The following is a 144,179-nucleotide window of genomic DNA, read 5'->3' as shown; positions in this document are numbered from 1 at the left end:
TATCATAGGATTAGCCCAAGCCAGTGCTCGTGAGGTTAATAACATAATTATACATAACACTTTGGACCGGTCAGAACGGTAATAATCAGCATGTACATCAAAAAACAGTATACATTGGTTCACAAATCCACGAAACTGACCACGGTCACCATTGAAACGGAATGGGGGTAACCTAGGCATACCGGCAGCTGATACGGACGTAGTGGGGCCGGCTTCCTGAGCCTCCACTCTGACTTGCAAATCCTGTATAGCCGGACCCAGTACCTGGTGATCATGACCCAGCTGTGCCTCCACATCTCTAAGTTTAGTCTGCACCACCTCCATCTCCTGCTGCAAGGAGTTAATCATAGAAAAGAGCTGATCTACTCCTCGTGTCTCAGTCATTGCCCCAGCGAAATCCTCTTTTTTGGGCCTGAGTATAATGTAATACTTATTATATGTTCTGAGGATTTCAATAGCGTAGGGCAATGATCAGCAGAGACGAGTTTTTGATACAAGATGTTTTATAATCTGTAACCACGGTAGATAACAACGGAACAAACACAGCAATACAAATACACACAATACCTTCCCGAAACGGAGCGGAGGGAATTCCCGGGGCCACGCACCGGACTCCCCCAGGGAGACCACCAGAGCGAACCCCTATACAGGGACTGTCCGGCAATCACCCCGGAAGGCCTAAATGCGCAGCAGCCGGGACACAAGGGGCAAGCGGTAAAAGTCCAGGAGTGTCCGTACGGGATGATTGTCCAGAGTGGTTACGAACCAGAGAGAACCGGGCAGAGTGCTGACCTAAGATGGCAGACGGAATCCGGGCACAGCTTGAGAAACCGGGTAAGGTCCAGAGTCGGTCGGTAGTCTTTAGGAGGATCCAAAAGCAATCAGGATTAACAGCAGCAAAGCAGGAGCACACAGCAAGCAGTATACTCAGGCACTGGACTGGGCTGAGAGGCGGCCTTTTAAGCAGCTGGACAGGAAGTAGGGCAACAGAACCTTAAAACTCCATGTTAACTGAGGGCAAGCTCATTCAAAAGAGAACTGGAAAACCTGGAAACCTGACACCGGGACACCCGGTGCCGGGCCGGACTAGTCCGGGGGTCGTCAGTGGTGGCGGGGCCCAACTCCGTGGCCCTGGCGGGTGTCAATTAAATATGGCTTCAGTGACTTGGGGTGAATAAAGTTTGTGTTCGTGACGGCACCTGTGGTATGCGGCTATTAAGCCGCCGCTGCTGCTGTATGAGGCCTCCGGGGTGATGGAATGGCAGCAATGGTGGTACTGCTCCCCACAGGTGGAGCGGTGCCCCGGGGACACTGTTGGTGCTTGGAAGTGTCTATGCAGAGAAATAACTGAGGCAACACCAGGGGTGCAGTTTCAAGGTCTTTACTCACAGTTCTTGTCAAGGCCTGCAGGAGCCTTTGGACTGCTGGGACCACCGTCAGGGACCTCCGCCGATCCCGGGTAGATCTGGGGGTAAATGCCAGTGCACCCCTCTAATTGTGTCCTTTCTCAGCTGACTTCACTGGCCACCAGCTCTGAAGCTATCTGTGGCCCTGGAATCCCTTCGTTCCCTGCTTGGTGTCACCTGGACCCTCTGAGTCCCAGGGTCTTCACCAGGAAGCGTCACTTTCTTCTTTCTTGAGCTCCTGCCTGACTAGAGCTCTTCTTCTACTCTTTGTTTCTCTCCTCTGTTGCTTTCTTTCTCTGTTGCGGACACTCTGAACTCACAGAGCTCCTTTCTCTTTCACAGCTACATGCTGTCTCCTCACTCTCTGAGGTAAACTGAAACTCTGACCTTCCTCTCTGCTCTACACTCGGCTGGCTCTTCCCACCCCCCGGTTGCTAAGCTACCGCCCTATGGGAGCAGGGATGGGTCTTACGACCCCTCCCAGCATGCAGCATGGGAGGGTTACTGCCACTGTCCCTGGTCCCAGTGTGTGCCTAGCAATGGGTGTAGTGCAGTTTTACCTGTGAACTGGCATGTACCCCCTTCCTTACCCAGGATGGGACATCACACCTCTGACTGGGGTGCAATGTCTCTGTGGCGACGGAAGCCTCAGGGGCGCCACATAAGCGCCCCATGGGGAAAAAATTCCTTCCCAACTCCACATATGGCAATCAAACTAGTTCCCTGGTTCAACACCCCATCACAGAATCTAGTGCACATAACCAGTAATATTATATTTTTCAAGAAAAGTATCGAAGCCTCTCTTAAATTTTAGTAGTGAATTAACCATTACAACACTATGTGGCAGAGAGTTCCACAGTCTCACTGCTTTTTAGTAAAGAATCTGTGATTATGATTAAACCTCCTTTCTTCTAACCGTAGTGGATGTCCCCTTGTCACTGTTGCAGGCCTAGGTGTAACAAGATCATTAGAGAGAGCTCTGTACTGTCCCCTTATATATTTGTATATTGTAATAAGATCGCCCATAAGCTTTTGTTTTTTCACACTGAATAACCCCAAGTATAATAACCTATCTTGGTATTGCATGACACCCAAATTCTTTAATAACCGTGGTTGCTCTTCTCTTCACCCGCTCTAGTTCAGCTATGTTGTTTTTATATACCGGAGACCAAAGTTGTTCACAGTATTCTGTGTGGTCGCACTAATCACCAATACACAAAGAGCTTAGGAAACCCAAACTTGTCATGTTAATTAAGCAACAACCAGGCTGTGGATTTGTACACTAAAGGTGCCTATATAATTGTACCACCCAGTGCCCCATTACCTTCAGGTCGTCTCAGGGTTTTCAGGGACGGTGCGTCCTGGGTCCTTCTGGTCAGAGGTAGGTTGACTTCTATAGGATTCGTGACACCCCTCTCGGTATTGCCATCAGGGCGACCGCCACTGCAGTTTAAGGGACACCTGGGGCTGATGGGGGGTGCAGTTAGATGTGGTGGCCTCCCGAGAGTGAGGCTAGCCCCAGGGCCCAGTGTAGGTGGGTAGTACCACAGGTCGCAGAAGAACTCACACACACAGCAGGAATGTCTTTCAGGGTTTTTACTCACTTCAGGTGGCAGGGGTGAGAAAGCCCAGGCGATGCTGTGATGTTCCAAGAAGGGAACCAGGCTCCTTCAGGCTGACTTAGGGGGTGGCTACTGACTCGCCTTCCTAGCCCTTGTGTTTTTGTGGTGACCAAGACTTGTAATCCTACGGGACCACCCAGGGAAGTTGCTTCCGCCTGTTCTCCCCTTTTTTGGCCCGTTTGCTTGTAGCCTGGACCAGGTCACTCCGGCTGCTTGCCTCTTGTGATCTATGGGCCCTCTCGTTGCTACGTGGCTGCGGACTCTGTGGTATTGTGGTGGAGGGTATGAAGTACCTCCACCTGCAGGTTGAGCAGCCCAACTGAATGAGACTTGTAACCCCGTGCTGGCCTGGTCCTCGCCTGGCAGTCTCCGTACTCAGCCACCTCTCTGCACTCCGGCCTTAGGTGGATTTTGGGTGGCACTACCAGGTGACCGTTCTCCCCCGCCAGCAACCACTGCACCTGCGGTGTCTGACTAGTGACAGCCTCCAGGTTTCCTCCTTGCGACTGCTCTCCCTGAGCTTCACTGACTGACTGGCTCACTACTCCCTCGCTTCTGTGCCTGCCTTCGCAACTTAGCAACCAGACTCTCTACCACACCCCTTGAGTGGAGATGGAGGCCACGCCCCCTCCTGGATTCCCCAGGGTTCCCTTCAAAGGTCCATGTGGGAGACCTGGTTACTATGCTCCTGTGTAACCACACCCCGGTCAGCCTTCTGGATTACCTTTGTTGTACTGCCCCCAGCATGGGTACAGTACTCAGTGGTGCCTGACCAGGTCAGGGGCACCACATAATCAGTATAACAGTGCCCTATTGCCCAAATCTTTATTTTAACATGCATGATCTTCATGACAGGTTCTCTTTTAACTCTCTGATTAGTATATGCTAAAGCAATAAAGCAATGCTCAAATACATAAATAAGAGTATTTGAAGCATTTTTTTAAATTAATTTTTAGATATTTTGTTTTGGATCGAACCTGCACTAAACAGCTCTTTATATCTCCTCTTTCATGTTCCTTTTACAGGTCTGTTTTTCCCGTATGTGTTTTGTGTATTTCACAGCTAAAACATACCCATTACAGTCTATGGTAGAAGGGCATAACATTTTTAGGTCCAAGAGCCACATCGTCATACTGAACCAAACACAAGGGCTTTAATAATGTTAAAGGGGTACTTACATGAATATATTACCACATCCATCATCAGTATGTTAATACATCACCAGTGGCAATTTTTTAGTATTTGAGGAGGATTTGGAGAGTTTCTGCTACATCAAAAAATCAGAGTAAACACGCTAACATGAACTAAGTGTTTGGAGAAGAAACTCACCAAATCTTCCTCATAATCTCAAATCTCTAACATTTGGGTATTTCAAATTTTAACCTGGCTATGAAGCACATTATGGATTGTGCTAAATATGTACAAGATCAGAACCCCTGTCAACATACAGTATGTATGTGGCCCCAGAATCACCGACAGTATATAAAAATATCTCATGCTGCACCTCACTATGCCTCCCGCACAAAATATCCCCCCCTCCTCTCTCCGTAATAGCCACCCACATTGCCCCTTTCTGTAATGATTCTCATACACTGCTCCTTTCCATAATATTCCCCTCATAATGCCCTTCTCCACAATGCTTCTCTTCATAATATAATATCCTTCCTCACTACTCCTCCATAATTTCCCTCCACATTTCCTCTCCATAATATCCCCAAACACATTGCCCCTCTCCATAATATCTCCTCCACACACTGCCTCTTTCTATAATATCTCCAGCACACATTGCTCCTCTACATAAAATCATACCCACACACTGCCCCCTCCATAATATCTCCCATAAAATCTCTCTCTATAATGTTACCTTGCACTTCCTCTCTCAATAATGTCCCATACATACACTATCCATCTTTATAATGCCCCCACCCACACTGAGCCTCTCCAAAATATTCCGTCACACTGAACTTGTACAAAGTATCACCCACACTACCCTTTTCCATAATATTCCCCTGCCTCTCTGCTTAAAGTTCCCTCAATTTTATGCTATAGTGTGCCCCCTTTCACAATCTCCCCTAATTGCCCCATAATGATCCTTATTGCCCCATAATGTCCTCCATAGCTCCTTAATATCCCCCCCATTGCTCATAATGTTCCACACAGCTCTATAAAATTTGGCAAAAGTCCATAATATCCCTCAAAACGCCATAATATCCCCCATAGCACCATGAAGTCCCCCACTGCTCCCTACTGTCCCCCCAGAGCTCCATAAAATCCCGCACAGCTCCACAATATCCCCCATAGCTCCATAATGTCCACAACAGCTCCACAATATCCTCCACTGTTCCATTAGGTCCCCTACAGCTCCACAATATCCCCCATAGGTCCACAATATCCCCCACAGATCCATAACATTCCTCATTGTTTCATAATGTCCCCCTCAGCTCCACACCCTGACCTGCTGGACATCAATCAGCTTTTGGGCAAAATCCTGGCTGATGCCAATGCATTCTTCCTAATATGTGCTTGGAGTTTATCACAATTTCTGTGTTTTTATTTGTTCGCTCACTTTTTGAGGTTCTCCATAGCATTGCAATCTGAGGAGTTTCCTTGCCATGGACCCAAATTTCAATGTTTTGTTCACCAAGCCATCTAACACAGTGCTATGTCATGCTGGAAAAAGCATTGCTTGTCACCAAATTGCTCCTGAAATGTTGGGTTTAAGTTGCTTTTTGAAGGATGTTTAGATACCATACTTTACTCATGGCAGTGTTCAAAGGAGTGTTCAAAGGGAAAGTTGTGAGTGATGAAAAGCAACTCCACGCATGAATAGTCTCAGGATTAGAGATGAGCGAACCTTTGGAATTTCGGCTCAGATGGTACAGTCGAACCTTAGATAATGTTCGGTTTGTGAACCTGACTTGATTCAAACTTCAATAGAAGTCTGTAATTGGGCAGTTTGTAGCTCCACCCACTTGCTTCCAGCCATAAGCAGACCACATCCAGGGGATGGTAGACAGGGGTTTTCAAAATATTTTTTTTTGTGCATGTGGGTGTGCACACCACATCTGATCACACTGATTTTACCCCAAGTGCAAGCCATTCAAGCACTGCACGCAGCTTGCACAGGGCTGAACATCAATTATACCAAAGCAAAGCACTGCTCGCTTGAGTGGTTTGTACTCGTACCTCACTCGAACTTCAAACGCGAACTTTGTTTTTTTGGTAGTCGGTTTTCAAACCTGAACCTCAAACCTCAGGTTCGCTCATCTCTACTCAGGATGCTTTACTATTGGCGTGACACAGGACTAATGGTAGCGCTCACCTTTTCTTCTCTGGACTATCATTCTACTAGATGTTTCAATCACTATGAATGGGGGTTAATTAGCCAAAATAATATTACCCCAGACCTCTGTAGACTAAACTTTGTACTTACTGCAGAATATCAATCCTTAATGGCTTTTTTAAAAAATTATTTACTTTGTTGAACTTCTTGACACAAGGCTACCCTTCCCTTTAAAAGTTTTCTTATTGTGCATACAGTACTGCTACCATTCCTGAGCACGTTCTGAACTGGTATTTAACCAATTCTGTAGGTCTTTAGGAGATAGTCCTGGTGTGCCGCCCCTGTAGCAGTCGAACTGCTCGGATGCGGGGTTACTGTGGCTCGAGGGTCTCTGGACCTGGGAGCTTGTGGCCACTCGAATGTAAAGGGGGTATTTACAGGGGATAAATGTTCGTGACGCCACCTGCAGGTTGCGGTAAGGGGAGTACTGCCGCTGCCGATAGGAGTACTGGGGCTGATGGTGTGGGGGCAGCAAGGTGTCAGTCCCTTCGCAGGTAGGGACGGCCCCGGATAGTAGGGGGAAGAAGGTATGATGATCGGGTGGCTTGGCCTTGGTAAAGCAGGGTTCAGGGGTCAGGTTACTCACTGCGGTAGTCTTGGTGCTGGATTAGTTGGAATAAGCAGACACTCACACAGAAGGTATGTACCGCAGTCTCTACGGGGGGAGCCCGTCCAGGTCCCGCTCCCACCGATGTCACTTGGTAAGTCCAGAGCCCTGCCTCCGTGCACATATTGATTGACCTTTGTGGCCCCTCGACTTGAAGCTTTCGGGGCCCCGCTACCCGTGTGTATGGCAGCTGTGCTCTTGATGGCTGGCACTTGGAATTTTAGTGGGTTGTGTGCTTTGGAAAATCCTATCCCCTGTGTTCATAGTATCATAGTTTTTAAGGTTGAAGGGAGACTCTAAGTCCATCTAGTTCAACCCGTAGCCTAACATGTTGATCCAGAGGAAGGCAAAAAAACCCCAATGTGGCAAACAAGTTCCAATGGGGAAAAAATTTCCTTCCTGACTCCACATCCGGCAATCAGACTAGTTCCCTGGATCAATACCCTGTCATAAAATCTAATATACATAACTGGTAATATTAAATTTTTCAAGAAAGGCGTCCAGGCTCTGCTTAAATGTTAGTAGTGAATCACTCATTACAACATCATGCGGCAGAGAGTTCCATAGTCTCACTGCTCGTACAGTAAAGAATCCTCGTCTGTGATTATGATTAAACCTTCTTTCCTCAAGACGTAGCGGATGCCCCGTGTTCCAGTTGCAGGCCTAGGTGTAAAAAGATCTTTGGAAAGGTCTCTGTACAGTCCCCTCATATATTTATACATTGTGATTAGATCCCCCTAAGCCTTCGTTTTTCCAAACTAAATAACCCCAAGTTTAATAACCTGTCTTGGTATTGCAGCCCCCCCATTCCTCTAATAATCTTGGTGGCTCTTCTCTGCACCCTCTCCAGTTCAGCTATGTCCTTATATATCGGTGACCAGAATTGTAAACAGTGTTCTAAGTGCGGTCGCACCAGTGACTTGTACAGAGGTAGAACTATATTTTTTTCATGAACACTTATACCTCTTTTAATACATCCCATTATTTTATTAGCCCTGGCAGCAGTTGCCTGACACTGGCCACTAAAGTGAAGTTTACCATCCACCCATACACCCAAGTCTTTTTCTTTGTCTGTTTTACCCAGTGTTCTACAATTAAGTACATAATCATAAATGTTATTTCCTCTACCCAAGTGCATGACTTTACATTTATCTACATTAAACTTCAATTGCCACTTCTCAGCCCAATCCTCCAATTTACATAAATATCCCTGTAATATAAAATTATCCTCCTCTGTATTGATTACCCTGCAGTGTTTAGTATCATCTGCAAATATTGAAATTCTACTCCGCATGCCCCCAACAAGGTCATTTATAAATATGTTGAAAAGAAGCGGGCCCAATACTGACCCCTGTGGTACCCCACTATGAACTGAGACCCAGTCCGAGTACGTACCATTAATAACCACCCTTTGTTTCCTATCACTGAGCCAGTTTTTAACCCAGTTGCACATATTTTCCCCTATCCCCATTATTCTCATTTTATGTACTAACCTTTTGTGTGGCACCGTATCAAAAGCTTTTGAAAAGTCCATATACACAACATCCACTGCATTTCCCTGGTCCAGGCTTGAACTTAGCTCTTCATAGAAGCTGATCAAATTAGTTTGACAGGATCGATCCCTCATAAACCCATGTTGATACTCTGTCATAAGGTTATTTTTCTTGAGATAATCCAGTATAGCATCTCTCAAGAAACCCTCAAGGATTTTACCAACCGTAGAGGTTAAACTTACCGGCCTATAATTTCCCGGCTCAGTTTTTGTCCCCTTTTTGAATATTGGCACCACATTTGCTATGCGCCAGTCCTGCGGTACCGACCCTGTTATTAAGGAATCTGAGAAGATTAAAAATAATGGTCTATCTATCACAGAACTCAATTCCTGTAGTACTCTGGGGTGTATGCCATCCGGGCCCGGAGATTTGTCAACCTTAGTGATTTCGAGGCGGCGGCGTACTTCCTGCTGGGTTAAGCAGGTAATATTCAAGGGTGAATTCATGGTATCACTGGTCATGTCATCTGCCATGGCATTTTCTTGTATAAAAACCGTAGAAAAAAAGTCATTCAGCAGGTTGGTTTTACCCTCATCACCGGTTCTCCTTGAGCTCGCGGTGACTCTTCACTTATCCCAGAAGGCACTGGGAATATGCAAATTATCCTCGCAAGACTCCTTCCCTGGCTTTCAGAAGTCTTCCTTCCGGCTGTAACGGCCAAAACCCGGTTCTCCTTGAGCTCGCGGTGACTCTTCACTTATCCCAGAAGGCACTGGGAATATACAAATTATCCTCGCAAGACTCCTTCCCTGGCTTTCAGAAGTCTTCCTTCCGGCTGTAACGGCCAAAATCCGGTTCTCCTTGAGCTCGCGGTGACTCTTCACTTATCCCAGAAGGCACTGGGAATATGCAAATTATCCTCGCAAGACTCCTTCCCTGGTGTTGTGCTGATGCCTTCAATTTCTGAGCTCTTGGGGAAAGTTCATAAAGAGATTATCCTCCACAGGTTAATTATCAAGGCGCCTGTAGCTCTTCCCTGATCTAGGGTCCTGTACCCTGCCGTGCTCGGTACCGGTAAGTTGATTGGGCTTTCTGGTGCTGACAGTCCTCCTAGACTGCGTCTGTTACACTCCTGTCCAGTGTTTCTGATACTGGTCCCCGAATCCTGTGGTCCCGGACTACCGTCTGAGACTCAACCTGTTGCCTCCCTGGAAGCTGCAACTCCCCAGCTCCTCACTCTTTGAGGGACAACTCTCAACTCTCTGTCTCCCCTCCCACCAGTCTGCCTGACCCCTAGGTGGGCGGCCATGCTCCAACTTGACCAACCCACTGGTATGTCTGTACAGGTCATGGTGTGAGGTGTGGTTGGGATTTGTAGTGCGGATGTTAGTGACACCGTTGTTGGGAACCTGGAACCATGGGGGGTAGACCCTGCACCCTGGTTGAGGGTTGCAGTACCCTGTGGCACCCTGATATATTCAGGGGTGCCACATTGGCACTTTCTGCACTTTTTTAGACACCCTGAAGCATTCTTCAGAGCAAATTGAACCTCTCTCTTTGAAGCTCTTGATGATCAGATAAATGGTTGATGTAAGAGCAACTTTACAAGCGGAAATGTCCTTACCTGAAAAGCCCTTTAGATGCACTACATTTTTGTTTCAATCTGCATGATTTTTTGACAAACAAAATGCAGATCTTTCGGTCTCTCTCTGTCGAGGTCGGTCTCTCTGTCTGTAGGTCTCGCTCTGTTGATGTCGGTCCCCCTCAGTCGATGTCGGTCTCTCTCTGTCTGTCGGTCTCTCTCTCTGTTGGCTGGTCGGTTGCTCTCTCTCTCTCTGTCGGTCGGTCTCTCCACCCCCCTCTCTCACACTCACCGATCACTGACCAATCACCGGCGTGGCTCTGGCGGCTCTGGCGGCTCTGGCGGCTTCTCCTGCTTTTGAAAATGCCGGCCGCTTATCCATCTCGTATTCACTACTTCCCCCGCAAAACGGCGCCTATGATTAGTTGCATTCAGACGAGCCCCCATGCTGAGTGACAGCTGTCTCACTGCAACCAATCACAGCCGCCGGTGGGCGGGTCTATATCATGCAGTAAAATAAATAAATAAATAATTTAAAAAAACAGCGTGCGGTCCCCACCAATTTTGATACCAGCCAAGGTAAAGCCACACGGCTGAGGGCTGGTATTCTCAGGATGGGGATCCCCACGTTATGGGGAGCCCCCCAGCCTAAAAATATCAGCCAGCAACCATTAGATGCGATAGCCCCGGTACTCTACCCGGCTCATCCCGAATTGCCCTGGTGCGGTGACAATCGGGGTAATAAGGAGTTAATGGCAGCCCATAGCTGCCACTAAGTCCTAGGTTAATTATGGCAGGCGTCCATGAGACACCCCCTATGATTAATCTGTAAGTTAAAGAAAATAAACACATACACCCAAAAAAGCCTTTATTATAAATAAAAGCTAAAAGAAAACATCCTCGTTCACTGCTTTATTAATCCCCAAACAACCCTCCAGGTCTGACGTAATCCACACGAGGTCCCACAACGCTTTCAGCTCTGCTACACCGAAAGCTGACGGTGAGCGGCCACAGACCATGACCGCTCTCTGTGAGCTCCACGCGGCAACTGAAGTTAGTTGCGCTATCAGCGATAACATCACTCAGGTTACCCACGGCCACAGCTGGATCCTCCAACTGTGACAGCAAGTCGCCCGAGTGACTGAAGTGAGCCGTGCAATCAGTGGTGCCCTCACTCAGGTGATTTATGGCCTCGGGTGGAGGACTCCAGCTGGCTGCGGGTAACCTGAGTGATGGCATTGCTGATCGCACGGCTCACTTCAGTCACTCAGGGGATTTGAAGTCCCCAGTGAGTCCTTCACCGGTGACCACAAATCAGGTCGTAGCACACAGACAGAGCCGCACGATGACAATGAAGTCGGGTGAAGTTCATTCTGATCGCGCGGCTCTGTCTCGCAGCCAGCCATGCTCTATGGGGATGTAGCAGAACCGAGTGGGACTGCACTGTCAAAAATGCATCCAAAATGCATTCAGAACGCATTCAAAATGCATCCAAAAGGCATGCATTTTGGATGCATTTTTTTGTCAAACGCAGTTTACAGTTGTCCAGTCTGCCAGAGGGCGTATTTTTTTCTGCACTTGACAGAACGCAGCATGCGCACATACCCTTAATGTTATTAATTTAAGAGGTAAACTCTCTGATTGAAAAGGAGTTGTCCAGGTAGTGGACAACATCTTTAATACTTTCTCCTGAGCTAAAGATAAGATCAATGGAATTATTTAAGCAGGTCAATTTTTGGCAGGGCTGAAAATCCATGAAAATATTTTTTTTTGTGATGACGTTAATTTCATGGCAAGGAATAATTATGCAAGTTTTTGGCCACTACTGTATTTAGAATACAATTGGAGTATTTTGGCAACACTAATTGTATTTTGGTCCTGCCAATAAAGCATATTTGAATTTGAATTTGAATTTGATATCCCAATGAATGCATTCGTTCACAAGAGTTGATAGCATATACTGTCACAAGACCACCATCTAGTGTCTGTCTAGATTACCTGCATTAGGTTCCGTAAGTAGAATATGTTATTATAACACTTGTATTGACAATGTGAAGCAAATGCTAACTGATCAGATTGATTTACATAGGGTTCCAAGTATTTTTGACATCTAGAGTAATGCTGCAAACTCTGCTGCTGCTTTTTTTGCTGTCTTTTTTAGCCACATTTTAATATCCACCATATATCATATATAGAGGTCACTCTTAATATACAGTATATTATTCGAATATATAGTATGACCTAAGAAATGAGCCAGAGCATACTGTACTTTGGTATACATGTGGCGTATAAGAGCATGTTCACACTGTGGCCATCTAACAGACAAAACCGAAGATAGAAACAAAATGAGCATATTCCCTGCTGTAAGTAAATAGTAATAGTACATATAAATAACATATGATACTTGGTAACACTGGTTTGATAAAAAGAAAAGTGTAAAAGCCATCCCACCACGACAAGGTGTACCTCAATTGGGGCGGTACTAAACTCTAGTAGTAAAACCTCACCTTGTGTCAACCAATCTTAATGTAGATGGGGCAGAAAAGGTCCCGGGTCCGACTAGATCAGACACCTGCCCATAGGAACCTAAATAAATAAATTACCTGCCTCAAAGGGAGGAACAACAACCTTGTTAGTACAAAGTACAAGGTATCACAGCAAAATCAAACAAATGAGCAGGAGTATAAGTTGGTATAAATGCTCACATTCACACTGTGGTCATTTAAAGGGAACCAACCAGCAGGCTTTACAGATATAAAGTAAAGCCAGTGCTATACTGGCAATAGGATGCTGAATGTAAGCATACCTTTTGTTCAGAGATTGGATGTTTTATTTCAGAAATATGTGCAATAAAGTTCCAGCAATGCTTTGCTATTTGATTGACAGGTGCAACAGGAAGGGAATATGTGGGTCAGGTCTTGCTATCTATTCCTGCCCCTGTCTGTCTCTGCCAGAATTAACATCTATACGGCGACAGAGGGAGGAAGGCCAGGCAGGCAGGAATAGATATCAAGATACGACCCACATATTCCCTTCCTGTTGCACTTGTCAATCAAATTGCAGTACATTGCTGGAACTTTACTTGCACATATTTCTGAAATAAAACATCAAATCTCCGAACAAAAGGTATGGTTAGATTCAGCATCCTATTTCCAGTATAGCACTGGCTTTACTTTATATATGAAAATCCTGCTGGTTTTTTCCCTTTAACAGAAAAAAAAACGTAAGATAGAAGCTAAATGACCATATAGCCTACAGTAAGTAAATGGTATCATATCACTAGTTTTGATCAAAAAAGCATAAAAGCCATCCCACCACGACAAGGTGTACCCCAATTGGGACGGTCCTAAATGCTAGCATTAAAACCTTACCTGGTGTCAACCAACCTAAATGTAGATGGGAGCAGAGAACTACTGGGGTCTTACTAGTTCAGACACCTGCTCATGTGAAGTTATATAAATAAAATGCCTGCCTCAAAAAGAGGTTGACACAAAGTGAGTTTTTTTTGATCCAAAACAGTGTTACTATGTACCCTACTGTAACGCCCACACTAGCGTCCCCGCGCTGTCCTGCCCCTCTCCCCTCGTGGGGATGTCAGCTGGCTCACCCTTCTGTGTCTCCTGCTGTAGCCACTCCATTCCCATCCTGTGCTGCTCTCTCCCAGAGGCTACATTCGCATGGCAGACGTCCACGGCCTTTTTCTTAAAGGACCAGCGTACCCCTCAGGTCATCTGAAAGCCTGCAGGTACTTAAGACACCTCTGGCTTATGTGAGGTGCCTGGGCAATGAGTCTAATACATTGCTAGTTCTCAGATTCCCTAGCACTGTGCTGCTGTTGTATCATGCTAGTTCCGCTGTTGACATATGTTCATATTTCAGTGTGCTGCTGCTATCTCTAACCTGCAGCTGCTGCTGCAAGCCGCCTTACCAGCTGCAAACCATGATACCCACTGCTTCAAAGTATCCGCATCAGCTGATGCTGCCGTATACATCCATCCATGCATCCATCCCGGTTGGAACTTCGACACGTGCTGTTGCTGTTGTCTATCCCAGAGAATGTTGCTCCCGTACCTCTGGGCCAGCCGTCGCAGTACCAGTCCTCCCAAGTGTCACCCGGTCTCACACCTGCAACGTAGCACCCTCACCAACAGGGGCACTCGAGAAAACCAGGTGTGGTTCCATAATTAAGCCCCTCTGGGTTTTCTGTGTGCTGTGGCCCAGTGGGTTCGCTTAATTTCGACCGGTGAGCATAACACCTATTTATATACATGGCCCTCCTTTCTGAGCCACACATTTCATTTTTATATCTTCCCATAGGTAGGTGTTTGAACTAGTCGGACCCTGGTCCTTCTCTGCCCCATCTACACTTGGGTCGGTTAACAAGGTGAGGTTTAAGCACTAGAGTTTATGACCATCCCGATTAGGGTATACCTTGTCGCTGTGGGATGTCTTTTATGCTTTTTTGATCAAAACTGTGTTACTAAGTACCCTAAATTATGTATATGCACTATTACTATTTACTTACTGCAGAGTATATGCTCATTTTTTTCTATGTTAGGTTTTCTCTGTTAAATGGCTATAGTGTGAACATGCAGTTACAGTTAGGTCCAGAAATATTTGGACAGTGACACAATTTTCGCGAGTTGGGCTCTGCATGCCACCACATTGGATTTGAAATGAAATCTCTACAACAGAATTCAAGTGCAGATTGTAACGTTTAATTTGAAGGTTTGAACAAAAATATCTGATAGAAATTGTAGGAATTGTACACATTTCTTTACAAACACTCCACATTTTAGGAGGTCAAAAGTAATTGGACAAATAAACCAAACCCAAACAAAATATTTTTATTTTCAATATTTTGTTGCGAATCCTTTGGAGGCAATCACTGCCTTAAGTCTGGAACCCATGGACATCACCAAACGCTGGGTTTCCTCCTTCTTAATGCTTTCCAGGCCTTTACAGCCGCAGCCTTCAGGTCTTGCTTGTTTGTGGGTCTTTCCGTCTTAAGTCTGGATTTGAGCAAGTGAAATGCATGCTCAATTGGGTTAAGATCTGGTGATTGACTTGCCCATTGCAGAATGTTCCACTTTTTTGCACTCATGAACTCCTGGGTAGCTTTGGCTGTATGCTTGGGGTCATTGTCCATCTGTACTATGAAGCGCCGTCCGATCAACTTTGCGGCATTTGGCTGAATCTGGGCTGAAAGTATATCCCGGTACACTTCAGAATTCATCCGGCTACTCTTGTCTGCTGTTATGTCATCAATAAACACAAGTGACCCAGTGCCATTGAAAGCCATGCATGCCCATGCCATCACGTTGCCTCCACCATGTTTTACAGAGGATGTGGTGTGCCTTGGATCATGTGCCGTTCCCTTTCTTCTCCAAACTTTTTTCTTCCCATCATTCTGGTACAGGTTGATCTTTGTCTCATCTGTCCATAGAATACTTTTCCAGAACTGAGCTGGCTTCATGAGGTGTTTTTCAGCAAATTTAACTCTGGCCTGTCTATTTTTGGAATTGATGAATGGTTTGCATCTAGATGTGAACCCTTTGTATTTACTTTCATGGAGTCTTCTCTTTACTGTTGACTTAGAGACAGATACACCTACTTCACTGAGAGTGTTCTGGACTTCAGTTGATGTTGTGAACGGGTTCTTCTTCACCAAAGAAAGTATGCGGCGATCATCCACCACTGTTGTCATCCGTGGACGCCCAGGCCTTTTTGAGTTCCTAAGCTCACCAGTAAATTCCTTTTTTCTCAGAATGTACCCGACTGTTGATTTTGCTACTCCAACCATGTCTGCTATCTCTCTGATGGATTTTTCCTCAGGATGTTCTGCTTCACCTCAATTGAGAGTTCCTTAGACCGCATGTTGTCTGGTCACAGCAACAGCTTCCAAATGCAAAACCACACACCTGTAATCAACCCCAGACCTTTTAACTACTTCATTGATTACAGGTTAACGAGGGAGACGCCTTCAGAGTTAATTGCAGCCCTTAGAGTCCCTTGTCCAATTACTTTTGGTCCCTTGAAAAAGAGGAGGCTATGCATTACAGAGCTATGATTCCTAAACCCTTTCTCCGATTTGGATATGAAAACTCTCATATTGCAGCTGGGAGTGTGCACTTTCAGCCCATATTATATATATAATTGTATTTCTGAACATGTTTTTGTAAACAGCTAAAATAAAACTTGTGTCACTGTCCAAATATTTCTGGACCTAACTGTATATGCTGCATGTATACCAATTTTTGCTCATGCTTATTTCTTTGGATTTACTGTGATTCCTTTTGTACATAAACAGGGGCATATCTCCCTGTTCTGAGCCAGTGGTGAGGAGTCTTATAGCTTAAATGTTCCACTGGGATATATTCAAATTGTCTCTTCTGGGAGAAAGAAGCCGAACTCTGTTGCCAGAGCCTGTTTTCACCTTAACCCCTTCACGACCGCGGGCAGTAAAATTACGTCCTATTTTAACGTGACTTAACGACCAGGGACGTAATTTTACTGCCTAAACTTCATTTGATTGCCGTGGCCATAGCAACGGCTTTCAAATGATGTCCCCTGCTGTTTCTTACAGCAGGGGACCTTTGCTTGACCCTAGGGGGGGCGGCATCGCCACCCCCTATCGACGATCGATGTGATTGGCTGTTCAAATCTGAACCGCCAACCACATCGATCGCACTAATTTCGGCAAAAATAATGCCCGAATTAGTGCGATCCTGTGAGATCCAGCTATGAGATGCCGCAGCTGCTGCAGCATATCATAGGTGGACCTCAAACATGTCTCCCCCAGCCCCTGCAGCACTGATTGGAGCGATCGTGCTATGACGCGCAATCGCTCCAATCAGTGTGCAGTGGGGCGGTGTGATTTGCCGGTGGCCGCCCTCCCCAGGCCTGTGCTGGCCTGCGAGCCCTCCCCCAACATGTCTGCAGCGTGCAGTGGCTGGTACTTTTGGTACCACGCCACCGCCGCTGCTGCCGCCGCCGCCGCCCTAGCTGTCACCGCTGCTGCACGTGAGTACTGTGCTCACTTTGCAGCCAGCCCGTGCGCGCTCCCGTGGTGCCCCTGCGCGCTCCCGTGGTGCCCCTGCGCGCTGCCATGGTAGCCCCTGCCGTGCCCCCCCCCCCGCGATCTGCTCCCCCCAACCCCCCCCCCCCCCCCCCCGACATCCCGATCTGCTCCCCCCGCGATCTGACTGCCTCCCCCATTATCTCTGTTCTGCAGCTCCCTCTCCGGTCTCCCCCTCTGCTCTACCCCCTCCCCCTCTGCTTCCCCCCCCCCTCTCTGCTCTCACTCCCCCCCCCTCTCCCCCTCTGCTCTCCCCCGACGTCCTCTTACCTGTCTTCACCGGCCTGATCACATCTGCGTCCATCGCTGGGTCCTTCCTGGGCATTCTGCTGATCTGCCTGCTGCTCCTGTAAAGCTGTCCATCTCTCTGCCATCTATTCCTCTGCAGCTCTTCTGGTCAGTGTTCCTCCTGCTAGTCCTCTGGGTACTGTGAGTATAACTTTTTTTTTTTTTCCGTATCCCCTGTCCATTTTTACACCTCATCTGTCCGTGCGTCCCGCCAAGCGCTGATCAGGGATGCAGATAACGGATCGGCATCCCTGCTCAATTTTTGGCGTGACTTTTTTTTTTTTTTCCGTATCCCCGACGCTTTTTGTATCGCATCCGTCCGTGCGTCCCGCCAAGCGCTGAACAGGGATGCAGATAACGGATCGGCATCCCTGCTCAATTTTTGGCGTGACTTTTTTTTCCGTATCCCCGACGCTTTTTGTATCGCATCCGTCTGTGCGTCCCGCCAAGCGCTGATCAGGGATGCAGATAACGGATCGGCATCCCTGCTCAATTTTTGGCGTGACTTTTTTTTTTCCGTATCCCCGACGCTTTTTGTATCACATCCATCCGTGCGTCCCGCCAAGCGCTGATCAGGGATGCACATAACGGATCGGCATCCATGGTCAATTTTTGGCGTGACTTTTTTCCATATTTGCGACGCTTTTTGTATCGCATCCGTCCGTGCGTCCCACCAAGCGCTGATCAGGGATGCACATAACGGATCTGCATCCATGGTCAATTTTTGGCGTGACTTTTTTTTTTTTACGTATCCCCGACGCTTTTTTTTATCGCATCCGACCGTGCGTCCTGCAGCGGCCGATCAGTGCACTGCGTCTGTGCGTTTGAAAAGTCAAATGGCGCTCCTTCTCTTCTGAGCCCCGCCATGCGCTCAAACAATTTATTTCCACCACATATGAGGTATCTGCGTACTCAGGAGAAAATGCACAATACATTTTATGGTGCATTTTTTCCTGATAGCCTTGTGAAAAAAAAAGCTACCTAGTTGAAGCAACCGTTTTGTGGTAAAAAAAATTTTTTTTCTTTTCACGGCTCAACGCTATAAACTTCTGTGAAGCCCCCAAGTGTTCAAAGTGCTCACCAAACATCTAGAAAAATTATTTGAGGGCTCTAGTTTCCAAAATGGGGTGACTTGTGGGGGAGCTCCATTGTTTAGGCACCTCAGGGGGTCTTCATACCCCACATGGCGTCCGCTAATGAGTGCAGCTAATTTTGCATTCAAAAATTCAAATGGCGCTCCTTGCCTTCCGAGCACTGCCGTGTGTCCAAAGATTTGATTTCCACCACATATGAGGTATCTGCGTATTCAGGAGAAAATGCACAATACATTTTATGGTGCATTTTTTCCTGTTACCCTTGTGAAAAAAAAAGCTACCTAGTTGAAGCAACCGTTTTGTTGTAAAAAAAATTTTTTTTCTTTTCACGGCTCAACGCTATAAACTTCTGTGAAGCCCCCAGGTGTTCAAAGTGCTCATCAAACATCTAGAACAATTATTTGAGGGCTCTAGTTTCCAAAATGGGGTCACTTGTGGGGGAGCTCCATTGTTTAGGCACCTCAGGGGGTCTTCAAACCCGACATGGCGTCCGCTAACAGGTGCAGCTAATTTTGCACTCAAAAATTCAAATGGCGCTCCTTGCCTTCCGAGCACTGCTGTGTGTCCAAACATTTGATTTCCACCACATATGGGGTATCTGCGTACTCAGGAGAAAATGCACAATACATTTTATGGTGCATTTTTTCCTGTTACCCTTGTGAAAAAAAAAGCTACCTAGTTGAAGCAACCGTTTTGTGGTAAAAAAAATTTTTTTTCTTTTCACGGCTCAACGCTATAAACTTATGTGAAGCCCCCAGGGGTTCAAAGTGCTCACCAAACATCTAGAAAAATTATTTGAGGGCTCTAGTTTCCAAAATGGGGTCACTTGTGGGGGAGCTCCATTGGTTAGGCACCTCAGGGGGTCTTCAAACCCGACATGGCGTCTGCTAATGAGTGCAGCTAATTTTGCGTTCAAAAATTCAAATGGCGCTCCTTCCCTTCCGAGCTCTGCCGTGCGCCCAAACAATTGATTTTTACCACATATGGGGTATCAGCGTACTCAGGAGAACATGCACAATAAATTGTATTGTGTACTTTCTCTTTTCTCCCTTGTAAAAATGAAAATTTTATGGCTAAAGTAACATTTTTGTGTTAAAAAGTAAAATTTTCATTTTTTCCTTCCACATTGCTTTGGTTCCTGTGAAGCACCTAAAGGGTTAATAAACTTATTGGATGTGGTTTTGAGCAGTGTGAGGGGTGTAGTTTTTAGAATGGGGTCACTTTTGGGTATTTTCTGTCACCTAGGCCTCTCAAAGTCACCTCAAATGTAATGTGGTCCCTAAAAAAATTATTTTGTAAATTTTGTTGGAAAAATGAGAATTTGCTGATGACCTTTGACCCCTTCTAACTTCCTAACGGAAAAAAAATTTGTTTCGAAAATTGCGCTGATGTAAAGTACACAAGTGGGAAATGTTATTTAGTAACTATTTTGTGTGACATATCTCACAGATTTATGGGCATAAATTTTCAAAGTTTGAAAATTGCGAAATTTTCAAAATTTTCGCCAAATTTCCTAAATTTTCACAAATAAACGCAAAAAATATCGGCCTAAATTTACCACTGACATGAAGCACAATATGTCACGAAAAAACAATCTCAGAATCGCCAGGATCCGTTGAAGCGTTCCAGAGTTATAACCTGTCAAAGTGACACTGGTCAGAATTGCAAAAAATGGCCCGGTCATTAGGGTGTTTTAGTGGCCGGGGGTGAAGGGGTTAAAGACCAGGCCAGACCTATTGGAAGTAGCAATGCTAAAAGTCAAAAGTGGCTCTTTAACAAGCCTTTTCATATGACTTAGGATTGATGCCAGATCAGAACCTAAAAGTATGAGGTCTTCGTAAGGAGAAAAGGTCTCCCCTTAAACCCCACTTTAGCTTTTAAAAGCTCGAAAAGACCTCATACTGCATCATACCTCATACCATCATTTGCACTGATGAAGGACAATCATCCTGAAAGACCGTGTCTGCAAATTGAGGTTCTGAACTGGCATAAATCCTAGGTCACATGAAAAGGCTTGTTAACTCCTTCACGACCTTTGATGGATGTATCCGTCATGGTGCCCTGGTACTTAAAGACCCATGACGGATACATTCATCATGGTGAAATCGCGGCTCCGGAGCCCCGGTGACCGCGATCGGTTTTCACAAACTGTAGATTTGTGAAGGAGAGGACCTGTACCTGACCTCAGGAGGGGTAGTGTCTCCTCCCCGGACCTACGGAGGCTATGATTGGATGACGAACGCCGCTCAGCCAATCACAGCCAATGTAATGTTTCAACCATTGAAAATGGCTGAAACATTGAAATCCAGCTATGATCAGTGCAGCTGTAGCACTGGTCATTGGCTGGAGCTGGGTGACCTTTGCTGCACCCGCCCCCAGCTCTGATTGGAGAGATCGGCCTTGCTCCTTCCCTTCCGAGCCTTGCCGTGCGCCCAAACAATTGATTTCCCCCACATATGAGATATAGGTGTACTCTGGAGAAATTGCACAATTAATTTTATGGTGCATTTTTCCTGATACCCTTGTGAAAATGCTAAATTTTATGGCTAAAGTAACATTGTTGTGTAAAAAAGTAAAATTTTCATTTTTTCCTTCCACATTGCTTTGGTTGCTGTGAAGCTGCTAAAGGGTTAACAAACTTCTTGGATGTAGTTTTGAGCAGTATGAGGGGTGCATATTTTAGAATGGGGTCACTTTTGGGTGTTTTCTGCCACCTAGGTCTTTCAAAGTCACTCCAAATGGGATGTGGTACCTAAAAAAAATTTTTTGGAACTTTTGTTGGAAAAATGAAAAATTGCTGATGAACTTTTAACCCTTCTAACTTCCTAACAAATTTTTTCTTGTTTCGAAAATTGCACTGGTGTAAAGTAGACATGTGGGAAGTTATTTAGTAACTGTTTTTTGTGACATATGTCTCAGATTTATGGGCATAAAATTTCAAATTTTGAAAATAGCGAAATTTCAAAATGTTCGCCAAATTTCCCAAATTTTCACAAATAAATGCAAAACATATTGTCCTAAATTTACCACTGACATGCAGTACAATATGTCACGAAAAAACAATGTTAGAATCGCCAGGATCCGTTGAAGCGTTCCAGAGTTATAACCTGTCAAAGTGACACTGGTCAGAATTGCAAAAAATGGCCTGGTCTTTAAGGTGAAAACAGGCTGGGGGGTGAAGGGGTTAAAGACTCACTTTTGACTTTTAGGATTGCTACTTCCAATAGATGGCACTAGAGTTCGTCTCCTTCCTCCCTGAAGAGACAATTTGTTTTGAGCCAGGCATTTTATTTATATAGCTGCCCATGACCAGGTGTCTGAACTAGTCAGACCCCAGTCCTTCTCTGCCGTAATCTACATTGAGGTCGGTTGACACAAGGTGAGGTTTAATACTAGAGTATACGACTGTCCCGATTGTGGTAAACCTTGTCGTGGTGGAGAGCTTTTAAGATTTTTTTATTTTTCAAACAGTGTTTTAAGTACCCTATGTTATTTATATGTACTATTACTATTTACTTATTGCAGGGGATATGTTCATTTTGTTTCTATCTAAGGTTTTGTCTAATGTATAGTATGGTACATTTTGGAGGAGCTGACCAGGTTCCTGAGGACATCTATAGACAGAGTTTACTGGATGCTGGGCTACGCATGGTTGAAGCATCATTCTGCTTGATCTCTGGGTGAGGCCAACAGATATCTTTTGAATTCAGAAGAACATTGAGGGAGTGAAGTAGACTTAGGCTGCTGATGTAAGGCGAGTTTTTCATACTTCTTTTATGAGTATAGAAAAAACTCCAAAGATGTCCCATTTTTTGGTAAATATCACAAATCTTTATTAATATAAAAGACTAAAAATCTCACACCAAAAATCAGAGGACAATAATAATACAATAGTGACACAGGTTAAAGAGTGGAGTGTTCGAGATAAAGAAATCTGCTACATGTGGATCAGGAATGGGAGGTTACTGCACTGAAGTGCAGAACATTTTCAGGTACTTGCTGGAAAGATCACTACATGCGGCTATAGTAAAGTTCTTTTTAATACACATGTAAGACTCCAGATAAAGAGTCCCACCATATATAGTGCATAGTGCATTTACCGCATGCAGTGACAGTTTCCAGCAACACACATCAGCTGAATAGTATATGAACCTGTGTCACTATTGTATTATTATTGTCCTCTGATTTTTGGTGTGAGATTTTTAGTCTTTTGTATTAATAAAGATTTGTGATATTTACCAAAAAATGGGACATCTTTGGAGTTTTTTCTATACTCTAACAATTTATTTGGGACATTAATTTCCCTATTGTTGCTCTTATTTATAACTAATTCCAGTGTTGGGATAGACCTCTAATTCTTTTGATAATGAGGATGATCCATTATGTCCTATCTTGTTTTCTAATACTTCTTTTATGGTAGAATAAAATAAAGGTGTATCATCAAGTTGTCTCATGAGCAGCTCAGAGATATGCAGCCTCCTTGCTTCCATGTTGCTTGGTGGGTCAGCAACTGTGGGTCAGGTGTTCTGTCCTGCAACACATTAATGGTCTGTCAGTGCTTGTACTGAGTCTATATTGTTATCACTGTGAACAGGCAGAGGAAAAATTCAGCACTTCCAACCCATATGATTAAAACTTTGTTTTTTATTGTATCCATTTAAAGCAGTGAATTGAAAGAGGGGAGTGGTGTTAAACCAGAAGCATTTCTGGTGCATTAAGCACCCTTACGCATAGTGGTCGCATACTATCACTAAAGGTGGTGTCACACACAGCGACGACGACAACAACGTCGCTGCTACGTCTCCATTTTCTGTGAGGTCGTTGCTTGTTGCTGAATGTCCTGCTTCATTTTTTCGTCGTCGCTCTCCCGCTGTGAAGCACACATCGCTGTGTGTGACAGCGAGAGAGCGACGAAATGAAGCGAGCAGGGAGCAGGAGCCAGCGTCTGGCAGCTGCGGAAAGCTGTAACCACTGTAAACATCGGGTAACCAAGGGAAGACCTTTCCCTGGTTACCCGATATTTACCTTCGTTACCAGCGTCCGCCGCTCTTGCTGCCAGTGCCGGCTCCTGCTCTGTGCACATGTAGCTGCAGTACACATCGGGTAATTAACCCGATGTGTACTGTAGCTAGGAGAGCAAGGAGCCAGCGCTAAGCAGTGTGCGCGGCTCCCTGCTCTGTGACATGTAGCTGCAGTACACATCGGGTTAATTAACCCGATGTGTACTGTAGCTAGGAGAGCAAGGAGCCAGCGCTAAGCAGTGTGCGTGGCTCCCTGCTCTCTGCACTGTGACATGTAGCTGCAGTACACATCGGGTTAATTAACCCGATGTGTGCTGTAGCTAGGAGAGCAAGGAGCCAGCGCTAAGCAGTGTGCGCGGCTCTCTGCTCTCTGCACATGTAGCGACGTTATGATCGCTGCTGCGTTGCTCTGTTTGACAGCTAAGTAGCGATCATAACAGCGACTTACAAGGTCGCTGTTACGTCACAGAAAATGGTGACGTAACAGCGATTTCGTTGTCGCTGTCGCTATGTGTGAACCCAGCTTAAGGGTACATCATGCACCAGAAATGGTTCAGTTTTAAAAATCCCTTTGTTTCACTTATCTGTTTTAATAGATTAAATAAAAAAACAAAGTTTTAATTACACTGAATGGAAGTGCTGAATTTTTCCTGAAATTTTCTTCTGCTTGTTCATCATTGTTGGCTCCACCAGCTGATTCAAGCACCAGCCAAACTTTATTATCCCTGGCTTTTATTGATTTAAACCTGGTGAGCTCTATCTCTTTTCTATTGTTATCACTATATTAAGGTATAGCAATAACAGTGCATTTGAGAAAGTGCAAGCCTCAGGAAAGCCTCTCTGGAAACTACTGATGCCTGGTGCTGGGGTAGTGTGATTATGCAGGACTGATAAGAGCCATGTCAGGAGTTTAAATGGGGGGAGTGCAGCTGCTGTATAGAAGCTAAAGTGTTAGGGGTGCTTCACACACAGCGAGCTCACTGCCGAGATCGCTGCTGAGTCATGCTTTTTGTGACGCAGCAGTGACCTCATTAGCGATCTCGCTGTGTGTGACAATGAGCAGCGATCTGGCCCCTGCTGCGAGATCGCTGCTCGTTACACACAGCCCTGGTTCGTTTTCTTCAAAGGCGCTCTCCCACTGTGACACACAGATCGCTGTGTGTGACAGCGAGAGAGCGACAAATGAAGCGAGCAGGGAGCAGGAGCCGGCGTCTGACAGCTGAGGTAAGCTTGTAACCAAGATAAACATCGGGTAACCAAGGTGGTTACCCGAAATTTACCTTAGTTACCAGCCTCTGCAGCTCTCACGCTGCCTGTGCTGCCGGCTCCGGCTCTCTGCACATGTAGCTGCTGTACACATCGGGTTAATTAAGCTAAGCGGTGTGCGCTGGTAACTAATGTAAACATCGGGTAACCATACCCGATGTTTACCTTAGTTACCAGTCTCCGCAGCTTCCAGACGGCGGCTCCGTGCAAGCGCAGCGTCGCTTGCACGTCGCTGCTGGCTGGGGGCTGTTCACTGGTCGCTGGTGAGATCTGCCTGTTTGACAGCTCACCAGCGACCATGTAGCGATGCAGCAGCGATCCTGACCAGGTCAGATCGCTGGTCGGATCGCTGCTGCATCGCTAAGTGTGAAGGTACCCTTATTCCCATCTCTAAGATCCTATCCAAATATGGGGAGGTAAGGTGTAGTAGGTAGTAGAGATGAGCGATGTTCGAGTCGAACGGTTCGCCAATTTCATGTTCGAGTGATTTTGGGGGGTGTTCGAGTCGTTCAACAAACTCGAACGATTTGCTTAAAGTTCGGCAGTTCGAGTTACGTTCGAGAACGGTTTGATCACCAAAAGCGTGGCTTTTTACAGTAAGTATGTGCACACGTTGCGTATCTGCATGCGTCCTGCGTCCCCAGCACAATCCCTCTCTCTTTCCTACTCACTGATCAGCGGCTGTTCCTCTTTTGAAAATGGCTGCCGCTTCATTATTCAATCAGGTATTGCGTGCCTTCCCCGCCCACCTGCGCCCATGATTGGTTGCAGTCAGACACGCCCCCACGATGAGTGACAGCTGTCTCACTGCAACCAATCACAGCCACCGGCGGGCGGGTCTATATCGTGTAGTAAAATAAATAAATAAATAATAATAAAAAATAAATAAAATGCGGTTCCCCCCAATTTTGATACCAGCCAGGATAAAGCAAAACGGCTGGAGGCTGGTATTGTCAGGATGGAGAGCGCCACTTTATGGGGAGCCCACCACCCTAACAATATCACCCAGCAGCCGCCCGGAATTGCCGCATACATTAGATACAGCAATCCTGGGACTCTACCTAGCTCATCCCGAATTGCCCTGGTGCGGTGGCAATCGGGGTAATAACGGGGTTAATCATGACAAGCGTCTCCCCGAGACACCTTCCATGATTAACCTGTAAGTGAAAGTAAATAAACACACAGCAAAAAATCCTTTATTTGGAATAAAAGACAAAAAAAACCCCTCATTTACCTTTTTATTAATCCCCAAACAACAATCCAGGTCCGAAGTAATCCACACGACACTGTCAGCTCTGCTACATGAAGATGACAGGGAGCCCCGTAGAACACGAGTGCTTTGTGTCCTCTCCAGACAGCACCTGAAGTGAGCCGCGCTGTCACTGGAGACTTCACACTGCAATGCAGATTACCAAAATCTGCCTATGTTTACCATTAGAGGCTACTGCCTAGGAAGCATTGGTTCACTAGTTCAAAGTCCCGGCTGCCCCGATAAAGAATTTAATTTATTTTAAATTATAATTAGTATTTATTTATAATTATAATTTAATTTAATTATGCACTGAGGGGAGGAGCCGGACATCCGCTGTGAGCCACGGGCCACACCTCTAAAATCGGAGCAGTTCACGGAATGAGGCTGCATTGTTCTCTCCTCTCTCTCTCCTCTCTCTCTCCTCTCTCTTCTCTCTCTCTTCTCTCTCTTGTTCTCTCTTTCTTGTTCTCGCTCTCTCTCTTTCTCTCTCTCTTCTCTCCTCTCTTCTCTCTCTTCTCTCTTTCTCTCTCGTTCTCTCTCATTCTCTCTCTTGTCTCTCTCTCTTGTTCTTTCTCTCTCTTTTTCTCACTTTCTCTCTCTCTCCTCTCTCTTCTCTCTCTCTCTCCCTCTTTCTTCTCTCTATTCTCTCTTCTCTCTCTTCTCTCTCTCTCTTCTCTCCTCTCTCCCTTTCTCTTCTCTTTTCTCTCTCTTTTCTCTCTCCCTCTCTTCTCTCTCTCTTTTCTCTCTCTTTTCACTCTCTCAGACCTGGCAATGATCAGCTGATGCGGTCACCTGACAGAATCAGCTGACACTAAAAGTCGAGCGGTAAGGCCGTTTTTTTACTGCCCGGCCGGCTAAACTATCACCTACTGCTGTCGGAAAGGAGTCTTCACAGAAGTGTGTAGTTTGTTTTTTTTTGCACTGATGTATCAGCTGATTGTATAAAAGCCATTATACAATCAGCTGCTGTGTCATGTGATTCAGGCCCTTAAATCTAACGCATCATCTGATCTCCTTGCCTTCCAGCAAACCGATCAGATGATATTGGATCCAGATTGGACGGCGTGGGACCCTTGACCCAGGATTACTGTGGAGGGGGGTTCTTTATTTCAATAAAGATGGAGTCACTAATTGTGTTGTGTTTTATTTCTAATAAAAATATTGTTCTGTGTTGTTTCTTTTTTATCTGTACTAGAAATTCATGGTGGCCATGTCTAATATTGAATTTCAGGCTTAGGGCCAGTTGATAATATACAGCTAGCCCTAACCCCATTATTACCCAGCGAGCCACCCATCACCAGGGCAGCTGGAAGAGTTGGATACAGCACCAGATGGCGCTTCTATGAAAGCGCCATTTTCTGGGGCAGCTGCGGACTGCAATTCGCAGCAGGGGTGCCCAGAAAGCTTGGTCACCCTGCGCTGGGGATTCCAACCCCCAGCAGCCTATTTGTATCTGGCTGGACACAAAAATTGAGCGGAGCCCAAGTCATTTTTTTTTTTTAATTATTTCATGAAGTTCATGAAATAATTAGAAAAAAAGGGATTCCCTATATTTTTGGTTCCCAGCCGGGTACAAATAGGCAGCTGGGGGTTGGGGGCAGCCCGTAGCTGCTTGCTGTACCTGACTAGCATACAAAAACATGGCGAAGCCCACGCAATTTTTTTGGGGGGCAAAAAACTCCTGCATACAGTCCTGGATGGAGTATGCTGAGCCTTGTAGTTCTGCAGCTGCTGTCTGCTGTCTGTCTGTATGGAGAGCAGACAGCAGCTGCAGAACTACAAGGCTCAGCATGCTCAATTCACTAGTGTATGCAAGAGAGCAGACAGCAGCTGCAGAACTACAAGGCTCAGCATGCTCCATTCACTAGTGTATGCAGGAGAGCAGACAGCAGCTGCAGAACTACAAGGCTAAGCATACTCCATCCAGGACTGTATGCAGGAGTTTTTTGCCCCCCAAAAAAATGATGTGGGCTTCGCCATATTTTTGTATGCTAGCCAGGTACAGCAGGCAGGTACAGCTGCCCCCAACCCCCAGCTACCTATTTGTACCCAGCTGGGAACTAAAAAAAATAGGGAAGCAATTTTTTTAATTATTTCATGAATTTCATGAAATAATTAAAAAAAAAATCTACTTGGGTTTCGCCCCATTTTTGTGTACAGCCAGGTACAACTAGGCAGCTGGGGATTGGAATCCACAGCACAGGTTGGCCCGAGCTTTCTGGGCCCCTATGCTGCGAATTACAGTCCACAGCCGCCCCAGAAAATGGCGCTTTCATAGAAGCGCCATCATCTGGCGCTGTATCCAACTCTTTCAGCAGCCCTGAAGCCAGGTGGCTTGCTGAGTAATAATGGGTTAATACTAGCTTTGTTTTACTAGCTAGTATTAAGCCAGAGATTCTTAATGTCAGGCAAGTTTGACCCAGCCATTAAGAATCTCGAATAAAGGGTTAAAAAAAAGAAAAAATACTTTAATAGAAATAAATACACAGACACACTTAGAGACTCCATGTTTATTACTCCCTCTCATCCATCCACAATCCTGGTCTTCTGTCTTCTTTCTCCTTCAACCCATGCAGCTCTGCTACATCAGACAGCACTGCATGGGAGGAAGACGCTGCTGCTCCCGTGCAGTCTAATCACTCAGTGAGTGAGCAGAGGCTGCGGGTTGTAAGATGAGACGTCACGGCTGCCACCGTTACTATAGCAACGGCAATCTCCGATCACGTGATTCCCTGTGCCGCTATTTACCGGCTGTGGCAGCCAGTCCCTGCATGTGGGCTGACTCTGTAAAGAGCGCCGACATGCAGGAACGGGAAAGCTGACCATGTGCCAGAGCATCTCGCCGGTACACGGAGATGCACAAATGAGCACAGCGTACCGGAGAGATGCACTGACAGGACCTAGCATGATGTCTAGCCATGTGACCAGTCTGTAGCCAATGAGATAATACACACGTGACTGGTCACATGCTATTTTGACGTCACTGAAGGTCCTATCATCAGTGCTGGTTACCAGGAGAACGCAGCGTTTATCGAAAGGAAAAGCGGTGGGAGACAGAGTGCAGGACGCGTCGCAGGGACCTGTAAGTGTTATGGCAATGTTTATTAACTGTATGTGTACATGTATAATGTGTTTTTATGTGTTTGTGTTTGCCTACCATTGTTTTCAATGGGTTTCAAAGGGGTTTGTCGAACATTAGCCGAACGTTCGCCGAACGAAGCCTCCGTTCGACGAACCGAACTCGAACTCTAGGGGGGTGGCTAATCTCTAGTAGGTAGTGAAGCAGGTGTAATAATAATATTAGCAAATACCTCCAATTAGAAATGTAGTTTAGTTCTTTTGATTTTCTAGGTAACTTATCTCACTTGCAGAGCATTGCAGGACCTTAGGTATCCATGGTTATAACCACTAGCAACTAATTGACTGTCACTATATGTGTGGTTGTAACCAGGAATACCTAAGGTCCTGCAATGCCCTGAACATGAGATAATCGACATAGTGAATCAGGAGAACTATACTACATTTCTAATTGGAGGTATTTGGGAATATTATTATTATACCTACTACCTATTAGTATAGGATCTTGGAGATGGGAAAACGCTATACGATGTCTCCAGACTTATTTAGCTTATGCACAGTAGTTAATGTGAACTGTTATTTAAAACACGTCTTGTGGTTGTTTTATTTCAACTGTTTAATCAGTGAAGCTCTTCAAGTAAAATTAGTTTAATCTACTTTAATCTACAATATATTAGGATATAGAAATTTTGGTGAACTCTATAATTGTGAACGTGCCCAGGGCGGTAGTCATGCTTGAGGATCTCGCTCTCTTTGCCCTGACACTCTACAGATAAAGGTGGTATGTGGCACTATTCCCCCTTTTGACCAGTACCTCTGGGCCAGAGACATTCACCTTCTCTCCACTAGCACCTAGTGTGGTACTGCTGCGCTTAGGATTATTGAGAGACAGAGCGCACAAAAGCGTTTAAGAACTTTTCTTGCGAGTTACTTCAAATACAGTTTTTTTACAGGTCATTGTCCTTCCATTCTTCACTCTAAGATAGACCAGCTCTTTCGCATGGGTATTAAGCACTTCCTTATTATAAATCACAGAAGCCGCCACAAAATCAGGAGATATTTGTTTGTAATTCACACTAATTAGTCATACGAGTCCAGGTGGAACACTATGACTGCTCATCTTTAGCACTGCGTTGCTACTTCTCAGGATTGCTCATTGAGCTGTTGCCCTTGTGCCAGGGTCCCTCAGCTGGGTGGTGTTATCACTCTCAAGGTTCCCATTCTACACTAGAAAACACTGTCTCCACACTGTTCACACTGTTGTGCCAGTGTCCCTCAACTGGACTGCCTTATCACTCTCAAGGTCCTCCTTCTATGTTGGTCTCTTATATTAGCTAGCTAGTGTGTAGAGTCATTACATAATGTTAATAATGCTAATAAATACATTCATGTCTTCTCATGGAATATTACAAGTACACATAACAAACCAGCAGTAGACATTGTCATACAGGAATTAAATATGACTTTATTGGCATGTTAATTATACGAACAGTTTCTAACATTATCATTAAAAAAGCTATTGATAAAGCAGAATGATGTTACAACTTTTTCAAGTTACAGAATTAGCAGAAGATGTCAAAAAGGCCTAGCTTGTCACCAAGAGCTCCAAGACAACAGCCAGACTTCACCGTGCAATGGACTGAAAAAGTATGGTGGCGGGAAATAATGCAAATGCTGTGGTGCACCCCTGAATAGCCAGTGTTACCCACTAAACAAGATTCATGCACAGATATTTTTCTTTGACTATAGGTATAACTCATGTTCGGATAATAAAAAGAAAAAGAACAAATATCTTATTATTGAACTGCCCTGTAAATAGAATTTCAGTTATAGTTGAAAGCCAGGGCTCATGCATACGACTTGTACCGATAGAAGTCTATATATCGTTCCTTCATTTGCCCCTAATTTCACTTGGAGGCATGCACATCTTCATTTATCTTAAATACTATATTACAGGGGTTTCTCCCCTATGAATATTACCCAAAACCATAGGTATTCAAGGCACCAGACGCCTTCCTCAAAAAGTTTCTTTATTACTCACAACATGCAAAAATCAAAATGCAACAATTTGGTCCCAAATAGTCATATATGGTGAAAAGAACACTATATATGGCATGAAAAAGGACGTTTGTGTCCAAAACATTGCGTCTTAAGTTTTTTATGCTGTAATTACGACATTTTTTGAGGGAGACATCTGGTGCCTGGTAGCAATTGTTTTGAGTTATTTAGCAATGTGAGGGGTGTTGCACCTAGACACCAGGGACCAAAGAGAATGGTGCACTGTATTTGATCACTTGGCCAGTTCTGAACATTGCTGGTAGAGTAAAATGTATCTGTAATTTGGTTGGAGACACCATACAGACACACGTAGGGTGCCGATGGCTTTTTAGTATTTCACTGCCGTGACTCCTTACGCTCCATGAGACCTCGGGAAACATTTTCAGCAGATTGGCGAATTTTCTAAAATAGGCATAAGACAAGTATGTAGATAGCTGTAGATGCAAAAAGAAATAGAGTTCCAATGATAAGAAATTAATGCACATGGAAGGTAGTCTGGGATGTTGAGAGGGACAGTGACAGGTAGGAGCCTCTTTGTCATATTTGGCTTATTTTGCGTAATGCATAAACAAGTTACCAAAACGATTACAATGCCGCAAGCCCCAAAAAAGCATAGCTTATTTTAACATCGAAATTTGCTCAAAATGCTTACAAACCTCAATAGGCAAGTCCAGTTTTTCAGAAATGACTGGAGATCTCCAAAACACTGAATACTTTTCATAAATATATATATATATATGAAATCTCTCCAAAAGGTAGCATTCACAAACTCATTTTTTTAAAGCTTATGAAAAATTGTTTAATTAGCTTAGTCGCATATAAAAAGAAATAAAGGAAAGTGCTTGTGTTTTATAGCAGCACTGGGTATATTGTTTCATCCCTTTTAAAAGAGGAGCATTTTCATAGTGGAACCCCCCTGACTAGCACCAGTAATTTTATGACTCGTGTTAAAATATATATATGGCTGCAAATCGAAACATCTTATATAATAAGATGACGTTTTTTCCATTAATCCATCAATGTGGCAAATCTTGAAAGTTGTTTGGTAAAATGCACTAGAAGTACTGTAATAAGACATAATAATAAGTATGAGAAAAAAGAATCTTCACGTCTATGGTAAATGATGGTGCCATGATTACAGGTATTTGGAAAACCTATTTATTTTCAAACATATTATTTTGGAAATTCAGGTTAACTAAGGAAGAATTCCTCATTTAGGGCCATCGGCTGTTAGACAGGGTGCAGAGTTTTCTAAGTCTATTAGACCAGGTATATACACAATGAATAAACTAGAACTCTGTGGTGTCTTCTTTAGGCTGCGGCTACACGAAGATATGTAACAAAGCAATTTACATGGCAAGATAATCGTGAATGTAAACGCTGCTAAAAATGCTCGCTTAATGATTATCTTGCCTTGTAAACAGGCTGCCGATCACCCGATGAATGACTAAAATGCTCATTTATCTGGGGATGTAATTTTTTATGCATCACAAAAGATCATTGTTCTCGACAGCACATTGTCCTGTGCATATAGGACTCACACTACTGAGAACCACGGCAGCCTATGCACACTGAGTGCTCTAATGTGGATCGCACAGTGCACATCGTTTGCTTTTGTCTGTCTGTGTAAACAGGTAGTCAAACAATCGCCAATCAGTAAAAATTTGCAGATTGGCGGCTGTTTCATGTTGCCGGTCGGTCCATGTTAACAGACAGTCATGCAACCAAAAACATTAGTGCAACTTTTTGTCTCACAATTATTTTAGGTGTGCAATATTGCCATAAAAACTGCTAAGCCACAGAAAAGTTGCATACAAGTCACATGCAACTTGTGTTGAAGCATATAGCAAGTCACTCGCATGTACCTGTCGACAGAAAATCCAACACATTGGAAACATTTGTAACAGTATCGTGGCAGGTCAGAGGTTGCAATGCAACCCCTATATGAAATCATTAGATGGGATTTCTATGTTGTGTACGTCACCATGTTGTCCTAGCTCTACCCTGCAGTGGAGCTAAAGAACTGTAGCTTCTACAGGTGTCTTAGCGGGCCACAAGAAAAATTAGTAGTTCTTTTCAGCTTACCGTGATACTGTCTGATATCAGTCCTCATAATGGTACACGGACAAAAACCGTAACGGCAATCATAGGGAAAACTGACATGTAGAAAGGGAAATCTGAAATCCAGCATCAAAACACAGAAACAATTACATTAAAAATTCGTATATTGAAAAACAGTTAAAAAAGACATATTGTCATAAAATAGGGGTACATGTGACCCAAAAAGCTAACACGTTTTGGACTCTAAACTAGTCCTACTTTAGAGTCCTGTAATTTATTTATTTTTCTATTTTTTGGTGCTGGATTTCATATTTCCCTTTCTACATATGTTAGAGGGCCCTTTTAACAAAAAGTGATTGTCCAACATGGTTAACCTCTATAACCAACCACCTATTCGAAAAAAATTATAAAATACAGTAATTTACTGCACTGAATTTTATAATCTTATTATAATTTAGTTAGAACAGATGTCTCCACTCTAATTTCTAATTTTTCATTAACTACATTGTTGCCTGCTACTAGATCAGCTAATTCTCCGCTAATTAGGACTGGAGTATGAGCCCAAGGGTTAGATGCCTGAGGTTCACTGTAGACTGTAGACATTGCAGTTTTAATTTATACAGTATTCTGCACACTTCTTACTATATGTAGCATGCCATAACGCATGCAAAATAACTGGATCAGATATCTGGAGTATATATGTATTCTGCATATGCAAGCAACCATAATATTCGGGTTTGATATGAGAACTATATAGTATGGCCTGTGAATATAAAAGGTAAGTTAGTACTAAACTTGAGGGTTGTGTTTTCTTAGACCATATACAACAAAGTTAGATTACTATATCATCTATAGAAGAGATTATAAGTATGACAGCAATATCACAATGTTACTAGGGTAGGCATATATAACAAGTCGAATGAACAAGGACGCAACTGTTAATCCACTCTCTGATTTGTTATTTGTGAAATTAATTTGAACTTGCAGCATTCTGCAAGTAAAATAAGGAGATGATGAATAACTATTTTGGTTTAGTTATATTGTACTAATCACCAGAGTGAGCTTTCCTTTACATTAATGACTATACTATATTGACAGCTGTTGATCACCTATTGATGCATGATAAATCTGGCCCACAAAGGCTATGTTCACACGGAGCTTTTTTGGTAAGTTTTTTTTCTGACCAAAACCTGATCTTGTGGCAGGAAATCTCTTTTGAGTCATCTGCATTTTTGGTGCATTTTTTAGTGGCGTTTTTGGTGTTTTTTTCTACAAAACTTGTTGTATCAATGAAAAAACATTGCAAAAACACTGCAAAGAATTGACATGCTCATTCTTTGAAATCTGAAGCAAAAACGCTAGTATTTGATAAAACAGCGTCTACTCAAAAATATGTGTTCCAAAGTGTGCACAGTACCAACATTCCAAGCTGTACTATTGAAAAATGAGATTTTTGGCAAAAAAAAAACCAGTTAGGAAAAAATCTGCAGGTGTTTACGTGTGTGTGCGCATGAGATTTCACAAATCTCAGACTTTGCTGAGACTGTAAAAAGCAGCTTCCTATTAGCATGGATTTGCAGGGAATACTTATATTAAGGTGAGCTGATTGTTCAGTTTAAAGCGATGCTTAAAACTGTGGCTACTGGAAATTAACCAGATTGTCTGGGATAGTGCATTAAAGAGAACTGATGCAGCACTAGAAAAGTCTTGGAGTTGGCAGTAGCAGTGGATTATAAAGAATGTTATTCTTAGATCATTAGCATAATGAAGAGCACGGTTCTATGTTACAGGGTGATGAGGGAGGAGATTTAGGGTGGTGCAGAATTGGGGAGTGATTTTTGTATGAGTGATAAGTTTATATTTTATTGTATAGCAGGTGGGCAACCAGTGCAATGACTGGAACAGTGTGGAGTCATCAGTGTAGTGGATAGACAGAAATATGACCTTTGCAGCTCCATTCAGCATAGTTTGGAGAGGATAAAGTTTAATATAAGGAAGACAAATTAGTATTGAGTTACAGTTGTCCAGACAAGAATGAATAAGGGCAATAGTAAGTGTTTTTGCAGTGTCAAAAATAAGAAGCGTTTGAATTCTGGAGATGTTTTTGAGATGCAGGTGGACTGGGAAAGTTTTGAGTCAAATATAATTTCAAGACAGCGGGTATGCTACCTGGGAGTTATGGTTCAGCCATACACAGAAATGGCAATATCAGGTTGAGGTAGTCTAATAGATGGAGGAAACACAAGTTCAGTTTTTGAAAGATTTGGTTTCAGATTGATAGAGGATATGATGTTAGAAACAGCAAACAGTCACTGGCATGTTGTAGTAGTGGGGGAGGATTTCAGGAGAACATGTGTTTAAGTGGGTGTCATCAGCATAGAAAATTGGTACAGTAAACCAAATTTATTGAGAGTTTGTTTGCTAGGGGCTATGTAGAGAGAAAAGAGGAGAGGACCGAGGACTGACCCTGAGGAAACCTACCACTAAGGAGAAGAGGATAGGTACAAGAGAAAATCATATACTGAAGGTGCAGTAAGAGAGGTAGGGGGAAAATGAAGAGAGACTGATAGCTTAGTCAGGAGAAGCTGGTGTTCAAGGAGAATCAGAAGGGTGTAGTGATCATTGGATTTAGCTATAGTAGATTGTCAGAGACTTTAGTAAGAACTGTTTCTGTAGAATGTAAAAGCGGAAACCAGATTGTAAAGAGTCATGAAGAGGAGGAAAGGCATTTAAGGAGTTTAGATGGGAGATTAGAGACAAGTCTGTAGTTAGCAGAGCAGTTCTGCTTGCGGTATGGTTATTTTAGTAAAAGGGTTATTATGACTGCATGTTTAAAGGAGGAAGGAAAGGTACTGGAAGAAAGAGAGAGGTTGGATAGTTTAGTTAAGTACGTAGTGACAAGCAAACAGAGGCAGTGAAGGAGGTGTATAGGAATAGGATCGCTGGTGCAGGTTGTAGGGTGAAGAGAAGCAAAAAGTCTGGTAACTACTTCTTCCATGACTAGTTCAAGGAACTTGATGAAGATTTGCTGTTGGATATGGTTATTTTTTCTTTTTAAGATTGTTGAATAATGAAGTGATGAGGGTTGAGGATTGTGTGGAGAGGTGAAGGGCAGAGTTATATATTTTAAGCATAATTTTCTAATGGATAAAATCTTTGGGCGAAAGGGATTTTCTCCGCAGACATTCTGCACACTTAGAGCACTGCTGGCGAAAATGTCTTTGCAGCATGTGTCAGTGTTGCTGCCATCTATGTTTGGGTGTTATGTGTGTAGAGAGTGTGGCTTCATGGACGTGACTTTACAATGTCTTATAATGTTTACATACTAAGTCAAGACAAGAGAAGAAGGAGATTGGAGCCAACGATGACTGGAAGTATTCCATAAGCCACTGGGTATTGATGTCATGCAGATTTCTGTATTTGTGGTATGTAGTGGTGTCCTGAGTGTTGCGACAAATATTGACTGAGAAGCATAGAAGATTGAAGGTTCTCGTCAGAGTGACAGAAGGGAGTTAGTAAAGTCATCTACTGAGCAAAAATGGAAGACAATGTCCAGTATATTCCCGTCGTCATGTATAAGAAAGTTACTATGTGTGATAGGTCTACAGAGGACGTTAGTGATAGCAGACAAATGGCAGATGGGGAGAGTGGATTATCAATGGTGATATTAAAGTCCCCCATGATGAGAATGGGAATGTCACAGGATAGAAAGTACAGAAGCCAGATTACAAAGTGATCCAGAAAACAGAAGGATTGGTTGGTGGGTGGTACAAAACTGCAGATAAAACGGGTGGAAAAGTCTAATGATCTGAAAACAAATGAACATGAATGACTGTACTACATTTGAAAAGCACATTTTGATTGAATAAGTCACCTCCAACTTGTGTTGTTTTTAGGTTTGGGGGTGTGAGAAAAATGTAGCCCACCATATGACAGAGCAATACCGATGGTAGTTTCTGAATGTTGAATCCAGATTTGAGAGAAAGCCAGATGGTTAAGAGAATTTGAAAGGAAAACGTTATGAATGTACGGTAAGTTTGTTACACATTGACTGAGAGTTACAGAGGGCACAGTGAAAGGAGACAAGAGAAGGCATGAACTTAATAATGAAATTAACAGGATTTCTGTGTTCAGCAGCAGTGAGTAAATTGCTCAGTGATTTGTGAGCGAGTCTCCTGTGTTTATATAGTGGGAGTGGATGGTTTTGAGTGTCATAAGAATGTGGGAAGAGCATTGAAGCTGTACATAGGAGGGTGGAGGAGAGAGGAACTGATATGAATAAGATGAACTCAAAATGTGAATGGCTGGTAAAATAGGACAAAAGCAGTAGCTGTAAACATACTGTAGATGAAGCAAATAGATAGAGAAAAAGTATTTTGCGGCTCAAATGAACTAGAAATACATTTAGGAACGTTTCATAGCGTGCCTGTCTCCTGCCCTGTCTATGTGCCATGTTTAACTGCTGCTAAAAAGAGAAATAGCGCTTATGAGTAGTACCTGCGGGTCTAATATTAAGTTTAGAGGTATAAGGGTTTGCTCACCTGGTGAGGTTGTGCGCCCTCGCACAACCCCGGTGTTAGTTGTATAGATCCTCCGATCTTATCTGGATTGGGAGTTTGAAGCCTTGGTATCGATCCTATTAGATCGTGATCTTTGTTGGAGATGTCCGGATACAGGACCGCTGGTTTTCTCCTAGGATCCCCGGCACTCTGGGTTCTGGAGTGTTGCAGCGATCCACCGTTCTCCAGCTATGGGTTTCACTTCTAAATGGAGTGCCTATGTCTTGCTGCAGCTCTGACCGAATCCCTCAGAAGGGAGTGTGCATATAGTGGGTAATTAGATTATCGGTCTGGCGAGCGCTGACAATGCACAGGTTCCATAAAGGTTAGAGTTGCTTTATTATTAAAATATTTCAGAATGCTCCTGTTATTCAGATACAACGCGTTTCAGCATGCTGAAACGCGTTGTATCTGAATTACCCACTATATGTTTAACTGCTGGGCACCATTGTCCCTAAGTGCTCCACTTTACATCTGCACCAATAAGACCTGTCATGTTGTTTTCAGCACTTAAACCACCACCATGGCATAATAGATGACCTGAAAAAGTTTCCAAACTGGCTCGTGTATGTTTATTCAGATGCCACAAAAAAAAAAAAACACTAAACGTAATTTATGCAAATTACTGGGCAAGGGTTATCAAGACATTGCAGCTTGTGTTCTGGTGTTTAACCCCTTCCTATCTGTCTTGCCTAAAATCTGCTGCCAGAAGTACACTACCAGTTTTCACTCCTGGCATCCATAGTGCAGTAAGGGGTACTCTGTACAGCAGGAGTCCCCTACTGACAGTTCGAACACACACTCAGTAAAGTGATGAAGCTGCAGAATTTGCTGCAATGTGATCGTATTGGAAGTGTAATACTATGGTGCATGTGCAAGATTTTGAAGGAGACAAGTAATAATATAGGGGATGGGAATCAGGGTTGACTTTGGACAGAAGACCAGCTCATTCATTCTTACTGCCAGTGACAATGCTTACAACTTGTTTCTTCTCTTGATAAGGATAACACTGTTGTAGTGCTAATTTCTAAACTATACTTCAGCTTTGACAGTAAGCTGCATAATAAATGCTCCATGTGCTGCCATCTGTGTAATATACCATTACAATTGATATAATAATTATACTACTGCAGAACACAGGGTCGATGTTTGCCTTTGACTAAACTTTTCTTCACAGCTTCACATTGCTAAACCAAGTGACAGAAAAATTGTCTATAGAAATAAGAAGCAAGCAGTTTTGATATTTTTCCCAAAATTTGGACATTTTGAATTTAGAAAAAAATTATATATATATTTGTTTATAGCTGGTGTAAAGCTTTAAATTATATGGGCCAAATTCATGTTTGCATTTACGCCTGTTTTATTGTCTAGTTTTTGGTGTTGTTCAACTTTTTCTAATTGTACCAAATTCATCTTTCCATTTGTGACTTTTTGAATTCTATTGTAAAGATACTGTTGTCCCCTACTAGAGTGATTATATGTATTTCAAAGGGGTAACATCTCGCTTTTTGGAGAGTGACATGCCTGACAAACCAGCGTAAGGAGACTTATAGGCAATGCTCCTCTAGGAAAATAAATCTGCAATTGCCTCCTCAGAGAGGAAGAGGACTTAAAGTGTAGTGCCCTCTAGAGACCTCTAGAGACCTTACCCCTTAAACCCCAGTCAGAGGAAAACACCCTGAAACAGGTGCCTGAAAATAGAGATTCTGCTTTGGCTTTTTTCCTAAATCATATGGTAGGCTCATTAAAGTGTCACTATTGACTTTTTAGGATTGCTACTTCCAATAGGTAACAGTAGAGTTCAAGTCTTCTTCCTCACTGAAGAGTAAATTTACATAATTATGTATGCCAGGAATTTTTGCAACTTTTTGCTCTAAAATTTGAAAAACATGTTAAAGACAGAACAAAAAACAGTTTTGACTTTGTGGAAAATTCATAAACTATGTTCACCATTTTAATGAGTTTAGTAATACAAGGGAGTGTAAGGATCAATCTGTTGGGCTGCTGGTCAAAAAGGATATCTAATGATAGTGAAGAAAAAGAGCAGATGTATTAATCTATGCGTTTCAGAGTTAATCAAAACTCCTTCCTCAGGAAAAAACAACCTACAATTAATTATGGTTTTTATCCTGAGGAAGTAGTTTGTTCAACTCTGAAACATGTAGATTAATAAAACTGTTCTTTTTCATCACTATCATCTCCACTGGATATTCTTTTTGACCAGCGGGGCAGAAGATGTAATGGTTTACTCCCCTCTATTACTGCATTTACTGCTGGATTAATTCCAGAAGCTTCTATCTACAGTATACCCACATAGGAGTTGGGCCTGACACAATCCAACCAGGGTAGCAACACTATATTGCCTATAACATATGGTACCCAGGTGATGCCCTATCGTGCATTCTTTGTCCTTTTTTAACTACTTTGATGACTTTTGCAAGATAAACGTCAGCAGACACCACAAGATAAAAAGAAAAAAATGCAATTTAAAAAATGCAAAGGACGATTTCTCTGTGCCTTTCCTGCAATGTGGGGACATGCTTCAAGTAAGTTGAAACACCTGAGTGTATGTTCACACATTGTGAATTTGCTGTGGATTTGAAGTTCAAACTTGCGTGTAAAAAAAAAATCTGAACTCCTCTACATGTTGCGTAACATTTAAGCACAGAAATTGAGATTTGGTGGGGATTTTCAAATTAGCAGTAGGTTAATTGGTTGTGTAAAATCATTGCTTATTTCACACTTTGCGATGAAAATACGGTAAGAGAAAAATCTGCTGTGTGTGACAATGCACTTACAGATGAAGTAATGTCACGTGCTATGAAGGTATAAAAAGTGTCAACTAATTGTGACTTTTACTCCATAATGAATCCAATGAAAGATTGATGTTGTATTGCTATATTTCATTATGTGGTTTTGCACATTTCACACATCAAACACCTTTAAAGGCCCAATTGTTGTGCAACGAGAAGTTGCAGAAGAATTTGACCATTTTATAGGTGGAGCATGATCCACAGATTAATTTATAAAGAAGTAAATCTGCTCTGCTGGTTTCCATTTGCCTCCTCGACCCCACGTACTCATCTGTTATCCATACTTTTCATTGGAAACAGGTACAGGACGCAGGAGAGATGAAACATTTAATTGGGTCTTTGTCCTAAATACATGGTTTAGTAGTTAAGTTTGGAAATATTTAACTAAAATCTTTTATCCTTAGCAACAGTGAAATTAAAAAAAATCTGGACCATTATATTTTCATCACTGTTGTGTTAAGTCTATGTGATATAATGGTCAGTACAGAAAGTGAATGTTAAAATGAATAAAGAAACGACTTACTGTAATCTGGGTATCTGCATTGTATACCCAATGAAATCTAACAATATATTGGAAGCACTAATTATGGCTTTTTTCACCAATTATGTAGTCATGTATAAATATGAGAAAATACAAGGTGCACAAAAGCTGCAATCTTCATAAATGTTACCTTTCTATCAGTATCAAAAGTATCATCAATTGCTAAAGTTTATAAAAATTGTGTGCAGACTTCATACCAACCCTGTCATTCTAATGGCCAATTGCACATGGATTGCCAGCCTAGTGTAGATATCAAATATACACTTTTCACAGTCAATATTCCCTCTAGGATGAGCATCCTAGAATGGGAAGAGTTAACAGTCTCTTCCCTATGTATCATTAATTAAATGTTCTTTCATAGTATATAAAGCTTTAAGATTAGGCTTACACTAAACAAACAGAACTGTTACATGTCCAAATCACAGGTATTACCAACCGCAAAACACAAAGACACACAATGCTAAACTCCTCTTGGGTCTAAAAATGTACTAGTTGACGTTAGTCACTATGATGGTGAAATGTAAAGGTGATATCCAGACCCTCTCACTTTTAAATGAAGAAGTTAAAAGAGATACTGAGATGACATCCATTGACCACTTGGCAGGTAACGTGCACCGGTCCTTTTATAGAATAGACCTCTTCATTTTTTTAAAGGTGATGTATGATAAAGACGACCCTTTTTCTAATATTTAGGTGGTAACTATAATTTGCCTTCTGGAACCCCCACCCTCAGAATTTTCCCTGCAGCATGTGCCACATAGGCAATGTAGTATACTATTGCATCAATTCATATGAATAAGTGACCACTGTTGTGTATACAGAAGAACATAGAAAGGATTAAAGTGGCCTTCCTATTATATTGCCTAGTGTTGCCACCTACAACTAAAGGATCAGACAAATGTCCTAGTTTGCAAACAATGCAAATCCTTTATACAGGAAGATCTTGCACTAATTCCACCATCTAATATCAAAGGGGATGAAATCATCTGCATATGATGAAAATATAGTTTGTACACCATTTGGAGGTCAAGTAACATGTCCAGTAGTGATGATCAAATTAATTGAATGCAAATTGAGTTGAATTTTATAAAATTTGCGGTGCACTGAAAAAGAGAGTAACAATATGTAAATAATTGTGGAGAAAGAGATAGGAGAAGCACTAGCAGCAGCAGTGCTAGACAAAATATCATACATTGTCCTTCTGAATTTAAATTACATATTCTTTTTCGTAATTCTTAATGCACTAGAAAACAAAAGCAAGATGGCACAATAATTTCAACAGAAAAAAATGTTACTGTTTTCTGCCGCATTTGGCTTTCTGTACACATACCTACCAACCTAGCATTTATGTGCTTTTTGGTATAGGTGGAATAATTGGGATTGTTGGCAAAAGTTAATTATCATATATTGCACAAAATATATGATAAAAGAAAAAGCGACATTGGCAATGGATCGGGTTGTGTAAAAGAAAAAAAAATACAGTGTTCAAGAATGTTAGAGCTGCTGGCAGAAGTACTACTGATACCAGTGGTTCAGATTGACGTACTACCAAATAAAGGCCACAACTCCCTTGCCTCCACTCCAATAAGCGTATTAGTGATGAGGAATCGGAGGGATTATGGCACATCATTTGTCACCACAGAAAGATGTTACCTCTAAGAGAGATACCGTCAGTTGAGTCAGTGTTCTGTATAGAACAGTCTGCCCAATCATAACTAGTAAAGCGGAATAATTTTTGGACTGTGTTATTAATTGTTTTTTGATTACTATTGCATCACCTTCAGTTTCTATGGTAAGGACACTTTGACATTACAAAGGCTGTGTCTTCATTGAAGAGATTAAAGGGAATTGTATACATTTCTAGGGGACCTCAGAGTATTATACACATATTTTCAGGGCAATTGGAGTACCTGCAATTTGAGGAGCATTTACTGTATTTGCTGTAAGTCAATTTTTTTTAAACAAAATGTGCTGGACTTGGTGAATTTGAATTCCAAAAGATTTGATCATCTCTACTGTCCATCATAGTGTAAAACAGTCATACAAATTAGCTTTGGCTAACAAATGGGGAGACCCCTTCTATGGCCCAAAAGTGCCTATGGGCAAGAATAATCCTCATGAAAAACCTTTAAATTGAAGATATACTACAATTTACAAATATGTTATATTTAACATAATATCCAATATTTACAATTTTAGTACAATTTTTTGTTTCCAACACACTGGTACTAAAGGGTGCTTTACACGCTGTGACATCGCTAACGATATATCGTCGGGGTCACGGTGTTTGTGACGCACATCCGACATCGTTAGCAACATCGCAGCGTGTGACAGCTAGGAGCGACGATCAACGATCGCAAAAGCGTTGATCGTTGACACGTCGTTCCTTTTCATAATATCGTTGGGGGTGCATGCCGCTAGTTGCTCGTCATTCCTGCAGCATCACACATCGCTATGTGTGAGACCGCAGGAACGACGAACATCTCCTTACTTGCATCCACCGGCAATGAGGAAGGAAGGAAGTGGGCGAGATATTCCACCCGCTCATCTCCGCCCCTCCAATTCTATTGGACAGCTACCATGTGACGTCGCTGTGACGCCGCACAAACCGCCCCCTAAGGCTATGTGCGCACGTTGCGTCGGTGTACCTGCAGTTTATTCTGCACGTTTTCCTTCCCTTGGTTTTTGACCAAATGGCTTCTGACCATTTTTTAGCGCTAAAAACGCATGCGTTTTTACCGCGTTTTTAGTGCGTTTTTAGCGCTTTTTACCTGCGTTTTCACCTGCGTTTCTGCAGATGCGTTTTTGAGATCAAGACACTGAGAAATAAAGTTGAATTAGTCAAAAAGAATGAAAAAAGAGAAAAAAAGTATAAAATTAACTTTTAATAAAATTATATGGGAAATGATCAATTTTATTGTAATAATATTGGTTATGCACATTTTAACAGAAAAATAGCTAAAGTTTATTATTTTTTAACATTTACAATTTCGGTTATTGTGTGTGTGTAAAGGAACATTAGAACCCATTTATTTTTCCCCAGAAAAGCATGCGTTTTTGGAGCCAAAAACGCAGTTGAAAAGCAGGTAAAAAGCATGAAAAACGCAGGAATTGTGATTTTGGTTGCTTTTTGCCATTTCTCATTGACTCCAATGTTAAGGAAACGCTGCAGAAATGGCAAAAACAACTGACATGCTGCTTCTTTTTCAGCATGGTTTTTGACCACAAATATGCAAATTAAACGCTGCAGAAAAAAAAGCAAAGTGCAGACAGGATTTCTGCTTTTCCCATAGACTTTGCTGGAAATCAAAAATGCATGCGTTTTTGCACAAAAACGCTGCTGCCAAAAACGCTGCAGAAACGCGGTAAAAAACGCAACGTGCGAACATAGCCTTAGAAAGGAGGCGGTTCGCTGGCCACAGCGACGTCGCAGGGAAAGTAAGTCCGTGTGACGGGTGTAAGCGATGTTGTGCGCCACGGGCAGCGATTGGCCCGTGACGCACAACCAACGGGGGCGGGTACGCTCGCTAGCGATATCGCTAGCGATATCGCAGCGTGTAAAGTGCCCTTAAGACTGTCCATATAGTATGGATTGTGGAGATTGATAATGCTCAAAGAAGTCAGAAAAGCAGAATTTTTTTGCTCTAAAAAGGGGACAATTGGCAACTACCTCACAGGGGCTTGTTACTCTTCTTCTGGATCAACACCATATGTATTTTTTCAATTCTACTATGCAACATAGAAATATAACAGTCAGAACAATCATTAGCTTAAAAGTACCTTTCCAGTTGTTTTGTTCGCAAAACAATAAAGTGTTAAATGGCTTCTCTGCTATGTATATTTTATAGCTATATACAGTATAAGCAGTAATGACACATAATGTGATTTAGCACTGTAGGATAAAAAACTGGTTCTAAAAAGTGTAGGGTTAAATACCGTATGCTATAAAAGTAGCTTCATTTAAAACGATAGTCTTGCCAAAGACAGCAAAAGCGTAGCACCCATATAACACAAACAATGCTGATTAATAAAACGGTCACCCATAAAACGCTTGTGCCACCCCCTAACCAAAGACGATGTAATATCATTGAAAGCATTGCATTTCTACCACCGAATGCATGATCAGGACATTAAATAAAACCTAAGTCTATATGGTAAAATGTGCCAGAGCTTTGCACCATTGAGTAAGCACCTAAGGAACACAGAGCCTGTTGCTACTGCTAAAAGTATTTATGCACATAGATAGGCTCCTCAAAATCTAGGCTAATAAACAAAGCTGTATAACTACTCACAAAAGTGTTCATGTAATGTCAGTGGGACACGAAGGTTTACAACTCCAAAAAAGAGAATATCTAAAATCCTAAACTCTACTTCATAAATATGTTAGCTCAGGTTGCAGCACAATCGCCATATGAATGAGTCGTGCAGAATGTGTAACGTAGTCTTAGACATTGCTGGACTCTATGCGTAATTCGTCATGCTGAGTTGAATGAAGAGCGTTGTGATTGATGCGCACATTACGGTAAGCATTGGTCAGAAACGTTCACCTCGTTCACTGGCCAACTTCACAATATGTAGACAGAATGCACTACGTACAAAATATTGTATGTTGTGTAGAATCACCAGGAACTGTGCTACGTTCATACTTATGTCTCATGTGACTTGTGCGGATAGCATGTTGTGCCTCATTGTGGTGATGTTAGTTTGCGTATATCTATGGCATCATGTAGATATGGTGCACTGCGTCATGTAGATATTCTGTGCTGTGTTGCTGCAGTCCGCAATCAGTCAGGGCCTCTCCTCAAACTCGGACACAGTAATGCCACGGCTGCCGCCACTGCCAGGAGGAGGAGTGGATTCCAAAAAGAACCCTGGGAAAAGGAGAAAGAATGGGACAGTGAAAACAGTTTCAAGCGAAAAGTAACTGATGTTTTCTATTTCCTTCCATTCAGAAATGATTGCATATATGTGAGTTCAGGTGAATTTTCTAGTGTGAGACCATTTTAGAAGTAATAGAATAGCATTTGTATGTATAGGGTGTCATCGGCACAGTTATTTGGGTCTTAAGGCCCAGTCACACTAAACAACTTACCAGCGATCCCAACAACGATACAACCTGATAGGGATCGCTGGTAAGTTGCTAGGAGGTCGCTGGTGAGATGTCACACTAAGCAACGCTCCAGCGATCCCACCAGCAACCTGACCTGGCAGGGATCGATGGAGCATTGCTACACGGGTTGCTGGTGAGCTGTCAAACAGGCAGATCTCACCAGCAACCAGTGACCAGCCCCCAGCGCCGCGTGAAAGCGATGCTGCGCTTGGTAACTAAGGTAAATATCGGGTAACCAACCCGATATTTACCTTGGTTACCAGCGCACACCGCTTAGCGCTGGCTCCCTGCACACCTAGACACAGTACACATCGGGTTAATTACCCGATGTGTACTCTGCTACGTGTGCAGGCAGCAGGAGCCGGCTTCTGCGGATGCTGGTAACCACGGTAAACATCGGGTAACCAAGAAGCCCTTCCCTTGGTTACCCGATATTTACCTTCGTTACCAGCGTCCGCCGCTCTCAGCTGTCAGTGCCGGCTCCTGTTCTCTGCACTCCTAGCCACAGTACACATCGGGTTAATTTTCCGATGTGTACTGTGGCTACGTGTGCAGAGAGCAGCTAGTCTACAGCATGGCTCAGTTCCGGTGGCTATTAAGGGTATGTTTCTCTCTGAATTGCTGCAGTGTTTAAGAGTCAATCACACGAGGCTAGCTTCATATTGCCAGTGCCTGATTTCTGATGCCCACGGATCGGGCAGCATGTATAAGCTGTCAGGTTTTCTTTAATCAATTCAAAATGAAGCCATTTGCCCCTGTTCCCGACATGACATATTTTGTTTTTATTTTTTTTGTACATGTGGTTTAAAGAGCTTTAAAAAAAAAATCTCATTTGGATATTCAAATAGTCTTTGTGCCTATTTTATGATACATGGGGCTTCATTTTTTTTTATCACTATCACACTTTCATTTTTTTTCTGATTTCATGTGATATTGATGGGAAATTAAGGGAATTAAGTGTCTGTTTTTCCCTTTTTTATGACAACAGGAGAATGAAAAAAAACATTTAAAAATGCGCTCCCCATTCTTTAGCACAGAGTGCATTTTTTTAAAAATTGTACATGTTTATTTGTTACCTGTTACTTATTAATTTTTCATTTAGTTTATATATTGTGCTCCCCATAAGGTCATAAAAGACCATTTGGAGTTGCATTTAAATATTGAAATATTTTTATTTTAATTTAATGTTCCTTGTTACTGGGGCTGGTATATTAGCCCCAGTTGCAGGGGAAAAATCAGCCTCCTAGCTGCATCACAGAGCTGTCCAGGTCTCTTATATGACCCAGCAACTCCTGCTCCTCTACACACCATGATCATATGGCTGCTGTCAATGGAGGTGGAAATTTCTTAACCATTTCCTACTACCGCATACACAGTTCTTCTATAGTGCTGTGTATGCAGCATTGGAGAAGGCATAGACGGTAATAAACTGTCTGTATACGCACTACAACTGTCTGAGACAGCTGGATACTCACTTCCACAGCTACATGAACGTCACTGCAGAGAAGGCGCGGCATCACCCATACATTTAAAGCACCACTTCACCATTTTTTTTATTTATTTCAACACTGGCATGGTGCTTTAAATGAAAGTCCCCTACCCCCTATCTTATACTCACCTGCCATCATGTTCATCTGTATTCAGCGTCGCTCCAGTTGATCTCCAGTGATTTTGGCCTTGCTCTGGCTCTCATAGAGTTGCATTGAGCACTTGGGCTGTAACTTCTGACTTCCGCCCAGTAAGAAATTATGAGCACGAGATGTAAAAGTATGAAAATGGTGGGGGGTAAGTATAATACAGGGTGCAGGGGATTTAGATTTAAAGCATTCCTTTAGTGTTGAAAAAAAAATAAAAAATGCTGGACTGGTGCTTTAAAGCTTAGAACCAATTAAGAATACCAATATTGATTTTTTTGCTTTTTTACTGTTTAATTTTTTTTTTTATTTTTAAATAAGAAGAAAATTTAACACAATGACAACCCCTCCCTACATGACCTATTAAAAAAAGATGTGCCTCTTAGGCTAATGCCACCTGCACAGGATCACCTGTTAATAACCTTAAAGAGCTTCAGTAAAGACCTGCTTCTGCTTTGGAGGATTCATTGCAAATGTGCCAACCAGTGTAAGGCCAAGTTCACACATCTGTGTTTCTCTATCCGGGCACGAACCCCTATGCACGGAACAGTCACACGTCTTCTTACCTGAACTCGTCAATCTCATAGGTATATAAGGTGGGGTGGTCCTGATTTTTGTTTTGTAAACCCTTGTAAAATGTGATTATGTCTATCATATTCTCTTCATGATACTCTTTATAGCTCTTTTAGAAATTTAACAACTTGAATGGATTTGAACTTAAAGGAAATCTGTCAGCAGGTAATCTGAATAAGCTAAAGACAAAGTTAGGATTCAGGGACGCCAGTTGTGTCACAGCGTGATCTGTTGTTTAGTTGCTATATTTGTTTAAACAGCAGGATCCTTATCATCGCTCAGATTACAAAGTCATTCGCAGGGCAGTCTTGCACGCCCCCCTCCTCTGTGTGACAACTCACTGTCAAGTCAATCTCTATTGAGAGCCTGGTGTGGGACCTCTCTCTCAGCTCTGCCAGATGGCTAAATCTAAAAATTCTGATTGTGTTAGAACGGCTGCACCCAGTAATCTAAGTGACACATTGTTGGATTCAGGATCTCTTTGCCTTCATTATGCTGCTTTCAGATGTTGTAGAAAAAACTGGTGACAAATTCTCTTTAAGGAGTTTTTTGTATCTTATGATCAATAAACCATAGCACTATGCACTTTTTAATTTATTGATAAACTAATTATAATCTTATAGTCAGGCTTCAAATGCACTTGCAGTTTGTAGTAGCTGGAATTCAGACTAACCAGGTGCACAACAGGACACTATTTTTCAGTTTAATTTGTCTGCAATGTAAAAAACATAATCCACTATCTTTTGGGGCTTTGTTTTCATTTTGTGTGCAGTAATGACCTGACAGTAAGGCTCCACAGGCAATTATGGTTATGGCGATACCAAAATTATAAGATTATGTTTTTATATTTTAGTAATAAAAAAAATAATTGGTTGTGTTGGGACATTTTCTGAGACCTGTACCTTTTTCATTTTTCCACTAATGGATATGGATGAAAGCTAGCTTTTTGCGCTTTGAGCGGTAGTTTTATTTACACCAGTTTGGGGTACATATGACATTTGGATCACTACTGATTGTATTATTTTAAGTGAGTGTAGGACCAAAAATTGGCAATCCTGTTATTTCAATGTTTTTTTCTTTTTCATATTTTAAGTACAAATTAAATAATTTTATATTTTGACTGATTAGACATTTACAAATTCGGCAATGCCAAATGTGTTTATTATTTAAAAAAAATAATTCCTTCTGTATATATGGAATTTCTATTTTTGCATTTTTGTTTTTTCCTCTCTTTTTATTTTTATTTTTCCATCCACACAGCTGCATAAGGGATTATTTTTTTTATTGAATGAGCTGCAATTTTAAATGGTACCATTCATGTTACCATTCGATGTAATGGAAAATAGGGAAAAAATTCCAAGACCGGAGATATTGCAATTCCACAAATATTTTGGGGGTTTATTTTTATTGTGCTCATTGTGCAGGAAAAATTACTGGCCAGTATGCTTCTTTAGGTCATTATGATTACGGCGATATTATAAATTTTTTTCCCATTTAAGCGGCAAAAAATTTGGAAATTGGTAAAAATAAAACTTGTTCCGTCATATTCAAAGACCCATAATGTTTTTATCTTTTAGTCGATGGAGCTGTATGAGGCTTGTTTTTTGCGTCCTCATCCGAAATTGTGGTTCTTCTTTATTTACCATTTGAAGTTTTCTGCTAATTAGATTTTGATGCACAAGGGCTGGACTGTACACTGGATCTTCCTCTCCCTGTCTGTGATTCTCTGGGCCCTCTACCTGCCTTCGGTCTTTTACTAACAGGTAAGAGGTCTGGTGGTAGGAGAATGGTGGTTCGGGTGATAAAATGAATTCACTTGGAGAACAAATGACAGCATCGAAAATGTACACTGGGTCTTCTCCTCCCTGTCTGTTTTTCTCTGGCCCCTCCACTTGCCTTCGGTCTTTGACTAAGGACAATGGTGGTTCGGGTGATAAAATCAATTCACTTGGAGAACAAAAGACAGCATCTAGAATGTACACTGGGTCTTCTCCTCCCTGTCTCTGATTCCCTGCCCTCCACATGCCTCCTTGGTTTTTAGAGGATATTTCAGAGGATGCATGTCACTGAAACAGCAGTCTGCAAAAGGCGCAGTGCCAGTGCTCTAACTGATGAAGAAAGGTGAATACACTGTGAATAGTTAATGACCTATTCACAGTTTACTCACCTTTTTTTCATTGGGTAGCACAACAACACACCGCTTTACAGATTGCCTTAACCAGCTCAGTCCCTGAATGGGTACATTCTGTGTACTGTAGTCTTCTGTTCTTCAGGTGAAGTGGGTTCATCACCCGAATGACCATTCTCCTACCACCATAGCGCCACTGCAACTTACTCTTCTATAACAGAAAAAGCAGTGACCTGTTATTCAAAGACTGGCGGATGGAGGCCGAGGGGCCAGTGAATCACAGACAGGGACTAGAGGACCCAGTGTACAGTTCTCCCCTGTACTCTGAAATCTAATTAGCATAAAACTTCAAATCGTGATTAAAAAAGAACGACAAAGTGGATCTTTTCACCAAAGGTAAAAATATAATCTGTATTACAGCGTCATTATAACCATGTCTTTACTTTACATTGCATAACTTGTGATTTCTCTTACTCGTTTTATCAGCTGCAGATGCAACTTGAATATATGTAAATTCATTATTCTTTATCAGAGCACATTGTGACTTATAAACTGTAGCTTTTAACATTATACATTAACTATTATATTGGGTAGTTTTAGTCATCGATACATTTTTTCACAAAATGTGCTCTTTTTGACAATTTCTATGAATTTCCAATTATGTGCATTGTAGAGACCCCATATTTCAAAGAAACAACATGCAGTCCTCCCAATTTTCAAAGGTGCGTACCAAAGGTATGATCTCATTATGAATGGTACTTATTATATGACTATGTTCTAATGGAAGCATTAGTGCAGAAATAAGGACTAATCAATACAATGGTAACATTAAACATCTAACTATTGGTATTGCATGCTGAGAAAATGAAATAGAGAAACACAGAATGGAAATGTTTATGTTTGGAGAGGCTCAATTATTTATAATTACTAGTTAAGATAAAGGTAAAATATCTTTACACCATAAAGAAAGACATGACATCACAAAGGGATCAAGCGCACATAGAACAGCCATATTTAAAGGCATATTTGCATGGGAGTATAACATTTTGTTAACGCTTTTGCCATATTTCTCAACATGGAGAATGGAGCTAGAGGTTAGCTGTGCTGCTACTGTCCAGTAAACTTGCTTTATAGATAAGCTACACAGTGTGAGCCAGAAACGTCTGTTCTGTTGATTGCAAAAAAAATTCTAAATGTCAGAAGTAGTGGAAGATATTGATTTTATGAAGCATTCATTTTGGGAGCCATTCTTATCAATGGAATTCAAATAGAAAGCTTGTACTAGAGTATTAAAGTGAACCTGTCAGGTGTAATATGCATCCAGAACCACAAGCAGTTCTGGGTGCATATTGCTAATCCCTGCCTAACTGTCCCTGTATACACTAGCATAGATAAAGAGATCCTTAGAAAAAGTATTTCTAAAAATCTTTTATCGTATGCTAATGAGCGAGGGGACTAGTCCCCTGGGCATTAGTTCTCCTGGCTAGTTGGCTCCATTAGCATGTTAGTATGCCCCTGTGGGAGTGCTATCATGCCAATGAATGTGCAGAGTCAGAGAATGATGTCACTCACTTCCCCGCCTTCGCCGCCTGACGCTGGATTTTGATCCCAGACTTCCGGCCATACACACTACTTTAGTTTGAAGCCAGGACGCGTACACCCGGCTTCATAGTGCGCATGACCCAAACTCCGGGGTCTTGTGTACTGAGCCGAAATCCCGTGTTGGACGGCGATGGCAGCGGAGAAGTGAGTGAGATCATCCTCTGATGCTGCGCATTCATTAGCATGTTAGCACGCCCACAGGGGCATACTAACATGCTAATGGAGCCGACTAGCCAGGGGAACTAACGCCCAGGGGACTAGTCGCCGCCCTCATTATTATACGATATAAGATCTTTAGAAATACTTTTTCTAAAGATCTCTTTATCTATACTAGTGTATACAGGCACGGTTAGGCAGGGATTAGCAATATACACGCAGAACTGATCGTGGTTCTGGGTGCATATTGGACCTGACAGGTTCACTTTAAAAAAATGTGCCCCAGTTCTAGTATCAATGTAAATGTATTTATAGATCACTTTTATTTAACTTTTTTTTATCTTTGAAAAACAGAATACAAACTAATTTTTTTTTAAAGAAGGAAATTTTAGTGACAATTTTGTAATAAATAAAATTTTTTCCTGAACTAAAAAACAGCACATTACATCCATAATACATAACCTGAAGAGATTTTTGCAAATAGGCAACTACGATCCACATCACTATAGCCAGGGTAAGACTTACATTAGATCAGGGGTGCAAAATTTGCAGCTCAGGGCTATCTTGTACCCTTCTGAGATGACCCTTAACTACAGACATTGCTAAAACTGTTAGCCCCTTTAAAATTGTTACAGAAAATTAAGTATTTCTCCCAGAAATATATTGCAATTATGCATGTTTTGTTATACACATGTTTATTTGTGTATTGGAACAACACGAAAAAAGAAAAATAATGGCAAATTGACATAATTTCACAGTCAATGCCAAAAATGAGCGGTTAAAATTGTTGGCATCTTCGACAACATTTGCTTGCACAACCTTTGGAATAAATAAGTGCAATCAATCACTAACTAGAACCATCAACAGCTTCTTACACCTCTCAACTGGAATTTTGGACCACTCCTGGGTAACTGCTTCAGGTTTCTCCTATTTGAATGGTGCCTTCCTTCAACAGCAATATTCAGATCTCTCCTCAGGTGTCCAATGGATTTAAATCCGGACTCATTGTTGGCCACTTCAGAACTCTCCAGCACTTTGTTTCCATCCATTTCTGGGTGCTTTTTGAAGCATGTTTGGGGGTCATTATCCTGCTGGACGCAAAACAAGCTTTCTGACACTGGACACTATATTGCACCTAAAATGATTTGGTAATCTTCAGATTGCATGGTTCATTGCATACACAAAAGGCACCCAGTGCCAGAGGCAGCAAAACAATTCCAAAAGATCTTCAAACTTCCACCATATTTGACTGTAGATACGATGTTCTTTTCTTTGTAGGCCTTCTTCCGTTTTCTGTAAACAGTATGCTTTGACTGAGCCATATCACTCACATGGGGATGAACAAACCAGGAAAGATGTAATACCTATAATCAACAGGTCTCTAATCAGACTAGAAGAAGCACTATATCTGACCCTGACTTGTTCCTGGGGCCCCCACTGAACGTCGGCTGACCCTGGGTGACCTTAACTGCAACCTCAACTATAAATAAAGTATAACACGAAACAACAAAAAACATAAATAAAGTGCACACAGGCAGAGGGGATACACGGGGCTAAGAACATGTAGTCATACAGGGAAGATGTAGGAAAATGGAAGAAACGAAAAAGATTTATGGAAAACACCAAAACCCCCGAAATCCTAAATGTTACAGAAACAGAAGTATACTGAGAAGGGAAACTCACAAACCACCCGCAGGAAAAAGCAAAACAGATTATACGGCAAGGTAACTTCATTCTTAACTGAAGAGCTAGAACTCCAAGCATCAATATATTCAGGAATACAGCCAGTATAAAGGCTTATGCATGGTGAGTATAAATAGCCCCTCCCAAGAAGATGTGATATTGTAAAAAAACGAGGAAGTGAAAACACGAGCATGGAAGTTAAACAAAAGTGAAACAAAAGATGAATCAGCATTTGGACAGAAACAAAACATGCTGGGGTCCAACAAAGAGGGAAACTAACCACACGCCAAGAGGCTTGAGCCCTGAAGTTCAGCCATAACACATAGAATTATGTACAAAAAAGCTTTATTTTGGTCTCATCTGTCCATAAGATGCCTTTTTGGCTTACACACGTACATTTTAACAAACTGCAATCTAGGATTTTTATCTCTAAGTATCATCATTGGCGTCCTCCTGTGTCTTCTCCATTGTGTTTCGTTCAAATCTTGATGGATAGCTCACGCTGACACTGATGCACCCTGAGCCTGCAGGACAGCTTGAATTTCTTTGGAACTTTATTGGACCTGCTTTGCAACTTTTTTCTGCCGTCCACATCAAGGGAGATTATCTACAGTGTCATGTATTGCAAACCTTATGATTATCTTGCACACGGTGGACAAAGGAACATCAAAATCTCTGGAGATGGACTTATAACCTTGAGATTGTTTATATTTTTCAACAATTTTGTTTCACAAGTCTTCAGATAGTTTTTTTCTCTTTTTGTTCTCCATGCTTAGTGTGGCACACTCAGACACACTGAAAACATTGAGTCAATTTCTTGTCTTTTTATCTGGTTTCAGGTGTGATTTTCATATTGCCCACACCTGTTACTTACCACAGATGAGTTTGAACAAGCATCACATGCTTGAAACAAATTTGTTTACCCACAATTTTGGAAAGGTGCCAATAATTTTGGCTGACCATTTTTGTGGTTTTGTGTGAAATTACGACATGTCCAATTTGCCATTTTTTTCTCCATTTTTTATTATGTTGTTCCAAAGCACACAAAGGAAATAAACACATTTAGAACAAATCATTTGTAATTGTAATAATTTTCTGGTAGAAATACTTCATTTTCTGGAATAATTTCAAGGGTTCAAACACTTTCAACCATGAGTGTATATAGCCACATCCATGCCTGACAGTGTCTGGTGGCTCCTCATTTTCCATGTTAGGAAGTAGAGGAGTCGCATAAAAATGTACAGATGGGGTCACTATTAATGGTGTAATGTGCAGCTATGTCTGTGACCAACTCTCCCTCTTGGAAAGGAGTAGGTTGAATAAAGAAGTAACCATATATAAGTCCTGACATAAATGTAAGGAGTGGGCAGACCCCTTACAAGGAGGTGCAGTTTCCCCCTGAAGATACCTCACTCTGGGGTAGTTACTGTTGATGTTATTAATAAACATGTTTTTACTGTGCAGTGGGGTTTCCCCTAGAGCCCGGGTGGGACGGCTGTCCCCATAGAAACAGGGCAGGAGAGAGGAGGAGCCGGCAGCTTAGAGAGAGAAGTGTGTGTGTGTTGAAGTCAGTTGATTCCAGGATGGGGGAGAAGGAACAGCCAGGGGCAGAGTGTGGAGCTGAGTGGGCAGAAAGAAAGAAAGAAAGAAGGGAAGAAGAGAAGAAGTGTCCTCAAGGGTGAAACAGAATTGGTGTGGGTCCAGTCTGTGTTAGCCGGAGTGGGAGCCTAGGTGAAGTGGAGTAGCCGGGCACATCCCCACTAGAGGAGACAACAAGGAAAGATTTCCCCGGACAGGAATTGTGACCGTGCGCTACAAAATCCGTGCATTGAGCTGTCTGTGAAACTCTGTGCAATAAAGATGTCGTCTGGTTTATCTGATCCCTGCCTGAAGAGACTTCCTGCGGCTGAAAGTATGCTCTTTTCCACCACACTCTGCCCCACAGAACAATCCCCTGTCCCAGTAGTGACGGCGGAGCCGGGGGTTGGCCTGAGAGAAAAGGGGGCCACGACTACAAGCCCCGAGGCACCCCCGGCACCCCGTTACATGTGGCGTAGTCAGCAGGATCCGGATTATATGCAAGGGGTCCCGATCCAAGAAGATGGAGACCAAGTGGTGCCTAGGGCACAGGATCCGGATTATTGGCGAAGGGTCCCGATCCCATGGTGGGAAGAAGAAGTGGTGCCTAAGGCGTTGGACCGGGCACAAGATGGCGGCAAGATGGCCGTCGTCTTCACGAGTACAGCGAGCGCGCGAAGAATTGGCGCCAAACGAAAGACCCTGAGTTGGCCGGTGAAGAAAAAGAAGTACAGAGTACGCCGTCCAAAGAGGGGAGGTGCTGGCCCTAAGATGTTACTGAAAACATGTGGAGAGGGTGGCAGTACAGAGAAAAAGAAGAGTCGCCTATGCTGGGTCGATTTAATGTGTGAGACTGGGGGTGGAGTGTATACAAGAGCGGGAAAGAAGGCCCGCCTCCACCTTCCCCAGCATCTCCACCGTCCCCGGCGCCATTACAGGAAGGTCTGCAAGAGATCGGATGGGAAGAGTGTCAGTACCGGAGACGTACACAGCAGAGACCCGTGCTGGCTGAGATTTCCCGGCCGAGAAACACGCTGGCGGTGTCGCCAGAAGTCATGACAGGACTGAGTGCTGACCCAAACAAGGGGACACCGGCGGTGTTAGCGATCCACCAGAGTATGGTCACACATCCGGTGATCGTCGTGGGTAGTCCCCGTCCGTCCCGTTCAGCGACCCCGTCACCCCCGTCGGGGGTTGAAGAGGCAAAACCGGAGACAGAGGCGCCAGAACCACCAGTCAACTACGAACCGTTCCGGAGGCTGCGCCGCTTGCCAGGTCAGTCCCTTTCCGATTATGTGAGGGCTCAGCGGGCCGAATGGCAGCGCGCTTACCATCCCGAGTGACCTGTAACGACCAGAGGTGATGGACATGTTCGTGTTGAAGACAAGTGTTGTTAAGGAGCCGGAAAAGTTCCACAGTTTGCAACCATGTTTAAGTTACCGAGCCCGGAAGGAGCCTGATGCTGGACTGAGCCAGGGGCTCCCTCCGTGATGTTAAGGAAGACTTTATTGTTTGTCCTCCTATCTACAAAGACCGGGAGTGCTGTGAAAGCCTCCGGGCAGAAGACCAGCAAAGACCGGGAGTGCCTGCTGAAGGCCTCCGGGCACACTGCCTACAAAGACCGGGAGCTCCCAGGAGGGTCTCCGGGCGCAGAACTTGGGCGCTCAGTGGTTGACTTTGTTTATGAAGGTTTTAAAGTTTTATCCAAAGTTTGCCTTGCTGCTAAATTGTGTTTTACAGGTTCGAGCCTTGCCGGGAGGCTTAGGCTTAAAGAGGGGAGGAATGTAAGGGGTGGGCAGACCCCTTACAAGGAGGTGCAGTTTCCCCCTGAAGATACCTCACTCTGGGGTAGTTACTGTTGATGTTATTAATAAACATGTTTTTACTGTGCAGTGGGGTTTCCCCTAGAGCCCGGGTGGGACGGCTGTCCCCATAGAAACAGGGCAGGAGAGAGGAGGAGCCGGCAGCTTAGAGAGAGAAGTGTGTGTGTGTTGAAGTCAGTTTATTCCAGGATGGGGGAGAAGGAACAGCCAGGGGCAGAGTGTGGAGCTGAGTGGGCAGAAAGAAAGAAAGAAAGAAGGGAAGAAGAGAAGAAGTGTCCTCAAGGGTGAAGCAGAATTGGTGTGGGTCCAGTCTGTGTTAGCCGGAGTGGGAGCCTAGGTGAAGTGGAGTAGCCGGGCACATCCCCACTAGAGGAGACAACAAGGAAAGATTTCCCCGGACAGGATTTGTGACCGTGTGCTACAAAATCCGTGCATTGAGCTGTCTGTGAAACTCTGTGCAATAAAGATGTTGTCTGGTTTATCTGATCCCTGCCTGAAGAGTCTTCCTGCGGCTGAAAGTATGCTCTTTTCCACCACACTCTGCCCCACAGAACAATCCCCTGTCCCAGTAGTGACGGCGGAGCCGGGGGTTGGCCTGAGAGAAAAGGGGGCCACGACTACAAGCCCCGAGGCACCCCCGGCACCCCGTTACATAATCATTGCAGTTTATTAGATAAGGAAATATTTGAGTATGTTATCGTCTCGTTTAAACTACAATGGAGAAAGCTGAATTCATCATCTCTACCTTTCTGGATATCAAATGGGAGAGAAGAGCATTTCTATCCTCCTGAAAATTGGGAGTCCTAAAAATGGAATCAGCGCATATTAGATACTTATATTGTGATCTTTATATTGTTGCATTGCAACCAATGTGATTGGTTATATCTGACAATGTGAACCTTGAACCAAAAAAGGCTGTGTGCCCCTGGATTAGATGGTGCTCTGTGTAGGCTTCTCCACCCTCTCTATACATTTATCACATAACTTCCTTCTCCATCTTGGCATTCTCTCCAGTTAGGTATCATATCTCTATCCAGGTATGTTCACCCCCATCCACTCCAGATATTACCTTCCACATCCAAGTATTACCCCTACCTCATGTGTTATCTACTCTATAGAGGCCAGTGTTATTTCCCAGGCGGAGTCTCTACACTCACCATATAGTACTTGTAGGATCTGTTAACAGCTCTTAAAAAAGGCAGTAACTGTTCCTGCTATTTACAACAAAAAAGAGCCTTAAGGTAACAAAGCACTGAAAATGTAAAGAAAGTGTAGACAAGGCAAATGGTGCCACCAGACAGAGAATAAAGGGTGGTTTACACGCTGCGACATCGCTAGCAATCTCGTTAGTGATGTGACACGCCAGATCACAGATGTGACCTGCTGAGATCGCACATAGGTCGTTTTTATAGCGTCGGTCACATGTGCGATCTCGGCAGATCGCATCTGCGATCTGGCGTGTCACTTCGCTAATGAGATCGCTAGCTATGTCGCAGCGTGTAAAGCAACCACATATGGGATGGAGATGATGTTTCAGTAGTAAGAAGAGAAACAGAGCAAGTAATGTATGGAGGTGTTGTGCAGCCTTTAGCCCTTATATTGGCAGCCCCTCACTGGGAAGGGATGACGGCGCTTGTGCAGCAAGTGCTTCTACAGCAGCTTAATATGGCTGAGATATCATATCTGTGCTGGCTCATTCATTACATTAAAGGGATATTTCCATCTCCAAGATCCTATCCCATTTTGTAGTAGGTGTAATAGCAAATACTAAGAATTAGAAATGTAGTATAGTTCTCCTAATATAGCCATGTACCTCATGTGCAGAGCATTGCAGCTTAGGTATCCATAGTTATGACCATGAGCAACTAACTAACTGTCACTATATGAGTGGTCATAACCATGGACGCATAAGCTGCAATGCTTATCAGGAGAGCTATGCTACATTTCTAATTGGAGGTATTTGCTAATAATATTATTATTATTATTTGGATCTTGGAGATGGGAATAACCCTTCAAGTGTTTTAATAAAGTTACATAGCGTTTATTTTGTATAAGTATGCCCCAGAAGAAGATGGCTCAGGCGAAACTCCAATTGAGCAGTGTTTTAAAGTTGGACACCATGTGTATTTACTGATAATTAGATACAATCTTTTTACATTTGTTTGTTGGTATAAATAAACCCTGTTACAAAGCCTTGTCGTACTTTAAGGCTTTATTCCATTATATTCAAGATGTCAGAACCCCATCAATGAAATACAGTTCACCAGTCAGAAGAATGTTATAGGACGTGAGGGACTTTGAGACATCCTTTTCTCAAACTTGAGACTCTTTTTTTTTTTGTTTTTTTTCCTGTTTAGAAACAGTTTTTACATGCCTTTAGTTTATTGACTGTTATTTGCATTAAATAGGCTTCATTTTTCAGAAAAAGAATAAATTGATTAGTTTTAAAAGAAGGTTCTTTCTTTATGGCCATTTAAGCTATAATGAAACTCATGAACGTTGATGCTAAAAATACTCAAATAGCCCGAGAAGACCATAGCACAATCTTCAGATTTATTAATATAACTGACAAGACAATTTTTTTCATCATGAAACATGCTTTTAGAAATTTAGTATTTTCGTACATAACGAGCCATTGGCACAAAGGGCTATTGACTATGTCATCTATGATAACATCAATATCTAGACTGTTTTTTTATCAGTTTAATTGTGCTTTAAATAAAAACAATAGTGGTTTTCTTTCACATTCATGGAATGTCTGAATGTTACACTATTCAGGCAGATCATACTGTATATATTTATTGTTATATCAGGGTTTTTGAAACCACACGAGGTCTCTATTTATCTACAAATCATGGACAAATCCATTTTTTTTATATTTTTTTTAAATACCATATTAATTTTATCTTTATAATATGTTATAAGAAACTTTGAATAGCGTATCTTTTGAACTCAAACGATGGTGCCACCGCATGGACACATCTATTCTCATGGGTCACATTTGAGCATTTACCAAAGAACAAGCTATTAAAAAGTGTAAAAAAAATAATAACATAATAGACACAACTGTATGTAACTGTTTAAATACCCAAACTTCATGAAGATAAGGCCCATTATTGTACTAAAAAGTGTTTCTTGATTTAATTTTAGATTGTGCTTTTATTGTGGCGACCCTAAAGCCTGCTTTACACGTTGCAATTTCGCATACGATATCGTATGCGATTGTACCCGCCCCATCATATGTGTGGCACGTTCAATTTGCACATACGATTAACCCCCGTCACACGTACTTACCCGTCCATACGACCTCGATGTGGGCGGCGAACATCCACTTCCTGGAGTGGGAGGGACGTTCGGTGTCACATCGACGTCACGCGGCAGCCGGCCAATAGAAGTGGAGGGGCGGAGCTGAGCGAGACGTAAACATCCCGCCCACCTCCTTCCTTCCGCATTGTGGGTCAGGAGCCGCAGGACGCAGGTAAGATCTGTTCATCATTCCCGGGGTGTCACACACTGCGATGTGCGCTACCCGGGTACGATGAACAACCTGATGTTCAATCCATGAGGAATGAACAATGTGCGTGCGATGAACATTTTACCGTTGTAAGATATATTGCAGCGTGTAAAGCGGGCTTAAGGCACACCTGTGTAACAATCATGCTTTTAATCAGCATCTTGGTATGCCACACCTGTGAGGTGGATGGATTATCTCGGCAAAGGAGAAGTGCTCACTAAGGCCGGTGTCACACTTGTGATTGCTTCGCGTTTATCTTGTGCGAGTTTCGCGGTGCATCACCCGGCACGGACTCACACTCTCCGGACAGGAGCGTCTCAGCTGCATAGAGATACATGCAACCGACCCGCTCCTGTGAGCAGAGTGTGAGTCTGTGCCGGATGATGTACCATGAAACTCGCGCAAGATACACGCGAGGCAATCGCAAGTGTGACACCGGCCTAACACAGATTTAGACAAATTTGTGAACAATATTTGAGAGAAAAAGGAGAACGCAGAAGACCGCAATTACTCATACCTACAATCAGGGTTCACAGCATTTTGGAGGAAGCGTGTTTTCACTGCATTCAAAACGCTGTATTGTACAGTACAAGCACAATGGATGGGATTTCTAGAAATCCCATGCCCACTGTGCGTGTGTTGACCGCAGCATAAAACTGACCTGTGGTGTGGCTTCCCGAGCCGCAACATGTCAATTCTTTGCTGCGGAGATGTAAGCGTTCTCCACAGGGGGAACACAGTGAGAGACAGCAACTGGCCGAGCCCGGATCGGAGTCACAGGCCGATGCGGTCTCCTGTGGAGGAGACTCACAGCCCCACAAGTCAGGACCCACCATGTCAAGGACTCAGTGGGTCCTGATTGTGTGCACATACCCTTAGATCATTGAGTTCTGCTCATGAAAAATGGGAGCAAATACAAAAGTGTTGTGTTTATATTTTTGTTCAGTGTACTTTATGGTGTGTTAACTTTAAACTGTATTGTTTGTTTTATGAACATATTTATGACATAGATTTCTATTGATTTAAACAAGATTTAGTAAATGTGGTATGGCAGCCTAAAATAATAGCAGTAAATTGCTATAAAATGTACATGGTTTATAAACCACAGGTTACAGAACTCTACAATGTATTACACAGATATTTTACTGAGCTCCATCTATGACCAATGAAACACTGACAATGAGACCAAATAAACATGATTATTTACTTATAGCCATACATTGTAAACAATTAAACCAGATATTGTACCTTATGATGTTTGACATTTTTTAATCCATACAATATAAATAATAAAATACAGGTGAATAAAGGTTCAAATGAAAAGGGAGACAAGAGTTTGAAGGACAGATGCGGCATCAGGCATGGAAGCAGAGGCAGCAAGATACTCCTAGCCGTGCAAAGCAAAGCATGCAGAGCACGAGGAGTTACATGGAAACCAGTACCTGATGTGCACTAGGACGTCTCAGCCCACCAGCACCAGAGCGTCCCCACTATAACAATAAGTCCTAGGAGGGGAAGGGAGAGAACAGGAGGGTCAGATCCACAGGGGGCCTGAGAGACGAAGAGGAGGGAGAAAAAGCAGGAAAGAAAAGTAAGAAAAAAAGTGATGAATGGTGAAATGTGGAAGAGAATCCAGGTCGTATTGAATGAGGTGATAGCAGACAAATGTAGCCAGGCAAAATAATAAAGGAAGGCATTTGATATGATCGTTTATTATTCGATAAAAGAATGTGGTTCCAAGTAGAAGAATGTAACCGAAATGTCAAACACAGTGGAATGGACAAACCGGTATGGATGGATGTCATACAAAGGAGTGATTGGAGGATGTCATACAAAGGAGTGATTGGAGGATGTCACACAAAGAAGTGATTGGAGGATGTCACACAAAGAAGTGATTGGAGGATGTCATACAAAGGAGTGATTGGAGGATGTCACACAAAGAAGTGATTGGAGGATGTCACACAAAGAAGTGATTGGAGGATGTCACACAAAGAAGTGATTAGTGGATGCCACACAAAGAAGTGATTGGAGGATGTCATACAAAGAAAGTGATTGGAGGATGTCACACAAAGAAAGTGATTAGAGGATGTCACACAAAGAAGTGATTGGAGGATGTCATACAAAGAAAGTGATTGGAGGATATCACATAAAGAAGTGATTGGAGGATGTCATACAAAGAAGTGATTGGAGGATGTCATACAAAGAAGTGATTGGAGGATGTCATACAAAGAAGTGATTGGTGGATGCCATACAAAGAAGTGATTGGTGGATGTCATACAAAGGAAGTGATTGGTGGATGCCATACAAAGAAGTGATTGGTGGATGCCATACAAAGAAGTGATTGGTGGATGTCATACAAAGGAAGTGATTGGTGGATGTCATACAAAGAAGCGATTGGTGGATGTCATACAAAGGAAGTGATCGGTGGATGTCATACAAAGGAAGAGATTGGTGTATGCCATACAAAGAAGTGATTGGTGGATGTCATACAAAGAAGTGATTGGTGGATGCCATACAAAGAAGTGATTGGTGGATGTCATACAAAGAAGTGATTGGTGGATGCCATACAAAGAAGTGATTGGTCCAGGCACAGACAATTAAATATCACAGGAAAATATTAATGTGAGCAGAGATTGATGTATTAACAAGTATTAAACATCATTTGTGTATAGCAAAAAAAAAAATAATGATGCCGGTATGAAAGTTATTGTTTGTACATAGAGTTTGTGAATTTTAGATGTAATAAAGGAAAGTTTCCAGATAAATCGCATTAATAAATGTTTGTAAATGGTAAATTCCACCAGGATATGGACAGATGGATCATTGGACAACGTGTGATAGTGGCATGAGACACATGAGAGTATAATATCCATGAAAAATTCAAGATAGCAGCGTAATGTAAAGTCAAGAGTGTAATAGAAGAAGACAGAATGAGTGATTATAGTAAAGAGATGGCCAAATAGGATGAAAGAAGAGAAAAGCGGAACAGAGAATGAGATGGGAAGAGAGAAAAAAACAGAGAGATGGAGAGAGAAAGAAAAATACATTGGTTACATAGGTGTCAGCAGAAAGAATAGTCTGCTCAGATTTATCATTCTAGCCAAAATAACACACAGAATTGACAATTGAATTGTTGGCTTTAGATGTCAAATAATAAGCAGCAGATAAAAGCATCAATGTAAATGAGATGTCGCATTATGATCTCTGGAAGGTCTGCAAAGCCACAAATTTAGCTTTCGGTGGTACTGGTACGGTGTCTTATTCAATCTTCCATAGTCCATAAAAATATTATATTAAAAATATTTTCACCTTACTTTTACCATCAATTAGTAAATACATCAGAACTTTATCAAATATGTTTGTTTTACTTGATTAGCCATTTTTGGAAAAGTAATAACAGTAAGTGCACCCATATTGTTACTGACTAAACACACTGACTAAAGGGCACTTTACACGCTGCGACATCGCTACCGATATATCGTCGGGGTCACGTCGTTACTGACGCACATCCGGCGCTGGTAGCGTCATCGCAGCGTGTAATACTAATGAGCGACGATCAACGATCGCAAAATCGTTCGAAAACGGTGATCGTTGACACGTCGCTCGTTTCCTTAATATCGCTGCTGCCACCGGTACGATGTTGTTTGTCGTTCCTGCGGCATCACACATCGCTATGTGTGATACCGCAGGAACGACGAACATCTCCTTACCTGCGTCCACCGGCAGTGAGGAAGGAAAGAGGTGGGTGGGTTGTTACGTCCCGCTCATCTCCGCCCCTCCGTTTCTATTGGCTGGCCGCTTAGTGACGCCACAGTGACGTCGCTATGATGCCGAACGCACCCCCCCTTGAGGGAAGGATTGTTCGGCGGTCACAGCGACGTCGCTGACAAGGTATGTGCGTGTGACGCTGCTGTAGCGATAATGTTCGCTACGGCAGTGATCACCACATATCGCTGGAACGACGGGGGCGGGTGCTATCGCTCGCGACGTCGCTAGCTATCTCTAGCGATGTCGCAACGTGTAAAGCACCCTTAAGGGTCCATTTGCATGAACCGAACATCGGCACTAAACCACTGCCGATCGGTAAACCATCACTGACCGGCAGTGGTTTAATAGCCTCTTTACACAGGCAGATGAAAGTAACGATGCTCACTGAGCAATATGTAATAACATAGGCTGCAATGGTTCTCAGCAGTGGGAGACCTGTTTACACCTCCATAAACAATGATGCTCAAGATCATGTCAGGTGATGATCGAGCACTTTCCTCGTTCCTTGTGTGATCGGCATTCTGTTTACACTGAAAGATTATCATGAAATGAGCATTTTTGTTAGCAGTAATCTTTCAGTGTAAATACCGTGTAAGTGAAAAATGACGTTTGGCAATAGTTTTCAAGAAACAATCGTATTTTTCACTTTATAAGATGTACATTTTTTTTCCCAAAATTGTGGGGAAAATAGAGGGGAGTCTTATACAGCGAAGCTAGCTTACCGGGGAGTGCTGCGGCGGTGGAGCGGAGTCACAGGACTTCCTGCAGCAGCGGCACCAGTAGAGCGATGCTGTCATTGGTGTGGGCCCGTAGCTTGGGTGTCACGGCATGAGGAGGGTGCCATGGATCTCCCGGCAAATGGCTGCGGAGGCAGCTGCCATGGATCCCCCAGCAAACAGCTGCGGAGGCGGGTGCTATGGATCTGCCGGCAAATGGCTGCGGAAGCGAGCGCCATAGATCTTAGAGCCAAGATCTCTATCTGCGCCTGTGCTGCCTCCGACACGATGGACTTCAGGAAGATATCTGCTGAGGCGGTGCAGATTGAGATTACAGAGAGCTGAGATCTCTATCTGAGCATGCGCCGCCTCCGCAGCCATTTTTCTGAAGTCCATGCCGCCATTTCTTTGAAGCTCGTACCGCCGACGTCTTCAGGATGTCCCCTGCCTCACCACCGGCAGCACACAGTGCACAGGCAGCAGTGCCCGCAGTACAGAGCAGCCACAGCATGGAGCAACACACAGCACGCAGCGCTACCAGCATCGCTCCTGCCTACTGTCACCATTCTCCACCCTTCTAACCCCGGTAAGCTACATTCATGGATGTCTTCTGTGCTTTACAGCGCCGCCGACATCTGGGACACTCACCGCAGCATTGCCCTGCTCCACGACCACCCCTACCTCCTGTGACCCCTGCTCAAACACTGCTGCTGCTCCCCCCAGTAAGACACCACTGGATTAGAAGACGGACCCCTTTTTTTCTTACCTTTTTTTTTTCTCTAAATTTGGGATGCGTCTTATAATCTAGTGCATCTTATAAAACGAAAAATATGGTAATTAAAAAGAAACAACCAATATGACTGCACTGCATGTAGTCCTTTTAGCAAAAATGTGCTTTCAACTGATGTAGTAGTAAGACCAGCAAATACTAAAGTGAATTTTCCAATAATAGACTTTTTTGCCCTAAAGCTTCCAATGGGTGAAAATAACAAACTGCTAATGAAGACAGCATGAGCTGCTGAGCTCAGTGATTGGCTGCAGCAGTGATTTGCACAGTATTCATGATGTCACTGCTACACCCTCTACACAATCACTTGCAGAAGCAATGAAGATCCATTTATGGAACAGGGGAATGTAAGAAAGGCTTAGTTTATCATTTTCACCAAGTGAGAGCATTTTATGGGAGAAAAAAATATTCATGGCAGACACCTTTAATCATTGGATACCAAAAGCAAAGATGAGGATTGACTGGATTTGCTTACCTGGTTAAAGGAAAAGAACTTACACAACTGATAATTCTATAGTCAGATACAACTTACACCAAAAAAACAGGACTAGTTCACAACAATGTGGAAAGAAAGGTAACTAACCACACCACAGACACACAAGATATTGAAACCGATCGAATAATTAACTATATATATATATATATATATATATATATATATATATATACAGTTAGGTCCAGAAATATTTGGACAGTGACACAATTTTCGCGAGTTGGGCTCTGCATGCCACCACATTGGATTTGAAATGAAACCTCTATAACAGAATTCAAGTGCAGATTGTAACGTTTAATTTGAAGGTTTGAACAAAAATATCTGATAGAAATTGTAGGAATTGTACACATTTCTTTACAAACACTCCACATTTTAGGAGGTCAAAAGTAATTGGACAAATAAACCAAACCCAAACAAAATATTTGTATTTTCAATATTTTGTTGCGAATCCTTTGGAGGCAATCACTGCCTTAAGTCTGGAACCCATGGACATCACCAAACGCTGGGTTTCCTCCTTCTTAATGCTTTGCCAGGCCTTTACAGCCGCAGCCTTCAGGTCTTGCTTGTTTGTGGGTCTTTCCGTCTTAAGTCTGGATTTGAGCAAGTGAAATGCATGCTCAATTGGGTTAAGATCTGGTGATTGACTTGGCCATTGCAGAATGTTCCACTTTTTTGCACTCATGAACTCCTGGGTAGCTTTGGCTGTATGCTTGGGGTCATTGTCCATCTGTACTATGAAGCGCCGTCCGATCAACTTTGCGGCATTTGGCTGAATCTGGGCTGAAAGTATATCCCGGTACACTTCAGAATTCATCCGGCTACTCTTGTCTGCTGTTATGTCATCAATAAACACAAGTGACCCAGTGCCATTGAAAGCCATGCATGCCCATGCCATCACGTTGTCTCCACCATGTTTTACAGAGGATGTGGTGTGCCTTGGATCATGTGCCGTTCCCTTTCTTCTCCAAACTTTTTTCTTCCCATCATTCTGGTACAGGTTGATCTTTGTCTCATCTGTCCATAGAATACTTTCCCAGAACTGAGCTGGCTTCATGAGGTGTTTTTCAGCAAATTTAACTCTGGCCTGTCTATTTTTGGAATTGATGAATGGTTTGCATCTAGATGTGAACCCTTTGTATTTACTTTCATGGAGTCTTCTCTTTACTGTTGACTTAGAGACAGATACACCTACTTCACTGAGAGTGTTCTGGACTTCAGTTGATGTTGTGAACGGGTTCTTCTTCACCAAAGAAAGTATGCGGCGATCATCCACCATCCAACATGTTTCTGAACATGTTTTTGTAAACAGCTAAAATAGCAAAACTTGTGTCACTGTCCAAATATTTCTGGCCCTGACTGTATATATATATATATATATATATATATATATATATATATATATATATATATATATATATATATATATATATATATATATATAAAACAAGGTAATTGTTTACTAAGGCATTTAAAGTATAAAACATGATTCAGAGAATAGAAAAGCAGACTGATAAGCACCAGAGAAAAAGTTGTTTTGATAGTCGTTAAAGGGATTGTCCACAACTGGACTATACTTTCTAAATAGCAGAAATAAAGAAATTGCATACTTACCTCTTGGAGTAGTGTCACTCCAGCAATCTTTGTCGTCAATGATTAAGCTATGTTTTGTTCTGTCTATATAACATTTTGAATAGTTGTGGCTCTGTGGTATCGTGCTTCATATACCAAGACGGCAGCCACGCAGGCCGTCAATAGGCCCCTGTCTGCCATCGACTCCTCGTGATCGTCTTGTTTTAATGCCACTGTCAGTGATTAACAACAGCATCTAAATGGTTTCACACTTGCGTTGTGTGGCATCAGTCCGTCACAATCAGTTGTGTGGCTGATGTAACATATGCGTTGCAGATAGTGGCACAACTGATGTGACTGATGCTGCAAAAAAAACGGATGGTATTCATTATTTTTCTTTTTTTACTGATTGGCTGGCCGATTAGCTGATTGCTCACAAAAGCCGGCCACCGGGCGATCAGCTGATTGCTCACAAAAGCCGGCCGGCTAGCTTTTGTGAGCAATCAGCTGATCGCCCGGCGACCGGCTTTTATGAGCGATCAGCTGATCAGTCGGCGGACGGCTTTTGTGAGCAATCAACTGATCATTTGGCCGCCGGCCTATCAGCTGATTGAACGCCGCCGGAGAGAGATTCCCCAGACATTGATTTTACACAAGCGCTGAGCAACAACGCAATTCATCACTAAAAAAACGTTGCATTTTGCGTTCTATCCAGTCGGCGCTCAGTCAAATAATGACTCAGCGTCGGCCGGCGGATGCAACGCAGACACAATAGTCACAATCTGTCGTCCATACAAGTCTATGGGAAACAGCGCAAGACGTTAACGGATTGCGCTGTTTTCCAAAGTGGCGGATTGTGACTAACGCAAGTGTGAAAGTAGCCTTACAGGTATACGTTACCTGTGTAACACAGCCAACATCTGCTTGCAATGCAGAAAGCTCAGCTCCTGAGGCTGCATCATACACCCGGCATCCAATCTATGACAAATAGTGTATATCACAGTCATTAAAGGGAATCGGTCAGGAGGTTTTCGCTATGTAAACTCAAGACAGCATGCTGCCTGTCTTGTCAAGGTCCAATCTGTTCTATATTTGATCAGTTTGTTTAAGCAGCAGAACTTATCAGTGCTCAGACTACAAAGTCGTGCAGGGCAGTCCGACACGCCCCCTGCTCTGACTGAAACCTCACTGTCAATGTACAATCACTATTGAGAGCCAGGTATGAGCGTGGGCAGTTATCTCAGCTCTGGTACATGGCTAAATCTAAAAATTCTGATTGTGTCAGAACAGCTGCACTCAGTAATCTAAGTGATACATCATTAGATTCAGGATCTCTGTGGCTACATCATGCTGCTCTCAGATGAGGTAGCAAAAACCTGCTGACAGATTCCTTTTAATGGTTTCTTTGGGTAAATGATATTAATGACTTATCTGTAGAATAGGTCATCAATATCAGATCTGTGGGGTACAGCCGGTACTGCAGATTAGGTCCTACCCTATTGAGTAGAAACTGATGGGCAGTACTTGGCAGCAGCCAGTATATATTGAAAGAAGCTTCTGTAGGGCTGCCAGGTGTCAGACCCACACCAATCCAATACTGATCACCTATCCTAAAGAGAGTCCATATATAATTTGAAAGGACAGCCCCTTCAAGTAAGTACACCAGCCTCATCAGGTCTAGGATACACATATATATATATATATATATATATATATATATATATATATATAATTGCCTTATTCTGTCTGTCTGTCTGTCTGTCTGTCATGCTCCAAAATTGTGTCCTTACGGTGACACAAAGCTGATTGGCCGCTGGGCTCGCCATGGCCCCGCCCCCCCCACACGGATTGGCCTCTCGCCCCGGCTCTCTGCAGGCCCCGCCCCCCTCACGCAATGCACGCTCGCTCTGGCCCAACTGACACGGAGCTCCGACTCCCAGGTGAGTACACACACACACATCAGATCACACTCACTCTCACACACACCTCACACATCACATCCACACACTCACAACATCCTGGGATATCGCTTGCTTCTACACCGGCTCCGTCACGATCCCAGCAGCGCCAGACATAACCTTGCGATGCTGGGATCTTGACGGAGCCCGTGAACGCTGGTAACCATTATACACATCGGGTAACTAAGGTCCCTTGGTTACCCGATGTGTATCATAGTTACCAGTGTACACCGGCTCCGTCACGATTCCAGCAGCGCCAGACATAACCTTGCGATGCTGGGATCTTGACAGAGCCCGTGAACGCTGGTAACCATTATACACATCGGGTAACTAAGGTCCCTTAGTTACCCGATGTGTATCATAGTTACCAGTGTACACCGGCTCCCGGTACACATGTGCAGGGAGCCGGCATTATACTCCTCTCCCCCCAGGACTACTCCTCCTATTACAGTCCTCCTATTATACTCCTCTCTGAGTATAATAGGAGAACTATTATAGCATGGGGGATGTAGCACGATGGGGGGTGCGCAGCATGGGGGATGTAGCACGATGGGGTGCGCAGCATGGGGGATGTAGCACGATGGGGAGTGCGCAGCATGGGGGATGTAGCACGATGGGGGGTGCGCAGCATGGGGGATGGAGCACGATGGGGGGTGCGCAGCATGGGGGATGTAGCACGATGGGGAGTGCGCAGCATGGGGGATGTAGCACGATGGGGAGTGCGCAGCATGGGGGATGTAGCACGATGGGGAGTGCGCAGCATGGGGGATGTAGCACGATGGGGAGTGCGCAGCATGGGGGATGTAGCACGATGGGGGATGTAGCACGATGGGGGATGTCGCACGATGGGGAGTGCGCAGCATGGGGGATGTAGCACGATGGGGGTGCGCAGCATGGGGGATGTAGCACGATGGGGGGTGCGCAGCATGGGGGATGGAGCATGATGGGGAGTGCGCAGCATGGAGGATGGAGCACGATGGGGAGTGCGCAGCATGGAGGATGGAGCACGATGGGGAGTGCGCAGCATGGGGGATGGAGCACGATGGGGGGTGCGCAGCATGGGGGATGGAGCACGATGGGGAATGCGCAGCATAGGGGATGGGGCATGATGGGAGGTGCGCAGCATGGGGGATGGAGCACGATGGGAGGTGCACACCTCCCCCCAACACACACACACACACACAGGGAACCACAAACACCGCCATACACAGACACCCACACACACAGACAACGCTGCACACACACAACACCCAACACACAAACACCGCGGCATACATAAATATATGCACATACCGCACAACACACACATTGCACAAAACATACCCCCCCAAAACACACCACACCCACACAAACCGCGCAACACACACACACACAACGCAACAGACACACAGCGCTCCACAAACAATGCAACACACATACAATACCGCTCTCACCCCCCGCCACACCCAGACAACACCCAGAACATGTACAGCGCCCTACACAAACACTTGGTAACTATACACAACAACATATAGATATATATATATATATAAATATATATATATATATCTATATCAAAAATCATACATGAACTACACAATACGTAAATTCTAGAATACCCGATGCGTAGAATCTTCTAGTATATATATATATATATATATATATATATATATATATATATTATATATATATATATATATGTATATATATATTAGAATGTATACATTTTATATTGTGAAATGTAGTGTAAAATTCTAGCAGGCAAAAATTCAGCAAGGCACAAAGCAAGCAAAATGTTGATCTCCAAAAATAGTGTGGAGATTCAGCGTGATCACCTTACTTATTCAAGCAGTCATTAACTAGTTCTGAACTCCCACACATTAAAATTTTGGAATCTGAAAGAAGATTCCCTGATGGATAGATACAATAGGAAATGCAGAATAGAACACTGCGTGGTTTACACTCAGAACCATTTGGACCAGGACTCATGCTATAGAACAACAAAACAATGCTATATTTACAAGGCAGTATTGTACTTTAAGTATTATTACATTTTTAGGAAAATAAATATTAGTTACCTGCAAGCCACTCTCCTTCAGCCTATGGATCTCCTCCCTGCACAACCTCAGCTCCTCCTGTAACTTCTCCTGCTCCTCCTGGCTGAGACGGTGGCGTTGTTGCAGTTCCTCAATCTCAGAAATAAGACCAGCACACTGCGAGTAAGGAAAAAGATGGAGTGAGTGGGGTGAGAGATCAACTATAAAGAGGAAGAAATATGGACCACATTTGTAATGTGAAGATTACTAATACAGATTAACAATTTCTTACATCCAACACCATCCTTGACTCTTTTGGTCTGTTTTTTCCCCACTTGTTTTACTGATATATCCCTATAAAAGTAACTGACTTTTGCTGTGTAATCCAAGAGCCTCGTTTTACTTCTCTTTCTTGAGCTGTACTCTTGAATTGACTCAGTTGACATTAATGATTTCCTATCTTTTCTTTAAACATGTCACCTTGAAAATGCAGTGTAATCTGTTATAGAGCAGGAGGGGAGTAGATTGATATATAAATTATATAGTTTTGTGAGTAAAGCTTCAGTATAACCGGTGATTTAAACATCTGCTCTTTCTGGGATTTTCGGTCCTGTGGTCGGTCCCATCAGGGATTTATAGCTATCTCTATATGCACTCTTGTACAAAGAAAGTTGTTAGTCACTCATAGGATGGCCCATGGGACCGAAAATCCCGGAAAGAGCAGAGCTGTAAATTATTAACACAGGTTATACTGAATCTTTTCTTACAAAACATCAGTCTCTCTCAGATCTCCCTGTACTATATGATGGAGCCTTCAGATTGGAGTGAATTTTCATGGTGACAGGTTCCCTATAAAGGAGTTTTGACAATTCCTACTTGTAAAAAGGCTGCTTTGATAACAACTTTCCCCAATGATCAAAAGTAATCTTTTGAAAAATCTGTTATTCAGTTTTCTTGCTGCACCACAGGGTAAATGAAAAATTAAACAGCGCCCATTCACATGAAATGGCTATCTATGCAATGCAGGACAGGGCAGGTCCTCCAGAGTAACAGATGTTCTTTGTAACTACCATCCATCCTAGGTAAGAGATTAAAAATAAAATATCCAGGCTATCTAAACTGGAAAACTCCTTTAGGATCTTTCCATTGCTTCTTCCCCTCTCTCGTAAGTTGTTGATAGCCCCAAGATTGAGTCCTTGATTAGTAATTTCCCTAATTTTTCCTTCTCCCAGGACAAATTTACAAAATCAAACTCATTATCTTTCATCCTCCTGTAAAAATCCTTCCAGTTATGAACCTCCACATCTGCTCCTTCTGAAATGTTATTCTCCGTACACAGTTTATAGATGGCCACTGCCAGAGCAGTTTTTATGTGAGCGGTAAGGTTGTCGGGTGTCTGACCCTGACTGATCTGATATTAATGGCCAATGTCATGGACAGTTCATCAATATCATTGTAGTGGATATTATGCTGCAGGTTACTAATTAAACATGTGTATGAAATAACTATGTGGCTATAGAAACAGATCTTGCTATGCTATTATTTTATTAATATTATGTTATTAATAATAATACAACTAGTAGCCTGTTTTGTCTTCTTTTAATATGCAGAAGTGCATCCGGTGCTATCACAATTTATATTGTAACATAGATTGTATTTCTTGCTATGTTTTGTGTATACAATCAAGATCAGATATTAAAGCCGGTTTAAACGCAACAACATCGCTAACGAGATATCATTGGGGTCACGGAATTCGTGGCACACATCCAACGTCGTTAGCGACATCATTGCGTGTGACACCTATGAGCGACCGCTAACGATCGCAAAATAGTGAAAAATCGTTGATCGTTGACACTCGTTCATTTCCCAAATATCGTTGCTCATTTTGGACGCAGGTTGCTCATCGTTCCTGAGGCAGCACACATCGCTATGTGTCACACCCCAGGAACGACGAACAACAGCGTTCCTGCATCCTCCGGCAACGAGGTTGGAGTGACATGAATGTGGCTGCTCTCCGCCCCTCCGCTTCTATTGGTGGCCCGCTGATTGATGTCGCTGTGTGCCGCACGAACCACCCCCTTAAAAAAAGAGGTTGTTCGCTGCCCACAGCGACGTCGCTAGGCAGGTAAGTATGTGTGACGCGTACCTCCGATTTTGTTCGCCACGGGCAGCTATTTGCCTGTGACGCACAAATGAAGGGGGTGGGTGCGATCGCTAGCGATGTCGCGGCGTGTAAAGCGGCCTTTACACTCATTGACCGAACTAACCTCACTTTGTGCTTTCTGGACTTTCTCTTCAGCACTCTGGAGCTGGACATTGAGTCTGTTCTTGTCCTCTTCGCGAGTCGTTTTCTGTTTCTCCGGCTCGCACATGCTCGTTGTCTCAATAACTTCGCTCAGAGCAATGATGTTTTCAGCATCGTACTGTGGGAGTTTTTCCAGTGTCAGACTATCATTCTCTTCCCCGTGATCTTGATGTGATTCTTCTGTGACATCCTCAGGATTTGTGTCCGCCGTTCTACAGAATAATACATAGATTTATCAGAATTTACAACGGTAAGGAAAACTTCAGGTTATTATACAATTTCCATTAACAGTTTCTATGTACATTTTTTTTTAATCAGATGTTTTTTATGAAATAAAAAAAAAACTAAAATTTTCCATTTTCACACAAAGATTACAGCAAATAAAATGAAAATAAAATAGGGACAAAAACTAATTTTCATCATAGTTTTGGAAAGGATATGAGAGTAACAAAATAGTACCCCTACCTTGTCTCACAGAAAATCGGCAGAAACGTGTGAATTAGAGCTTAAATACGTAATATTACTATAAAAATATACCCCGACTAAACACACTAGGCAAAGTGACAGTACGTGAAGCACAACTTCATAGTACCAAAACTGCATGTTGTTCTAAAATTCAACTTCTCAACTAAGAGCTGTGTATCGGGAAAGGAGAACTGACAAATGCTCTGTCTCTATAAAATACTGAATAACCTTTGGTAGGACAGGACTGTTCCATATTGGTAGAAATTTGGTGCAACCTGCAACACTTAACAGTTTCTTACCTCTATCCCATGCCTTTGATATCACTGCCATGGATGGAATGTAGTGACTACCACTTAAAGGAGGCTTTACACGCAGCAACATCGCTAGTGATGTCGCTCGTGAAAGCACCCACCCCCGCCGTTTGTGCGTCACGGGCAAATCGCTGCCCGTGGCACACAATATCGCTAACACCCGTCACATGTACTTACCTTCCTAGCGACGTCGCTGTGGGCAGCGAACAACCTCTTCGTTAAGGGGGAGGTTTGTGCCCCATCACAGTGACATCACACAGCGGCCGACCAATACAAGCAGAAGGGCGAAGAGGAGCCGCATTAACGACACGCCCACCTCGTTGCCGGAGGACACAGGTAAGCTGTTCTTCGTCGTTCCCGGGGTGTCACACGTAGCGATGTGCGCTGCCTCAGGAACGACGAACAGCCTACGTCCACAACGACCAACGAGATTTTGAAAATGAACAACGTGTCAACGATCAACAATTAGGTGAGTATTTTTGATCGTTAACAGATGTTCGTAGCTGTTACACGCAACAACGTCGCTAACAATGCCGGATGTGCATCACGAAATCCGTGACCCCGATGACATATCGTTAGAGATATTATTGCGTGTAACGGGGCCTTTAGGGAATCACTGCCTCCAGTACATACAGGTGAAAGGTAAAAGTAGAAATCGGGTTTTAAAGCCGCGCTATGGACCAATTCAGAAACGATGAAGGATTAATATTTCTTTATTTTCATGCACAGGTCTGTGCATGAAAATAAAGAAACATTATCGTTTCCAGACTGGCCTAGTGCGACTTTAAAACCCAATTTCTACTTTTACCTTTCATCTGATAAACCCGGGGCTGCAGCTATTCATCTGGACAATTAATGCTTTTAAAGGAGTTGTGACTGGCACAACTCCTATAGGTGAGTTTGATTTTACTTGTTACCCTTGTTTTATTGGGGTAAGACCCTATTTGTGCTTTCATCCACAGCTTTAGATATGTCCAGTACATACAGGGGAGATACATTTAGAATCTTGTAAAACCAACCTACCTGGCCATCCCATGGTTTCTCATTGGCCCAACCATGAAAATGCTGCATCTGAGCAGGAACATAATATATTCATAGGTCTAGGATCTCCAAACCCGCCCACTTCCCTCCCCACATCTCTGTTACACCGGAATATTTCCAGTTTAATCCTTGCTTGACATTTTCATCATAAAAGTTCCCTAAATAGATGCTGAATTATGTGAAACAAACACATGCGAACCTATATAGGGGCATAACGTAGAATAAATAACCACTGTGGAATGAATATAATTTTAGTAAGATTCCCTCTACTGATGACTAAAGGAAACTTTACACGCAACGACATCGCTAACGAGATGTCGTTGGGGTCACGAAATTCGTGATGCACATCTGGCCTCGTTAGCGACGTCGTTGCGTGTGAAACGCAGGAACGACCGTTAACGATCAAAAATACTCACCATATTGTTGATCGTTGACACGTCGTTCTAATCTCAAATATCGTTGCTGCTGCAGGTACAATGTTGTTCGACGTTTCTGCGGCAGCACGCATCGCTATGTGTGACACCGCAGGAACGAGGAACAACATCGTACCTTCGGCCGCCGCCAATGAGGAAGGAAGGAGGTGGGCGGGATATTTCGGCCGCTCATCTCCGCTTCTATTGGGCGGCCGCTTAGTGACGGCGCACAAACTACCCCCTTAAAAAGGAGGAGGTTCGCCGGCTACAGCGATGTTGCTAGGCAGGTACAGTAAGTATGTGTGACGGGTGTTAGCGATGTTGTGCACCACAGGCAGCGATTTGCCCGTGACGCACAACCGACGAGGGCGGGTTCTTTCACCAGTGACATTGCTAGCGATGTCGCTATGTGTAATGTGCCCTTTAGAGAGGGAGGCAGCACAGTGCATTCATTTTAGTTCGAAATTGGGGACAAATTTATAAATACATAGTTTTCCAAAATATTTGAATTTGTCTACTATTTGAATTTGAGTTGTCTCTCTATGAAAAGATAGCGGTTAGAGATCAGCAGCAGGACAGATTTTTCACAATTTAAAAGAAGGCCAGTCCATCTACCAAACTCTGCATTAATATTTATCATGGGGACAATAGATGATTCCACAACTCCCAGGGAGAGTTCCATGTCAGATGCATATAGAGATATGCTCTGCTCTACAGGACCTCACCTAAATCCAGTACTTTCACCCAATTCTCTCTAGCTACACAACCAAGGGTTCAAAGTCAATGTGAAGAGAAGAAGAAACCTGTTACGGGGGCTGTCTGATTATAAACACCAAAGGGATATCAGACAGTCAGGGTCTACCGTGCAAAGTCTCTGCTGCAGACTAGACTGAGGAAGGCGGTTGTTCCCACCGAAACGCGTTGTATCCGTTTTTTATTTCCGTATGTTTGAGTAATAAATTCCATTTGAGGACAAGAGATTTTTAAAATCATTACTACGGGGAGCGCGGCCACCACAGAATTGGTTTACTTCATTTTTAACTTTTTCACCTGTGGGAATTCGAGGCAGGACCAAACACAGGATCAATTCAAGGCAAGCAGCAGACCCAGGTAAGGAGACTTTGGAAAAATCATATATGCTTGAAGTTTTGTGGCAAAAGGTGAGTGCATAAAACTTCAGTAAAAAAAGGGCACCAGAGAGCCGCATTGATAACGCGCTGAGATTGGCGCCGCGTGTTTGTTTTTTATTATATACCCTGCAGGGAATCACCTTACTGCTGCAGACTATGGCAGAGGATAAGGGGTATCTTGTACTACGGAAGCAGTACTGACACTGATACGTCTCAGTGACACTAGAGCCAATCACGGCGTGTACTGTTAAAGTCACAGCGACTACCGTATTTAGCATTAACGTAAAAGGGATAGGTTAATGAGTGAGGAAGAGTATATAAGTGTGCCGCTGTAAATAGTAGTAGCACAAGTGCAGAGTGCAATACCTCTGTTAAACTCACAGAGGCATGTAGTTAGGAAATAAAGCAATTCCTCCCTTACTCGGAGGGTGTGTGGTATGGTCTCTGTTAATGATCACAGAGACAAAATCAGTGAGTGTGAAATGGCACCTACCTAGGTCCGTTCCTCTCGTGGTGCAAGGAGACGGACAGCAGCGTAAGCCGCACAAAGTTCCTACCTGCGTTTGCTCCACTAGTGTGCGAGGACACGAACCACTAGACATGGCACCTGCCTAGGTCCGCTCCACTAGTGGTGCAAAAGAGACGGACAGCAGCACAAGCCGCACAAAACTCCTACCTATGTTCGCTCCCCTAGTGTGCGAGGATACGAACAACTGCCAGACGCAGTATAAGGAACGTTACCCTAGCGGTAACGTCCACCTACGAGTAGAATCACAAGGCCCAGCCAGACCATGTGCCTCAGGCACCTGCCTATGTCCGCTCCACTAAGATGTAAGGATACGGACCGCAGCCAAAGCTGTAAGGTACAAGAACGCTACCCTGCCGGTAGCGCTCACCTAGCATAGACAGAGAGATGCCTAGAGGGACGTGCACAGAGCGTCTACTCTCATGCATGAACCAAGAGGACTGAGCGCCGGGCGGCGTGCGTCAGGGTCTTATATAAACTCTGTGCCTCATCCAAGATGGAGGACACCAGAGCCAATCCGCTGCCAGAACGACAGCAATGACGTCACGCTGGCCTATCACCGAGCAAAGCGTCACAAACACATGAATAGCGACCAATCGGCATAGAAGGTGTCAGAGACATGTGACAACGTGTCACAAGCGCATGACCAGCGGCTAATCAGCTTAGAAGGTGTCAGAGACATGTGACCTCGTGTCAGCGATGATGTCACCCGCACATGTGCAATGGCTCCAAGATAGGTCTTAGGGCGGCTTTGCACGTTGCGACATCGCACGTGCGATGTTGGTGGGGTCAAATCGAATGTGACGCACATCCGGCGTCACTTTCGACATCGTACTGTGTAAATGCTAGATGATACGATGAACGAGCGCAAAAACGTCGTTATCGTATTATCATTACATTCACCGACATTTCCATAATGCCGGTGTCGCGACAGGTACGATGTTGTTCCTCGTTCCTGCGGCAGCACACATTGCTGTGTATGAAGCCGCAGGAGCGAGGAACATCTCCTTACCTGCCGCCGGTGGCTATGCGGAAGGACGGAGGTGGGCGGGATGTTTACATCCTGCTCATCTCCGCCCCTCCGCCGCTATTGGCTGCCTGCCGTGTGACGTCGCTATGACGCCGCGCGACCCGCCCCCTTAGGAAGGAGACGGGTCGCCGGCAAGAGCGACGGTCGCAGGGCAGGTGAGTGCATGTGAAGCTGGCGTAGCGATAATTTTCGCTACGCCAGCTATCACACGATATCGTACCTGCGACGGGGGCGGGGACTATCGCGTGCGACATTGCAGCATCGGCTTGCGATGTCGCAACGTGCAAAGCCCGCCTTAGTCTCCAGCACTTGCACATGTGCAGTAGCAAGAAATCCGAACATAGTCTCCAGTGCTCGCACATGTGCAGTAGCAAGAAATCCGAACATAGCCTCCAGTGCCACAGCAACCGTAACAAAGCCCCTGTATGTTGCCCCTCCAAGCACAAATCTCTTCAAGACATACCCATCTGTCAGAAGTCTGGAAGCCTTCCAATAATTTTGAAAAAGCAACATAATTAGGGCCAAATCCCATCTCCTCTATTGAAGCTCATAAATAGAGAGGAACTTATTGGCATACAATCCGATTGACACACATGGATTTGTTAAGCAACTTTCAATCAAGGGTGCACATACTATTGGTGCAGCCCAATGAGTTAGGGAACCATTGTCATCTCAAGAGTAGTTTCATTCTATCAATAGATTGACTATAAGGGAGTGAGCTAATAAGCTTCAGAGTTCACAATTAAAAGTGGATTATTATTGATAAAATACTTGGTGGTTTACGATGAGCTATAGGATAAGAAAGGCCTATATACAGTTCTTGCACAGATGGCCCTCTACCATCTGTGTCCACCCATGCTTTTGTTAATCTATCAGCAAGGATCTTAGCCACTAGTTTAATATCCACTGGGAGCAGGAATATTTAGCAATAGAAATTCGGTTCGGTTGGCACGATTCCTATTCTATGAACATTTTCATTCTATTGCAGCATATTTCCATTGGTGTTGTTTTAATCAACTTGTATAATGATGGTCCTCACTTGTAGATGTACAGCAATTTGTTGTGAATGTCTATCATTATGGATGAAAAAAAAAAAAATCCAGCTTCCAAAGGTTTGGATAAAAGTTCAATAGCAAAAGGTATCTAGGCAGGTTTTGCAGAGCCCCAATGGGGGAGTAAAGGAAAAACATGAATAAATAAATAAATTAATTAATTAATTGACCGTGGTAGTTTGCTTCACTCCCCCATTGGGGTTCTGCACAACCTGTCTAGATACCTTTTGCTATTTGGATTTTAATTAGTAAGTTTGTAATAAAACCTGACATTTTATCCAAACCTTGGAAGCTGGATTTTTTCTTTTTGCCTCAGTGTTCACATTTTACAGGATGTTTTCCGTGCTCCATGGAGGGAAAAGTTCGAATGCAGGTGAGCTGACCTAATTTTACTTCCTCTCAATGTGGATGGACTGTGACATGTAAAGTGATTTGCATGTCCCCTCTCGTTAAGCCATACTTTTTTTTTTTTGTTCCAGAAAAATGGCTGCGCTGGCATAAAAACACAAATACAATATTAGGCATACAGTGGGGAAAAAAGTATTTAGTCAGCCACCAATTGTCCACGTTCTCCCACTTAGAAAGATGAGAGAGGTCTGTAATTGACATCATAGGTAGACCACAACTATGAGAGACAAAATGAGAAAACAAATCCAGAAAATCACCTTGTCTGATTTTGCAGGATTTTATTTGCAAACTATGGTGGAAAATAAGTATTTAGTTACCTAAAAACTTGAAAGATTTCTGTCTTTAACAGACCTGTAACTTCTTCTTTAAGAGGCTCCTCTGTGCTCCACTCATTACCTGTAGTAATGGCACCTCTTTCAACTTGTTATCAGTATAAAAGACACCTGTCCACAACCTCAAACAGTCACACTCCAAACTCCACCATGGTGAAGACCAAAAAGCTGTCAAAGGCCACAAAAACAAAATTGTAGCCCTGCACCAGGCTGGGAAGACTGAATCTGCAATAGAAAAGCAGCTTAGTGTGATGAAATCAACTGTGGGAGCAATAATAAGAAAATGGAAAACATAAAAGACCACTGATAATCTCCCTCGATCTGGGGCTCCACGCAAGATCTCACCCCGTGGGGTCAAGATGATCACAAGAACAGGGAGCCAAAATCCCAGAACCACCCAGGGGGACCTAGTGAATGACCTGCATAGATCTGGGACCACCATAACAAAGGTTACCATCAGTAACACACTACGCCGCCAGGGACTCAGATCCTGGAGTGCCAGACGTGTCCCACTGTTTTTGTACATGTCCGAGCCCGTCTGAAGTTTGCTAGAAAGCATTTGCATTATCCAGAAGAGTATTGGGAGAATGGCATATGGTCTGATGAAACCAAAGTTGAACTGTTTGGTAGAAACACAACTCATCGTGTTTGGAGGAGACAGAATGCTGAGTTCAATTCAAAGAAGACCATACCTACTGTGAAGCATGGGGGTGGCAACATCATGCTTTGCGGCTGTTTCTCTGCAAAGGGACCAGGACGACTGATCCGTGTACATGAAAGAATGAATGGGGCTATGTATTATAAGATTTTGAGTGCAAACCTCCTTCCATCAGCAAGGGAATTGAAGATGAAACGTTTCTGGATCTTTCAGCATGATAATGATCCCGAGCACACTGCCAGGGCAATGAAGGAGTGACTTCGTAAGAAGCATATGAAGGTCCTGGAGTGGCCCAGCCAGTCTCCAGATCTCAGCCCCATAGAAAACCTATGGAGGGAGTTGAAAGTCCGTGTTGCCCAGCGACAGGTGCAAAGCATCACTGCTCTAGAGGAGATCTGCATGGAGGAATGGGCAACATAGCACCAACAGTGTGTGCCAACCTTGTGAGACTTACAGAAAATGTTTGATCTCTTTCATTGCCAACAAAGGATATATAACAAAATATTCAGATGAACTTTTGTTATTTACCAAATACTTATTTTCCACCATAGTTTGCAAATAAAATCTTGCACAATCAGACAAGGTGATTTTCTGGATTTCTGAAAAAAGTATGTGGGACATGCCAATCACTTTACACATTACAGTCCATCCACAATGAGAGGAAGTAAAATTAGGTCAGCTCACCTGCATTTGGACTTTTCCCTCCATGGAGCATGGAAAACTTTTTTCCCCCACTGTATATGGTTGCACAGAAAACTAGCATAAATAATAATTCCACCATGTCTTTATCAGACTTCTTGGTTTAACCCTTTAGTGACGGAGCTAATTTTCACCTTAATGACCAGACCAAATTTTGCAATTCTGACCAGTGTCACTTCATGAGGTTATAACTCTAGAACGCTTCAACGGATCCCGGTGATTCTGAGATTGTTTTTTCGTCACATATTGGACTTCATGTTAGTACCAAATTTAGGACAATATTTTTTGCGTTTATTGAAGAAAAAAATTGAATATTGGCAAAAATTTTGAAAATTTAGCAATTTTCAACTTTTGAATTTTTATACCGTTAAACCAGAGATTTCTGTGACACAAAATAGTTAATAAATAACATTTCCCACTTGTCTACTTTACATCAGCACAATTTTGGAAACAAAATTTTTTTTTGTTAGGAAGTTAGAGGGGTTCAAAGTTTATCAGCGATTTCTCATTTTTACATCAAAATTTACAAAACCATTTTTTTAGGGACCACATCACATTTGAAGTGACTTCAATAGGCCTAGATGACAGAAAATACCCAAAAGTGACCCCATTCTAAAAACTGCACCCCCCAAAGTACTCAAAACCACATTCAAGAAGTTTATTAACCCTTCAGGTGCTTCACATGAACAAAAGCAATGTGGAATGAAAAAAAGCAAAAATTAAATTTTACATAAAAATGTTGCTCTAACCCAAATTTATTCACTTTTAGAAGAACTAACACAACAAAATGGACCCCAAAACTTGTTCCCCACTTTCTTATGAGTGCGCCGATACCCCACATGTGGTCAGAAACCTCTGTTTGGACAAATGGGAGGGCTCGGAACAGAAGGAGCAATATTTGAATTTTGGAAAGCAAATTTGGCTGAAATAGATTGCGGGCACCATGTTGCTAATACAGGTCCGCTAAGGTACCTAAACAGCAGAAACCCCTCACAAGTGACACCATTTTGGAAACTAGACCCCTCAAGGCTTCTATCTAGGGGTATAGTGAGCATTTTAGATCCACAGGTACTTCACAGATTTTGTTAACGTTACGTTGTCATATTGAAAATTTTAATAATTTTATCAAAAATGTTGCTTTAGCATCAATTTTCTCACTTTTTCAAGAGGTAATTCCAAAAATTTGACCTCAAGGTTTATTAACCACTTTTTTATGAGCGCGGTGATACCTCACATGTGGTCTGAAACCTTTGTTTGGACAAATGGGAGGGCTTGGAACGAAAGGAGCAATATTTGAATTTTGCAAAGGAAATTTGGCTGAAAAAGATTGCGGGCACCATGTCACATTTGGAGGACCCCTAAGGTAACTAAACAGCAGAAACCCCGCACAAGTGACCCCATTTTGGAAACTAGGCCCCTCAAGGAATTTATCTAGATGTTTGGTGAGTACCCTGAACCCCCAGGTGCTTCACAGAATTTTATAACGTTGAGCCATGAAAAAAAAAAATAAAATTTTACCACAAAATTGTTATTTCAACCAGGTAGCTTTTTTTTTTACAAGAGTAAAAGGAAAAAATTCAGCATAACATTTATTGTGCAATTTCTCCTGAGTTTGGCGATACCTTATATGTGGTGGAAATCAACTGTTTGGGCGCATGGCAGGGCTCGGAAGGGAAGGAGTGCCATTTGACTGCAAAATTGGCTGGAATCAATAGCGGACGCCAGGTTGCATTTGGAGAGCCCCTGAGGTGCCTAAACAGTGGAGGTCCCCCACAAGTGACTCCATTCTGGAAACAAGACACCTCAAGGCTTTTATCTAGGTGTATAGTGAGCAGTATGAATCCACGAATACTTCACAGAATTTGATAAGCTTAGGTTGCCATATTGAAAATTTTCATTTTTTTCACAAAAATGTTGCTTCAGCATCAAATTTCTCACTTTTTCAAGAGACAACAACAAACCGTGGACCCAACAGGTTGTTATCCAATGTCTTATGAGCACAGGGATACCCCACATGTGGCCAAAAACCTCTTTTGGATAAATGGGAGGGCTTGGAATGGAAGCAGCACCATTTGAATTCTGGAAAAGTTGAGATAAATTGCGGGCACCATGTCACATTTGCAGGGCCCCTTGGGTACCTATACATTAGAAACCCCCCACAAGTGACTCCATTTTGGAAACTGGATTTTATTCAGGAGTATAGTAAACATTGTGAATCCACAGGTACTTCACAAAAATGTTGCTGTAGCAACCAATGTCTCACTTTTAGGCTATGTGGCCATGATCCAGCGACACGGCGTCTAGTACACAGTGTCAGCCTCCTGCAGAGATGTGAGTGTTGTCCACGGGAGAACGCAGCTGCCCATGCCCACGATTTGGGTTCAGGCTGCTGTGGAGCTCTATGCTACCTGCAGAGAACACTCATCTCCGCAGCATAAATTGACATGCTGAGGCTCGGGAAGCTGCGCCACAGGTCAGTTTATGTGGCGGAGAAAAGAAGCACATTGGGCAAGCACATTGGGCATGGGATTTCTAAAAATCCTTCCACTGTGCTTCTACTGCACAATGCAGCGTTATGGACGCAGGGAAAACACTCTGCGCCCAAAACGCTGCAAATCCCGATTGTAGGCGCACAGCCTAAAATGCTACAATGGATGAATGGATAGATGTCAAACATATATAACGTCCCACCCCCTGCATATTCTAAGCTGGCGCCCTTTAGTGCCTTTCATGTGGCACTAAAGGGTGCCTAGCCTTGTATTTAGCCCCCCAAAAAAATAATAATTAAAATAAACGACGTGGGGTCCCCCCCATTTTTGATAGCCAGCTAGGGTAAAGCAGACAGCTGTAGCCTGCAAACCACAGTTGACAGCTTCACCTTGTCTGGTGATCAATTTGGAGGGCTCCCCAGGCGTTTTTTTTAAAAAAAAAAAACGTGGGGTCCCCCCCAAATTAGATCACCAGCCAAGGTGAAGCGGACAGCTGGGGTCTGGTATTCTCAGGGTGGGAAGAGCCATGGTTATTGGACTCTTCCCAGCCTAAAAATAGCAGGCCGCAGCCGCCCCAGAAGTGGCGCATCCATTAGATGCGCCAATCCTGGCGCTTCGCCCCAGCTCATCCCGCGCCCTGGTGCGGTGGCAGACGGGGTAATATATGGGGTTGATACCAGCTGTAATGTCACCTGGCATCAAGCCCTGGGGTTAGTGATGTCACGGCATCTAAACAGATACCCGACATCACTAACCCAGTAAGTAATAGACAAAAAAAAAAGACAAAAAAAAAATTTATTTGAAAAAACACTCCCCCGAAACATTCCTCTTTCCCCAATTTATTGAAAATAAAGAAATTCCGGTCGCTGTAATCCATTTTGGAGGTCCCACGCTGACTCTGGATCTTCTAGAATATGGGGGGCACGTTCAGGGAACGTATCCCCCATTTTCTGGAAGAGCAAGCTCTCCATGAGCAGTGTGGGTGCAGTAATCTGAGAATACTGCACTCACACTGCCCCGGTCCAACTTAGGGCAGAGTGACCTGCAGTAACCTCATTCCAGAATATGAGGGGCACACTCACAGAACGTACCCCCCATTTTCTGGAACAGCAGTCTCTCCATGTGAGGACCACACTCCTCACATGGAGAGACTGCTGATTACTGCACTCACTCTCCCCCGGTCCACAGTGGAGCAGCCTGTGCATCAGCGACGTCAGCGTCCCTGCAAGACTGACGTCGCTGATGCACAGGCTGCTCCACTGTGGACCGGGGGAGGAATCCAGCTGACAGCCGCTGTCTGCGCATGCGCCGCCAGCATTCAAGAAGGAGGCGGCGTGATCGCGGGACGGATCACCAGCCAGGTAACGTATGACCGGGGGCTGGGGGGGGGGGGTGATGGGGGGTGACCTAGTGGGACCTGGGGGGACCTGGGGACACCTTTCTGCCGCATGTGACGTGTCACATGCGGCAGAAAGAGCAGAATGAATGCGGGGGAGGGGGGGTGGCTCTGGAGACCCGGAGGGGGCTCCGGTGACCAGAGGGCTCCGGTGGACCGGAGGAGGGGTCAAGGGGAGGACATTTCCCTCCGATCTGAAATGTTTGATCATTTCAGATCGGAGGGAAATGAATGCAGAGCCGGCGGCGGCAGTTTTCAGCGCGCGTCGGCGCCATCTTGCACGCTCCGGAGGGGGGCTCTGAAGAACTGGAGGGGGCTCCAGGGACCAAAGAGCTCCGGTGTACCGGAGGAGAGGTCAGGAGGGGGACATTTCCCTCCGATCTGAAATGTTTGATCATTTCAGAACGGAGGGAAATGAATGCAGAGGCGGCGGCGGCGGGAGTTTTCAGCGCGCGTCGGCGCCATCTTGGATTTTCCGGAGGGGGGGGGTTGGATGGATTTCTCCGGTACCGGGGGCTTTGGGGGCACTAAGGGCTCACATTTATTTCTCATCTGACATGTTTGATCACGTCAGATGAGAAATAAATAAATTTTACCAGCCATTTTTTTTTTTTTATGTTGTCGCCGGTATACGGTGTATACCGGCGATCGCATTAACGGGGTGCATAAAAAACACCCCGATTCATAATCTGGGGGGTTTCAGCTACCCCCGGTAGCTGAAACCCCCGAGATTTTTCGTCACTGGGGGGCGCTACAGGGTTTTTCCGGCCTGACGTCTCAAGACGTCGGAACAGAATAAGTACCCTGTTTTTCCGACGTCTTGAGACGTTAGGCCGTCGCTATGGGGTTAAGGTGTGTTTGGTAATAATTTGAACATTATTTCAATAATTACGCTCTCTTCAACAAATGCTTATAATTTCCTTTCCTAATTATTGTAATAAATGATCCTAATAACTGACTCCTCTTACAGTAGTAGCAATTTTAAAAGGTCTGAATAGTTTCTATCTGAAACAGTTTATGTTAAATATCACATCAATAAGACTTGGGATAGGTTTACATTTACACAGAGTATTCTACTCAGATGTATGCAGCAGCTTCCATAAATTAAGATGGGTAAAACATAGCCCCCCAAAAATGTTCTGTTAACTACTTTTTGTTCTATTCACATCAGGTTGTGTTGGATTTTGGATGTACAAAAAACATAGTTGACAATGTTTTTTTGTCCCCAAAAACATATAAAAGATGTATTGAAATGTATAGCTGTATGCTTCAATACATCTAAAATGTACACATTTTCCTCCCTGTACCAGTAAAAGCTATCTAAAAAAAATAATAAAAATATGGATACTTAAAAAAACTTGTAAAGTAAGAAATGGCATACATAAATTCTGCATAACGATAGTGAATAATCAGCACAATATAATATATTATGCAGAATAGGGACCACGGATTAAGACCAAATCGCTAATACAATGGAACAAAAAAAAAAAAAAAAAAAAAAAAAAAAAAAAAAAAAAAAGAGAGGAACAAGAGGCGATCAATTAGGTCTATTTATTTTTATTGTGAATAAAAGTGCGGACAGGTGGGGGGGGTCAGACCCGGTATACATCACTACAGTCAGCATGCACCAATTGTGCAAGGCATTATAAGAAAGTCAAGAATGTGAATACATATGCACCATCAAAGTTACAATACAATCTGCATAAGGTAAAAAATCAGATATCCCTTACTGATTTATTGGGACTCGCTCATCCATACATGCACATATAGAGAGCACAGTATTGCAGTTTATTGAAGATCACATGAACTACTCCAAGTACAATTATGGACCTGTACCAAGGTAACTCAAATTGTCCTCTATATATACGCATGGAGACCAAAAATATCCAGACATAATTCCAAGCGCAGAGCACGGAGCAGTTCATGAGAATAACACGGTTCTCTAGTTAGTGGGCAGAAATTACATGCCTAAAAATTAGGCTTCCATGGATTTCTATGAGGGTGGTAATAATAAGAGCAAATGCTTGATATCCATGAATCATATGAAACGCTCCAGGCTCAGAACACAGGAACACATGGCCAGAAATATGAGACTATAATTCATAGATCACCATACCAAAGGGCATAAATATAGGTCTCAATGACCCCCATATACATGGTGATCATAAAAACCACAAATGATTACAGGTACAAAGAACCTGGAGCAGTTCATGAAATAGTGGCACACACAAACAGAATATCCTTCATCTATTGTTGTAGTGTACAGAGGAAAAATGTATAGGATAGGGACACCATTCATATATAGATGATCATAATATCCATGCTCAGCAACGGAAAATTCCCATATAGTGCTGAAATAATGGTAATCACAAAGAATAGTGTTTAATACCCATACAATACAGAGATTATAATCCCAAAAATCCTCATCTGCACACTAACAATTTCAAGAGTTGTATATAATGAGAAATACCACTAGATTTTTTCACGCTAGTATCATGGAGCACATGGCACTCCATGAACCTGTGGCAGTATAATGCCCACCAATCACTCATACAGTGCACAAGGCACGAGCATTGCCCAAAAACAGATATGCAAAAGCAGGTACATATAGTGAAATAATGAACAACAATTCAAGACTTACATATAGCTGAAAGATGACAATGACTGCAGTGGATTGCGCCCAATGCGCATTTCGGTGTAAACCTTCGTCAGGGGGCGTGAACTAACACGGAGGAAGTGAGGTAGATATAGGCCACCGCTCTCTTCGATTGGGCAGCAAGATGACGCACATGGGGCCGGTCAACCGGAAGTCCCGCCCCACAGACGCGTCATGGATACACGAACGCCGGGAACCCGGCGTCCAAGTAGCCATAGAGACGCGGCTGAGAGCGCGAGAATCCCAGACAGGCCGCGCATGCGTGCACTGCGACAATACGGAGAGAGAGGAAAATAAAAAAATATAGTTTCTCTGCAAGCCAGATATCAAAATTAGAGGATACAAGGCAAACGAGTGGTATATATTGTCACCACATATTACAATATAGGTGTTATAGCAAATTGCAGGAATGGAGTTATAATAAACCCAGTACTCTAACATCTCAAATTGAGATTGTCACACAGTATATCAGAACAGCAAACTGCCGCACAGAATCACACCAATATAATTGAGAATACATCAATAACAAGAACACCCCATAAAACGAGATAAGGAGAGCCCTTAAATGTTCATACAAATAGTGTGATCATGTGCAGCAGCCCGCAGCACCACATCTAAAGATCTATAAAAGTTCATACAGATAATATAACTGTAGAAGAGGACTATCCGTAGAAAGAAAACAATTACATACAACAACCTGCAGGTATGTCACAATTCCAATATATGTGAAAAATGTACACAATTTGTTTATTAAGGAGACATAATAACACTCGTTAAACATCTTCATTCGCATGTAATCCAACGGAGAATTCCTAGTATCCAATTTCCATATCAGCATTATGTACACAGGAAACCAAATGGAAAAGGTGGCCTAAAGATTTATAAAAAAGTAGTTAAAAACAATTTAAAACAAAGGAGAAACTAGACTTTATAAAAAAGGAACAAAACTCATATGCTCATTGAGACCATGGGGCTGGACAGTACGCAGACGCCAGATCCACCGTGTCTCCAATTGACCCAATCTCTGGCTAACCCGACCACCCCGTATATCTATATCCAGCATATCAATTCCACGAATCATAAATTTCCCAGAATCAGATCCGTGGAATAATTTGAAATGCTTGGGAATTGTTTTGAGGGTGTTTACATCACTAACATCACGAGCAGCCTCAATTCCCAAAATATGTTCGCGCACGCGAACCTTTAATTGGCGTGTCGTGAGACCAATATAGATTTTCGGGCAGGGACAAATACCATAATATATCACACACTTAGACTGACAAGTGATTCTCTTCAGGATTTTAAAGGTCTTTGTAGCTGAAGAGTCACTAAATGAGTCAGTGCGTGATACATTAGGACAAGCAACACATTTGTCGCAAGGAAAGCTCCCGCCCTTAATTGGTGGATTTTTGAAAAACAATTGTTGTGGGGGATTGGGATCATGGAGACTACGGACAAGGAAATCCTTGAGGTTCTTGGCTCTGCGCACTGTAATTTGTGGTTGATGAGGTAGAATCCTAGCCAGAATAGAATCGGCTTGTAAGATGGGCCAAGACTTCATCAACACTTGTCGAATAGCATTATGTTCGGAACAGTAATCAGTAATGAATCTGACTGATGTCACATTCTTGCTGGGTTTCATGGAATACAGCAAATCGTTTCTAACCGAATATTTTGCACGATGGTATGCGTGTTTAATAGTACGTCTGCTGTATCCCCTCTCAGCAAAACGCTTGGTTAACTCAACAGACTGTTTCTCAAAATCACTGTCATTAGAGCACAACCTGCGAATACGCAGGAATTGTCCGACAGGTACGGACTTGATCATATATGGCGGATGAAAAGAGGATGCATGAAGTAATGTGTTGGTAGCTGTGGCTTTCCGATATAAATCGGTCTGTAAGAAATCCTCAGAGTCCCTATATACCAAAACATCAAGAAACGCCACGGAATCCGGAGAATATTGATGAGTAAGATAAATGTTGCGACCGTTGGAGTTCATCTCTTGAATAAACAACAAAAGAAGAGTTTGTTTATTCAAGAGATGAACTCCAACGGTCGCAACATTTATCTTACTCATCAATATTCTCCGGATTCCGTGGCGTTTCTTGATGTTTTGGTATATAGGGACTCTGAGGATTTCTTACAGACCGATTTATATCGGAAAGCCACAGCTACCAACACATTACTTCATGCATCCTCTTTTCATCCGCCATATATGATCAAGTCCGTACCTGTCGGACAATTCCTGCGTATTCGCAGGTTGTGCTCTAATGACAGTGATTTTGAGAAACAGTCTGTTGAGTTAACCAAGCGTTTTGCTGAGAGGGGATACAGCAGACGTACTATTAAACACGCATACCATCGTGCAAAATATTCGGTTAGAAACGATTTGCTGTATTCCATGAAACCCAGCAAGAATGTGACATCAGTCAGATTCATTACTGATTACTGTTCCGAACATAATGCTATTCGACAAGTGTTGATGAAGTCTTGGCCCATCTTACAAGCCGATTCTATTCTGGCTAGGATTCTACCTCATCAACCACAAATTACAGTGCGCAGAGCCAAGAACCTCAAGGATTTCCTTGTCCGTAGTCTCCATGATCCCAATCCCCCACAACAATTGTTTTTCAAAAATCCACCAATTAAGGGCGGGAGCTTTCCTTGCGACAAATGTGTTGCTTGTCCTAATGTATCACGCACTGACTCATTTAGTGACTCTTCAGCTACAAAGACCTTTAAAATCCTGAAGAGAATCACTTGTCAGTCTAAGTGTGTGATATATTATGGTATTTGTCCCTGCCCGAAAATCTATATTGGTCTCACGACACGCCAATTAAAGGTTCGCGTGCGCGAACATATTTTGGGAATTGAGGCTGCTCGTGATGTTAGTGATGTAAACACCCTCAAAACAATTCCCAAGCATTTCAAATTATTCCACGGATCTGATTCTGGGAAATTTATGATTCGTGGAATTGATATGCTGGATATAGATATACGGGGTGGTCGGGTTAGCCAGAGATTGGGTCAATTGGAGACACGGTGGATCTGGCGTCTGCGTACTGTCCAGCCCCATGGTCTCAATGAGCATATGAGTTTTGTTCCTTTTTTATAAAGTCTAGTTTCTCCTTTGTTTTAAATTGTTTTTAACTACTTTTTTATAAATCTTTAGGCCACCTTTTCCATTTGGTTTCCTGTGTACATAATGCTGATATGGAAATTGGATACTAGGAATTCTCCGTTGGATTACATGCGAATGAAGATGTTTAACGAGTGTTATTATGTCTCCTTAATAAACAAATTGTGTACATTTTTCACATATATTGGAATTGTGACATACCTGCAGGTTGTTGTATGTAATTGTTTTCTTTCTACGGATAGTCCTCTTCTACAGTTATATTATCTGTATGAACTTTTATAGATCTTTAGATGTGGTGCTGCGGGCTGCTGCACATGATCACACTATTTGTATGAACATTTAAGGGCTCTCCTTATCTCGTTTTATGGGGTGTTCTTGTTATTGATGTATTCTCAATTATATTGGTGTGATTCTGTGCGGCAGTTTGCTGTTCTGATATACTGTGTGACAATCTCAATTTGAGATGTTAGAGTACTGGGTTTATTATAACTCCATTCCTGCAATTTGCTATAACACCTATATTGTAATATGTGGTGACAATATATACCACTCGTTTGCCTTGTATCCTCTAATTTTGATATCTGGCTTGCAGAGAAACTATATTTTTTTATTTTCCTCTCTCTCCGTATTGTCGCAGTGCACGCATGCGCGGCCTGTCTGGGATTCTCGCGCTCTCAGCCGCGTCTCTATGGCTACTTGGACGCCGGGTTCCCGGCGTTCGTGTATCCATGACGCGTCTGTGGGGCGGGACTTCCGGTTGACCGGCCCCATGTGCGTCATCTTGCTGCCCAATCGAAGAGAGCGGTGGCCTATATCTACCTCACTTCCTCCGTGTTAGTTCACGCCCCCTGACGAAGGTTTACACCGAAATGCGCATTGGGCGCAATCCACTGCAGTCATTGTCATCTTTCAGCTATATGTAAGTCTTGAATTGTTGTTCATTATTTCACTATATGTACCTGCTTTTGCATATCTGTTTTTGGGCAATGCTCGTGCCTTGTGCACTGTATGAGTGATTGGTGGGCATTATACTGCCACAGGTTCATGGAGTGCCATGTGCTCCATGATACTAGCGTGAAAAAATCTAGTGGTATTTCTCATTATATACAACTCTTGAAATTGTTAGTGTGCAGATGAGGATTTTTGGGATTATAATCTCTGTATTGTATGGGTATTAAACACTATTCTTTGTGATTACCATTATTTCAGCACTATATGGGAATTTTCCGTTGCTGAGCATGGATATTATGATCATCTATATATGAATGGTGTCCCTATCCTATACATTTTTCCTCTGTACACTACAACAATAGATGAAGGATATTCTGTTTGTGTGTGCCACTATTTCATGAACTGCTCCAGGTTCTTTGTACCTGTAATCATTTGTGGTTTTTATGATCACCATGTATATGGGGGTCATTGAGACCTATATTTATGCCCTTTGGTATGGTGATCTATGAATTATAGTCTCATATTTCTGGCCATGTGTTCCTGTGTTCTGAGCCTGGAGCGTTTCATATGATTCATGGATATCAAGCATTTGCTCTTATTATTACCACCCTCATAGAAATCCATGGAAGCCTAATTTTTAGGCATGTAATTTCTGCCCACTAACTAGAGAACCGTGTTATTCTCATGAACTGCTCCGTGCTCTGCGCTTGGAATTATGTCTGGATATTTTTGGTCTCCATGCGTATATATAGAGGACAATTTGAGTTACCTTGGTACAGGTCCATAATTGTACTTGGAGTAGTTCATGTGATCTTCAATAAACTGCAATACTGTGCTCTCTATATGTGCATGTATGGATGAGCGAGTCCCAATAAATCAGTAAGGGATATCTGATTTTTTACCTTATGCAGATTGTATTGTAACTTTGATGGTGCATATGTATTCACATTCTTGACTTTCTTATAATGCCTTGCACAATTGGTGCATGCTGACTGTAGTGATGTATACCGGGTCTGACCCCCCCCACCTGTCCGCACTTTTATTCACAATAAAAATAAATAGACCTAATTGATCGCCTCTTGTTCCTCTCTTTTTTTGTTAAAAAAACTTGTGTAGACATAGATGGACATATTCCATACATTCAATATATTTATAAAAGAAAAAACTCAGGAACTGCAACAAATCCATTTAAAACATCACATTTATTTGGTATTGTTATAAATAAATGCCCTATTATAACTGGCATCAATTCACTAACTGAGCAATTATCCACTTAGCTAGACAACTTGTTACAACCACCTATTTTACATGCTGCCAGCCACATTAAAGATATCAAACATTTACTAAAAATTATGGATACAATGGTTTGGTCACCTGGTTACCACTGGATTACTAGTTCATTGTTTTCATGTTCCACTCATAACAAAGCTTTGGTTACTCTATTGTTTCACTTACAAAAGTTCAATGATTTATCTGAGAAATTGATTGATTTTATTTTACATGTTAATTCATTTCTACTAACTAATATTTTTTATCATTCAATAATTCATTTTTTTCTACAAGTCCAAGGTTGTCCCATTCTCACCATCCCTTGCCAATTTATACATGGAATGGTGGGAGGAAGCATCTTCTTTATATCAACCATCAAATTCATTTTCTAATAACATCTATTGGTATGGCAGCTATATAGATGATGTGCTGTTCATTTGTTCTAGGGAGGTCAATTCTTCAAGATTATCTCAGCACAGGAATATTTTTTGTAAACAATTCTAATTTATTATTATTCCAATATCCTTATATTAAAATGAAATTAAAAATTAACTTTGCTTAAGGTAAACCCCCTTTGATCCATAATAAAACCTCACATGTTTAAATAATTGCTATGAATATAATATATATATGAATTCATACAACACTATGCAATATATATACGGTATATATATATATATATATATATATATATATATATATATATATATATATATATATATATAGATAGATAGATATATGATAACAAATGAGCAAATACAGAATGCATGCAGATAACTATAGTAAATTGTTTTTAAGTTTGTTGCTGCTTTTTATTACCAAACATAACCAAACTGAATGAGCAAGTGGAATTGAAGCAAATACATAGAGAATTACCTTTCTCCACCTAGGAGCAAGAGATGACTCTTCAGCTGACTGTTACTTTCTTGTAAAATACTGCGTTCCATCTGGAGGTGCTGACATTGGTCACGCAGGAACTGCAGCTCCCCTGTCATAATGGCACAAGTATGGAGGTTAACTTCTAACATTCTAACAGTGTAGGCATGATAAAAATGCATTGGAAGTCAGGGACACTAGTAAGGATATACTGTATATAAAATATAGTAATATATAATATTTTAGGGTTTCTTGACTGTATTTGGAAGGCGGACATTATGAGCCTTATGTAATTTTATATTTATGATGATCAAAAGAAATGCCTTGTCAGTCTACATGTTGAAAGGCTTGTGTGCTTTGTCCTCTGTTTGAATCGGTCCCAGGATTAAGGCATCTGACACCCAGTGATCAGTTGATAACTGAGGAAACTCGACAGTAAGTGTGCTCAATATTCCTACCTCAACAATGCAGGGTAGCAATGGAGCATTATACAATTCATGGTGAAATGAACTATCTACAGATCTAGCAAGGGTTAATTAAATAGATAACCCAGCAAGGTCATAGTAATCTTTGCAATATGATGCTATTTGAAATTACTTTCTCTTAAAGGTCCTAAACTGGGGAACATCCCATTGTCTAAACTAGGATTTTAATTAATGACAGCATAGTGTGTTACTAATGGTAATCTTTGAGACTGTGGCCCCAGCTCTCTTCAGGTCATTGACCAGATCTTCTGTAGTTCTTGGCTGATTCCTGACTTTTCAGAAAAGAAAAATCAAAACAACTCACCAGAAAAAGCCATTAGCCGAAAAGGATCAAATGGCAAATGCACTTGCAAGATGCAGCAGCCCCCTATGATAAAGGTGGTGGTAACCCAGGTGCAGAATACCAATGAGACAACCACTCACAGCCTAATATTTCATAGAGGGGGTGGCTGCTGGTATTACACATGCACACAGATAAGGCTAGCATAGGGCGTCAGTCACACAGATAGGTGTAGTGCACAGTGTCTGACTGGCTTACAGGCTATTCATGAAGCCCATACTATTAGATGAGGCGAGATGCCCAGCACTATGTAAGGGTATCACACAGGACAGACACCCCGAAGGCCCATGCGGTGAATTATTTTGAATATAGGATAGGGACTCGTGAGCGTGGGGACCCTTGACGATTGGGTTATAAGCTTATGTATTTTCACCAAAATATGGACCAATACCTCACTTTATTAATAATCATTTTATATCATTTTCTATTGCACAATTTTCTGTAGGATGCAGCCGGCCCCTTTGGGGTTTCTGTCCTGTGGGGTGCACTTATATAGTGCTGGGCAGACCACCTGATCTAATAGTATGGGTATCATCAATGGGATGCAAGCCAGACACTGTGCATCACACATACCAGTGTGACTGGTGCCCTATGCAAACCTCATTAGTATGCATATGTAATAACAGCAACCACTCCCTCCATGAAATGGTAGGCTGTGAGTGGTTGTCTCATTGGTATATTGCACATGTTTTACCCCCACCTTTATTATAGGGGGCTGCTGAATCTTGCAAGTGCATTTGTCATTTGACCCTTGTTGGCTAATGGATTTTTCTAGTGAGTTGTTTTTATTTTTTTTCTCTGAAAGGTCAGGAATCAATCCAAAACTGCATGAGAAGATTTAGTCAATCACCTGAAGAGAGCTCAAAGATTACCATTAGTAGCACACTACGCCGTCATGGATTAAAATACTGCAGGACACGTAAGGTCCCCCTGCTCACGCCAGTACATGTCCATGCCCATTTGAAGTTCGCTAATGACCATTTGGATGATCCAGAGGAGGCATCGAAGAAGGTCATGTGGTCAGATAAGAACAGATTAGAACTTTTTGGTGTGAACTCCACTCACCGTGTTTTGAGGAAGATGAAGCATGAGTACAACCCCAAGAACACCATCCAATCTGTGAAGCATGGGAGTAGAAACATCATATTTTGGGGTGCTTTTCTGCAAAGGGGACAGGACAACTGCACTGAAGGGAGGATGGATGGGGTCATATATCAATAGATTTTGGCCAACAACCTCCTTCCCTCAGTAAGAACATTGAAAATGGGTAATGGAAAATCTTTGGAGGGAGCTGAAACTCAATATTACCCAGTGACAGCTCTAAAACCTGAAAGATTTGGAGAAGATCTGTATGGAGGAGTGGACCAAAATCCCTGCTGCGGTGTGTGCAAACTTGGTCAAAATCTACAGGAAATGTCTGACCTCTGTAATTGCAAACAAAGGTTTCTGTACCAAATATTACAACTAATAACAAATCTTTGGTTGCTCTATCGTTTCACTAATATACGTTCAGTGATTTATCTGAGAAAATGATTGATTTTATTTTACATGTTACTTCATTTCTACTAATATTTTTGTATCATTCAATAATGTTTTCTACAGGTCTAAGGTTGTTCCATGGGTGCCAGATTCTTACCATCCCTTGTCAATTTATACATGGAATGGTGGGAGGAAACATCTTTATATCTACAATTGAATCAATTTTATAATCACGTCTATTGATATGGCAGCTATATAGATGATGTGCTGTTCATTTGTTAGTGATAACAATAATAAGTTCCACAATTGGATGTGTTTAAAAAAATGTTCCTGTTCTGAGATAATCTTATATATGTGCCGCTGTTATATACTGTGTAATAGCTGTGCCTGACCATACAGGGACATACCATAGCCCCTTTGCTGGGGAGGAAGTAAAAAAAGTAAATGACATGGGATCGGAAATAATTGTTTCTTTCCAGTTGTAATAGCAAGTCAAGTATAGTATTAATAAATCCTTAACCTAAAGGAGTTGTTCTATCTCAATCATTTCTAGATAGTCCCACATCTGCGACTCACACAGTTTACGTTGACATGAAATGGGGCCATTAGTTAGGAGTCCCACAGGTGGGATCTGTAGCTACGAGACATTTATAGTGTATCCGAGAAGATATATTTTAAATATCTTCGACAAGAATACCCCTTTACAAGTCCCAGTTGTATTTTAGAACTGTATATACATAGCTACGTTACTAGCTACTAGAGGGGAAAATAATATGTTCATAAATATTTAATATCTATTTAAAAATTAATTTATTAATGCCATGAGCATGTTTTTTCATCCAAACATAAAATCCATTCTCGTGATTTTGGCAATTTAAGAAGCTCAATCTCTGGCTACATTTACAGAGGGTGAAATAAGTATTGAACACGTCACCAAATTTCTAAGTAAATATATTTCTAAAGGTGCTACAGTATGTACATGAATTTCTCACCAGATGTTGGTAGCAACCCATCCAATCCACAGATGTGTAATACTGAGAAATGACACAGGGAAAAAATATTGAACATGCATACTGAAATATATTTAATACTTTGTGCAAAAGCCTTTGTTGGTGATGATACCTACTGTATGGAGAAACTAGTCACAGACATTGCTCAGGTGTGATTCTGGCCCATTCTAAAATACATCTCCAAATCCTGAAGGTTTAGTAGGCTCCTTCTATGAACTTTGAGATTTAGTTCCTTCCATAAATTTTCTATTAGATTCAGGTCAAGTGAATGGCTGGGCCATTCTAGCAGCTTTATTTATTTTTTTCTGAAACCAATTTAGAGTTTCCTTGGGTATGTGTTTGGTATCATTGTTTTGCTGAAATGTCCACCCTGGTTACATCTTCATCATCCTGATAGATGGCAACAGATTTTCATCAAGAAGGTACCTTTGTCCATTCATCCTTTCTTCAATCACATGAATATTTCCAGTGCTGTATGCTGAAAAACAGCCCCATACCATGATGTTCCCATGATGTTCCCATGAACTTCACTATTGGTAGGGTGTTTTTGGGGTGCCTTTTGCCCTCCAATCACAGTGTGTATTATGCTATCCAAAGAGTTCCATTTTGGTCTCATCTGATCAGACTATATTCTCCCAGTATTTCACAGGCTTCTCTAAATGTTGTTGAGCCAACTTTATATGCTCTTTAACATGTTTTTGTTCAGCAATTGAGTGTTGTGTGGTGAGGGTGCATACAGGCCATGGAGGTTGAGTGTATTAATTATTGTTTTCTTTGAAACAATTGTACCTGCTGATTTCAGGTCTTTCTGTAGCTCTCCACAGGTGGTTCCTGGCTTTTAAGACAACTCTTTGGATAATTCTTTTCACCCCTCTGTCTAAACTCTTGTGATGAGCACCTTATCTTTGACCTTTGTGGCAAAATTATGTTCTTTTTACTTTCAGATTATGGCTTCAGCAGTGCTCATTGTAACCTTCAGTAGTTTAGGAAATTGTTCTTATAACCAATGCCATCATTATGTTTCGCAACAATAAAGTTGCAACGTGTCAGTATTGCATTCTAATTACTGATAGATTTCAGCTCGTGTTATGTCTTCCCATGGCTTTTTGCACCTCTCTTTCTTGTGTTCAATACTTTTTCCTTTTGTCATTTTTCATTTTTACACATAACAGTTTATGGACATTTGTGCTTTGATCTCTTTGCTTCTGTTGATTGGATGGATTGTTACCAACCTCTGGTGAGAAATCCATGTCAATTGCACCTTTAGAAATATATTTACTTTGAAAATTGGTGATGTGTTCAATACTTGTTTCACTGTATGTATACATGTATTTAATGTGAAAATGCCCTTTAAATTTCCATAATAGTATTTGATTACAACCTTATTGTTCTTGTGCATTTCAAGGTTGCATTAAAATCCATTCAGTGAAAGTGTTTAACACACAGCACTGCACTAAGTTGACAAAAATGTTTTCTAGCCAATGACATTTATTATACAGGTTTAGGGTATGAAAAGTTTCATAGGAGTTCCTCTGTAATGAGTAGGGCCCTTGTGTGTAGACTATGATAGACAAAAGCACTCACCCTGCAGGGTCCCTGGCTCCTGTCCTGCATGGCCACTACAGCTTTTCATGCTGATCTCTGCTCTAAGACTGGTTATCTCCATCTCATACTCTTGTCTTGTCTCCTGTAATTCATGCAGCTCTGCTCGCAGCCTGCACAGCTCCTCCTGCAAGGATGCAATGTCACTCTCCCTCTCAGCTGCAGCTTCTTCCGCAGCCTGCCGCAGGGACATGATCTCCTCCTGTGCGCATCGTAACTCTTGGGACACCTCCAGCAGCTCACACTCCTTCTCCTGCTCCAAGCTGTCTACTTCTTCTTGTACAGAACGCAGCTGAGCTACAAAGATAAAAAAGAACTTGTTATTCTGAGGGAAAAGTCAACATAAAAAACTTTGATCCTAATTAAACCACTATATAGGTTCAATATTTCTTGGGTGACTGTGTGTAGATAATTTTCCTGCTAGATCTATTATAGTTAATACGGTGGCAAAAATGTTTTTGGCCATTTTGATCAATTTTGGGTTAAAATGATTATTTGAAGACGTATTGTTAATATTACAAGTTATCTTGGGTGTCCTGGTAGTCTACAGTAATAAAAGGGCTAATACCAGAAATTTAGGTATTCTAAGGAAGTGAAGAATTCAAGTCATATTTTGGGAGAAGTAGTCAGAGGTGGAGAAAGTGAGATTACTGTGAAGGTGTATTTTAACAGAATGTTAATTGCCTATATAAACAGAAGCATCCTTTTTTAAGGAATAGGAGCTGATATTCAGCTCTCGACAGCAGCGGCTACATATTGAATAGACCTGAGCTGTTCAATTCCATTCAATGCTTACATTCTGCCAAAGCTGAAGTTAAAGGGAATCTGTCAGCAGGTTTTTGCTATATAAGCTGAAGCCTACATGCTGCAAGGGTTTACACAAAAAATTCAGGACTGCCTGTCTTGTCACAGTCTTATCTGTTGTTTATGCTGTCTAGCAAGACAATTATCATTGCAGGACTACAAAGCCAAGCGCACTGCAGTCCGGCACACCTCCTTCTCTGAATGACACCTCACTGTCAATGTACAATCTCTAGTAAGAGCCTGTTGTGGGCGGACAGCTCTCTCAGCTCTGCTACATGGCTAAATCTAAAAATTCTGATTGTTTCAGAACCTCTGCACTCAATAATCTAAGTGGTACATCATTGGATTCAGTATCTCCTTGCCTACATCATGCTGCTCTTGATTAGGTAGCAAAAAACCTGCTGACAGATTCCCTTTAATAACAGCTGATCAGGGAGAGTGGTGTATTTCGGACCACCACCTCTGAATTTTATTTCACTATACCACTTTAATGTGCATCATATAATAGAAGACAAAAAATATTTCTTAAAAGGATTGTCTTATCTTCTCTAATGGGTACAATTGCAACATGCTTGTAAAAACAAACAATTTTACAATTTACCTATTATTAAAAATACTTTCCTTTCTCAAGAATGGGGGGGATTTTTATTTCTTGAGTTACTGCTCATTGCCTGGGTTGCTGGGCACTGACTGCAGTCTGTGGTGGACAGTCTCACGGACAGGGAGCATGGATCATGCAAGCTTTTCGCTATACAACTTCCAAGAGTTGCACTGAAGTTGGCTGGTTCGCTGGAGCCAGCACGTCTCTGCATCTGTATTCCTCCTATGCTACAGAGGTAAACCTGTCTATGCTAACAGTACAGCAGAATGCAGAGTTCAGGCCATGCCACTGGTCCAAACTGTCAGTTATCAAGAGCGCGTTGGCCCCTGGAAAACAGTATGCTGTAAAGCAGAAAGCGGTTTGCTCCTGAAGATAGAAGACGAGACAACCCCTTTAAGTAGGTTTTTAAGATAACATGGTGAATGTATACTTGTTTAAAAGTTTCCTGTATGCCATGATGAATTTTCTGCCGTTGTGTTACCCACCTTGCAGTCTTTGAATTTGCTTGGTAAAAATTTCGGCTTGTTGAGCACTTGCCAATCGTTCTTCCTCCAAAATACCTGTAAAAATATACCAGTAGCTGGCATCACCAATGTTATGCCAGAAGGAAAGGAGGGTGTGCTTTTTAAATAGTGGTTAGACATTCTATAGAGGAATGTTAACTCAAAAAATAAGAAGAATAATTCAGAATTGGTGACATAACCTGTGAATATTATGAATATCATCTATAATTTAACAGTGCGTTACTTTACTGATTACAGCCAATGCTTTGGAATATTCACTCTATTTACCCTGCATCTCCAAAAAGCTGTCTTCATGTTTCAGTGCCAGTTCTCGGGTTTCTTCCAGCTCAGTGAGCAATTGTATGATCTGGGTTCTTAAATCTTGGCTTTCTAAGAGCATGCTGCTTGGGCCACTTTCTGAACCACTTTGAATATCTCCAGACTCTGACTCAAGATCTGGTGGCTCTTCATCTTCTGAATCTGCAATTAAGGAAATTAGAGTTACAGTTTCATAGTTAATACGGTTGAAAAAAGACAAATGTCAATCAAGTTCAACTGAGATATGGGAAATGATAAATGTAACCCCTTATATGTACAACTGCAACATATGATTTAGTCTACCCTAAAAAAAACTAATCTTTCTCTCCAATTGCCAATCCACTGGACTATACATTCATAAACAAACTTAATATTTTTTAAAAAAAATCAATGGTTTTCTCTGTGACCAGCTGTAAACTTATCCACAGATTGAGAGCACAGGTATGCAAAATTTGGATTTATGAAAATTGCTTCAAACCCAATTACTGATCTCTATGTTTTCTTATAAATATATATATATATATATATGTATATATATATATATATATATATATATATATATATATATATATAAAAAGAGGAAATATGAATTGAAAACCAAAGAAAAAATTCACCTTAAAAATACTCTTTATTAAAGACTTATTAAAACGGTATATCCTAGAACCATCAATACAGTTCATCCAGACCGTGGTCAGGTGAAGGGGGTGCAAGACACATAAACTTAGGTGTAGGTAAAGGGGTAGTGGTATTAGGGTGACAATAAACCACCAAAGATAAAACCCAAGGGTTAGAAAAGGCTCTAGGTCTAGCACTTAGCCCTCACTGTCACCTGCCTATCAGCGGAGTTGCACCATAATTTTTTGGGTGCCCACCGCTCCTCGTTGACTCTTCCCTACCTTGCCCTAGATAGATAATTGCCAAAAAATGGCCCCCGTCACCATTAATACGTGTGCAAGATGAATCGTGCCCAAAGCTGTCAATTGTCAAATATCCTCAGTTGTTAAGGAACATAAATCTACATGCCTGAGTCTGCAAAACAGACTAATACTAGTAAGGCACAAAAAACAGAATAATGAGTCCTAAAGATAATATCATGAGAATTCCCAGCAGGGACTTATCTGCCAGGATCTCCAAAGAACCTAGTCCCAACGCGTTTCCCTCCGAATTTCTTGGGGTTCATCAGGGGACCTTCACAGGACAATAGTCCATGAACAAAAAGGCCATCTAATAATATATATTCCAGAAGCAGACGATACAGATGCCTGGATAAAATCCCAATATTTAGATTATTTAGTGTCCAAAAAGTGATGGGACGCTCCAGCAGTCAGCTAGAGCATGTACACCGCACGCTACAAAATGCATGTTTTAAAACTAATCTTTCTTTCCAATTGCCAATCCACTTGACTATACATTCATAAACAAACTTAATATTTTTAAAAACATCAATGGTTTTCTCTGTGACCAGCTCTAAACTTATCCACAGATTGATAGCACAGGTATGCAAAATTTGGATTTATGAAAATTACTTCAAACCCAATTACTGATCTCTATGTTTTCTTATGCCTTGATTTAGAAAAAATACTTCTATTTTTAACCATCAAATGTAAATTTTGCAAAAAACGCACGTGAAATTTAAATTATGTACAAATCAAATTAACCAGAAAAATCTTTATTGTAGCCAAAAATATACACAATGTTACAGCGTATATATATATATATATATATATATATATATATATGTATATATATATATATATATATATACATATACATATATATATATATATATATATATACATATACATATATATATATATATATATATACATATACATATATATATATTTAGACATATGTATTTTGAACATTCATTTTGCAACTTTATTGGAAATTAATTCTTGCGCCTTTTTCCATTTGTCTTCAAAGCTTGTCTTTTCTCTTATAGAAGGCCTGTAGAACTTCTCTGTGAAGCATCCAGCAGTTGTCCCCATCATATTCACGTTTCATCTATCTTGGTATCGTCGTTCCACCTCCTTCACATTCTGATTAAATATTTCTCCTTGCTCTTCGCTAACAGCACCAAGGTTTTCAGGAAAGTAGCCCAAATGGGAATGTAAAAATGTAATTTCAAATTCATCAGACAACCCAAGGCTTTGAAACCTTTCTGCATGTTCTTCATGACAGACTTAAAAGGGTGGTTTACCCATATTTTTTATTGTCTAGTTCGATATTATATTGAGAAACAATGTTTCTCTCATATACCTTGTGTTGGCAATAGTGCCTGTGAGAGGCGTAATTGCAGACCGCTGTTCCTGCTCCAGTGACGTCACCGTCAAGTGCCGCCCACGTCACATCCGTGCAGCCGGCTGCATTCTTCCAGACTCACTGAGCTGTGGGCAGTGTTTCACCGCTGTCAAAGCACAGCGAGTCTCCTGCTCCCCCCTCCCTCCTCCCTCACAGCAGAACGCTGCAAGCAAGAGACGCGACGCTCTGTGCTGTGAGGGAGGAGGGAGGGGGGAGCAGGAGACGTGCTGTGCTGTGACAGCGGTGAAGCACCGCCCACAGCTCAGTGAGTCTGGAAGAATGCAGCCGGCTGCACGGATGTGACGTGCGGCACTTGACCGTGACGTCACTAGAGCGGGAACAGCGGTCTGCAATAGTGCCTTTCACAGGCAGTACTGCCAACACAAAGTATTTGAGAGAAACATTGTTTCTCAATATAATATCGAACTAGACAATAAAAAATATGGGTGAACCACCCCTTTAAATTTTGGATTTTTCTTGTTACCTAGAAATTTCTTCACAACTTCTTTAAAAGAATCTCAAGACCTTTTGTGAACAGCTTTTATTTTTGTTTTGAATACGTCTTTCTTCACGAGTTTCTGAACATCCTTCAGTTTTACTTTGGACAGTCCCTTAGACTTGGCACACTGGCACTTAAAAGTGTCTCATTCATCAGTCCAAGCTTAATGTTGAGTGGTGGCAGGAGAACGTTAGTGGGATCAACTAAACTTTCTGCAATTATGCTCTTGAGTCCAGGATGCAAATATGTTCTTGTTGGCCAACTTTTTTTGCTCCTGTGATGAGTCTTCTTCCGGTTGTTCCATTCACCCAAAAAAGTAAAGTTCATCCATGCTTGCCAAGGAGCAGAGAGAGAAGTCTCAGATCATCACATATTGACTATCCTTGATCCTCGTAGATAAGTTTCTTGAGAATAAAATCTAAATTCTCATACCTTTCCTTCAAGTGCACAGAATGCCAACAGTCTCTGAAGCACACTTGCTGCCACTGTGCAGACTTTTTTTTTGTTTTTTTTTTATTAATCAATAAAGAGTCTCCACTTGCTCACATTGTACTCAATGACACATTTTTCCATCAGCACTGGAACATCATTGAAATACATTAGAGCACCATCTTCAGAAAAGTATGGAAGGAATTCCCTTTAGATCTCTATGGAATTATATTCTATTTTAAGCTTATGAGTCAGTGTTTGCGAAAAAACTGTACGTGATGGATTTTTTTCAATATATTTGAGGAGATCAGTGATCGAAAGTAGATAAAATTCACCTCGTACTTTTCAAACAATTTTACCCTTGCAGACCTCTGTAGTTATTATGGTAAAGATAGCTTGTCTTCTCTGGAGATTGAATTCATCATTCTCCAGACAGAGGGAGTGACCCTGTGTCTTTTAAGAGGCTTTTAAACAAAACCGTTTTTGTCCATACTTGTTGTACAAGCAATATGTACTTGTACAAGTTAATTATTTTCCTCTTAGATTACTGTTCTTAAGACTGAATAAATGTAATTATTTTATTATTTCCTCATAGGTAAGATCCTCCATGTTCCTTAATAGTGTTCCAGCTTTTCTTTGTACCTCTTCTGACTCCAGGGCATCCTTTATATGAACTGGTGCTCAAAATTGAATTGCTTATTCAAGATGGGGTCACACTGATGCTTTTTAAGTCCAGAAATAATGTACCAGATTTACAGTATTTTAATCAGTCCAATGCTTGGCAGACAATCAGTATTGAGACCAAAATAGATATGTGTAGAATGTAGTTTTATAGAATTGTATGACATTATCTTTGGCAAGGCCAATTCTTCTCCATCAGGACAAGTAAAGGTCCATATCTTCCTATTTTATCCTTCTATAACTTATACCCTATCCTAAAATATTTAGCAGATTTTGCTGCAAAACATAAAAAAAGCCAAAATTTTGGGAAATAACTTGACTGAAGATATAGAAGATCCAGCAGATTCAATCAGTACTGCTCAAATCCCAAAGTAGATCTAATGTAATAGCAGCAGGTAAGGTAATAGTACATAACGTAACCTTTAATACTCACATTAAAAACACACAGAATAAAGTGCCCAAGTGAATACAATGAAAATAATTTTCATATCTTCCACTAATGTCACATCCCTTATGAATTAATAAGTAAAATTTTAGGTGATATCTACGCTTAGGCCCTATCCTCCAGGCTGGAAAGATCCGTAAAATGATATAATGGTGCTCTATATCATATATGTTAGATATCATCAACAGCAATAGCTCAATTCATATCATCTACTCAGTCACACAGTGAGGAAAATAGGTATTTGATAAACTTGTGATTTTGCAACTTTTCTCATCTACAAAGAATTAAAAAGTCTGTAATTTGTATCATAGGTACAACTCTAACAGACAGAATCCCCCCCCCCCAAAAAAAATCCAGAAAATCATATTGTATGATTTTGAAATAATTAATTTGCATTTTATTGCATAAAATAAGTATTTGATAAAATAGAAAAACAGAACTTAATGTTTGGTACAGAAACCTTTGATTGCAAATACAGAAATCAGATGTTTCCTTTAGTTCTTGAGTGTTGACCAAGTTTGCACACACCGCAGCAGAGATTTTGGCCCACTCCTCCATACAGATCTTCTCCAGATCTTTCAGGTTTTGGGCTGTCATTGGGCAACATTGAGTTTCAGCTCCCTCCAAAGATTTTCTATTGGGTTCAGGTTTGAAGACTGGCTAGGCCACTCCAAGACTTTGAAATGCTTCTTAAGGTGCCACTCCTTAGCTTGAGCTGGTTTACAATTTTGTCCCTGATGTCCTTAAACAGCTCTTTGGTCTTGGCCATGGTAGACAGGTTGGAATGTGATTTAGTGTGTGAACAGGTGTCTTTTATACAAGTACTGGGTTCAAACAGGTGCAATTAAGGTGAGTAGTGAGTGTTGAGTAGAAGGCCTTCTTAAAGAAAAAAATAACATGTCTGTGAGAGACAGAATTCTTGCTGGTTGGTAGGTGATCAAATACTTTTTTCATGCAATTAAATGAAAATTAATTATTTAAAAATCATACGATGTGATTTTCTGCTTTTTTGGGGATATTCTGTTTGTCCCAACACATAATCTGTGCTAGGATTCATCAGGAAATTGCTTAGTGGATACAGGGCTGTCAATAGGACATTGAAACCTATATTGAGACCCAGGTGTTCACCCCTTAGGTGAACCGGTGCTGCAGCCTAGTGGTCCCACTACTGCTCTCACCAATGAGCATTACAGTTTGCCCAGGCCATGGATACCTCTGGCTCCAGTGCTGTCCTGCTTACAGGTATGCAGCAAGAGATGGTCAGTCAATGAGAAAAACAACACCAGATCCTGACTTAACTGCGGCCAGTGAACACCCATCTGCACGCTTTGACACAAGTGTCTCCACCTGCCCTGTGCCGGTTGCAGTCCCTACTCTGACAGCTAATCCAGCTTCAGGCTCCGGTCCTCATTTGTCTACTCCTCCGTGGCTTGACGCGACCCTAACCAATGCAGGGACTTTATAAATCAGTGCTCCTTGCACTTGAACTAATGGAACATCCATCCATCTTTTGTTCCATTAGTTCATCTTGGACCTAGCCAAAGTTGCCTTATGATGTTGCACCTGACTGGCCCTTGCTTGGATCAATCCATTATGGAAAAGAAGTGATCCTGTCGTCCTGAACCTGCAAGACTTTTTAGAGGTGTTCCGCAAGGTATTCAATGGACCAGGTGGCTGCATTGTGGGAGGGACTGTCTAGTACAATTAAGGATGAACTGGCCAGCTGTGAATTGCCTTTTCCCCAACAACAACCTGGTATCTCTGGCTATGCGCATCGATCTCTTTTTCCAAGAACGTTCCAGAGAGGTGAACCGAGAGAGGAGAAAGTTGTGCCTGAATCCTACCTTCCAGAGACCCATCATGCCATGACTAACATCCACCGATGCTTATCCTGAGCCAATGGAGGTAGATCATGTGAACTTGACAAAGTCTCATCCGAGGGCCGTCACACCACAGAGGGATGCTTTTAGCACGGAAATGCTACTCACCTGATCCATTTTTGTCCAATGAAGCTGGGAAACTTCCAAGCCTAGGGTCTGTAGGATAGGCTACCCTAGGTGAGAGAAAGACCTTTCCGCTCTTATCCATATCCATGTCCGTATCCTGTGGCAGCCCCAATCAACAGCGTTGGACAGTTATACAACAGACCAATGTGGATCGCTATCAAATTCCAATCCAACTACTTCAAACTCCCATAGCTGTATCATCTGTGAATGAAAAACCTCTATCCGAGGCTATTCTGTTCATCACAGAGCAAAGTGGAGCTTTGGGTGGGAATGCTGAACTTTGAGAAGATCGCCTTCTACATACTTCCAGAGTTGTCGCACCCATTGCTGCTGGGCCTACCATGGCTTCAGATGCATGAGCCTGTCTTGGACTGGAGTTACGGAGATGTGCTCAGATTAAGGTCAGTTCTATCACGAAAATTGTCTTGTTCTAGTCCATCCTGCCTGACCATCGGTGATGCCTTCAAATTTTCCGGGTCTGCCATCTACCTACTGAGCTTACGCAAATGTCTTTAACAAGAAAGAGGAGGCTGAGAGTTTGCCACCAAATAGGCTTTATGATTGGTCTTTCGACCTACTTCATGGTTCCACCCCTCCCAGCGGCCGTATCTATCCTCTGTCACAAGTGGAGATGCAAGCTATGTCCAAGTATGTTAAGGAGAATCTGCAAGGGAATTAATCCAGAAGTCCTCCTCATTGGTTGGAGGCAGATTATTCTTTATAAAGAAAAGGATGGCTCCCTTTGGCCATGTATTGATTATAGAGGTCTCAACCAAATCACAGTCAAGAATAACTATCCACTGCCACTTATACCGGAATTGTTCAACCGTCTCTAAGGTTCCAGGATCATTTCCAAGCTCGATCTCTGTGCTACGTACATGCTTGTCTGGATATGGTCTGATGACGAATGGAAGACTGCATTTAATATCCATGATGGTCACTACAAATATGAGGCAATGTCATTCGGGTTCAGCACTCTGGTGGTTTTCCAGGAATTTGTGAACTATTTCTTCCGAGATCTGCTCTACTCATGAGTGGTGGCATACTTAGACAACATTCTTATGTTCTCTCCCGATCTGTAAACACACCAGAGGAATATTCGCCGGGTTCTACAGAGGCTCACAGAGAATCGTTTATACACCAAATTCAAGACGTGCCTTTTTGAACAGACATCTCTTCCCTTCCTAGGTTACATAATCTTTGACATTAGTTTGAGGATGGATCCGGAGAAGGTGTCGGCAGTTCTGAAGTGGCCTTGTCCTGATGGAGTGAAGGCGACTAAGTGGTTCCTGGGTTTTACCAATTATTACCGCCAATACATCTGGAAAGGGCGATGCATCCCATTGTCATCTACACCAACCACAAAATTTTGGACTACCTACATTTGGCTCAGAGGCTGAATCCACACCAAGTACAATGGTTGCTGCTCTTCACCTGCTTTGACTTTCTTCTACATTTCCGGCTGGCCAAAAAGAATATCAAGGCATATGCACTTTTCAGGTCCTTTCTGTCGGCCGACGAGGAGGAAGAGCCTTAACACATTATTGAGCCCTCCAAAATGCTAGTGCCACTAGCTTACGCATTACCCCTTCTCACACTGGCTGCAGCATACAGCTCATAAATTTCTTTCTCACATATATCTTACTTGTGTCTTCAGGATTCTTATGAGCCTCTACAGTTCATCCTGTTCACAAGAACCGCGTTTTGCATGCAGATAAGAGTTTATTATCCACTTTATTATCTCTTATACACATACACACCACTTCCAGAAAAAACTTGATAAAGACTACAAGGCTACATTATAGACGAAACATCGGAGGTGTATACACAGATGGTGCATTTGTTATTAAAGTGGACATCATTCCTTTTTTGCAAAAGAATTTATTGTGTGCCGGAGTTTATTGTTATTATTAGTACTTACAATTACTCCTGAGCACCAACTAATACGACAGTTGAGCTACCTTACCACTCTCTAGTAGAAAGGTCTTGTTAGGTAGGGTAATTAGTAATAATAAATATATAAATGTTGGTGGATTGGAGGGCATGGGAGACATTACAGGTTCCCTTTAAAAATTCAGAACTCAGGTTTATTAAATCTTCCAGTTGGCCGGGAGCACTGTAGTTGTTCAATAATAAATTAATTTTAATTAATTGACTAATAATTGTGCACACAGGGTACATGCACATTTATTACAGAATTACATCACATCTATAAGAAATGTTTATATATCCAATAGCGCCTGTCAGTACAATTTTCAAATCCCTTTTTTCCTTTGTTAGTTTCTTATTCCTTTAACTCAATATACATAACTTTATTGAAAACATGATTAAAGCATATATAGTGTTACTTACACTCACCATTCAGCAACTCTCCAGGGTATGAATGATTCCTTCTGGAGAAAGGCTGAGGAAGCCAGCGAACTGCAGATCCTGAGCCCGGGTTGGAAACTGTAATAGAAAGTTTAATACATTTATAATAGAAAGTTACAATTGTAAAGTTACATAATTTACAAACTGTGGTCCAAAATATTAGCAGAGTGTATCTTGAGGCACCTAAGCCTTAAAACAAAATCCAGGCCCAGCCAGCCCAGAGAAAACAGCTGAAAATAGCTGATGGGGTATCGGGTGTCTGACCTCCTCCGATCAGATACCGTAGCTTATGCCATGGAGGAGGGTGATCAATATTATACTATAAACCTGGTCAACTCCTTTAAAAAGAATCTGTCACCAGATTTTTGCTACCCTCTCTGAGAGCAGCATAATATAACAGCAGAGACCCTGATTCCAGTGATGTGTCTTTGTCAACAAAACTGATAATGGAGAAGAAAGCAGTTACACAAGAGAGCATGGATGGTGACTTCTGCAGTATCTTCTATAGAAGCCCCTCAGAGTGCAAACTGTTTTTTTTGTATTTTATGTCATGTTCAGTTATGCACCTGTTCACACGTCAGGTCGAGGAGTGCAGTCAGTCTTTTTTGTCTATATGAAGAGGGTCATACCTTCTGACCGTGCACCCTTCCCCCAGTTGCCACAGGTAATCTTATCCTATATAGCAGGTTCCTACTTGCCCATACACAGGAGGTTTTTAACCTAGAGAGAGGCTTCAGCATAGCGTCAGGGACCCAGTTACGAGATATGCCGTGAAGGGGCAACTGGGCAGATATACAAATGGCCATTTATATATGCTAAATATCTCATATTTTTCTCAGATTTTCCTTAGCAGTAATGCAGATCCATGTTCACATATTCATGGTTTCCATACTTTAGCATTATCAGAGTGCAAACTGTTTTTTTTGTATTTTATGTCATGTTCAGTTATGCACCTGTTCACACGTCAGGTCGAGGAGTGCAGTCAGTCTTTTTTGTCTATATGAAGAGGGTCATACCTTCTGACCGTGCACCCTTCCCCCAGTTGCCACAGGTAATCTTATCCTATATAGCAGGTTCCTACTTGCCCATACACAGGAGGTTTTTAACCTAGAGAGAGGCTTCAGCATAGCGTCAGGGACCCAGTTACGAGATATGCCGTGAAGGGGCAACTGGGCAGATATACAAATGGCCATTTATATATGCTAAATATCTCATATTTTTCTCAGATTTTCCTTAGCAGTAATGCAGATCCATGTTCACATATTCATGGTTTCCATACTTTAGCATTATCAGAGTGCAAACTGTTTTTTTTGTATTTTATGTCATGTTCAGTTATGCACCTGTTCACACGTCAGGTCGAGGAGTGCAGTCAGTCTTTTTTGTCTATATGAAGAGGGTCATACCTTCTGACCGTGCACCCTTCCCCCAGTTGCCACAGGTAATCTTATCCTATATAGCAGGTTCCTACTTGCCCATACACAGGAGGTTTTTAACCTAGAGAGAGGCTTCAGCATAGCGTCAGGGACCCAGTTACGAGATATGCCGTGAAGGGGCAACTGGGCAGATATACAAATGGCCATTTATATATGCTAAATATCTCATATTTTTCTCAGATTTTCCTTAGCAGTAATGCAGATCCATGTTCACATATTCATGGTTTCCATACTTTAGCATTATCAGAGTGCAAACTGTTTTTTTTGTATTTTATGTCATGTTCAGTTATGCACCTGTTCACACGTCAGGTCGAGGAGTGCAGTCAGTCTTTTTTGTCTATATGAAGAGGGTCATACCTTCTGACCGTGCACCCTTCCCCCAGTTGCCACAGGTAATCTTATCCTATATAGCAGGTTCCTACTTGCCCATACACAGGAGGTTTTTAACCTAGAGAGAGGCTTCAGCATAGCGTCAGGGACCCAGTTACGAGTTATGCCGTGAAGGGGCAACTGGGCAGATATACAAATGGCCATTTATATATGCTAAATATCTCATATTTTTCTCAGATTTTCCTTAGCAGTAATGCAGATCCATGTTCACATATTCATGGTTTCCATACTTTAGCATTATCAGAGTGCAAACTGTTTTTTTTGTATTTTATGTCATGTTCAGTTATGCACCTGTTCACACGTCAGGTCGAGGAGTGCAGTCAGTCTTTTTTGTCTATATGAAGAGGGTCATACCTTCTGACCGTGCACCCTTCCCCCAGTTGCCACAGGTAATCTTATCCTATATAGCAGGTTCCTACTTGCCCATACACAGGAGGTTTTTAACCTAGAGAGAGGCTTCAGCATAGCGTCAGGGACCCAGTTACGAGATATGCCGTGAAGGGGCAACTGGGCAGATATACAAATGGCCATTTATATATGCTAAATATCTCATATTTTTCTCAGATTTTCCTTAGCAGTAATGCAGATCCATGTTCACATATTCATGGTTTCCATACTTTAGCATTATCAGAGTGCAAACTGTTTTTTTTGTATTTTATGTCATGTTCAGTTATGCACCTGTTCACACGTCAGGTCGAGGAGTGCAGTCAGTCTTTTTTGTCTATATGAAGAGGGTCATACCTTCTGACCGTGCACCCTTCCCCCAGTTGCCACAGGTAATCTTATCCTATATAGCAGGTTCCTACTTGCCCATACACAGGAGGTTTTTAACCTAGAGAGAGGCTTCAGCATAGCGTCAGGGACCCAGTTACGAGATATGCCGTGAAGGGGCAACTGGGCAGATATACAAATGGCCATTTATATATGCTAAATATCTCATATTTTTCTCAGATTTTCCTTAGCAGTAATGCAGATCCATGTTCACATATTCATGGTTTCCATACTTTAGCATTATCAGAGTGCAAACTGTTTTTTTTGTATTTTATGTCATGTTCAGTTATGCACCTGTTCACACGTCAGGTCGAGGAGTGCAGTCAGTCTTTTTTGTCTATATGAAGAGGGTCATACCTTCTGACCGTGCACCCTTCCCCCAGTTGCCACAGGTAATCTTATCCTATATAGCAGGTTCCTACTTGCCCATACACAGGAGGTTTTTAACCTAGAGAGAGGCTTCAGCATAGCGTCAGGGACCCAGTTACGAGATATGCCGTGAAGGGGCAACTGGGCAGATATACAAATGGCCATTTATATATGCTAAATATCTCATATTTTTCTCAGATTTTCCTTAGCAGTAATGCAGATCCATGTTCACATATTCATGGTTTCCATACTTTAGCATTATCAGAGTGCAAACTGTTTTTTTTGTATTTTATGTCATGTTCAGTTATGCACCTGTTCACACGTCAGGTCGAGGAGTGCAGTCAGTCTTTTTTGTCTATATGAAGAGGGTCATACCTTCTGACCGTGCACCCTTCCCCCAGTTGCCACAGGTAATCTTATCCTATATAGCAGGTTCCTACTTGCCCATACACAGGAGGTTTTTAACCTAGAGAGAGGCTTCAGCATAGCGTCAGGGACCCAGTTACGAGATATGCCGTGAAGGGGCAACTGGGCAGATATACAAATGGCCATTTATATATGCTAAATATCTCATATTTTTCTCAGATTTTCCTTAGCAGTAATGCAGATCCATGTTCACATATTCATGGTTTCCATACTTTAGCATTATCAGAGTGCAAACTGTTTTTTTTGTATTTTATGTCATGTTCAGTTATGCACCTGTTCACACGTCAGGTCGAGGAGTGCAGTCAGTCTTTTTTGTCTATATGAAGAGGGTCATACCTTCTGACCGTGCACCCTTCCCCCAGTTGCCACAGGTAATCTTATCCTATATAGCAGGTTCCTACTTGCCCATACACAGGAGGTTTTTAACCTAGAGAGAGGCTTCAGCATAGCGTCAGGGACCCAGTTACGAGATATGCCGTGAAGGGGCAACTGGGCAGATATACAAATGGCCATTTATATATGCTAAATATCTCATATTTTTCTCAGATTTTCCTTAGCAGTAATGCAGATCCATGTTCACATATTCATGGTTTCCATACTTTAGCATTATCAGAGTGCAAACTGTTTTTTTTGTATTTTATGTCATGTTCAGTTATGCACCTGTTCACACGTCAGGTCGAGGAGTGCAGTCAGTCTTTTTTGTCTATATGAAGAGGGTCATACCTTCTGACCGTGCACCCTTCCCCCAGTTGCCACAGGTAATCTTATCCTATATAGCAGGTTCCTACTTGCCCATACACAGGAGGTTTTTAACCTAGAGAGAGGCTTCAGCATAGCGTCAGGGACCCAGTTACGAGATATGCCGTGAAGGGGCAACTGGGCAGATATACAAATGGCCATTTATATATGCTAAATATCTCATATTTTTCTCAGATTTTCCTTAGCAGTAATGCAGATCCATGTTCACATATTCATGGTTTCCATACTTTAGCATTATCAGAGTGCAAACTGTTTTTTTTGTATTTTATGTCATGTTCAGTTATGCACCTGTTCACACGTCAGGTCGAGGAGTGCAGTCAGTCTTTTTTGTCTATATGAAGAGGGTCATACCTTCTGACCGTGCACCCTTCCCCCAGTTGCCACAGGTAATCTTATCCTATATAGCAGGTTCCTACTTGCCCATACACAGGAGGTTTTTAACCTAGAGAGAGGCTTCAGCATAGCGTCAGGGACCCAGTTACGAGATATGCCGTGAAGGGGCAACTGGGCAGATATACAAATGGCCATTTATATATGCTAAATATCTCATATTTTTCTCAGATTTTCCTTAGCAGTAATGCAGATCCATGTTCACATATTCATGGTTTCCATACTTTAGCATTATCAGAGTGCAAACTGTTTTTTTTGTATTTTTTTGTATTTTGTTTTTTTTGTATTTTGTTTTTTTTGTATTTTAAAACAAAATCCAGGCCCAGCCAGCCCAGAGAAAACAGCTGAAAATAGCTGATGGGGTATCGGGTGTCTGACCTCCTCCGATCAGATACCGTAGCTTATGCCATGGAGGAGGGTGATCAATATTATACTATAAACCTGGTCAACTCCTTTAAAAAGAATCTGTCACCAGATTTTTGCTACCCTCTCTGAGAGCAGCATAATATAACAGCAGAGACCCTGATTCCAGTGATGTGTCTTTGTCAACAAAACTGATAATGGAGAAGAAAGCAGTTACACAAGAGAGCATGGATGGTGACTTCTGCAGTATCTTCTATAGAAGCCCCTCATCTATAGAAAGCTACTGCTAGGAAGGGAGCACAAATAATATAAATGCTACGGATAGTGCACAAGGATACAGTTTACATGAGGTGCCAAATTAACAGTTACAAACAGTTTCCTGACACTGCTAATTCTAAAGGGGGCTTAACATGCTGCGACATCACTAGCGTTCACACCCGCCCCCGTCGTTTGTGCGTCACGGGCAAATCGCTGCCCGTGGCGTACAAATTCGCTAGTAGCCGTCACACATACTTTCCTCCATAATGACGTCGTTGTGGCCAGCAAACAGCCTCTTTTCTAAGGGGGCGGTGCGGCCTCACAGCGACGTCACACGGCAGGCGTCCAATAGAAGTGGAGGGGTGGAGAGCAGCCGCATGAAAGTCACGCCCATCTCGTTGCCAGTTGACGAACAACCTGCGTCCAAAATCAGCAACGATATTTGGGAAATGGACAATGTGTCAACAATCAATGATTTGGTGAGTATTTTGCATCTTTAGCGGTCGCTTGTATGTGTCACGCGCAACGACGTTGCTAAAGAGGCCGGATGTGTGTAACGAATTCCGTGATCCTAACGTCATCTGTCGCGGGCGGCGGGGCGCTGCGCTCGCTAACGCTCGGGTCTGGCGCTGCTGCTGCTCGGTGGCTCGAGCGGTGAGCCGGATCCGGGGACTCAAGCGGCACTCCTCGCCCGTGAGTGAAAAGGGGGTTGGTTTGTTTTGGGGATTTAGTCCGTGACGCCACCCACGGGTTGTGGTGAAGATGGGCACCACCGCTGCTGGTGACGGGGATCCCGGGTGCGATGGTAGGGAGCAGCTGGGATGTTGTTTTCCCCCTGCGTGGGTAGGGGTTGGTGGTCCCGGGGCCCGATGGTGTGACGGGGAGGCAGGGTCGGTGAGGTGCAGGGTTGCAGGGACAGCGCGGCGCAGTGCCGGATGGCATGGGTGTACTCACTCAGCAAAAGAGGCACAAAGTCACCGGTGAACCAAACGGCTGGATGGACGGGTCCCGCAGCCGGCTGCAGTGTCTCTCCCCAGACAGGTGATGGTGGCTGTCTCTCCCTGCACCTTTGTGTACTGTGTTGACTCCAATGGCTTCCCAACGGTAGTCCGCTCCCCGGTGTATAGATACTGGAGGAGCCCGTTTTGCCCGCAGGCGCTGGCCCTTGGATTTCTAGCCGTTGGCGGTGGCTGTGTATCCTCACGGTGTGAGCGGTTGCCTTCAATCGGGACTTGCTTGTTAGGGAACTCCGGGGATTCCTGTCACATTCGGATTTGACTATTAACGGCGGCTCCAAGCCTGGTTGGGGTCCGATGGCCCTGCCTGGGTGTGCTTAGCTTCACTCCGTTCCCCGGTCCGATACCGGTGGGCCACCGCCCAGCCCCGGTCCTTACGGCTCTGCGGAGTTCCACTAACTCCTGCAGACAGCCACCACCGTCTGCCAACCTTGCTGTCAGTGCCTGGGCTCCGACCCAGACACCTGCAGTTTGTGACCTCTCACTTTCACCTCCAAGACTCATCTGTCACTTTTCCTGCCTCCAGGCCTGTGAACTCCTCGGTAGGTGGGGCCAACCATCTGGCTCCGCCCCACCTGGTGTGGACATCAGACCCTGGAGGGAGGCAGCAAGGGTTTTGTGTCTGACTAATGTAACTGTCTGGGGGGTGGTGGGGTGTGTTTGCTTTGTCTGTGGCTACCTGGCTAGTCCAGGGCACCACACATCTCGTTAGTGATGTCGTTACGTGTAAAGCAGCCTTAAAAACTAAGGAATCAAGATGCATTTTAAGCTGCCTTTCCATTTATACAGGTACCAAGTGTGGGATAAAAGTTTAAGCTCCAGGTGTCCAAAATATATAAGCCAGTGGTGCGTCATCAGTAATGATAAATGATACATCCTAAGCAAAAAGACAAGTCGTACAAACTAAAAAGGCCATACATGTGACAAATATGGGCCGAAAAAAATTCTCAGACTACACCAGCTGTTTTTGATTTTTTTCAGGTGATGATACAGCTATTGCTTATATTTAACCACCAAAAATTCAACATGCCTAATCGGTAGAGATGGGCGAACCCGATCTGTAAAGGTTGGAGTTCGTACCGAACACGGAGTGCCTGGGGCTTGATCCAGAACACTGTCTGATACTGTTCATTAGAGATGAGTAAACCTGTTCGAAAAAGGTTCGTCAATTTCAAATTTGGCACGAGCCTTACCCATTCGGGTTCGTGTTCCGCTGACTGAACACTTTTCTCAAAAATCAGCAAAGTTCAGCTTTGTTCGGTAACTGTTCATGGTTGCAATAATGCTTTTCTTTTACCTTATTATCAGTTTGGCTGGGATAGTGGTGCTGTATGATTAGCAGAGGGACGTGTTTCATGAGGGGAGGGGGTGCAGAGATGTCAAAGGAGTGGTAGACTTTTTTTTTTATCTTTTTGTGTGGATGTTCCGGCAAGATGTGTTTTTTTTTGCCAGGAGGTGTAGATTGTGTGCGGAATTGATGTAGAAATTTCAGCAGAAAATCTGCCTTTCTTGGCAAAAAAAAATGCAGTTTTTAAGCCAAGAGTTGTAGATCTGTGAACTCACTGACCTCCCCTGAGGTGAAGTCACTGAGTTCATTGAGGACCCCTGAGGTCAGGTTATCTGTCACAGGTGGAGGGCCATGGGAACCTCCAGCTGTGACCGCAGCTAACCTGAGTGATATCACCGCTCATCGCTGCAGCTCATTCTCTGCCTGACATTACAGCATGCAGTCATGTTGTGTGGCATGATCGCACACTGTTAGTTAAGATGTAGCAGAACTGGAATCATCGTGGGACCTTGTGTGGATTACGTTGTACCTGGGTGTTTTGGGGGTTATTAAAGGGGTGAAAAAGGGTGTTTGTTTTTGTATTTTACTTCAAGTAAAGGAATTTTTTGGTGTCTGTGTTTATTTAATTTCACTTACAGATTAGTAATGGGGGGGTCTCATAGATGCCTCCTATTACTTATCTAGAGCTTAGTGACAGCTTTGGGCTGCCATTAACCCCTTATTACCCCAAATGCCACTGCACCAGGGCGATCAGCATGAGCCAGGTAAAGCACCAGGATTGACCCATCTAATAGATGCGACAATTCTGGGGCAGTTGTATGCTGCTATTTTTAGGCTGGGGGGCCGATAACTATGGGCCTCCCCAGCCTAAGAATACCAGCTCTGAGCAGTCCACTTTATCTACGCCAGGTGTCAAAATTGGAGGGGACCACAATTTATTTATTTATTTATGTAAATAACTTTTAAAACAGCTGCATGCAGTTCCTCTTATTTCAATACACAGCCAAGATAAATGCACGGCTGGACGCTGCATGCTGTAGCTGTGGGCTTTATCTTTACTGGTATCAATATATAGGAGGACTGCATGCCATTTTTTCTATTTATTTATTTATTTTACACCAGTATAAGCATGCAGACAGCATGTGTGTGATTTCAACCAATCACATACACTGTCAGAGAGGGTGGGGGCATGGTCGAACTGCAGCCAATCAAAGACGACAGTGGGTGGTAAAAGCAGTGAATATGTATAAGGGATAATGAGCACCCCTGGAAGTAGCGCTACAGTCACACGGAGACTCGGTAAGTATGCCCTGCTTTATTACTTATTTTCTTTCTTTTTCAGCCCCCCTACACCATTTTCAGCCCCCCCCCACACCATTTTATAACACATAAGTTTGACCTCCCATTGAATTCAATGGGTTTGGCTAGGATCCTCGATCTGATCCGCGAACCCAGGTGGGTTCGGAAATCCCGACCCAATCTGAACCTTAGTAGGATTGCTCATCTCTAGTCGTGAGACCTCACTATGGATTACGACTGACCTTTTTTTTAAAATAAAAATTAGTGAATGAGGGCTGTTATCGGAGGATGTTTGTTCTTGAACCTCATCGCCATCCTCTCTGTAGTCCCATTCATCGCCTTGAAAGTCACCCTTCTCCTTTTCCTGCCCTGACCTCACAGTACAGTATACATGTGCCTCAGGTATCTGAATCTCATCATGATCACCTCCACCCTGGGGGTTAACATATGGTGACAAGGGTCTGAATTCTGTTTGGACTCTACTTCGCCTGGCCCCAGATCCAACTGACAAAGATTTTGTCCATTGGTGCTCATGCTTTCCTCCTCTTGAGTCTGTTAATCTTTGGAGCTGACCTTTGATGCCATTGGAATAGAATGTGTGAACAGCTCTACAGACTTACCCCTCTGTGTTTCCCCACAGTCGGTTGGGTGGTTGGAGAACTGTGACGCAGGGGGAAACAAGGGTAATTGGGTGCCACCTCTGAGTACTATACTGTGTGTGATGTTGAGGTGGAGCAAGAGGAGGAGAGGCCACTTGATGCAGCGCTTGACATCCATTGTACCGCATGCTCTTTCTGGACCTCATCTACAAGTCATACCGCTATGAGACTGCCAAAGAAAGGTAGTTGAGTAGCCAGTCCAGTAACAGAAGTTGTCAGTTGTCTTTGGATAGTATTTGTTCAGTAGAGCTTTCAGTAACACTAGTACCTACCCCACTTACAACTCGAACACCACGTCTATTTACCCTTCCACCATGATCTTGGTATTTCCACCTCATGTTTGATTTCCCGATGTCTGTACTTGTCTACAGAAGTGTGACTCCTTAAATGTTCAGCAGAAATATACTAGAAATGTAATTCCATGATAACCATCCTTGAATTTCACCACAAATCCTGATCTGAAAAACCATCTGTTTAATCCACATTTATGTCTGCAACATCAATACACATCACAATATCATGCCTATTCCCCCTTCCAACACGACCTTGGTATTTCCCACTCGTGTTTGATGTACCCTTCGTTTTAGCGCAGTCAGATTCCCAGACTAACGAACTGTTGGGTCTCCTTGCTGTGTGTTGCCTGTAGCAGTAGGACTCCCAGACTGCCAAGCATGCAGCTATCTTTCACTCATCTTCATCTACCCCTCTTACTATCCTTAAATTTGTCTAGAAATAACAGTCTATGAAGTTAATATTGCTGCCACTGTGGCTGAGTAGAAAAGCAGTTTTAGCTGTTGCATAAGGTATGAAAGTACCCAGCACAGCAGGCCTACACCAGACACTCACCCACCTACCTCTTCATTTTAGGAAAATTTGAAAGCTGTAAATGCTGGGCCAAACCCTGTGTCATACATGACCCATGCCTGACTGCTGCACAAAGACACTATGGGTACTCTGGGGCAATTGATGCCACTGTCCTGGTGTCTGCCCCTAATTTTTGGCAATGTGGAGACTTCAGCGGGCTTTACACGCTGCGATCTCGCTAGCGAGATCGCAAGCGATCGTACCCGCCCCCGTCGGTTGTGCGACACGGGCAAATCGCTGCCCGTCGCGCACAACCTCGCTTTCCCCCATCACACACCTGCCCTGCGACGTCACTCTGGCCGGCGAACCGTCTCCTTCCTAAGGGGGCGGGTCGTGCGGCGTCACAGCGACGTCACATGGCAAGCGGCCAATAGAAGCGGAGGGGCGGACATGAGTGGGACGTAAACATCCCGCCCACCTCCTCCTTTCGCATTGCCGATGGAGGCAGGTAAGGAGATGTTCCTCGCTCCTGTGGTGTCACACACAGCGATGTGAGCTGCCGCAGGAACGAGATCGCTAACATCCTGAAAACGATTTTTTGTTTCAGGACGACCTCTCCACGGCAAACGATTTTTCCCTATTTTGCGATCGTTTAAGATCGCTCTTAAGTGTTACACGCTTCGATCTTGTTAATGACGTCGGATGTGCGTCACAAACAACGTGACCCCGACGATAATTCATTAACGATATTGTAGCGTGTAAAGCCCGCTTTCAAGTTGGGTATCTAGGTTGTGTGTTGTCTGTAGTGGCAGGGTTCTCAGAGCACAATGCCTACACTTGTCACTCATCCACCTCAATATTTCCTATGTTCATAGACTAGGAAGCTAATGGCTGTGCCACAACAGTGTGGCTCAACTGTAAAATGGTTTAACAACAGTATGGAGTTGCAGAAATACGGAAAGTGGTATCTCCTTTCACTAATACGGAATGGTATCTACTGGGAGACTTGCAAGGCACATTGGGAAAGCTGAAAATACACACGCAGTAGAGACACGACAGTAGGGCGAGACGAGGGTTTCAGAGAAATAGGGCTTCAAACGGGAATCAGAATATAGAGGAGCTGTGTGTTCTTTCGCGACTTATACCTGGTGTTCTGTGTATTAAAAATGTTGGGGGGGATAAAGTGGGAATAAAAGAGGGTGGGTTAAGACAAGGGTGGGTAAATTGGTAAGGTGAATTTATTCTTGTTCAAATGTTAGACATATTGTAATGATTCTGAAAACTGCAATAAAATTTGTGTTTAAAAAAAAATAAAAAAAAATGGTTTAAGCTGTTTTGGAAGCTTTTGACCTCCCTATAGCTGTTATGTATGCCTTTCTTTTTGCCTCCCATTGGGATTTGGATATGTTTGTTGAACTGTTTGATGAACACAGGTAAATTTGGGAAGCAGGAACCGAATTGAATCTTGGGAGGTTCACTCATTTCTACTGTTCATATGCTAACTGCTCGATCGAGCATCAGGGTGCGAAGTTTGTCCCAGTGAGAGCTGCTTGCAGTCTCTAAGTGACATTCACTGGGGGTGAAAACAACATTTTTAAATGTGTTTTTTTTTAAAAAAAAGCAAAAAAAAACCTGCCCTCCCTCCCTCAGAATGCTCTGTTTATGGCTGTGTCACATGGTGTTTGGGACTAAACTCACAAGCTTTCTCTGGCAGGCTCGGGCGTCAAGCAGCTGTGGGCTCATTAGTGATCCGACTAGCAGGAATTAATTTAATGCTAGTCTGCTGGTTACCTTTTGTATCACATGTTGCGGGACACTTATCACAGGTACCCTGTGCCTTTTTAAGATTGAGGAATTTGTCTCCCCATGCCGACTACAGTTTTTTTTTGCTAAACCAGTCTGTGTGCTGTTCTGTTCCAGTAATTTTCTGTGTGTTGTTTGGTGAGCTGTGGAATTCCTTCTGTCGTCTGGTTATTACCTCCCTGCTCTTTGTTTTCCCTCCTTATCATGTGCTGTCTGATAACTCTGTGTGATAGAATTTAGTTTTCCCCTGTTTGTTTAACACCGTTGGTGTTAACACACTCCTGGTGTCTCCCCCCCCTCCCCCCGGGGTAGTGAGGAAGGGGGTAGCAGATTAGGGTTGGTCAGGAGCAGAGTCAGGCTGGTGGCTCAGACATCCTCACCAACAGAGGTAACTCTGAGATAAGGGACAACCAGGGCCCCCCAAAGTCTGAGAGCCTATCTAGGAGCCTCAGTCTTCAATCTCCCACGATCACTGTGACAGGCTGTCTGTTTGTGGGCAGAGCCAAATTGCCCAATCATTGACTTTCATTATAATCGAGCCCGTTAGTTTGGATCCCTATTGACTTACATGGAAATGGAGGTCTGGGAGCAAGTTCAGGTTAAGTCTGAGTCCCGAAAATTTTTTTTAACAAAGGTCCAGCTGAGTGCAGTGAACCCTAACATCCACTGGTCCGCTCATCTCTACTCATCTTTTAAATAATAATGAGTGTTCATCAGTAAGCCATCAGTTACAGGGCTTCCTGCAGGAGTGGATGACACTAAAAGGGATTGTCGGGTGAAAGCTAGATAACTCGTTGATTGGTGAGAATTTGACCACTTGGGCCTGCACCAATCTGCCTAACTTACATCCCTGTTAGAATTGAGTGGCAGTTCACATGCCTGACCACCGCTACATTCCCTATGGAGCTGCCAAGGGCTGTGCTGGACTTTTTTCTGCAGTCTGAAAGAGGATGAATAGTGGTGGTCAGGCATCTAACCTGCCAATCGCTACACTCCACTTTTTCCAGCAACCCCATAAAGAATGAATGGAGTGGTGGTCAGACATTTGACCTGCCGCTCCATATTGTAATGGTAATAAAAATGCCCTCTCAGAGATAAAATTCAGCGCTTTGCTCATTGGAGCAATTTCCAGCTTTCGGATACCCACCAGTAAGCAAATAAATTGGACAGATGATAACGTCTTGTCACTTTACAGCCACTTTAAGATGTTTTTCATGTAATCTTTGGAGTATCAGTCAAGGGATGTGTTGCGGGCAGGGGACAGACCACGGCAGGGGGGGAGGCTGCTCGAGACGCTCGGATCCGGGGTCGTGGCTGTGGCTCGAGGGGAAGCTGGACCCGGGCCTGAGTACCCGTCCATCGCCCACAAGTGAAAAGGGGAATTTGTATATAGGGAAGGTTTTGTCAGTGACGCCACCCGTCGTGTGCGGTGATGGTTGCTGACACCGCCGCTGCTGCTGGGGTGATGCTCGGGACCGATGGAGTGGGGCAGCTGGATGTTATCCCCTCCACGGGTAGAGGAGGTATTGTCCCAGGTGGGCTGTTACAGGTGGGATGGTACTGCGGAGCGCAATCTGCAGGGTTGGACCAGGTGGTGTTGGTGTACTCCCAGTTCCTGAATAAATGCACATAGAGTCCAGATGGTAAACCAAATTGCCAGTGACCAGAGACCTCCGGCGGGTGTATTCGAATCCCACACCCTGGTACAGCAAACAGGGGTCCCTTCCTCCTGCACTTAGTGTTGTGTACTTGTTGTTGACTACTCCGTATGAAACGGGGAAGTCCACTCCCGGTGATACTGTGTGTTGGGAGCTGTGCCCCGCAAGAACTGACCCGTGGGATCTTAGCAGGCAATTGCGGAGCCTTATCCCCCTCGTTGGGCTTCAGTCTCGCTCTATTTGGGCCTCCTGTGGGACAAGACCTGAAATCTTGCCCCGGCTGGTCAATTAGTAAGGTGTGTGAAGCTGTCCTTGCTCTAGGGTCCAGGTACCCTGTCGTGCACGGCCTCCAGACCGGATTCCCGCTGTCAATATCGGCGGGCTACAACCCTGCCCCGGTCCACTTAAGGTCTCCCGCGACCGGATCTCTGTCGCCTGTGGCCCTGTCTGCCACTTAGTCAGTTGTCCAGTAGTCCAGGGGCTCCAACCCCTGACCACCCTGTCACTTCACACTCCTGTCTCCTTCTCTGTCTCTCAATGAACTCTCTTGTTCTCTCCCATAACACCTCTGGACCCCTAGGTGGGCGTCACACCCGCTTGGCCCCGCCCACTGGTGTGTCCCTATTGTCATGAGGGGTGACTAGGCTTTGCTGGCTGGTGTTGTGTACCTAGATGTGGGGTTTGTGATGGAGGGTCAAGGAGGAGGGAATCCTGCACCTGGAAGAGGGGTGCAGTCATCTGTGACACCCTGATTTTGTCAGGGCGTCACAGATGTCTTTCTCTGATTTGGTACCTGTCCCAGCACATATTTTATTTATGTAATGGGTAAAATTACTATGCTTTGTTTTCTAAAAGTGGGCAAACTGTGGTTTTTATTAAGGTGGAATAATTTTTCATAGGAAAGAAAATATAATGAAGTTTCTGGCCTAACAAAAATGATGATTTTGGTTGTACAATGCTGTAGAGATAGGTTCCTAATGAGCATGTACCTGTAAGTGGTACATTAGAGCTGACAGATTGTGCAGGACTAAAAGTTATAGTCAACAGAGATCAACTCTCAAACAGCAACCACAGCAAGCATCTCTACATTCTATAGGAAAACTATCCTACTGATTTCATTTGGAAAGAAATAGTGCTAATGGGTACACTTTATATCAAGTCTCTACAGCATATCCTGCACATTGGGATACATTAATATGTGGCGCCCCGGCATCTGGTTGCCACAACAGCATTGCCCCCTCCAAAGGGTTAATGCTGAGTCTGGAGGTAATTGGGGAAGTCTATTGGCCAGTAAGTACCAACATCCAACACTGTTCCTCAGGCCAGCAGAGAGAGCTCTAAACCTGGAGTTCCAGGGAGCACTTCCTTAAGTCTGACCTGAGGGAGGAGTTAGTTAGTCAGTCTGTTAGGGAAGTTCAAGGAGAGAGGAGCTGAGTAGATGGTCTTGTGAGCTGGGGTTTGGAGCTAGGATAGCTCAACCCAGAAGAATCAAGAGCCGTAGCGAGGCAAAGAGAAGATCCTAGGGGAGAACTGTCACAATCTGTTCGCCTCAGAGGAACACACTAAAATTGGACATCGGAGCTTGTAGTTGCCAGGGTGTTAGATCCCCCAGTAACCGAATCCGAAGGGCAGGAGGACTGTAGGTCTCCTGGCCCCCAAAAAGAATCTGAAGGTACAGCTGCATCACCAGGGCCCGGTGTGGACCCCAGCAGGGAAGCATCAGAGAGGGCCTGCGCAGCCTATCCTACGAGAAAGGGACGTACCACCGGTCCCACCAGCAAGAGGGCCATTGCTAACCCAGAGTGCAGGGTCCTGTAGAAGCAAAGGAAGAACAGGGAGTAGGCCTCAATACTCAACTGGCCAAGGAGATCACCCCAGGTACTTCCAGGCCGACCGGATCCCCTTCACCACCTGTGACGGTCTCCCAGGACTGGACTGTTCCCAAAGAAAAGAAGGTAAAGAGACTGTTGTTTGAGTCAGTTCTTTTCACTGACCTGATTAGCCCTGCACCATTTCCAAAGCACCATAGACTTTAACACTAGAACTTCTGAGGTAGTAATTTTGACTACTTTGCACCATGTATTTCAATATAGGTGTCACGAGTCCAGTAGTTCTAGTGTTAATAAGCATCAACGGCTGCCCCAGGGTACCGCTCCACCTGTGGGGAGCAGAACCATCCCAGCTGCTAATCCATCAGCCCCGAAGGTCCCATCCAGCAGCGGCGGCTCCATAGCCGCAATCCACAGGTGGCGTCATGAATAACCTACAAACTTTATTGTTAATTACCATCCCCACCACTGCCATATTAATTGACCCTGCCAGGGCCACGGAGTCGGGCCCCGCCACCACTAACTACCCCCGGGCTAGTCCGGCCCAGCACCGGGTGTCCCATAGCCCTGGGGTGGGCGAGTCAAATACTCTAAAAGAAGATACCAAAAAGATGTGGTAGTGCTACTAGCTTACCAATAATACACCCTAGATAAACTAGCGGACGCACATATAAAAGGGCCCCTGTGCAATAACAATATAAGGGGCCCTTTGCAGTCCTATAGCTCATCATAATGCACAATTCCCCCTGCTTAGAATCCGGTAGTGGCACCCTTACCTTTTAGGCCCCTGTGCAGCTGCACAGGTTGCACCAATGATATGTCCGCCCCTGCCTAGATGCCATATTTTGAGTTACAGAGGCACTCCAAAGAGTCCACACTCTAGACCTGGAGAATCGGAGCAAATTCTAGGCAGGATTCACTGTGTCAGATTCTGGCCTCTCAATGGCACAGACTGGTATACAATACAATGGGCTGCGAGCTGACAGCCACTTTGGTGTGGTTTAATTTGGTTGGAACTCCAATGGAGAGAAATCTCTCCAACCCCAAAAGAAAGGACCGTTCCCAAAAATAGTGCCTCCTACTATTATTTAATTCCAGGGTATCAGTCGATGAGATATGCATGCATAGAATTCTATATACAAGGGCATAAACATAATAGTTGCAGTGGCTGCAATCACACCTGGGACATGGAGCCCGTGAGGGCAAACAGGATCTTTTCGGCCCATATGAAAAGACTATTACTGGACATGTTGGGGATTTTGCATTAAGACTCACAAGTTTCAAGTTATCTTTACACATACCTGGACTCCTGCCTACAGATGTGGCATCTGACATTTACGGTTAGGGACCTATGAATAGAACCTATGTTATACAGCAACTACATTATCTACAACCTACGTTGTAAGTGGCCAAACTTATAAATCAGCTCAATTATTAAAGACCTCAACTATAAAATATAAAGAAACATTATTAAATGGGTTGTCCACTACTAGGAAAACCACCGTGATTTCAGCGATGGCAGCACTTGCGTTCCTGAGCCTCATGTGAGGTTGTTATGTGGCGTCCTGGACTAGCCAGGTCATCACAGGTACTACAACATACACCCCCACCCCGAGACAGGTACATCAGCCAGACACAAAATCATTGTTGCCTCCCTCCAGGGGCTGATTTCCACACCAGGTGAGGTGGAGCCAGGTGGTTGGCCCCACCCACTGAGGAGTTCACAGTCCTGGAGGCGGGAGAAGGAAGGGAGTTGAGATGAGAGAGGAGTTAGGGAAGTGAAGGAGTGAGGAGTGAAGTGGAAGTAGAGGAGCAAACTGACTGTGTCCGGGTGTGTGGCCCGGGCACTAAGAGCAAGGTTGGCAGACGGTGGTGGCCGTCTGCAGGAGACGCAGATCAACGCGGAACCGTAGGACCGGGGACGGGCGGTGGCCCGCCGGTACCGAACCGGGGAGCGAAGTGAAGCCAGCACACACAGGCAGGGCCTGCGGACCCCGACCAGGCTTGGAGTCGCCATTAGAGGTCAAATCCGTCAGTGACCGGAACCCCAGGGGTTTCCTAACAGCCAAGACCCGATTGAAGGCAACCGTCCGGCCGCATGTAAGCCGAGGCTATAAGAGCAGGGACGCCAGGACTCTGTAAACAACCCGGTTCCTGGAACCCTGAAGCCGCGACACTATGTCAGCCCCGCCTGCACTGCCCGAGGCCCAGCAGCCCGCGCCCGGGACCGTGGCATGGATGAGGGCCCGAGTAACTGAGTCTAACCAACGTCATCGGAATCAGATACGTCTCCTGGCGGAGCAGTGGACCACCGAGGTGGGAGCGCTGGTTGCGATTGCCCAGATGCACGAGATGGGAGCCGACGTGACGGAGCTGGTGAGTGACCCACGCCTCCATGTCCCACAGGGACCGGCTGCTGCGGCTGGGAGACCCGGTCCGATCCTGGCCCTTGTACCGTCCCTGCCACTACCCATGGGGTTCCCCAGCGCTAATCTGCCTGACCTGCTGCCCCATGCTACGGCGGTGGGACCCGAAATGCTGAGTGCCGAGGGTCCGGAGGTCGGAGAGCTTGAGGAGGCTGCAGGCCCGGATGCTGCTGCGACTGGTAACGACCCACCTGGCGCAGAGGAGAAGAAAGCCCCGGCAGTCCGACTGGCCCTAGAGGGAGCGCCTGACCGTGAGGGGGTTAGGAGTGATGATTCCGGATCTGATACAGAGCCAGTTTCGGAGTCTGAGGAAGCGGGTGGGAGTCTTTGTCCCGGCAGTGGGCCGGTAGCTTTCTATGTCCCGCATGCCGGTGGAAATGGATACCGGGTGGCCCTTTCCCAACAGGCCTGCCACCGCATGTTTGAAATATTGGCAGCGGAGGGCGAGGCCACCTCAGAGGAAGAATCGGAGTAAGGCAGCGGTCCCTCCGTTGCACCGTTGTCCCTGTTGGGACCACAAGTACCAAAACCTGTTAAGTAAATGAGTAAATGAATGAATCAACCGAGAAAGTCACCTGATTGGCATTGTGATTGACCCGGCCGTTGCCGGCAAGTTGTCCCCGTAGGGACCCTTTGTACCGTTGGCATGAGGAACTCTTCATGGACATGCCTGAGAACTTGCAGGGCACCCACGAACTGGTGGGATTGTAAATAGTTGTGTGGGATGGAAACCGTTGCCGCCTCCGGAGAGGCAGATTGGAGGAAGGGCCCGCAGTAGAGGAGGCTGGGGCCCGGCCACCACCTGGATCGGTGGCCATCCTCCGGGGGTCAGGGGTCCCCCATGGACGTGGGGTCCCCTGAAGTGACAGCCGAGTGCGAGACACCGTACCCGTTCCCGCTCGGGCAGCCTGGATCTGGACTGGGGTCAAGGGGTGCTGCCCACTTCTTAGGGGCAGCATCAGGGCTAGGTTGCTTGGGTGGGAGAGCGGAAGCCGTCCATCCGTTGTTAATAAAAATGTAAATTTATGTGGTTTGTAACGTTCAAGTGCCCTGCCTCCCGTAAGGGAAGATTTAAAATGCATAAACTGTGTTGTTGTTTTATATTTTTGCAGTTAAAAAAAGAAAAATAAAACCGGTGATGGACGGGCAGCCCGCGGACGGTCTGCATTTAACCAAGGGGGAATGTGGCGCCCTGGACTAGCCAGGTCGTTACAGGTACTACAACATACACCCCCACCCCAAGACAGGTACATCAGCCAGACACAAAATCCTTCTTGCCTCCCTCCAGGGGCTGATGTCCACACCAGGTGAGGTGGAGCCAGGTGGTTGGCCCCACCCACTGAGGAGTTCACAGTCCTGGAGGCAGGAGAAGGAAGGGAGTTGAGATGAGAGAGGAGTTAGGGAAGTGAAGGAGTGAGGAGTGAAGTGGAAGTAGAGGAGCAAACTGACCGTGTCCGGGTGTTTGGCCCGGGCACTAAGAGCAAGGTTGGCAGACGGTGGTGGCTGTCTGCAGGAGAGGCAGATCAACGCGGAACCGTAGGACCAGGGACGGGCGGTGGCCTGCCGGTACCGAACCGGGGAGCGAAGTGAAGCCAGCACACACAGGCAGGGCCTGCGGACCCCGACCAGGCTGGGAGTCGCCATTAGAGGTCAAATCCATCAGTGACCGGAACCCCAGGGGTTTCCTAACAGCCAAGACCCGATTGAAGGCAACCGTCCGACCAGCAAAAGGAAATACAGCTACCGCCACAGCTAGAGTTCCAAAGGCCAGAGCCTGTGGGCAAAAGGGCTCCTCCGGCACATATACACGCTGGGGAGCGGGATACCGGTGGGAAGCCATCGGGACCAAACATACACAAAGGTGCAGGGAAAGGCAGCCACCACCAACTGTCCGGGATGAACCACAGCAGCCGGCTGCGGGACCCGTCCATCCAGCCGTTTGGTTTACCAGAGACTTTGCGTACTTTGCGTTTGTGGCTGAGTGAGTGCAACCGTGCCATCCGGCACCGTGCTGTGTAGTCCAGGCGACCCTGCACCTTGCCAACCCTGCCTCCCCGTCACCTCACCGGGCCCCGAGACCATCAACCCCTACCCACGGAGGGGGAAAACAACATCCCAGCTGCTCCCTACCATCGCTCCCAGGATCCCCGTCACCTGCAGCGGTGATGCCCAACCTCACCACAACCCGTGGGTGGCGTCACGGACTAAATCCCCAAACCAAACTACCCCCTTTCACTCACGGGCGAGGAGCGCCGCTCGACTCCCCGGATCCGGCCCACCGCTCGAGCCACCGAGCAGCCATCGCAGCAGCGCCGGACCCGAGCGTTAGCGAGCGCAGCGCAGCGGCGTCCTTCCCCGCCCACGACAGTTACATCACATGACCCGGTGCCCAATCACCGGCGACTTCTCTCTCTTCAGACATATAAGTAATTAACAGGAAGTAGATGGCAGCGGCAGCTCTGACATCCTGTTGATTACTGTTTTGTCTGAGGGCAAAGAGAGTGAAGCCGGCAGTGACTGGGCGCCAAGTCGTGTGATGTAACAACCTCACGTGAGCCTCAGGAACTCAAGTGCTGACACTGCTGCAACCGCACCGCCACGGGAGCTGAGTATAAGGGGTACTTTGCACACTACGACATCGCAGGTGCGATGTCGGTGGGGTCAAATCGAAAGTGACGCACATCCGGCGTCGCTGTCGACATCGGAGTATGTGAAAGGTCAGCAGACGGCGGGAAAACCAGGAGTTAAGCTAGGGAAGTGAAAGAGAGTGGAAGAGGAGCAAGTGAGAGGAGTAAAGTGGAAGAGAAAGTGACAGTTGAGGAAGCCTGAAGTTGGTCCGGGTGTGTGCCCCGGACTGAGACAGCAAGGTCAGAAGACGGCGGTGACCGTCTGCAGGAGAGGCTGATCGGAGGTTGCCGAAAGGACCGTGGACGGGTGGTGGCCCGGCGGTACCGGAACGGTATACGAAGAGAAGCCAGCACCATTGGCAGGGGCCTTTCGGATCCCGGCAAGGCTAGGAGTCGCCGTGAATTTTCCAAATCCGTCAGTGAAGGGGACCTCCTGGGTCTCCCAACAGCTAAGTCCCGATTGAAGGCAACAGTCCAACCGTAGGAAAGAGACACCGCCACCGCCAAGGCACCAGTTTCTCAGGGCCAGCGCCTGCGGGCAAAGAGGGGCTCCTCCGGCCCATATCCAAGCCGGGGAGCGGGTTACCGGTGGGAACCCACCGCTACCAACATTTCACTAGGTGCAGGGACAGAGACCGTCACCGTCAACTACCGGGGAAAAGCAACAGGAACCGTCTTTCCAGCCGTGTGTTTTACCGAGAACTGTGTCACCGTCTCAGGCTGAGTGAGTACCACAGTGCCGTCAGGCACAGCGCTGCCCCCGCGTCCCTGCACCCTACCAAGCCCTGCCACCCATCATCCCCCACCTCATCACTGGGCCCCGGGACAACCACCCCCTACCCACGGAGGGGAGAACTAACAACTTTGCTGCTCCCTATCACCGCTCCCGGGATCCCCATACAGAGCAGCGGTGGTGTCCACACAACCACCACAGCCGTGGGTGGCGTCACGGACAATAAACAATTCACCCCAACAATCAACCCCAGCCCCTTTCACTCACGGGCGAGGAGCGCCGCTCGAGTCCCCGGGATCCGGCCCATCGCTCGAGCCACCGAGCAGCAGCAGGCCGCAGCAGCAGCGGCGGCCGGACCCGAGCAGTAGGGAGAGCGCTGCATCCCCTCCTCCGCCTGCGACACTACCATCGATTTGCAATGTCATAGTGTGCAAAGTACCCCTTAGTGTTTTATTTTAATGTGGGCAAACATGGAGAATGAGAAGTGGTTGTCCAAATAGCTTACCCCCCCTTTAAAGTATCTATGTTATTAATGACCTATTTTTTAAGCATCATAATGGAACTACGTAACGAAGCAATTGTGTTATAAAGGAGCTCCGTTACTAAGGACCAACATTACAAAGGAGCCATGTTATAGTATATACCAATCCTGTGTTATATTCGACCTTAAAATAGAGCTGTTATATAAGACCTGTGTTATGAAGAAGCTGCATTGTAAGAGATGTAGGTTTTATAGGCGCTATATTATAAAAACAATGGAAAAGGAGCTTTATAACAAAGCTATAAAAAGCTTTTATAACCTAAAAAAGTACAGTACATTATAAAGTGGCTATGTTACAAATAATCAATATAAGTCATTTATATCATTAAATTTATAAATAAATATATACATTGAAGAAAAAAAGAGAACAATGCTGTAATTTAGCATGTATAATAACTCTGGGTATTATAGCAGAAAATAATAATTATACCTTATTTACTCACACTACTATGTATTCGTAAGTACAGTATACATAAACATTAAAAACAGCCATAGAAAACTGCATATCTGACGCCCTGGACTACTCAGGTCGTCACAGGGTTCTGCACAATCTTTATCTTCCTGTGCAGGGCTCAAACCCCCATGGTTCTGGGAACCTAACCTGCAGTACTGCCTCCACCAGCATTCACAAATCCTAGATACACTTTGCACCACACCTGTCAGGCACACCAGGGGGCTGCTTAAGCAGGAATAGAACCACCCACCTAGGGGTCAGACAGGAAGGTGGGAGGTGTCAAGTCAGTTCAGTGGTAGCCCTTGAGCTGTGAGGAGCTCTGAGGAAGCTGGGAGTTGTAGCTCCCAGGGGAGAAGCAGACTAGGTCACAGACGGTGGTCTGGACCTAGAGGAGTCGGACCCCCGGTCGCAGTGGATTGAGGCTAGGTGCCTGGAACCTGTCTTGGAGGACAACCAGCGGCCTTGGCCTAATCACCGGTTTGGAACCGAAGGCATGATGGGGTACACGGACCCTAGGTCAGGGAGAAGCTTTAGGCAACCCGGCAATTAACCTGCGGAGGACAGGACCGCTACGGACTGTTCCCACGAAGCTCAGAGATCGGGAGCACTAGCGTAACGAGGGGGACAGGGCTTTCCAAACAAGCGGCCCACTGAAATCCCAAGCGTGAGCTCCTGAGAGCAAGCTCTTCTACTTAGCCACAGTGGGGAGCGGTACCCAAAAAGCTCCAGGCTGACGGGCCACAAAGGACACTCTAAATTACTGTGCAAGGAGGCAGGTCACAGACCACCAGGTAGTGCTGCAGGGGATGGGACCCGGACGAGCTCCCTTCAGGAGACAGCGGCAGTCAGAGACTTGGTTTACCCTGTTGTCAGAGTCTGCTTCATTGCTGAGTGAGTACCAGATTAACCCATGCAACCCGCGAGCCTGCGCTCCCCCTGCACCCCACACCACCGTCCAGAGTCCCGAGCCTTCCCCTACCCATGGAGGGTAATGACATCTGGCTGCCCCATTCCATCACCCCAGGTACTCCTAATGGCAGCCACGGTACTCCCAATTACCGTACACCACGGGTGACGTCACGAACTATGTCTCCCCTGTTAATAAACCCTTTCTTCATTCAGGTGTGACCCATAGCGCCGGGTCCGGAGACCCTTGAGCCACGAGCGGTGACATCCGGATCCGAGCGGTTCGACCACTGCCAGGGCGTTACACATATCCGATAACATAAGTATGTGACGCCCTGGCTGGGCCCGGTAGTCACAAATAGGGCCCCGCACAACACCTTTCCCCCACAGGTGACATCAGCCAACCATAAAACCCTAGTCACCCCCTTAGGGCTTAATAGACACACCAGGGGGCGGAACCAGGTGGTTGGAAGACACCCACCTAGGAGTTTTAGACAGCCCAGGGCGGGGAAAAGTCAGATGAGTTGTAGAGTTCAAGGAGAGTGGAGGTCAGGCCTGTGTCTGAGGCCTGAAGGAAAACTGACAGGTACCAGGGTAGAAGCCCTGGTGCCTTTGGCTAGGAGGCAGACAGCGGTCTCCGTCTGCAGGAGCCGGGAAGACTGCTCGTTGGAACCGAGGTGGACCGGGACAGGGTAGTGGCCCACCGGTACCGACCCGGGGAGCCGACTCGGAAACCGGAGCACACAGGGGGGTACTCAGACCCTGAAGCTAGGTCCAGAAGCGACTGGAACTGGTTAATTAACTGATTGCGGCCAGGACTACAGGTCCTGTCCCACCCAAAGTCCCCGTAACTGCAGCGGTGGTGTCCAATATCACCACATACCGTGGGTGGCGTCACAAACCTAGTACGGCCCAGCCCGTACATATATGTCCACCACACCCCGACCCTTTTCATTTGGAGTGTCCGCGGGATCCCCTGGCTCCGGAGACCCTCGAGCCACCCACCGGAAGGTCCGGACCCAAGCGGCGGCAGGCTGCCGACACGGGGGCGGCACAAGTACTTCGTTTTTAAAGAGCTTTATATGGCCAGCACCTAGATGTTTTAATGGCCTCAAATCTCCTGCCTTCGATCATAGGAGCTGTATAGAGGTTGTCTGGTCTCAGTGGAAAAGTCTGAAGTCACTCATTGTAGAAGCAGAATTGTGACAGTGTGCAGTGTTCACAATGTCACGACTCTCCATGCGGGTGGGCGGTCACGTGATCTCATGTATGGGATTTGCATACCGGCCGTCACATGCGGACTAGACTTTTGTATTTCACTGAATTCTCTTTTATTGAGAGACTTCGGGTGAGACCGTAACGATTGGGCTGGCAGCATGCAGTCATTCTATGGGACTTTTCTTCTGAGACCAGACAACCTCTTTAATCTGTAAGGAGCAATAAACCCCTCAATGGAAGCAGCAGGCAGACAGAATTGCAACCTTTACTTGTATGGCTGTGTAAAAAGATGTGATCTTATTATATTCTATGTCTATCTTAGCAAGAGATTAGACATTGAATGTTATGTCCCCGACCTGCTTTCATGTATTCTGAACCTACATAAAGAACAGTCCTAGAATATGATTATTAGTCATTGCTTAATCTAATAAGACATCTACTGCAGTAGCACGGTACATTACAAGGTCATCCCCAATCACTAATGAAAGAAGCCATATACACATGATATAAAGACATTACTCATACATTTATAATATGATATAAAATAAAACCTAATAATAACAATATAATGCAGAGCTGCATCACTGCATAGACTGCTGAAATCTGGCATTAAGTCAAAATTCAGACATCTTCAGTGGTTTCCAGTCTATGGAGAATGGTAGTATATGCTCCATGCATGATGATCCCAGATCCAGATGGCTCATCATGCAGCGGTGTCATGTGATCCCCATATAACATACGTGATCATTGTATGAAGGAGATAGGCTGTTACATAACGGGGCTTGTATGATGAGCAATGCCGGAGAAATCAGAGACTGGGATGCATGAAGCTATGGTAATAGGCATGATACAGAACATCATCACCTGTCATCTGCTGGGCTCTGGCTGAGCTCTGACCATCCACATCCTCCATACTGCAGCCTTGTCACTGAGGATGGGAGATGCAGGGGAGACACAGGGGACTGGGGATGTACAGCGCGATGATGCAGTGTGATGTGTCCGACTAATACATGCACAATGAATAGACAGACAGCAGGGGGCTATGATGGAGGGACACAAGATGAGACACAACACCCCATAGACAGACTTGGTTAAAAAAAGACTGGAGAAAAGACGGCAGATGTAGGGAGGAGTCTTGGATCTGGGAGGGGAGATGCGGGTGATGAATGCTGTCCCTCACTCTGGATTTTAATCCTTGTGTCCCTAGAAGCAATGAGATTGCTGATAGCACTGGTTACTTCTGTAGCTGAATACAAGGGGGCATTTCCACAGGCAAAATAACGTGTTTACCCCTGTATATTAAACATACAGTAGTGTTCAATATATTACCGTACAATATGACTACCCAGATTATTCACTGTTTTTGGTATGAATTATATTACCGCATGCCAAACAATTTACCAGTTGGTGCAGTAGATTCTTAGAAAACCACCAGACTCGGCATTCATGATCTGCAGGTTTTTGAGTGTATTTGAATAATTAATTGAAAAAGGGGTGTTCAAAAAATAGGAGTGGAGTTACATTAGTGAGGTCAATCATTCTGTGAAGAAACCGGTGTGACTCAGGTGGCCCTTATTTAAGGGTGAAGCCAGCACATGTTGTACATGCACTTCTCCTTGAAAGCCTGAGAAATATAGGTCGTTCGAGACATTGTTGAGAAGAACAGTGTGCTTTGATTAAAAAGTTGATTGCAGAGAGTAAAACGTATAAAGTGCAGACAATAATCGGCTGCTCAGCTAAAATGATCTCCAATGCTTTAAAATGGAAAGCAAAAACAGAGAGATGTGGAAGAAATCTGAAGACGGCCATTCGAATGGATGGAAGAATAGCCAGGATGGTCAAGACCTAGCCAATGATCAGCTCCAGGATGATTAAAGGGAACCTGTCATCAGAAATTTTGCTTTAAACCTAAAAGTTTCCCCCTCTGCAGCTCGTGGTCTGCATTCTAGCAAGGTTCCTGTACTTTTTGTGCCCCCTTTTAAACCAAATTAAATACTTTATAAACTTGTACCTTTTGCTATGTAAATTTTGTAAATCGTCCATGGGGGCGGGCTCTCTGCTGACCGTTGCTGTTCCTCCAGCAGATTTACGCCGCCCCCCAACGCTGAATTTCATATCTCAGGACGTCGCCCCTGGGCGCCCGTGGTCCCGCGCATGCGCTGTGCGACTGTAGCGGGACTGTGCACTGTGTGCACGTGTGACCGCTGGTGACGTTTTGCGCAGGCACGAGGTTATGGGCGGCACTGTGAGTTTCATCAGCAAGTGCCGCCCATAACCTTGTGACCTCACTTTCCCCTCTTCCTCCAGCGTTCTGCGCAAGCGCTTGCTGGCCAGATGACCCGACGTCACCTCTTTCCCATCTTGCCCTGCTGCAGGGTAAGATGGGAAGGAGGTGACGTCAGGTCATTTGGCCGGCGAGCGCTTGCGCAGAACGCTAGAGGCAGTGAGGGAAAGCGCATCCACGAGATTATGGGCGGGCACTTGCGATGCAATTGTGGCGCCCCTGAGGCTTCCGTCGCCACAGGACATTGCACCCCATCCAGCGGTGTGATGCCCCATTCTGGGTGAGGAAAGGAGTGAACGCCGGTCCCCTGGCAAATCTACACAACACCCATTGTTAGGTACACACTGGGACCAGGGATAGTGGCAGCAACCCTCCCATGCTGCATGCTGGGAGGGGCCGTAAGACCCATCCCTGCTCCTATAGGGTACAGCTTAGCAACTGGGGAGGTGGGAGAAGCCACCAGAGATCAGACAGAGAAAGGAAGGTCAAGTTTAGGGAGTTGAGGAGAGTGAGGGGAAGGAGGAGGAGGTCTGCAGGAGGCAGACAAGAAGGAGAAGAAGAAGAAAAGCTCTAGTCAGGCAGGAGCTAAGGAAAGAAAGTGACGCTTCCTGGTGAAGAACCTGGGACTCAGAGGGTCCAGGTGACACCAAGCAGGGAACGAAGGGATTCCAGGGCCACGGATAGCTGGTGAGCTGTGGTGGCCTGTTCCACAGGAACATCGGTGGAGGGATTAAGCTGCAACAGGGGACGGTCCCTAGAAAAAGAAGGAGTGAAAAATCATCTCCAACAGTGAAAACCGAGGCCCATGGAAAGTTGCAAACTCCCCGAGCCACAGCCCACAGCAGAACCTCTAGAAAGGGGGCAAGTAACCGACAGGCGAGCTCCCAGCCTGGAGACTGTAGTGGAGGCCGAGCAGGTTCATCCTAAAAGAGCTAGGCTTAAGGAGACAGCTGAAGACAGAGACACTTTAGAGAGAAGGGTACCGGCTTTCATTCCAGAAATCACCCAGAAATGGCGGAGGTCCCTGACAGTGGGTTCCAGCCGTCTGAAGGCACCAGTGTGCACCTACCAGGAAGTGTGAGTAAAGATCTTGGAATTGCACCCTCCGGTGTTGTCTCTGTTATTTCATCTGCTTAGCCTTCCATTACACCATAGACTCTCACGAGCACCAACAGTGTCCCCGGGGCACCGCTCCACCTGTGGGGAGCAGTACCACCATTGCTGCCATATCATCACCCTGGAGGCCTCACACAACAGCGGCGGCTTAATAGCCGCATACCACAGGTGGCGTCACGAACACAAACTTTATTCATCCCCAACACTGCAGCCATATTTAATTGACACCCACCAGGGCCACGGAGCCGGGCCCCGCCACCACTGACAACCCCCGGACTAGTCCGACCCGGCACCGGGTGTCCCATAGCCCTGGGGTGGGCGAGTCACAATCACAGCGCCGCCCATAATCTCGTGCTTGTGACACACGTCACCAGCGATCCTGGCGTGGGCGGCACCTCGGGCGCAGTGGGCGGCATCCTGATGGATGGAATGGAGCGTGGGGGGACAGCGTCAATGTGCTGGAGGAACAGCAACGGTCAGCAGAGAGCCCGCCCCCATGGACGATTTACAAAATTTACATAGCAAAAGGTACAAGTTTATAAAGTATTTAATTTGGTTTAAAAGGGGCCACAAAAAGTACAGGAACCTGCTAGAATGCAGCCCAAGAGCGGCAGAGGGGGAAACCTTTAGGTTTCAAGCTAAATTTCTGATGACAGGTTCCCTTTAAAGACATGAACTTACCTGTGAGTACTGTGACAGATAGAAGATGCCTGTGTGAAGCTGATCTATTAGCAAGAAGTCTCCGGAAAGTCCCACTGTTAAAAAAAAGACATATAGTGAAACGGATGCAATTTGCCAAAGAACATATCAATTGGTCTAAAGAGAAATAGCAAAACATTTTGTGGACCGATGAAAGCAAAATTGTTCTTCTTGGGTCCAAGGGCCGCAGACAGTTTGATAGACAACTCCCAAACTCTGAATTCAAGCCACAGTACACTCTGAAGACAGTGAAGCATGGTGGTGCAATCATCATGATATGGGCATGTTTCTCTTACTATGGTGCCGGGCTTATTTACCGCATACCAGGGATCATGGGCCAGTTTGTATATATCAAAATACCGTAATTTTCATTTTATAATAGGCACCCCAAATTTGAAGGAGGAAAATAGGAAAAAATAATTTTTATGGTTAAAACGAGGGTCAGTCTTATTATCCTAGTGCCTCTTATATTAGGTCACCAGGGGGGAGCGGTGGTGGTGGAGCGGCTCAGGAAGGTCACAGGAAGCAGGGTAGCTGATGCTGCGGGCTCGGAAGAGGGAGTGTCGCAGCTCCAGACGGTCAGTGTGTGGAGGGTCGGAGATACTGTGGGCTCTTGGGGTGTCACGGAGGCGGGCACCATTGATATGCTGGCAGGCTCGAAGGAGGGGGTGTCGCGGCAAGAGGGTCAGTGTGTGGCAATGGAGGGTCAGCGATACTGCAGGCTCGTAGGGTGTCGTGGCGGTGAGCACCATTGATCTGACGGCAGACTGCAGGCTCAATTGAATAGCCGGTGGACTTCAAGAAAATGGCCACTGAGACAGCGCATGCACAGACTGATGCAATGGACTTCAAGAAAATGGCCACAGAGTCCTATCTGCGTGCGTGCCACCTCTGCAGCCATTTTCTTGAAGTCCAACTCATCAACTGCGGACAATTCAAAGCATCCCGCAGATCAATGGCACCTGCTGCCGCGACACCCCATGAGCCTGCAGTATCGCTGACCCTCCGCTGCCACACACTGACCCTCTTGAGTCGTGACACCTCCTCCTCCGAGCCTGCCGTCAGATCAATGGCACCCAACCCGTCACACCCCATGACCCCTCAGTATCGCCGACCCTGTACCACCACTGTCACCCCGGTAAGCCATATGCGATTTGTGAGACGCCATTGTGATGCCCTGGACTATCCAGGTCATCCCAGGTAGTCACACACACAACAGCACACCCCCTCCCGGTTAGGTAACACCAGCCAAACCAAAACCCTTATCACCACCCTCCAGGTTTGATGTCCACACCAGGGGGGCGGGGCCAGGTGGTCGGCTCCACCCACCAAGGAGCTCACAGGCCTGGAGGCGGGAACCTAGTAGTCAAGTTCAAGGAGAAGCAGAGTAATTTTGACAGTGAAGGAGGGAGGTTGAGTACACAGGCAGACCTGCGCTCAGGCCTGCCAAAAACTACTGGTGGCTGGGTCGGAGCCCAGTCACCATTGGCAAGGAGGCAGATGGTGGTAGCCACCTGCAGGAGACCGGGAATACGACCGGTTGAACCGTAAGGGACCGGGACAGGGTAGTGGCCCGCCGGAACCGAACCGGGGAGCCAACTGGATACCGGAGCATCAGACAGGGTACTCAGACCCAGCACAAAGCCCTGAACCGACAGGGCCGAGTCGAATCAACTTATTGCGGGCTGGACTTAAGGACCTACCCCACACAAGTCCCTTTAGGAGACAACAGCCCAACCATACCGGGTAACGCCACCGCCAAGGCATAGAGACCCAAAGGGCCAGCGTCTGAGGGCAAACGGGCTCCTCCAGCATATACCAGTCGGGGAGTGGACTACCGGTGTCTAGGCACAGGAGTCAAAACATTCACACAGAGGTGCAGGAGAAAGGTGGAAACCACCAACCTAGTCTGGAAGAAGCTGCAGCCGGCTGCGGGCCCCGTTCATCACTCCGTTTGGTTTACCAGCGACTCCAGTGTCTTGTGTCAGAGTGAGTATACCAGTGCCATCAGGCACTGCACAACACTTCACCCTGCACCCCGGCCGTCGCCTACCGGGCCCCGGGACCAACACCCCCTACCCACGGAGGGGTCAACACCTAGCTGCGCCATTATACCGTTCCCGGGATCCCATACCTTCACTGCAGCGGTGGTGTCCATAATTACCACAACCCGTGGGTGGCGTCACAAACTGTTATTCCAAATCAAACACCCAAATCCCCGCGTGTAGCGCCAACTCCATTGGAGAGCGACGTGACCACCGGGTCCGTGAGAGGCTCGAGCCACCACCCGCAGTACGAGCACGGATCCGAGCGGCTCGGCGGTCGCAGCCGAGCCCACGGGGCGGTACACCATTTTTCCCCCAGTTTTGGGGGAAAAAAAGTGCATCTTACAAACCAGAAAATACAGTACTTGAAGAGGTCATGTTGTCTTACTCTGAAGAGTAAATGCCTTTGAAATGACTGTTTCAGCAAGACAATGACCCTAAACACACCAGTAAATGAGCAAACTCTTGGTTCCAGTCTAACAAAATTGAGGTTATGAAGTGGCTAGCCCAATCCCTGGACCTTAATCCTTGTGGGGTGACATCAGAAATGCCGTTTCTGAGGCAAAGCCAACAAATGCAAATAAATTATGGGATGTAGTCCCCAGGGCCAGATTAAGATTGGTGGGGGCCCCTGGGCAGAAAATCTGGTGGCCCCCATAACGTTAACATTTTTAGCCATAACATTAGAGCGTGAACTGTAGCATTTAGATATAAACCATTGAACATTTATCTTATCCTGTTCTGCCACATTCAGATTTACAGTACTACAATACAGATACAGTCCAGGATAACTCACAGCCGTCACTTATACACAGAAAGTAGAGTTACTCACATATTTTTTATTGATCCCAATGTTAAGGCAGCCAGGGCCGGCTCCAGGTTTTTGTGGCCTCCGGGTGAAAGAGTCTCAGTGGACCCCATCCACACACAGACACGCACATACACATACAGGCATACGTACATATACATATTTGAAGACAAATTCAGAAAAATACATATAAACAGACAAATATATGCACAGTTGTGTCGCCCTGGGCAAGCCAGGGGTCACAGGTCACAACACCACCACACCCCACATCCCAGGTAGGCACACCTAAGCTGAACCAAAAATCCTTGTTGCCTTCCTCCAGAGGCTGATGATTCACACCAGGGGGTGGGCCAGGCGGTTGGCTCCGCCCACCAAGGAGATCACAGTTCTGGAGGCGGGAGAAACCAGGCAGTTTAGCCCAGGCAGGGCAAGAGTGAAGTCTAGCTGAGGGCTAGAGTAAACAACAGAGAAGTGAAAGTGGAGGAAAGAAGAGTAGTAAAGGAGGGAAGCAAGAAGTGGTGACTGAGCAGAGAGTGTGCCAAGCCTGAGAGCCCAGCTTTGTGTAGGGCCAGAACAGCAAGGTCAGCGACGGCGGTGACTGTCTGGAGGGGGACCGTTTGGAAGTTCCTGGAAGGACCCCGTTGGCTGTGTGCCCGGTGGTCTGGAGCAGTGTTCTGAAGGACAGTCAGCACCAGGGCAGGGGCCTCTCGGACCCCGGCAAGGCTAGGAGTCGCCAAATTTGCCGAATCCGTCAGTGAAGGGGATGTAGATTCCCCCAACAACCAAGTCCCGATTGAAGGCAACAGCCCAACACGTACAACAGAGGCACCGCCACCGCCAGGGCACCAGTCTCTGAGGGCCAGCGCCTGCGGGCAAAGTGTAGTGCTCCTCCGGCCCAGCTTGAAGCCGGGGAGCGGGTTACCGGTGGGGACCCATCGCAACCAACCGTACATACAGGTGCAAGGAAGAGGGACATCACCGTCACCTACCGGGAAAGCAAAGCAGCCGTCTGTGGGACCGTCCTACCAGCCGTTTGGTTTACCGTACAAACTGTGTCCAAGTCTCAGGCTGAGTGAGTACCACAGTGCCGCAAGGCACAGCGCTGTCCCCGCGTCCCTGCGCCCACCAAGCCCTGCACCTCCCAAGCCATCACTGGGCCCCGGGATCACCAACCCCTACCCACGGAGGGGCAACACAACACCTGGCTGCTCCCCATCACCATCCCCGGGATCCCCGCATTAAGCAGCGGTGGTGCTACACATCAGCACAACCGTGGGTGGCGTCACGGACATTATCCCAACATCCCAAACCCCCCCTTTCACTCACGGGCGAGGAGTGCCGCTCGAGGAAAACCCCCGGGATCCGGCCTACGGCTCGAGCCACCACTGAGCAGCCGGACCCGAGCAGAAGGGGTGAGCGCGGTGTGCTGACACCCTCCTCCCCGCCCGCGACACAGTCATATACACTCACATACATGCAGACACAGACGCATTAGGGCTCGTGCGCACGTTCC

The 144,179-nt window shown here is 44.1% G+C and overlaps 1 protein-coding gene across 5 annotated transcripts; it reads right to left on the bottom strand.

The window, feature by feature from the left end:
* Window positions 1-30,575: 30,575 nt before the first annotated feature.
* On the bottom strand, window positions 30,576-136,856 carry CCDC136 (coiled-coil domain containing 136). 5 transcript variants are annotated; one of them, XM_075345377.1, is made up of 10 exons: window positions 136,579-136,856; window positions 111,277-111,372; window positions 102,531-102,722; window positions 102,225-102,299; window positions 100,317-100,631; window positions 95,419-95,530; window positions 74,537-74,786; window positions 72,312-72,446; window positions 62,406-62,514; window positions 30,576-46,033 (listed from the first exon to the last, which is right to left on the bottom strand). In XM_075345377.1, exons 1-9 carry the CDS (start codon window positions 136,625-136,627, stop codon window positions 62,416-62,418), a joined length of 1,323 nt encoding a protein of 440 aa, XP_075201492.1. In that variant the 5' UTR covers window positions 136,628-136,856; the 3' UTR covers window positions 30,576-46,033; window positions 62,406-62,415. The 5 variants fall into 5 exon arrangements, with proteins under 5 accessions (XP_075201492.1, XP_075201494.1, XP_075201495.1 ...); XM_075345379.1 differs by having other exon boundaries at window positions 111,283-111,372; XM_075345380.1 differs by having other exon boundaries at window positions 62,406-62,468; window positions 136,579-136,855.
* Between the last annotated feature and the right edge of the window lie 7,323 nt (window positions 136,857-144,179).

This window comes from Anomaloglossus baeobatrachus, chromosome 4 (assembly GCF_048569485.1).
Source record: "Anomaloglossus baeobatrachus isolate aAnoBae1 chromosome 4, aAnoBae1.hap1, whole genome shotgun sequence".
NCBI lineage: Eukaryota > Metazoa > Chordata > Amphibia > Anura > Aromobatidae > Anomaloglossus > Anomaloglossus baeobatrachus.
Note: the sequence above shows the minus strand (reverse complement) of the source record. Positions and strands in the feature narration are given on the sequence as shown.

Excerpts from the sequence above, each read along its gene's own strand:
- CCDC136 (XM_075345377.1), bottom strand. The coding sequence starts at position 136,627 with ATGGAGGATGTGGATGGTCAGAGCTCAGCCAGAGCCCAGCAGATGACA. Across the intron at positions 74,787-95,418 it reads TTGCTCCTAGGTGGAGAAAG|AACGGCGGACACAAATCCTG; the intron begins GTAATTCTCTAT and ends ATTATTCTGTAG. Across the intron at positions 72,447-74,536 it reads TCCAGAAAGCACAAAGTGAG|TGTGCTGGTCTTATTTCTGA; the intron begins GTTAGTTCGGTC and ends CCTTACTCGCAG.